Source organism: Lagenorhynchus albirostris, chromosome 21 (genome assembly GCF_949774975.1).
Source record: "Lagenorhynchus albirostris chromosome 21, mLagAlb1.1, whole genome shotgun sequence".
In the NCBI taxonomy this organism is placed as follows: Eukaryota; Metazoa; Chordata; class Mammalia; order Artiodactyla; family Delphinidae; genus Lagenorhynchus; species Lagenorhynchus albirostris.
Genome location: NC_083115.1, coordinates 29,448,139 through 29,570,034, shown reverse-complemented (window position 1 = coordinate 29,570,034; position 121,896 = coordinate 29,448,139). Strand labels below are relative to the sequence as shown.

The following is a 121,896-nucleotide window of genomic DNA, read 5'->3' as shown; positions in this document are numbered from 1 at the left end:
ATACCAGTGAGTACCATCCATCTGGAGGGGATTCCTCCTCTTTGGGTTAGTCACACGGAGCTTTCTCAGGTAATTCCTTTGCCCCATGAAAAGAACTAGAGGGAGAACTTGAGGTCTCTTTTCAAATATCACCTCAATATGGACATAGTCTAAGTAGAAGGACGTGGCTCAGTAGGAGGCCGGAGTGAACTTTCTGTCTGATTCCAGAATCAGGGAGACCTCCCCCACCTCCCCCATGGGCAGAAGCAGGCGGGGGCAGGTTACGTCCATAACAGCACAGATGTCCCTGGTTGAGCAGAGCACAGTAGGTGCTCACCCTCTGCATCCCCCCAACTCCAGCGTGGAAGAGAGGTGTGGTGTTGAGAAATCAAAACCGAGGCCACAGTTTGAAAATGCCCCGAGACCAGGTACGCTTAGCCACTTAACTAAAACTTGAACTCTCCAGACTTGCCCAAATGCTGATGCTGACCTGAAATAAACTTTAAGCTTGCTCCCTGTCGGTGTGACCTTCCAGCTTCCTAGCTAGTTGGCTACCTGTGAGTGAGCTTATACAATGAGAAGGAGTGTACGTTTCCAGTAACCAATCACAATAGAAAAGAGTGCACCGTCGCCCCTTAGTATCTGTGGCGGATCTGGTTCCAGTCCCCCTGGAATGCCTGAGGATGCCAAAATCCCGGGTTGCTCAAGTTCCTTATAAAAAATGGCGTGGTACCTGCTTATAACCTATGGACACCCTACTGTATACTTTAACTCATCTCTAGATCACTTATAATTCCTACCACCATGTAAATGCTATGTGAACAGGTGCTGGGAGGAGGTAAATTCAAGTTTTGCCTTTTGGAACTTTCTGGAATGATTTTTTCTAATATTTTCTATCTGAGATAGGTTAGATCCACAGATGTGGAACCCACGGGGCCAGAGGGCTGAAGGTCCTCACACGTTTACACTTTATAAACTGCGCTGTAATTGCCGAAAGCCAGCTTCTAGGCACTTTCTGTGGGAAGTCTCCCTGTCTGACATTGGCTTCTCAATCAACAAAATACTCATCTCAAGTAAAGCTCTTCTGAATTTTCTCATGTTGACATAGGTCAACAACAGTTACTGACTGCAAGGGCTGTTTGGCTTGCGCAAAAGTTGGCTGGGTCTTAGAGGATGACTGTGGATTAGTGAACTTGTTCAGGAGGTAACTTCAGTTATAGCTGCTTTTCCATTTGAGGTATTGTAACTGAAAGCGGGGTCCGGCTGCTCGCCGCTCCAAAGCCAGTGAAGACGCCAGGCTGGTGGAAAGTTTGCTTTATTTTGGGTGCCGGTAACCAAGGCGGGGAGGGGAGGGCGGACTCGTGTCCAAAGGCCAGCTCCCCCCAGTGGCAACCAGTGGGCAAGTGCTTTTATGGGCAGAGAGAGGGGGCTGCCTGCAGAAAGAGCACAGGCAGCTCTGACGGTCATCTTGAAATTGGTCATCTTGATTGTTTTAAGTACAGTTAATCTTCGGTTCCAGCGTTGGTTTGTTTCCATTTCTTGAGGCCAGTTCTCGGAATGCGGCAGCTTATGTCATGGCTACAGCCTGGTCACCGCGTAGTTAACTTCCCCACCTGGTGTGGGTTTCGGTATCTGTAAGACAGCTCACAGGGCACGGCTCAGAATATGATCTATAGCCCTTGAGAAGGAACTAAAGGTCCTTCATTATGCTTAATGACTAAACTAGTATTATTTGGTCTCCTTTGCCATTGTTTCTGCATTTTCTCACTTCTCTGATTAAACTTATTCTTTGGCTATAGTTTTTCCACAGACAAAGGGCAGGCGGAGGAGCTGGGGGACAAGGACCATAGGGTGCTGCTGTGTTGCAGTATCTTTACTGGAATAAATCGGCACAACCCCTAGCAGCTGTTATGCTGCTACTGATCTGCAAAGTGTTTTTTCTCCTCTCTAACAGCCTGCAAGAACCACAGAAAGCCGCCTGCTTTTTTTGAGCAGGACAATAGTGCACGTTCATCCTCCTGCCGCAGGTCACATCAATTTTCTGGCTCTCTGCCACGAGATCAGCAGAGGTTTTTGAGTGTCGTATCATCCCACAGAATACCCGGCTGGTCCACTCTATTCGTGATACCGTGGATCCAGTGAACGGGAGTAGCAGGTTCTTTAGCTGCCCTGGTAACATGTAGATGAGCTACTCCGAGTATGAAGCAATGTATGATTCAGCAGGAAAACAGAGTAACTCCACGAATTCAACAAGAATTTAAGATAAGGAAACGGTCAAACGGAACAAAAATGAGACCATCAAACGAACAGAGATAGACCCCTAGGGCTGGAGAGCAAAGGCAAGGAACAGGGGTTCTGAGAGTCTAGAACTTGAAGGGAAAGCCCTACAGACCTTTGCAGGGGCAGCGTATACAGCAGATGCTGATGCTTAAGGGGCTTAGAGGAGCTGTCCTAGAGTAAAACCTGGGGCTTGGAGTTCTGAGCGCTTCTCAGTGGTCGCTGAAACCTCTGAGGGAGTACGATGAAACCTGCTCCGGGAATGGAAAACAAAAAACAAAAAGCAAAAAAACAAAACAAACAAAAAACCCAACCTGGACGGTGGCACCAACTGCCCCTGCGCGCCGGAGCCTTGTTGCCATGGCAACCTTCATCCAAACAGCCCTTCTCCTTTCCTCTGGTCTCCTGGTTCCTCTCTAGTGCCTCCTAGTGGCAGGATTTAATACAACTCAGCAAAGCAGAAACTACAGGGCCGAGTTCCAGCTCCATGGGGCAGAACCTAGAAGGGTGTATTTGAAACAGAGACCTATTTGCTTCACAATTGGCACATTTGCTACAGGAAAAAATTCTAACTCCTCAGCAAGACTGTTCTCAGTCAAGCCCCAATCTATAGCCTTAACTTACCTCTCTAGCCATCATCACCGAAATCTTAGGGTAGCCCCACATGCCAAAGCCTAAACACTTTCTCTGACCTTAATGGGTTATTTGTTATTCCTTAAAACTCATAAAAAACTATCATATCATAGATCATGTCTGCTTCTGCTCACGCTAGTAACTCTGTGTGGAAGTGTCCCCTCCCCTCTTCATTCCACAGATTTCCATGATCGTCTTAGAAATATCATTTAAACTTACTGAGCCCTATGTGTGTACACTGTTCCAGGCTCTTCACTCATTTAACTTAATTTAATCCTTCAACACAACCCTGTGAGGTATATCCTATTTATTTCCATCTTTTACAAATAAATGTGGTTAAATAACTTGCCCAAAGTCACATAACTAATAAAAAATAGACCTGCTGCTCCAAAGCCTCTGCCTTAACCAGTTCAAAATACCGCCTTATAAGATTCACATCAAAGGTCACCTCCTCTGAGAGGACTCCTACACTCCCTCAGGCCAAATTATTTGCTTCCTCCCTGATACTAATATATTTTTACCATGGCAAAGCTTTTCAGGGTGCGTGATCTTTTTTCAGGTATTTATATCTCTGTACCTTCTATAAATAATCTAGTGCACAGTTGCCCAATAGATCTTCCTGCAGTGATACTGTGGTATCTGTGTTGTACAGTGTGGTGGCCACAAGCCCCATGTGGCTACTGAGCAGTTGAAATGTACACAGTGTTACTCACTTTATTTTATTGAAATTTATTTAAAATTCAATTGGAACAGCCACGTGGGGCTAGTGGCTACCATATTGAATAGTGAAGACCTAGTGCCTAGCAAAGCACCAAATAATAATTCCTCAAAAAAAAAGGTCACCAAGTGAATGAATCATCCGTGAAAGACACATTGGGCAAAGTAAAAACACTTGTAGAGCTCCGGTTTTGTATTTCTTTTTCACCACATACAGACTCACATTGGTTTACTTGATTAATAAACATGTCTATGAATACACATTCAACAAAATATTATATAGCTCCACTCTCAAGACCTATCCCATATTTTATCTTGCACAATAATATGTATTACGAACATTTTTTTTTTTACTGTAAGACTTTTTAAAGGATGTTAACAACTCTGCTGTGTAAATATTTAATTTACAATTGTCCCTGCTCTGCAATCCTTTTTTTCCCCCTCTGTACTGTTCACTGATAAATCCCAAGTGACTAGCTCAGGGTCTAGTAGGGACTCAATAAATATTTTTCGAATGAATGAATGAATCATGCCTACTGGGGCATCTTTGTGAAGTGTGAAAATCGAATTTACAAATCGCTTTCGAATATGTAATTTTTATGAACACAGCGTAATAATTAAGGAAATAGGTACGTTAAATTTTGTAGCCATTAAGCATCTATTCATTTTAATTTTGAAGATTTTTTTCATTGGCATTTTGGAACAAAACCCTATCGTTTCCAATTTCCAAACAAAAACTGTCTTTGTCCTCTGAAAGGTCCTCACAACCTCCTCCAAATGCTTGACTGAAACTAGGCCTTCGACGGGGCACAAACCACGATATTCAAAATGTCCATTACTAAGGGAGGGCTCTAAATCGGTTATTCTTCACGCCAATTAAAACGGAGATTGAAAGCTCCGCCCAAGGCTTAAGCTCCCGGAACCGAGTCTTCAGTGAGGCCAGGGAAGCGCGTCCGCCAACCCGGAGCCACAGGACCCCACACTGGAGGACCCGTGAGGCCCAGGGCGCCCGCGCCGAAGCCCCAGCCTCACCGAAGCCCCGCCCCGCCGAGGCCCCGCCCCCGGTGCTGCCATAGAAACCCAGAAAGCGCCATGGCTGCCGCCGGTCTCGGAGGAGAGCTTTTGACACTGCCGACGGTACCCAAGTCACCGTCACTTGCGCCACGTCCAGCCGCTCCCATGCGAGGGAGGCCTAAGAAGTGTCTGGTCTATCCGCATCCCCCGAAGAGGTCCCGCGTGTCTCCGTCGGTTCTGCGCTGGCTCCAGGGCCTGGATCTCAGCTTCTTCCCCAGAAACATCAACAGGTGCTGGAGCAGGGCCGGCCCCCGCCGCGTGGCGGGAGCCTCGGTCGGAGCAGAGCAGCCCCGGGGTCCGCGCAGGGGCTTTCTCCTGGGATTGCCCCCGCCCACTCACCACACACACACACACACACACACACACACACACACACACACACACACACACACACACACACACACACACACACACACACACACCTTGCTTTCTTAGGGAGCTGACCTAAAAAAAATAGGATGGAGCATTTCACTCAATCGGTCAATCAGTCAATCAATCATTACATAGACTTGAGCTAATACAGACTGCTTTGGTGACTACAAAAAAAGTAAAAGAGTCCAGGCTCTTTCTTCAGAGACACTGGACATTAATACTAGTGGCAGTTAATATTTGCTCTGGGCGTGCAAACTAAATTCCATAAAAATAATGACTTCGTTGCAGGCAAGGACTCTGGTTTACTAATTTCGGTATTCCTCAAGAAAGACACGCCTGAAAATTTCAGTGTACCTAGGTATCACATGGGCATCTTGTTAAAATGCAGGTTTGATACAAATGAATAGTTTGGGGTTCATAAAAAGAACACCATGGCCTTTGGTGTGTGTCATCTTACCCAAAGGTTATTCCATAGCAGGTCCTCCTTGGAGCAATGGTACAACAACATTCTGTAAGTTGCTGCCAGTATAGTATATTAAATTGGTGTTAATGAACCATAATCACAAACTGTGTAAGTAACTGCATTTTATTTCCTTATTTTTATGGATCAGGGATTTTTCAAATGGCTTCCTGATAGCAGAAATATTCACTGTACACTACCCCTGGGACCTTAAATTGTCATCCTTTAAAAACGGAACGTCTTTAAAAGTCAAGTTGGATAACTGGGCGCAGTTGGAAAAGGTAAATTAGCAACCAATGACACTTTTAACTGTTGAAAAGTTTATGTTTGAAGAGGTGTATTCTTGAGGTCGTGGATTTCTCTGTATATGCGTGTGTGGCCGTGTTTTAGGAAGCAATGCAGCTGGGTAGGCAGCTTGTTTCCTTGTATTGAAAAGAAGGTTATTAAAGTTTATGTCATGAGTCACCTGTGAAACTGAGCATACTCATTTCAAATTGGAGCGGGATATAATGGTTGATTCTCTTGCTGAGTAATAATAACTTAATTAACATGTTAAACCTCAAAATATTAGTTGAGGATTAAAGGGGGATTAAAGTGAATTCACAGTAATTGGAGATTTTTATAGAACTTCTTATGGTGAAAGTATTCTCTTTCTACTATTACAGTTCCTGGCAAGAAAAAAACTTAGATTACCTAAAGAACTAATCCACGGAACAATTCATTGTAAAGCCGGAGTACCTGAAATACTGATACAGGAGGTGTACACCTTGTTAACACATCGAGAGTGAGTATTTGGAATTTTCTAGTAATGTGAAACTTTTGATAATATAAATCTTATTACTAAAATGGGGCTTGTCAACAATATTTATTTTTTTATTTCCAGAATTAAAAGTATCCAGGATGACCTTGTGAATTTCACAGACTACAGTTACCAGATGCAGTTGCCCCTGGTCTCCAGATCGACAGCTTCAAAGTCTATTAAAGATAACATTAGGTTATCAGAATTAATAGGCAATCCGAACAAGCTCAATAATGAACGTAAAGTAGAGTTCCTCCTCCTTTTACAAATGTTGCAAAGAAAATTGAGCAGAAAACTGAATCCAAGTAAGTTTTCTTGGAAATAGTCAACTGGGTTCTTCCAAGCTTAAAAGGCTCTTCTTGAGCACAGATGAAAGAAAAGCCTGCCACTGTGCCCTGATTCGTAGACTTGTTGTAATTTCATCTACTGTGACTTTTATTGTTATTAATTCAGTCATACTTATTACCATATATGTATTCATATCTATCATATTATTTTGTGCTTTTAATTTGTTCTCTGTTTCTTGTTTTTGTCTTACCTATTTTTCTTCTTCTTTTGGACTGAACTTTTATCCAAAGACGTTTTTCCTCCCTACTAATTTGGAAAATTATAAATTTCTATTCTCTTTAGTGCTACGCTAGAAACTTTAACATGCCTATTTATCTTAGTCTAAGAGTAATATCTTTATTCTCTTCCTCAAACTGTAAGGACCTTACAACACTAGGACACTGACCAATCCCTACCAGCCCCCTCCCCACTTCAGTTCTTTTGTTCAGCATTTTCGTTTTGTCAAGTTATTTTTTTAACACTGCAAAATCAGGTATCATTATTTTTTATACCGAATACTTGTTTACATTTAATCTGTCTCACTATTACTTCCACTCACTGGGTCTTGTCGGAATTCCTGGATCGAAACACAACCATTCCATTTAGTCATCAGTTTAAATGTCCATCTTAGTGCAGAGCTAACCTCTCTCTCTGCTGTCTTCTTTGGAACACATGTTCTCTTTAGCCACGGACATACCTCAACACTTTCAATTCTTGAACAGAATTCTGTTATCACCGGTGTTGATTTTTGAGAATGCTGATTTCAAGCTGGCAAATAATTAATTGTGATAATCACAGTTCTGGGAATGACCAGGGTGGTGTTTAAGCATAAACAGGGCATGGCTGATGAGCAGAAATGACCTTAGACACGTCTTCCAGCCTCGGTGGGGGTGAGCTGCTGAGGAGTAGGTGATCTTTAGAAGCACAGTGAAGCTGATGCCCAAGTGCTGCAGTTGACAGAATTAGTTAATAAGACATACGGGAAACATGGAAAATAATTTTGTCACTATTTCTACAGTATAAAAATGTTTGCAAAATGAAATAGATACTGTATGGTTTTACTTATATGAAATATACAAACATGTAAAGCTAACCTATGATGATAGAAGTCAAGACAGAGTTTTAGTTTTAGGGTACTGTATGGGAGAGACAGGAAGCGATTTTGGGGTGCTAGCACTATACTATTTCTGGATCTGGGTGATGGCATCCCAGGTATGTATTCACTCCAAAAATTCATCTGTAAACATAAACAAAATTCAACTGTAAACATACGATTTGTTCATTTTTCTGTACATATATTACTACTGAATGAAAGCTTATTGGGACTTCCAGTGGTTAAGACTCCGTGCTTCCAATGCAGGGGCGTGGGTTCAATCCCTGGTGAGGGAAATAAGATCCCACATGCTGTGTGGCCAAAATATTTTTTAAAAATAAAATTAAAAATAAATTGGCTGAATTAAAAAAAAAAGCTTAACAAAAGACTAATAGGAACATAGGGATACTGTCTTTAAAGTAACTTTTTTTTTTTCTTTTTTTTGCGGTACGCGGGCCTCTCACTGTTGTGGCCTCTCCCGTTGCGGAGCACAGGCTCCGGACGTGCAGGCTCAGCGGCCATGGCTCACGGGCCCAGCCATTCTGCGGCATGTGGGATCTTCCCAGACCGGGGCACGAACCCGTGTACCCTGCATCGGCAGGCGGACTCTCAACCACTGCGCCACCAGGGAAGCCCTAAAGTAACTTTTTTAAAGCAACTATTTTGTGCATCAGAGATGTGAACCATGGTGGAGAGGGTTATTAACCTACATATCCACACTGCTCTCAGGAATATGATACAACAGATGTCTAAATAATTTGCTTAATTTCAAATTGTGGTGTCGTACTTTGACCATGGCCATAGTGAATTTTTAAGAAAGAATTTTTGTTTACATTTTATAGAATGGTTTGAGGTCAAACCAACACTGGGAGAATCGACTTTCAGTCATGGTCCTGCCCAAGCCTGTGGGTGCAAATGTAATTCAGTCGTTTCGAAGGAAAGAGTTGCTCCTGTGTGTAAGTTTTTTAAAAGTTTTTCCACTTGTTAAAAATGATGTTTTGGGGTTTTATTGTTTGTTTAAAATTTCAAAATAGTTAAAATGTTGGTCTAGGCATTCAGTCTAGGACGGTGCGGTAGGTTGGTGTGTGTGCTTTTGGATAGGTGGCGGGAGCATGCTGTCCGCTAAGAACCAGTCACAACAGGGGAAAATCCCAGGCCAGCGCTGCCCCGCCTGCTACTATAGGAGCCATTTCAATTCCGATTTCAGCTTAAAAAAGTGCGCCTGAAACAGGGGAAGCTCGTTGGCAGAGCTCAAAACTCAATCCTGTAGCAGCTGGATGATGAATCAGTCCTAAGGCAGATACAGACAACCTGCACACCTAGACGTCCCCATCACTTGTTTTACAAGAAGCCACGAGTTTAAATCCTGTTAATTCAGAAAGCACTTAACACCAAAGCAAACTGTAGCCAAACGAGGGCCGAAGTCAGCCTCTGCCTGACTTTTTGGTACAGCCTGCAAGTTAAGAATGGTTCTTACATGTTTAAATGGTTGACAACATACACCAAAATTGCACATAATGGTACTGAAATCACAGCCTGTTCATCTGAGAAGCTTCTAATTATCAAATAGAGTGGGAACAATTAATTGTAAGAAAGGTTACCTTTTTTTTTTAACACTTAAGTTCCTCTCTTTGTTTACCTAAATCTAGCATCTAGCAAAATAGTGCACCAAGGGAATGTGGATTTCTTAGTTGCCACTGGCCCCTCATGTTAGAACTGAGTCACCTCAAGAGTCTGAGTGGCCGGCTTGGATGCCTCAGTGCAGAATTCTAGAAACCAAATTCTGAATTCTGCATAGTTGCCAAATCTAAGCACTATTAAAACCGCGGCACTGTTGCCTCACCTGCTTTCTGAAGCAACATCTAAAAATAGTTGAGTCATATTCAGGATCAGATGCACCAAAATAAGCCCTGGGTATTTTTAGGCTCCACCGATGACTTTTGGAGATGGTGGCATTCAGGTTTTGTATTTCCGACTACTGTCATGCATGCTTTAAATATTCTGTTTACCAGGCATTTAGACTAACCTGTGCTCAGCCTGTTGCCAATCGTTCTGCATATGTCTGGTATGTTAGAAACACAGATGGTCGGATACAATATTTAGTAACCACAAATGGATTTTAATGTTGTTTATTTAAATATTACACCAAATACAGGTAATGGTGGCAATCCACTTAAAGAAATTCACATGAAGCGAGCTGGAAAACGTTCTTGTGACTCTGTGAAACCTATCAGATCAGAAGCATGCAAAGGGGACCCAGAAGAGCACCTGTCTGATGGGCTTTGAAGAAGCGATGCCACCACCTCTTGCCACTCTAAAGGGATACCGTCACCTAGTCTTGGATATATGGCAATAATAAGTAAATTAAAGGGGTGTCTTATCTATAGTTGGGCTGAAGAATGTATTTTTTAATTCAATTCAACAACCATTTATTCAACACCTGCACCTAGTAGTGTTGAAAATACAAAATCAGTTTAATTAGTATAGAATGAACAAAAATAATTTTAAAGGTACAGTTAAACATAATTCACCAAGACGGGTGAGAATTCTTTCTCATAAATTTTGTAGGAATGGCGAATCTACTTTGTAATATGTTTTCCTCACTAGAAAGAGAAGAGTCATGCTACAAATATGCCTGATAGTATTTATTTACACGTCATGTTCATCAACAAAATTTATTCTGAATGATTATTACTGTTATACATAGGCCCATAGAAAATCTTGCCCACTTCCATAAATAACTTTACTTAAGCCATCAAAAAAAAAAATAGTCATCTTTCCTGTTGGTACTGAGTTGTGGGGAAGGAAAATCATGGTTTACTTGGTGTTTAGCAAACACTTCAGTTTGATTTTAAAAAATGCCTCCTGCTTGCTGCCATGCCCCATATTTTTACTGAAGGGAGACAGAAGCAGTGATATACTGACAGACTGATGATCGTTCATATATTCTCGGTAATTTAAAATTCATATTTGGAAAATTTCCTTCAAGTGGAATTATTCACGTTTTTATGCTATCTCATTAATAGTGTCATTTGACTTCCAAGATGAGTATTACTAATGCTGAATCCCATGATATGCTTGTCAATTTCCAACAAAACTCTATTCGTCTTTCTGCATTTTTGAAGCCTTAGAGAGTTTAATTCGATTTCTACCTCCAGAGACTTCCTTGTTTAATCTTACCCTTCTGGATAGGTAACATTTAGTAAAAGAAATTAACAAGAGCCCTGATGAAATCGATGGCTTCTTGGGAAAGGTTTAGAAAATTATGAGAATAATTTTTAAACCATAAAATATAGTTCCTTAGGAAAGGATTTTAGAAACAAGTCTTCTGAAGCTCAGCTAGAGAAACGTCCAGAGAAAAGGATTAGATTTGGATAAACAGTCAAATAATAGGTTTCTTTATTCTCTTGACTCTGTTCAATCTCCTGAAAAAGCTACTCACTCATGGCCTGACCCTGGTTAAGTTCCCAAGACCCCTGTGGGACCTACGGAGAGTTTCGAAAATACAGGAGAGTCTGGAAGCTTCATATCATAGTGACTAAGGACATGAAGGAAGTGGGGATATGGTGAAAGTAGGTAACGTCAAGAGCTTCTTAAGATGAGTTGTGTCAACAGAAGCCAACACTTCAGGCAAATCTAAGGAAGGTCATTTTCTTCACAAAGATCTTTGACAGAAGGAAGCAGTGAACTATAGGAACAGCCCCTATAGGAACAGAACCTTTCAATCGATTGGCAGAATGCTTATCATGGGAATGGAAGCTTCTGTGATATGCTGTTTCTATTAATTAGTAAGCCTCTTTTTTCTCTCTTTTATACTAATTCTCTCTTCTATACTAATTCTCTCTTGTATACTAAACACTGTAGTCAGTGTTTCTTACAAGTGGAGAATCACCCTCCTGAACAGCCCAATCACATGATTTTTCTAGGTTTCTAAGCAGGGTCATAACCCAGATGGACAGCACAGCCCTTCATACCTCTGACGACTTTAACCCAGAATTTAGCGAGAGATGGTGTTCTCTCACTGGTGGTTCTAGGGACAAGACTGATGTTCATCTTAGCAGTTAACTGTGTCATATCTGGCTTTAACTGCGGTATTTATTAAAATCATTGTCTAATGAGACTTCTTTCATAAAAGCATACTTAAACTTGCAAAATAATTTGTCCACATTATCAGTAATGTCCACATTATCAGACACCTTCAAATAAAAACAAGTTCATGTTCTTTGTTTGGGTTTTCACGCATACTAAATATAACAATGAAATTTAACTTTATAAATTTGTAAAACTTCTGTTTTTCACATTAAGACACATACAGATCAACATAGTCAATGACATTTTATGAAGAATTAATAGTCATAATATTAAGGTATAGAACATTGCTGAAGTCAAGGAATAATAGAATTGCATTTGAATCAATCAAATTTAGGCTTTAGACAAATACTGGGTTATACCTCAATGGTCTTCATGTGCTAAAGAGTTGTAAGATCTTTTTCATACTTTACACATTAAAATATTATTTCTTGCATTCATTAAAAATACAGAAGAATGTAACAATTGTTTATATATGTATAACTTAATACCTTTGAAGTATTTAAAGCACAGATTAGGGTTTTTAATCTATTTTAAAACAAAACAGAGAATGATAGCAGGATTTAGACTGCCACTTTTTAAGTGAGGAGATTTCAGTGCATATATGCCAATTAATAATACCTCTCACCTAAAAAAAAAAAAGAAATCTGAATTACACGTATCACTAAGGGTTAAAAAGTACTTCTCAGATACGATTTACATTACCCATTGCATCTCTGAGTTGTATACATTCTCTCCTATAATATTAACTATTTTCTTTATAAAATGGAATTTAAGGCTAAAATGCTTTTTTTGTGGAGTTAGAAGTAGGTCAGTGTGATAGACAGGTACATAATATATATTGTTTTCTGTTTTAAGAAGCTTAAGAAAAATTTTAAAGTATTTTAAATGCAACAAGTTTAAAGATAATAAAAACCACCATTATTCTAGTTATATGAGCTCACTCCCTAATTAGACAAAACACCTGTATTATAAATCTTGTAAAACAGCTTGAGTGTCAAAGTACTATTCCTCCTAGTGTGGATTCATTTCGTAAATTTTGAAGTCAGAATTCTAGTACAATTGAAATACTTGTCGTCACGCCTCAGGCTTTTTAAAAATATCGACAGATGCACTATTTTAATAAATATTTTTAAAACTTGAATTTACATAATATATCCCAAATTTCAACTAATATCCTATTTACTTACAGAAATTTATTTGAAACTAATTTTCATCAAATAAATTGTTTATTATAACTATATTATAATGTAACTTGATTAGCGATTATGTGGATATTAAATACATTAATCAAAATTAATATTCATAAATACCAAATATCTTTTTAAATAGTGAATTATCATCAAATGCAAATTTTCACATAGATTTCACTGCATTTTGTGTTTTTCGCCTCCAATGTTTTTCATGCTTATATAGCCTATTCCTTTATAATTAGACATTTGAGTTTCAGCTGCAGAACTTGGGAATGTTTTCTCTTTAAAAAAATAAGACTCAAAAGTACTTTGCATACCCATTTATTGATATATATTAAACTTATAACTGAAAACTTCGATTAAATATGAGCTAAAGCTAGTGGTTTACTATACATTTTATAGAGGACAATACCAGTGTTTGTTAACTTGAAGATCAGTTGTACACACCTTACATTTCGACACTTCAAGATATTCAGTCACCCAAACACTCTAAGCGCCTACTGCACGTCAAGCACGATTCTAGGTGTTGCACTATTTTATAAGTTTCAGTGTTTCAACAACAGAATATTTGGTACCTTTCGTGCTTTGTGAAAAGTTGATATGCTCTTTTAGATTTGTCAGTCCTTCATAATTTAAATATTACCTTCCTCCCAAATAAGGAGACACCTATTTTTCCTTGAAATTATATAAATATTTTATTTGTTGAAGTTAACGAATAAAATCAACTGTGAGTCCCCACTTCCCACCTCCTCCTCCAGACCTTTGGCTCTTGGACAACAAAGGTTAAAGGTAATACTAACCGGAAAAAGGTCTTTAAAAAAACAATTAAGTGTGAGAAAAACCTTCTGTCAAAATGGGTTGAGTCGTATTCCAGTCCCCAAAGGTGAGAATGGGTTCACCTTTGCCCACATCAGAGCGTCATTCAAGGAGATGGTGGATTTCCCATCTTCAAGGAAAAATACAGGGCCCTGCACAGTGACAGTTAAGGGAAGAGAAGATGAGATTATGAATTTGCAATATGTTTTTAAACTTCCAGAAACAGACTCACGCGAATAAAAAACCACTGGTGATATTTAAGCAACACTGATAGGAAATTTATAAATAAGAGAAAAATTAGATTCTTTGAATTGCCACCAAATAGAGAAACATTTTAAAATATTTTAACATTATGCCCTGATGTCTTTCAAAATAGAATTTAGTTTTATAATTTGAATTCGTTAATTACAATGGCGCTGTCAGTGGCAATAGGTATTGCTAACCTATTAATTACTACAAAGTTAACATTTATAAAGGCATATATGCCTAATAATAGATTTTAATATACTTCACTCTTTTAATCATACAGCCTACATCAATACAACTGGGAAAATTATTTAAGCCAGAAATTCAACCTGCTCTCCAGAAGATGAAAAATACACTGCTATATATGTGTATATATAATTCAAAGTCCTGTCAACCCTGTGATATACTAGCATATCTATAATTTAGTTATATCAGCTATTTTGTATGTCGAGGGTAGTTCTGAAGAACTAAATCCAAAAAAAACTTTCAATGTGTATCCCCCAGCTCTTAGAAGGAAAAGCATGATTTTACAAACACAGAATGCAATAAAAACTTACTTTCTTCATTACTTTCTAAAGTTATCAGGTTTTTTATCATGATTTCAAATGATAACAGCTTGTTGTTAGTAAATTATTTCTAGATATTAGGAAATCCATTATATGAAGTAGGCAGCTTCCTATGCACAGGGACTTGAAATTTTAGTTTTAAGCAGAACACATTGATTTTCTGCAGGAACAGAAATATCCTAGGAGGGTAGCCCCCCTCCCGCACCTCTGAGTCAGTCATTTGCGCCCTAGTGTATGTAAGATAATGAGTAGATCCTTTCCTAATGTGTGTGTAAGTGCAGAGAGGTTAGCCTGTGGAGTAGGTCATCTGTCTGTCTCAGATGGAGAAAAAGTCCTGAAGAGGAGAAAGAAACAGGAAAGTGTCCACTAGAAGTACATGCAGGGCGGTGAGTGGCACTGAAAATGTATTCTGAAAACTGCATAATGGTTTTTGCTCTTAATCATAAGTTCTTGAATTTACTGCTTTGGTTCTTTATCTCTGAACATAAGTGGATAAGCACGTATACAACTAAGTGTTCTGTCTGTGGTTTGGAATATATTGCTGTGTCTGAAGACTTAGTTTGTTTCTGGTGTCAAGTCAAGCTATAGATAGAGTTTACATGAGCAGCAAGATATTTAATTGGAGTGATTATCCCCCCACGTACCTTTCTCCATTGACCTGGCATGTCAGTGTTAGAAATGTAATTAGCTACGTTACATTAGAAATACAAGAGTCCACTTAGTAAAATGTGAATGTGCCCAAGAGGTGGCGTTCTTTTAGTCCCACCTGGTCTCCATTAGCATTTCATGGGGATTCAGCTTGGTTTACTTCTTGGGGACACCTACAACCGGTCCTGGCTCTGGGATGATGAAGGCTCCTCTATTTTCTGGAGATAATGGCACCCCTGGGTCACACTGGGAGGCTCTGGCATCGTTCACCATCATTACTTTGATTGGGCATGAGGGACCGACCATTCCTTGGGAATTAGCCATCCCTCATGATCGATCCCCATGATTTTTAACGCTGAAAAGTTCCGTAAGTCAATGTAAGAATATGCATAATATATCAATGATATATTATACATCTAACAGTTGTTAATTGCTTTCTTTGTGTTTATAAAATACAAATGGAGACTATAAAGTTAAATTTAATCTACTGAGATATAATAATTTGTAACTGTGTTGCTTGTTGCTTTGTCTTTCTTATTTAACTTCCCTAAGGATATGATCTATATGTATTTTAAAACATTTGTTACTAAGTATATCTATTATATGAATTGCTTTTAGGATAACAGTACCATGACTATGTCTCTGAATTTATTTCAAGGAGAGAGAAAACATTTATACCAAATATGGAAGCATTGAGGGCAATACTTTCTCACTGGGCCTCAGGTCTCTTTATAGGTACCTACTTTTATTCAGGTTGTGCTTATTTTAAGATCACATTTCAAAAAATAATGAAACCAATAAAAATGATGACCATGCACAATTTATGCCTGACATCATGCTGTACCTGGATTTTTAATCCTGTAAAACAAGAGATGTGAATATCAGAATGACTCGGTAGGTTTGACCCGGTCACATAATCTGGTCCAATAATTCCTCTGAGTGGTTCTTCTTTTAGTCTCTTCAGTAAAGTTGCATAAACCATTCTTTGTGAATCAGAAGGGGGTGTATGTGGAGCTTCTTCTGATGATCTATATTTTCAACAGATATTCCATTTTTAGTTTTGCAGAATCACAGGGTTGTTAAGGTTTAGATTAGAAAACAGTCCCTGATGACTATTTAGTTCTCCTTTATGAAACATGGCAAATCAACTTTAGACTCAATGTATAGTAAAATGAAGGACTTAAAAAAGGCAGCAAAGAGCGTTGTAAATTATTACTGAATATAGGCTCAACGACACAAGATTCATTATCCTGCCAAGATAAATAATGAGACAACCAAATTGTCAATAAGTCTGTCTGTAATATTAAGTGATACCTTCTGTATCCCAATTTTTATATCAGATTCACTCACCGGTTGATGGATCGTGTGCAAGCTCTCCACGCATCCAATTCCTCAGAAAGATGTTCGATTTTTATAGGCACTGACACCTTCCGACGTTTCAATAGCTGACTGAAACATGTGAAAAAGACATTAACATCTACCATCCAAGACAAAGACAGCAAAAGAGCAAATGAACTTTAAATAACTGCAATTTCAGATTTAACAACTGTTGTTCACAAATCTATGTGTATATGTAAATATATACATGTAGGGGTGTGTGTGTGCGTGCAAGTCCCTGGCAGGTCAAAGATATCCAATAAATATTGGTTGGATGACAGGCCGGGTATTGCTGAGTAACAGCCACGGCCAGCTACGGTGTGGTCCAGTGTGTCTCCGTATTAAAAATGACTCTTAGAAAGCAAGTGGAACCGTAAGAAAAGAATGTCAATTAGCGGAAAGCAATGGAAATGCTGATTTCAATTCTTTAAAGACAAGGATGTGTGAAAAAAAGCAGTGAGACGGTGACAGCAGTGATCCATCACATCTGTGTATAGAAAACTGGAAAACAGATACAATGTTGTTAATTATGAGGCTGTAGGTAAGGAATTACTAGTCCTAGTTTCCATAAGTTACAAACTCAGTATGTTTTTCAAGGAACTAGTTGGTTGAAATTTAAAAGTAAAAGCTGTTTAGGAGATAAAAAGAAAAAGAACATAAGACCTTACAGGTGATATAAGACTAAAAGTAAGCATTTCTATAATTTATATCTTGTGGTTAACTCTTGCTGGTTTGTCATCATTCTGCTGGGACATGATCAGAATTGGTGAGAAAAAATATATAAATACCCTCCCCCCACACACATACCCCTAACATTTCAGTAATATTATCTCAAATCAGTTGGTAGCTTGTTTTTTTTTTCAACCTCAAATTATTGACTTAAAAATTTTTTATTGATAATGTAGCTTGGCTCCAAAACAAATTCTTTAAATCCTATGGTTTCCCTGTCTACAGTTCTGCACTTGGTAGTACTTTGTCTGCCCAGTAGGTTTTGATGATCTACTGTAGATAGAGCACTGTTAAAGAGTGAGGAGAAAAACCCAGGTAACTAGGTGGACAGAGCACTGTGAAAATACCAGAGAAAAGCTTACATGTGTACACGGGGAATCACAAGGGTTTCACTTTGGCTGGAGCAGAGAACACGTAGAAGGACACAGTGGGTGATAAGGATGGAATGTGACTTCTGTGGAATTTCAAAGTAAGACTAAGGATCTAAAATGTTATCTGTTCACTAGTGGGGAGTCTCACCGTCAGGGTGGCTAATGCAACTGTTGTAGGGGTGACAGGAGGAGCGGGGGTAGGGTGACTAGAGGAAGGGCTACCACAGGGGACAGTTAGTGAAGACGGTAAGTGTGGGTCCCAGAGAATGAGAAACGTGCGGGTGTGGGAACTTACTGCATAATTGGATGTTGACAGCGAGGAAGAACACCTAACCCTGAACCTGAGCATTTAATTCTGGACGACAGAAGTATAATGACATCATCAGAAGAAAGAGCGAACCCAGGAGGAATAGATGTGAGAAGGAAGATGGCTTTAATTCTGAGCGCACTGAGGTTAGTGAGCTGCGGGGCGTCCAGCCAGGCGCTGTACCTGCCTACAGAAGGGTGAGTCGTCCGCACAGAGGTGAGAGGGTGGGTTCTGAGGGACAGAGTACAGGCAGGTCCCGGAGCTCGCGTTCCTCTCTCTGGGATGACACGTTTCTAACCCAGCCACACTGTCGCAAGTCTCTCCTGCCTTAGGAATAAAATGCCTTCCTTGCATTGGTGATATGTTTTCAAGGGACCATTTTCTCTTTTTCATTACCAAAGTCATACAGAGCTGAACATAGCTCATTAAATAATATTAATTCCATGTGATACATCCTAGTGTTCTTACAATATATTTTCTAAATGTTGTTAAAAGTTACTTTCGAATTGTGGTCATGCTGCCTGTGTAGATCTCTCCTTGAGCGCCCTGACAGCAGGAATGTCTGCTGCCCCCTGGTCAGGCCCAGAGCTACACCAGACCTCCCCCCAGGGGCACTGGATTTTATTTTTGAGTACGACAAGCTTTAAGCACAATGGCCGATGGTCAGCAAGCTGTGAGAAAACACAGGAGTTTGGCAGGTAGGTTATACCTGAATACAATATGCTTCGCACTTTTGTACTGTAGAGATGGGAAAGCTAAAATACACAGTTTTTCATCTTCTTTTGAAAGTAGGGTTACACAGTCCTGGCCAGTGGGTTGTAAATGCACAGCCCTAAGGAAGACTTTCCTTCCTGAATCAAAGGGTCCTGCCCTCTGTGGTCTCCATCCTTTCATCCTTACCACTCCTTCTGCTTCGAATGTAGACCTAATACCCAGAGGGCTGGGAACTACCTGGTAACCTTGGGTCACTCAGGCAAGAGGAAGGAAGCCAAGAATGTCAGAGTTGAAAGAAGTGAAGAATCCACATCCTTGATGGAACCTGCCCGAGAATGCCTACCTCTAGTGTCTTGACATAAGACCAGGAACCCTTAGTGTTTAAGCTAGAATTAGGATTTCTATTATTTACACCCCAGTTCACTGCTAATTCATATCGTTTACTGCTGCTTTATTATGAAGCACATGCTTAGTAAATACATGGATGAGTGCAAAATGTATTTGTTGCTTCTATGATGCACTTAGACACTAACCATCTCAGTGAAAGGTACTTCTCTAATTTCGCAGTAGAAGAGAACCTGCTCTTACCTCGTGTACTCATAAAGTGCCGGGACGATGCTTTGGTACTGTCTTCTGATAGCCAGCAAAGCACCAACGTACCCACATAGTATCAGCAGTTCATTTCGAGCTCTAAAAGAGAATATATTTATTTTGAAAGATTCCGTAACTTGAGGTAAGAACATTGCTCTTATATACAGTTATTCTACTTGTGGCTCTATATTTGGATGGGTGACATTTATAGCAAAATATGCTTAGAAAATTTTCTAAACTTGAAGCTGTTTTATTCATCAGTTAACTCCTATTCAGACATGTACACAATAACATAAATTGTCTTTTGAAATAAAAGTCTTTAAGTAATATTTAACTCTGCCTTCTTGTTTTTCTCTCTTCCTTGTCTGTTCCTTCATGTAATTTCTCCCCGAGTGGTGCACTGGGTCGGACTGACGGATTCCTGGCATACTGTACAGACTGCAGGGGACGGCAGAGAACACCTCCTGCACACCCAGCTGGGGAAGCTTGCCAAAGTTTCACAGGCTCTGCACCATCTTTTCCACACGGCATTGCAACAAAAATAGCCGAAAGCCTCTAGTATAAATATATGTGGTCTCGGGATTTTAGTTACATGGATAACAATGTCCTTAAATGATACTTGAATTCAAGGATAGTGTCTATTTTTTAATTTCTAGCACTTTCACTTCTTTCCCCAACCTAGTATGCTTTGCACACACGGAGATTTAAGAGATATGACCACTAGACAGACCACCGAGGGCATGAGGTCCAGAACCATCCCAAAGCTCCGAATTGGCCCTATTTGAACCAGGTGTGTATGTGTGTGTCTGTGTGTACATACACATAACACACTAGGTATTAGGAAATGGGACCACTAAGATTTACTATTTGTTTCAAACTGACCTCTGTATTTTTACTTAAGGATAACACAAATTAAAATGTAATTTTTCTACACATGCACCTATCTGTCCAAGAGGATCTTATTTCCTGATCTGAACACCAAAAACAATACAGCCGGGACCTTCCCTGGTGGCACAGTGGTTAGGAATTCACCTGCCAATGCAGGGGACATGGGTTCGATCCCTGGTCCAGGAAGATCTCACGTGCCGCGGAGGAACTAAGCCTGTGTGCCACAACTGCTGAACCCGCGTGCCACAACTACTGAAGCCCCTGCACCTACAGCTCGTGCTCCGCTACAAGAGAAGCCACTGCAATGAGAAGCCCACGCACCGCAACGAAGAGTAGCCTGCGCTCGCCGCCAACTAGAGAAAGCCCGCGCGCAGCAAGAAAGACCCAACGCAGCCAAAAATAAATTAATTAAAAAAAAACAAAAAAACAATACAGCCATTCCGAAACATTACGTAAGCTCAGTTACGCATTTTGGAGAAAAAGTACTCACTCAGTACATGTATGCAGGAGTAATTTTTCAGTACGAACATAACTCAGTAGGTCAAGAACGGGGTAAATGGTATCCAAAGTCCAATTGGAACTACTGATGGATCCTGGCAAAATAAAACCAAATAAAAGATTCTCTAAATAATAGGATTAAAACTTGTTCGTCCAATTTTTAACTTATGTAATTGATTCTTTTCTGGTCAACGCTGTCTACTTGTTTATTTTCTAGATCACAATCAGGTCCCGATACCAAACACGCAGCAATCTCTTTCCTCTTTAAATTCAGGACAGCTAGTGCTTGGTTTTAAGCCTTTTTATCAATATGAATGAAAATACCAAATAAAAGAGTAGATTTTAAACTATACTACCAACTGAACACGTACCTTTGATGAAGTCAATACCAATAGGAAGGGCCTTCTCAGGTTCTTGACTTAACAAGTAATACTTTATAGTTTCAAATATATTGCCATCGGCATGGGCTGTCTCAGCTAATTGCATACATTCTTCTACTGTGGGTAGCTTGCACTAGAAAATAATTGGTTTGATGACACTGTTACTAAGATTTATAGGGATAAAAGCAATAGTATTAAGTGCTAAATGTTTCCAATATGCCTCCTTATTAAAGCTGCTGAGAACAGATGTAAATGAAATAATTTGTACTAAAAGCATACACTTATGGGAATATCTTTAAGATCTAATAACAATAAATAGGGTATTACCTAATGAGTCAGTAGTTTTAATCACACAAATACCTAATAAAAGAGGTGAAAGTAGGGCTTCCCTGGTGGCGCAGTGGTTGAGAGTCCGCCTGCCGATGCAGGGGACATGGGTTCGTGCCCCGGTCCGGGAAGATCCCACATGCCGCGGAACGGCTGGGCCCGTGAGCCATGGCCGCTGAGCCTGCGCATCCGGAGCCTGTGCTCCGCAATGGGAGAGGCCACAACAGTGAGAGGCCCGAGTACCGCAAAAAAAAAAAAAAAAAAAAGCTAAAAAAACAAAAAAAAAAACAACCCCAAAGAGGTGGAAGTAAATTGTCCTGATTGTGATACTAGAATTAGTACCTGCAAATGTAATTGAGCAGGAAATGCTGAAATTAGTTACTTTAGAACAAATATACTGACCAGTCTCAAAAACTACATTAAATGTAGAAAACATAAAAGGTGCATGCTTACGTGTTCTCTACACAGTGATTTACTTTCACTTGGCCTTGAGACAAAGCAACTTTATTTTGAGTAGGACAAGCTCTCAACGTTTTTAGCTTTGACATTCCGAAATGCCACAAAGTGGAGATCTGAGTCTATGAATTCATTACTGTAAAATGAAAAGCAACACTCCCAATCTTTTCAAATAATGTTTTTTTCTGTTAAAACTGAGAGTCTACTCCACCTTCATGTAAGTTTTTCTGCTTCCATAACGTAGACAGGAATTAAGTTATAAATTAGTAACTTAATAACTCAAATCAATATTTTAACTTTAGTTATAAATTAATTTTAGATAAAATTCTGACTTGTTCATGATATGTGCAGTTTAGGTGTTAAAGTTTGTTGGTTTGTTTCTAAGCAACACAGGCATAGTTTACTGCTGTCTTACTAGTCTTTGGCAACCACTGAGACAGAGCTTCCACCGCAAAAAATATTTTGTGCTGTGACCGCAGATGATGTGGTTCATCCACAGTTAGGTCATCTGTCTCCTCTCCTTGGAGATTTGTCACTCTATTTCCTTCTCACTATTTTTTACACCCCTGTAAGTTACTAAAATGGTTTATTCAATTTGTTTATTCCACAGCTTCATATTTTCCGTTGTTTAAAATTTAAGTAAACTGAATATTTTAGATCCCTCAAACTCTCTAAAAAAAAATTACAACAAACTAAACTAAAAGAGCTCTCATGTATGTGACATTTCATATTGTTTCCCCATCTTTATTCACTGAATGCCAGTTATTTACTGAGCAACTACTATGTGCTAGGAACTGTGCCTGGTTAGAAAGAAAAAAGTTTCTTCACTTTGCTATATGCTCTGAGAGTAGAGGGAATTAGCAAATGGTTCCCACTGAAATTTCATTCTGACACATAATATGATAAGAAGAGTAGGTTGATCATTCCTGTAATTCTTATCCTATCTTAAAATTCCAAAAGCTATATAACTTAATATTTAAATATAATTTTTAGGGGAGTTCCCTGGTGGCCTAGTGGTTAGGATTCTGGGCTTTCACTACCATGGCCCGGGTTCAGTCCCTGGTTGGTGAGCTGAGATCCCGCAAGCCACGTGGCACAGCCAAAATATACTGTAATTAATACAATCTCCCTATTGTTGAACATTTTGATTGCTTTTGTATGTAATCTTGGTATATAAATTCCTGTATTCGTAATGCAGCATTTTAAAAAAGCACTTTAGAATAAGCATGCCAATTTTATTATACTTCACTGATTCTTTTAAAGATCTTAAACTGCCTATTTTTAAAGTTAGCATACATGTACCTTAAGATGCAAAGTGGAAAGGGCTTGGGATGTGAAGTTACAAACGTTGAAGTTCTCACCCCACCGTTAACTAGTTAAAAGTTCCGGGCTTCCCTGGTGGCGCAGTGGTTGAGAGTCCGCCTACCGATGCAGGGGACACAGGTTCATGCCCCGGTCCAGGAGGATCCCATATGCCGCGGAGCGGCTGGGCCCGTGAGCCATGGCCGCTGAGCCTGCGCGTCCGGAGGCTGTGCTTCGCAACGGGAGAGGCCACAACAGTGAGAGGCCCACGTACCGCAAAAAAAAAAAAAAAAGTTCCTTACCTTCTCTGAGTTCACTTTCTTTATAAATTAGGAACAGTATCCCCTGCTTTTCAGAGTTTCATGAGAATTAAGTAACAGATAGATAACAGATGTGAAAATTTAGAACAGTTCCAAACGTAGAGTAGAAACTCAATAAACGTTCTTCCTTATTGTTATAATTTTTGTTGTATTTATGAGGGGATTCTGACGGGACCGTATATTCATTTCTCTGTGTGCATCACTATTTGACCAAACCTAAAGCTAATGAAATCACAGCACTGCATTCCAAAGTAGAATACTTAATATCGTCAGCATACCTTCTCATGAAGATCATTTATCTCTTCGATACACCCCGGGTAGAAAGCACAGAGTTTTACTAACTGTAGTTCGCTGTCAGGAGTCATCAGGAGAAGATCAACGGCCAAATTCCTATTCACATAACAAAAGGGGAAACTTCCATGAGGAAGAAAAAGCCTAAAAATAACATTTTAGAACTATTTCAAAGGAAGAAGACTCATTACACCTCCCTTGCTTTTCTATTTACATAAACAGTACTAATTTCCTACTTAGTTATGAAACTCCTCTAAATGTAGATTACAGAAACCAGAGGGCGTGAAGAAAAAACGTATTATGAAATTCCTAAATACTGAGCCCTTATATATTTACAATTAATTTTGTTATTATAGAATAATTCTCTAACCAAACTAAGTAGTATGAGACGTGTTCTTTGGAGTGAATTATAAGGCAGACTCTGTGAAAGCTAATTCTCACCAACTTTTGCTACACTTGCCAACAATGGACAACTGTATTTTCCAGCGCATTAAAACTAATGGATATTTAGATATTTTAAGTTTAGATGTATGGGTATTCTGCATATTTCTTAAACTTTAGGTGGAAATCAAAGACAGAAATGCGGTTTCCCGATTTGCTTTCTAAAGATTTAATCAATGGAATAGATCATTTTGAAATCAGACATTTAAAAAATGTGTGGACTTTCACAGCTTTACATTAAAATATTTTGTATAAAATCATTTTTAAAAATCAGGAGGTGAGGAGGTTTTGGTTTCACGCCTCGTAAGAGAGAAATCACTAATTTTCAATGGCTTACGATATTATTATTCAATTTTCAAGAAAAGGATAGACATTCCGCATGACTTTAGAATAGACAGTATTCCAAATGTGAAGTTACAACGGCTGTGCTGTGGACTCTGAGTAAAGCCCCCTCCACCTTCTTTGTGCAGCCTTCAGTAAAATCTAAATTGGTCATTCAAGTGAATAAATTATTTTAGAAAATATTAGGGAGATGTTTCATCAGAATACACTGAGTAAAGAACAGGAATAGGGATAATTTGTACGTGTCAAATTCTCTATCATCATTGGGCAAGTAAATCTTTGAGTGTTCTTACAGGTTCCAAATTAGAGTAATTCATCTGTTCTTGATAAAAAGTATGACTTTATGTTTTCTGATACTAACATTTAATAGCAGTTTTTAATAATGTCCATGAGAATATAGAAATTATCATTTGCTTTTATAGTGTTTTAAAAAGCTGTGCTAAAATTCTACTTTAACTTCTATGAACTACAGACAAAAGTCTGACTTTCTTATCCTAGAATCATATCCTGACACAGAGAAATTTACAGCAATTCTAGCTAATTTTATTTACTTTTTAGGCTAGTTCACTATTTATTGAAAATTCAGTATGCCAGTAGGGGAAAATGTGTGTCTATATTTCTATATACTGATATAGACCAGCGAAATGATCCAAACTCTTAAATTTCACTATAGAACAGGCATCTTAATTTGCTTAGTTGAGTTAATTATTGTTTTATTGTAGAAAGCCACAGTTCATTTTTTACACAGGTTTAAAGTATAAAATCATGAGTGATTTTGTACCTAGGTTATAGGAACTGTTCTCATTACTTTGTAGTTAGGTTTTATATAAACTATATAAATGAACTGGCATTCTGCAAAGCAATAAACCAAAAACAGTGATCATTTCTTAGTAAAGAGTTGGTATTTTAAAACAAAATATGTGAATTTTTAATTGAAGATTTTAATAAAACTCGATAATACCTGTATCCAGTGGATGGAAAGCTAAAAAGAAAATAAATTTGAATACCATGAATAGGCAATGACAACCAAGAAAAAGCAAACTTTTACCAGTGACTGTAAAAAAAAAAGCGAAGTGTTCTCAGTTTATAAAATTACATTAGGATTAGATTTCACTCGGGAAAAAAAAGCCAGATGCATGTATTTCAGCGTTTGAACTTTATCCTGGTTTCTGGTGCACAAACGTATGGCTATATTAAGAAAGGACTCTTGGAGGGAGTTAAAAGGAAGGAGAAGTTTGTTTTATATTAAAAGCAATAAGACATAGAGTCAGGTGGAAGATTTTGAAACCTCTTTAAAATTTAATATCCATGTTTCACTACTTTTTTACCTTTACTTTTTTTTAAAAAGTAATCACATTGTATTTGAATTAGATGATGACTTTTAGCACAGCGTCAGTCAGTCACCTTTGTGGGTTAAGTAGTGTGAGTTAGACCTCGTGCTTTTGGTTGGGTCTGAGCCAACGACCATAGTTCTTGAGAGACGGAACTGGGTCCTCTCGAGGGATGGCCTGCGTTAGGTACACTTAAGTCTGAGACTGATGGTGGGGCACCACTCCATTCTGATGGGGGAGGGAGCTCTTACATCACTGTAAGATATGGGTAAAAATTAGAATAACTCTGAGATTCCCGAATCTCTCTGAAGCCCCCAGATCCAACAGGAAAGGAGTCCGGGAAGCACTGCTCTTTTTCTGACTCAGCCCTGGATGAGGGGGCGGTGCAGTGTGACAGCTGCCATAGACTGAATGTCTGTGTCCCCCAAAAGCCCTATGTTGACATCTAACCCCCAGCGGGATGGTATTAGGAGGTGGGGTCTTTGGGAGGTTATAGGGACATGAAGGAAGAGCCGCGATGAATGGGATTTAGTACCCCGATAAAAGGGGTCACAGGGAGCTCCCTCACCCCTTCCACCACGTGAGCACAGCAAAAACGCAGCCAGTTACGAAACAGGAAGCCAGCTCCCATCAGACACCGAACATGCCAGTTTATCTTGAACTTCTCACTCTCCAGAACCATGAAAAATAAATTTCTCCTGTGCATCAGTCACCAGGCTGCAGCATTTTGTTACAGCAGCCCCAGCTGACTAAGACAGTAGCTAGGAGTGCAAACACTGGAGCCGGTTTATGTAGCTTTGAGTCCTGGCACGACCAATTACTGAGACCAGAGGCAAATCGACATCTACCGCATAGTTCTGAGTGAACTGTCGCATGTTGCCCGTAAGTGCTTACGACGGTGCATGGCGCACAGTGAGCGGTAAGGAAGTGTTAGCTAGCGATGACGATGATTCTCATCTGTAGTGTTCAACAGTGGAGTCTGTATAGCTCCATCGTAAGAGTGGGGGCCTGTGTGCAGGGAGTGTAGAGTGGGGAGACGTGAAAGTCCTCATAAACAAGCTTATGTAGAAATTTCCCAAGGTTCTACGTGAGAAGACAGAGGTCTAAAATCATCTTTATTCAACAAACACGTGAGTGACAGCACCATCTCCTTCCTCCACGATGAAGGACTGTCTGCCCTGAGAAGTGAGGGAGAATTGCTGTGAGCTGGAGCTCCAGGTCCCCCAGGGACTCTCCCGGGTCTGCCTCTTACAGCACAGCCCAAGTTTGTTCCAAGTGTCCGGCTATACCGTCTTTATTATTACTCTCCATTAGAAAAGTGACTTTATTTTCTAAACCTCAAACTAAGACCCAAGATCTGACAAGATTGAGTGTAGACATGCAGAATTTAAAAAGTGGGAATGTTGGGCTTCCCTGGTGGTACAGTGGTTGAGAGTCTGCCTGCCGATGCAGGGGACGCGGGTTCGTGCCCCGGTCCGGGAAGATCCCACGTGCCGCGGAGCGGCTGGGCCCGTGAGCCATGGCCACTGAGCCTGCGCATCCAGAGCCTGTGCTCCGCAATGGGAAGTGGGAATGCGTGGTCCTGATAATCTTAAGAAGTGCACATTTACTGTCTCATGGTGCTTTATGTGTTTGAAATATTACACGTTACAACTGGGCTACTTTAGAATAAGTGATGGCAGATTTCGCTACATAGCCACGGTAGTTCTCACTCTTAATTCGTGCTCACATCTTATCTTTATCTAAAAGGGAGCTCCTATATTCTCCCAACACACATCTTATCAAGAGCAACTTACCACATTCAAAAAATGCTTCCATCACTAGGAAACTATTCTTTGACTTTAGAAATGCTCACCACATTGGAATCATCATGCACTTTCTCGCCAGCAGCTCGAGGGCATAGTGGGTTGCGGGTCCTGCCAGCTCTCCAAGCACTGTGCCCACAGAGACTGCCAACTCCAGCTCGTTTCCGCGAATCAGGTACGCCATAGCCAGCTTGCTCAATGAGAAAAGAATTCCTTCAGTTTCATAGATGCTGGGCAGCCTCATCATTCCCCTACTTCATCTCGTGAAGCAGATAAAGTTGTATTAACCTATAATCGATTATTCTTATAAAATACCGAGTGTAACATTTGTCTACAGTACTTATGTCAGGGCAACTACAGTTTTCAGATGGAAAAGCTGATAAAGGGACACAGAGCACATTTTATAAGGTCAGAATTTAAGAGTTTCGAGCCTTTGCTCACATTTTTGTAATTAATAACAGTCTCTCTGCAGTATCCTCAACATGTCCTTCAGTCCCTCTATCAGAAAAAAAAGTAAATTCGTAAAATCTTCCTCGATACTGTACAATGACTATCAATTATCCCTTAAGGCCAACATAGCTAAGGATACATGCAAAATAGAACCCACATCTTTACTTAATGGTTTCCTATTACATTAGAGGCTCAAATGAAAAATACCTCAAAAACATAACTTGCGAAGAATACACTAAAGTATTTATAAAAATAACTGCTTTCAAAAGTCAGGTATTCTGAGTCCAAGTCCAGTGACTCTTCCCTTTACCACACTCCTGCTTCTCATATATGACGAAATACTTAAAGTAAGGTTTTGACAAATACGTCTCTTGTAATAAAAATAAATAAATAGGTAAATAAAAAGATCTCATAGTCTGTACAGTTTATCTGTGTTTATTGGGCATGTCATCGCTCAGGCTTGGAAAGCATGCAAAAACCAGATCTTACATAGAAAGTCACCATATTATTCCCCCTCAAACATCATGACGTATCTTAAGAGCTTTTCATTCACATGAGCCACTTTGAAATGTACCTCGATATTATCCACAGCGAGGTGGCAACACGCGGCTAGGACTGCCCGGCCATCCTGAAAATACCATTCCGCCAGCTCTCTGCAGGCTTCCTGCAGGAGTCTAGGAAGAAAAAGTGTACGTACTGGATATAAACACAAGGACTCCATCATAAAAGTGAACTGATGCCTTTTTATAACAAGCTGCTTAAGGGATCCAACAAGATTTAATTTTATATCCTTGGTATAGGTAGAAAGCCTGATTTGGGGGGAAAATCAGGAAAGCAGTCTTTCTTAGCAGATGAGCTGATAAGGCTACCTGCTCTCCCCTGCAATTTTTCTTCTTTTCAGAAGAAAAGCCAAATTTTCAGAATTTCCCATCCTACATCGAATAATTTATGCCGCAGCTATGGGGCAGTTAACCTTAGAAGAATTACAGGTTGAACAGAAACTTTTCAAGATTTAGGTGATGACTGGAACAGGGGTGGTGTAATGTTAGATCTTTAAAATGCCAAGTTTAGAAATGGCAGAGAATAACAGCAAAAAACCAGGAAGAAATGCGTTAGTCCCAACACATTATTTGCCTAACATTTTGTGATCATTTTTACTTGTCAAGTGTCCTAAAAGTTTAAATATCCTATTTCCTAGGGCAATGATAGGAGCTAAGAGAAGACGCAGAGGAAGGTAGATTACTAGACTTGAAAAAGGTCAAAAGGCTGGAGAATCCTAATTTCTATTTCTTTTAAAAACGTTAGTATTTGGATTTCATTTTTTTTTAATTTTTAAAAACATTTGTATTGGAGTACAGTTGGTTTACAATGTTGTGTTACTTTCTGTTGTACAGCAAAGTGAATCAATTACACATACACATATATTCACTCTTTTTTAGATTCTTTTCCCATAGAGGTTATTACAGAGTATTGAGTAGAGTTCCCTGTCCTCTACAGCAGGTCTTTATTAGTTACCTATTTTATATATAGTAGTGTGTATATGTCAAGAGACCTAGATGTTGTTCCAGATGCTAATACCAGGGTGTCATGGATTTTGAGTGATGTCAGGGAGATGTTATCCACACTGAGTCTAGGATGAAACATTAATAAACAGCACATCTTACTCTTACTGCCTCTCCTCCCCAGCAGGTTTGATCAGATTTTAAGGATTTAGGTGCTTTATATGCAATTTCTGTACTGAAATGCAGTTTGCTTTTCTGGAAGCTACATAAGACGTGTGGCGGCTGTGTCTATGTGCCTGACATTTCCCTCCTCGTCTAGGGACGGATGCTGTGACGGAACATGACTGTGGTGAGAAATGCAGTTGAGGACACGAGACAGACAAGTCCTCTGCGTGCCAAGAAGGATGAACTGCCTTAAAGGGAAACCAGCCACAAAAAAGTATTGATCCCCAACAAAGAATGAATCGCTCACTCGTTAAAGTCTTCCTTGTAGATATCATCAGAATAAGAAGATCCTTTAGGTGTTGAAACATGGAAGGTTTGCATATTTCCCTCACAAGCAGCCTGGAATTTAATGCAATCTTTAGTTAATCTGTAGCTAACTGCTGATAATGGACCGATTTCAGAATATTCTTTTGAACAAAGTATATTTAAATGATGTTTGAAATTTATACTACGATTTGGAGATAGGCTTAGAATTAAAAAAAAAACAAAAAAACCAACCCATGAACTCTGTTGTATCAACAGGAAGCTTCAAGTGAATGATTACTAGAGTTGTTCAAGTGTATGCAACGTTCAGCAGCGTAGAAAAGGCCAGAGTTCAGAGACGCCTGCATGTTTAAAGATCTAAAATAGGTTCAGTGTGGCCAGAGCAAAGAGAGGGTGACTGAAATGTCCAAGAAAGGAGGTCAGGAGGTGGGCAGAAGCCAAGCCATCTACAACTCTGTCCATCACGTGAACATGACCTTCCCCCTCCCACACGCCCCTCCCAGTGTGTCCAGCCCGTGTCGTTACGTGCTTGTACCTGTGCAACAAGCAGAGCTTCTTTAAGCTGACCTCGTGACATAAAAAAATGGACTAATTTTTTCACATCGCCAGTGGCTATGCAGTATGGAATGACATCATCCTTATCTTCCTGGATTAGCTGATCAGCTCTCCTAATAAAATAACAACAAAGCTTTTTTTTATATAACATAGTAATTTCAAGGTTCTCAGTTTGACTGAGATTCTCTGAAGTCTCTAAAATTTGCATCAGAATCCACAAAGACTTAGATTTATAATCATATCACATAAGGAGGACAAAAGTTTCCTGAAATAGTAAACACTGTTAGTACTTGTTTTCCCTTAGGAAACTACAAATTTTCATATTTTAAAGGCAATGAACATTTCAGGTCTTAAAATTAATGTAGCTTAGCTATTAAAATAAGGAATATATCTTTCTGATAAGTTGTTACCTAGATATGTGTGATGGGACATCTACTCTCAACTGGATTAATGCATATGTGGGTCTCTACTTCACTAAAGACAGAGAATTTTAAGCTTTTTAGTGAGCACAACGATTGGCGAGCCTCTAAATGCAAGTAGCCTAAGAATCATTAAAAAGGATAATTCAAGAAAAAAAAAAAGGATAATTCAAGAAAATTTTATTTCACTGTTACTTATATTTAACAGACATGAAATTTATTTGTTTTGATTTTTTTCCCTACTCACTGTCATAACTGGCTATGTTTTTGCTGTGCTCATATGCTGGAAAGGGTTAAGGAGCTTTGCCCCAGGCAAAGTAGCTTAAAGAAAAATAATGTTCCCAATATGTGAGGGGGGAGCGGGGGCCTGATCTTGAAGATTATGAAGGATATACATGTGTCTGTCTCTGTCTCTCTACATCCATCGCTGTCTGTCTGTCTGTCTCTGTTTCTCTTTTCCTGTTTTGTGTCCCCATTACTTTCTCAGTGACCAACCTCGTTAATGCCACTCTTAACGTTCAATCTCAGTTTTACTGAGAACTACTCTGGTATATTTAATTTATGCTGGCATCTGCATTAAACTCCATTTCAACTGCCAGCCTTTGGGTGGGTGCAGTAGACACACCTTTGGGTGGGTGCAGTAGACACACCTTTGGGTGGGTGCAGTAGACACACCTTTGGGTGGGTGCAGTAGACACACCTTTGGGTGGGTGCAGTAGACACACCTTTGGGTGGGTGCAGTAGACACTTTTTTATTTAATAATAAAACAACAATTTTATTATTGTTTGCCTAGATCGCTGTTAACAGTCTCCAGTTCATGGGGTCATTGGAGTCTTTCCTAACAACCAGGCTTTTACCATCTGACCCTGATTTCCCTGTTATAGCTGTTTAGAAACAAGATTCTCTTCCTGGGCATTTAGAAATAGGACTGAGAGACTGCCGATCAATCTTTCTGAATGGCTGGATGCATAAAACATGAACTTAGGAGTTGCAGGGAGATGATTTTCTGGCCACCATGTGAACTAAGGAGCAGAGAAAATCAGGTGTTGGTTTTCAAAGATAAATGAAAAAGACTGTTGTTTCTTAGGTTGAAACAAAATTGTTTTGTGAAATAAATACCCTCTGCTAACCTGGCTTTATTAAGGTTTCAGTGGGAGCAGTGACATTTACCATCGTGTAGTAATTGTACACACAACAGAAGACACATGAACTTAGAATTACTTTGGATTCTCAGAGCTTAGTCTAAGGAGCCTGCAGTCTGAGGGCTGGAGCTAGCTAATGCTTAACTTATTTGGGGAGAGTAGGTGCTGGGGAATGGTCCACTTTCCCACGGCTAATGCGTTAATCCTTCTGTATTTCATGCTTAGTCTCTGATTGATTTTATGGGTACACGTGAGTTACAGTTGAATTTTTTTCTAAACCCTGTCCCGTGAAACGAAAACCAAACTTCATTTTTAATGCCAGAAGCAAGGTAATTACTCATTAAATAGTCCTCTACGGTAACTGGTACGTAGTGAGTGCTAAGTATCTGTGGAACGAATGAATAGAACAGAACAGAGAGCAGTCTATGTTCCCCCCTCAAAAGATACGTGGTGGAAGCCCACAGTACCTGTGAGTGTGACTTCATTTGCTGATATAATTAAGTTAAGACGGGGTTGTACTGGATTAGGGTAAACTCTAAATCTGATATGACTGGTATCCTTATTAAAAAGGGGGAATTTGGACCCAGAGACGCACGGGGGATAATGCCACGTGAAGACTTAGCAGAGCCTGCAGTGCCAAGGGCTGTCGGTAACCACCAGAAGCCAGGGGGAGAGCACGGACCTGATTCCTTCTCAGAACCTCCAGCAGGAAGCAACACTGCTGACAACTTGATAGCCGGGAGAGAATACATTTCTGTTGTTCTAAGCACTCGGTTTGTGGTCCTTTCTTATGGCAGCCCTAGGAGACCAATACACCTCAGAAGAAATCTTGTTTGTTTATTACATTCTAGAACAAGGACATCCGGTTAACCTTGTTCAGTGGTAAAACCCTTCTTCATCATCAGAACTACCTTGTATACATGCAGAGGACACGGCAGGAATTAGTCTCCACAGAGAGAATTTCTGAGATTATTTATAGAATGACTATTTCACGAACTTTGCTAACCTTCAAGAAATCTTACCACTTATATTTCAATAGCAATACATTAACCAGTGAGTATGTTGACTGATCTGTCATTTCCTCCATCAACATGGGGGCATTTGCCTTCTACCACTGTTCTTATCAGATGTCAGCTCAAATATAAGAACGCCAAATGACTTATAACCGATTCATTTAATTTACCGTATCAGGAGATATAAAATTCAGTTATCATTTAAAACAACATAAAAGTAAAAAATCTCAAAGGCTACTAGCATACTTATATATTGCTTCTATTTTAACAAAATGTAAAACATCTGTTTGGACACAGACTCTCTGCCTCACCTCTGCATCAACTTCTTCCAGTACTTCACAGACACCCCTGGCGCAACTGACAAGGCTTTGTCCCACTAGAACAGGAGAAAAGAAAAGCAGAAACATACCCATTTTGATTGTACGGGCTAACTCTTAACAGACTTTAAAAAATGAACTCATATTTATAACACAAGTTTTTATTAGAGTGTTTGGATTTCCAGGCATATTTTTTGTATACTATCTCATGCATTCCCTAGGGTATAAGTATTACCATAGTTTAAAATAAAATAAGATATATAAATTCCCTGATTTAGCAGGGAAAATCCCAAGCCTACAGAGAAAGAAAGAGAGGTGGAGGGAAGGGGAGAGCAGAGAGAGAAAAAGAAAGGAGGTTGGGGGAAGGGGTAGTACATAAAGTATGTAGTTTGAAAAATATACTAACTCACCTTCCCACTCAACATCAGAGTAATCTGGTCTATGGTATTCTATGTTCTATTTTCAAAGTCATATATACACTGACATTTTTATTTCACTGTTACTTATAGTTAACAAACACGGCATTTATTTCTATTTTTATTTTTTCCCTACTCATTGTCATAAATTTTATTTATTGTCATCCCTCCCTTTATAATTGATATTCCTGTCTTCATATTTTAAAAATTAGACTACTACTAAAAGAAGCTCGCTGTTCAATTAAGGCTGATTGTGACGGTTGTTTGAAGACACAGATTTCACTGGATTCAAGTCTAGAAGGGAACTGAGGAGAAAATATTCTGAAATATCACTACAAAAATCAAAACTTCATTTTAATTAAGGCTCTCCGAGACAGGCAAGTTCTACTGCAAATAAAGCTAGAAAATTGGTAATTAGCCTGAAAATAATAGATTAGGGAATTTTTAACACTACATTATTTATAATCATGTTTTTTGGGGGAAGTTCATCTTTATTATAGGAGGGATGAATGGAAGAAAGAAATTGAAATGTAGATTAAATTAACTTTAAAATCACCAAGCTCTTTCAATAAAAACATGTGTTGCAAGTGAAAAGAATAAATGTTTTCCTAATCTCATACTATCAATTTTACAGAAATAGAAGCTATTTGTAAGGCGGTGATCATGAACAATTATAAGGACACCTATATTTCTAAAGGGTTGTAAGCACAGTTTTTTGGATCATTAAGTCCATTGATGAAACTGCACAACAACAAAATTATCAGCTCCATAAGTAAATGCCTGATTAAATTATCTTGAATTAAATTGGAATTAAATATAATTTAAAATTATATACACCCAAATATATAACTCAGAAAGATAAAGAATTACACTGTTCTACCAAATTTATTTATTCTTTTTCTCCTTCACTTTTGATATTCTTTCTAGAAGTGCCCTGTTAAAGAAGTTACTTTTAAGTCATACCTTTATTTCTTCATAAGAAAAATTTCACACTGCTCCTAAGTTAAACATTTTTTTAGTTTGCAATTCCTTTTAAATAACATTTTTAAATGGTACACTTTATTATCTTAGATCAAGGAGTAATTCATTGTTCTTCTCTAATGTATGGGGAAATACAAAGGTGAGCTAAATTTAATTTTGATACAGTTTAATGTAATGTTACTGCTTAGTTTTACTTCATATTATTTATAAGTATCCTTTTTTTTAAGTTAGTTTTTTTTAATAGATCTTTATTGGAGTATAATTGCTTCACAATACTGTATTAGTTTCTGTTGTACAACAAAGTGAATCAGCCATTTGCATACATATATCCCCATATCCTCTCCCTCTTCAGTCTCCCTCCCACCCCTCTAGGTGGTCACAAAGCACCGAGCTGATCTCCCTGTGCTCTGCGGCTGCTTCCCACTAGCTATTTTACATTTGGTAGTGTATATACGTCAATGCTACTCTCACTTCGCCCCAGCTTCCACATCCCACCCCCGTGTCCCCAAGTCCATCTTCTATGTCTTTATTCTTGCCCTGCCACTAGGTTTGTCAGTACCATTTTTCTTTTAGAGTCCTAATATCATGCTTTGTAATTATAAAATTAATTAACCAAGAGCTTTTCAGAAATTATCAACCATGGAATGAGTCCATGTCATTCTAATCTTTTATTTTTCATGGGTAGGAGAATTTCTGTTGACCTAAAAGTACACATGCCAAAAAATGAAAGGCTCAATAAATCTTCCCAAACTGAATACTAATGTAACGAGCTCCCAGATCAAGGAACAGAAGCCCCTCCTCTCTTCTGCTCTATTTTAGTCACCACCCATTTCCCAAAGGAAACCACCATCCTGAATTTTAATAGAATGGATTCATCCAAACCTTTTTGGAAAACTCTGTTTTGTTGATTCGGTGCTAAAGATCAGAATGCGCCTTCACCAGCTGACCCTCAGAGGGGGTCAGTGTGGGACTGACAAACAGTATTAGCAAGGGGAATTCACTGGGAGCAGATTAGCCAACATAGATTTTTTTAGGAATCAAAGACTAGAGTCGAGGACAGTGGTTCTCACAGGTTAGCTTGTTGGGAAGAGAAGCTGGAGGGTTTAGAAAGGCACCTGTCATTGGGCTCCATCCCCCGAGTTCCTGATTCGGTAGGTTTGGGTGGGAAATGCACGTCTAAGGAGTTCCCAGGCATGCTGATACTGCTAGCCAGGATCTCACTTGGATAGCCACTGCTCTGAGGTATACCCCGGGTATCAGATTGGCAGAGAACCAACCAGGCCTGGAAGAAGATAAGCTTGATATTTAGTATCTAACTGAGACTTGTAACACTGTGTGAGACTCCTTGGTTTTGCTTTAATAGCACATTTTACCTCTCCAAGTTCCACCATCAGCTCACAGTATCTCCGGATCTGTCCTAATCGCAAGTGTATTTCAGCAGCTTCCTTCAGTCTTTCCTCTTTAGTAGGGACACCAATACCACCACCAAATTTAGACATCTTGACTGTGGTTAGTTCTTGGGCTTCAGACTGGTTAAGAAGAAAATGAAATGATCTAAATTTTGTTATGCAACAGTTAGTGATAACAGATCATTATAAAAGCATTATACAGACACATATTTTATAAGCATATAGCACTGGAAATTAAATATTTTCTTAAATCAATGCTTTTTATCTATAAAATATAACACCTCTTTAAACACAATATTTTGGTGTGGTGAAGAGTAGGGCTCGGGTATGCCTGGTGTGGGTGGGAAGAAGCTAAATCCCATTTTCCTTAAAACTCACCAGAAGTCCAGAGGCCAAAAGGCAGTGAGTGATAAAGTGGTATATAACTGGTGAAAAAATATATAATAAATAAATAAAAATAAATAAAAACTAAAAATTATTCTAATTGGTTTCTATACTATCAATAGGTAACTGTTACAGTCATTAGGTGTTTAGTTTGTGACTTAAAAGGTACTTCTTTATGAAAATAGCTGCTTCCTATCACCATCAAATCCACATCCCTGGCATGGTTCTCTCCATGGTCTAACAATTAAATAGTCACCCATTGATACTTCATTGCAACTATAAAAGCTTTTTCTTCTTTCTGGTCTCAGGACTGGTTTACTGTTGGAACTGCATATCGCTTCATGTATAAGGTGACTAGTAGTTTTGTACTGAAATTCATTAAGGGATAAAATATGACCAGTTTTAATAAAATATATCCCAGAATACAGCCTAGTAGGACTCTGAGACAAAAATCAGAGTAGCCCATACATACAATCATCTGGTAAGAGTGTAAAGGTAAAGCATTTCAAGGGCTTTCCAGGTGACCTTTGAAGAATTTCACGAGATTCAACCTATGAAAACCATGGCTGCCTTAATCTGTTCCCCAAATAATTGATACTCTCGTGATCAGTTTTTACTGAAGGTTTATGTCCTCAGTGTTCACTTACTTCAGTCTACCAACTCTAATTATATATGCAAAAAATAATTTTCATATTTTAAGAGTGAAAAGGCAAAACAATTTTGTGTTTGAGTACATCACATCCGCATACTTTACTTACTGTTCGGAATGTAATCAGATGTTTCAAATGCATTATTCCTTTACAGTAGTTCTGAGGAAGTAAGCTATCATCTTGCCCTTTTATCACAGCAACTAAGTCCCATAAATTGTCACTGCCACCCGGAGGCTAAAAAGTTGATACAGAACATCGAAAGATAGAATAATGAATTAAAAACCCCACAGCATTTTGCACCTTTAAAAATATAATGCAGGCATATCTAACTTGAAAAATCACCAGGATAATAACTATACTCTATCTTATTTATTGTTTCTGGTTTCCATTTGCTTTTATTGTTTGTTAGGCCCTCTGAGATCCTTGTTGGATTAATGCATGCACCCAAATTGTCTATGGAGGACCAGAGGGGAAAAGCTTTGTTCGTTGCGAAAGATCCTTGAATCACCCACAGTCCCAACAAATAGCCTCTATGTATACAAATGTGCGTGTATAAGCGTGTGTGGTATAATATGAAAATTCTGGATATTTTCAAATGTATATAGTAGAAACTGTTATAATTTATAAAATAACACTAAATTTAAAATCATTTAAGGTCGGTGGCAAACTTTTTTGATTACATATTTTGTTAGCTCAGAAATAATCTCAGCTGTCTATTACCATGTGGAAGATCACGAATAGTTCTTGAGGTGAAAAGGGTCTTCAAAACAAAACACGCGGTTCTGAAGTGCAAGTAATAATTAAGAAGGAAAAGTTGATTTATTGCCAATAATAAAAGATAGTAATATCAAGGCGAGGGCCAGAATAGAAGGTAAGGAAGCATGCTGCTATAAAAGCAGACATGGAGACCACACAGCCGCAGCTGACAAGTTAGGAGGTAGATCGGTAGCTGAAGTACCCTAAAGGCTGTCAGAAATGCTACTGATTAGTCAATGATCGGTTTTATCAGTGTTAGTAGGGTGGAAACAGCAAATCGCCTTCTTCTGTCTCTTTTTTAATGTCTCATTGCCCTCACAACTTACGGACCATTTGCTTTCTTACACTGGGATGACACATGTAAATATGTGATAACTTAATGACAAAAAGTTGTCATGATTCACTTTGGCAAAGGGGAAATTTTCACATTTAATTCCTCTAATACTTACTGATAAACATTCTGAAAACCATCTTAGTTTTTTCACACGAGGGTTGCCACTTAGTTTCTCTATCTCCTGTTTGATGTCTCTTGACACTTTGCCACACAGCAGAGGGGGCATGCCTTGTTCTACAGCACAATCTGGAGAAGAGACACAACTCAGTGAGAAAACAGCGCTTATAAAATCGTATTTAGAAAGAAGATCTAATACATGCAGAGTTTCCATACCAGTGTTCCCGATAATTTCTTCCCAGGATCTATCTGCCAGAATATTTATTTGTAAAGGAGTGATTAACGGCGTTAATGACCAGAGTCTCACCGTAGAGTCCCGGGAGCACGAGGCCATAGTGAAGGGGCGACGTGGGTGGCATGTTAAACCTGATGGAAGAAATAAAGCCATTTACTAAAGGAAGCACTGAAAAATATGTTTTATTGATGTGTACCTCCTAACCCTTCCACAGAACTGAAGTTGTGGAGAAGTGTTTTAAATAACATTTCTGTCTTGCCTGAAAACAATACACAGATGTAAAAAAAGTATTTAGCATCTTCTGTAGATATGAATACAGAGTTGAATAATTATTAGAAAGCAGATGGTCCTGGATGAAAGTGTTGAAATTACATTTCAGTTGGTATGTCAGTGAGCTGACTGTCATACCCATGGAATACACAGTGATCCATGGGTGGGTGGATGTTCTCATTACACGATAAAGAAAGACTTGAGGACCTTTCATTTTAGAATGTCCAGAAATGGGATTCTCTCCCACACTCAGTCCCACACTGCAGTAACTAAAAGGCCATTGGCGTAAAGCATATGGATACAATGACTAGGTTGGGGTTAACTGCTCTCAACAATCATTTTTGCATTCTTAATTTACCTACTCAACCCCATCAAGGTTTGGGTGCTACAAACGAGGGTAAAATCATGTGCAAAAGGTAAGGAATCTGATTTTCCATTCCCAACTCATTTATAGTAAAAAACTTTGTACTATATTAAGAAACAAAACATTGCCCCAAATATCCAAAAATAGAGGTAAAGGAATGGCTAACTACGTCATACCTAAGTTATTAAGGACTTCCTGTTTTACAACTTACCTTTGTAAAACAAAGGGTGATGGTAAGGTAATGGAGAAAAATCCAAGCCATACATGAGAATATGTGCAAGGGTATATGTGTGCGTGCGTGCATGCGTGCGTGTGTGTGTGTGTGTGTGTGTGTGTGTATGTTTCTCTACAGGGATAGAGAGAAAGACACCACGGTGCTAACAAGAGTTAGTTTCTGATTATTTCTGATGACATTTTCTATTATAATCTGTGTATTCTGATATTTAAATAGTAAGCATGTATACTTTCTACTAAGATAAATGTTATTTCAAAATGAAACCCTGTAAGACTTCTTCAAAAATACTGTCTTGCTCAGAAATTATAATCATGAATATAGCAAAATTTAAAAGTACATGAAAAACACTTTACCGTATACATCTGCGCCATGATCGTACACGGTATCCAAACAAGCTCCTTCCCGAGTGTCCCACACTTTTATAGTATAGTCCCAGCTGCCAGATATTAGTAGGTATGGGATCTCAGTATTCCACATTAATCCCCGCACAGGTGCCGTGTGTCCTCTAAGAACGTTTATGCATGCATCTTTAGTATAATCCCAGATTCGAACAGAACTGAAAACACAATATTATGTATATAATACAAGTTATAATTTATCTGGAGTATCAGCATGTTCTTAATGGAACACAATGATTATTTCTCAGTATATTGAAAAAACATTTTATGTTTCAATATATGTTATGACTCTCTTCTTTTTAGCAAATAAAAATGAATTTTATTTATTTTAAAATGAATAACTAACTAGGCTAGAGCCATCCTATTCCAATATTTTTTCCTTACTTTTACTGGTCATTAACCCCTGATACTAAATATATGATTTCGCAGTTTATGTGTTTAAAAAATTGCTTTCTTAAAATAAAATATCCAGAACAGGTAAAGCCAAAGAAAAATATGACTAACAACATGTATACGATAACTTAAGAGCGCTCAAATTATTTGTGTAACTTGAAAATACAGCATGTATGGTGACAGGTATTATTTGAAAAATCAATTCGTATCTATGCTTTTATCAATACAGGAAACACTTCATGTTTTTCTCAGTTAAATAAGTTTCTTAGTCTGTGGAATCACTCTCAGATCAAGTAAAAAATTTAAATATAAATGGGTTCATAATATTACTTGAATCTACTGTGTAGAGTACAAATGTTACTGAAGGACAATTTGAACTCAAAATCAATTTAAGACCTCCAAATGCCAACTCTGCTTGGACAATTCATAATAATCTTTTAGTTAAAGATTTACATAAACCTGAAAAATATCAAAATATTAATACTCCAAAGGTTATATTACACTATTAGGAGACATACCACATATTTTATTTCTTAAGGCATATCTCTTTCTGCTATATATAAAAGACTCCTTTCTTCTTTTTCCCCTTTATACCAGGACAGGATAATGTGGTTACTATATACCACAACTTTTACTTGCACCAAGTGAGATTTTTCTTACCTAAATTTATCTCATATTCAAACAGCCCAAACTGTACCATGCAAATGTATCTTGTCTGGATATAAAATATAGACAAGATTTCAGAAACTTTCATAAACCCAGAAAAAAATGTTATGTCACTCTCATTTCTAAAATATCTTCTTTTCATGCTAACATACATAATCATCTTCTTTTATTCCATTCTTAATGAAAACAGAGTACAGCTGTTTTCCACATTAAATATGGGAACATTATTAAAAATCAACTCGTCTCTACATGTTACAAAGGTTTATTGTTTCAGACGTTTTTCCCTTTCCCAACAGATTTCTGTTAACTTTGTTCCTAATAAGAGAGAAATAAGCAGCTATTGCAAGTACAATAAATAAGGAAATAGAAATCATGAATAAGATGCTAAGTATGGAAAAATTTAATTTACTTTTAGTTGGATGCAACTAGATACTTGTTAACTGCCTACTTGTTAAGTACATGTTTAAAATAGTTCCACATACACGTTGGATCATATAAATAAGTACACTTCTAGAAAATTACAAGCTTATGAATTTTAGGACTAGAAAATTAGAATCCAAAAATACATACCCATCATCAGAGCCACTGCAAAGAACTCCCTCCCTCAGAGGAGACCACCTAACATGGAACACTTTCTCTGTGTGCCCACTAAACACTTTCAGTGGTTGATCCGAACTGGTGGCCACATAATAGACACGAACATTTTTGTCTTCACAGCCAGTGGCTATCATGTCTCTGAAATATCACCCACGGCACATAAAAAAATAAAAAGTTTGATATTATTTGTTACTGATAGCTTTTGAATGCACACAGTTCTAACTTCTAAAACGAGAATTTTTTGCTTCCTTAATGAAGTTACACTGAAAACTTACATAAGTAAAAACATCATTTACAGCAACTGCTCTAGTACAGAGTTTCTCAATGTTTCCTTTCAATCAGTTGTGTTTTTTATTTATGAGAGATAATGGCACAGTCATTTCTATACATTCTTTTTCAAGATGCCTAGATTCATAACTTTAGTATTTCTCAGACCTTTATATTTTGCAACTACTGGGTCTTAAGAAGGGTCTTGAATGGTCAGTGACTGAGATTTGCTTAATTGCTGGTAGGCACGTTATTAATTACTACATGCCCTGACCGTTGGTAAATTTTGTTGTGGTAGGGATATAAATAGCAATGCTTCCCCCAGAAGTGTGCTAGGAAAGCTCCCCGCAGAGCCAGGGTCGTCTCATCTGACAGTAAGTCACATTCCTGGTTTTCCAATTCTCTCTGGTGAGATGCTTAACTGTTTGATCCAACAGAATCCTCTGGGAATATAATACGTGGATCTGATCTTTTAACGATCTTGGCTCTATCTCTAAGAGAGTGAGATAGCTAAGCAACTATTTGTACCCTAGCCGTCATGCCTGGAATACTGTTCCCAACGGAATTCGAGTACTAGGCAGACCTGTGGCATTAGGTACCAGCCAGAACAGTCTCCCCGAGGAACATTAACAACCGTATAAACAGTCCCCAGACTTTAAAGGTAAAAAGGGGAAGTTACACGTTTTGGACCCAGCTGTTATCAAAACCTTCTCCAAACTTCAAATTGTTGATTTTTGTCGCATGGGTTGTAATACCTGTATTTATTTAACCTTACATGCATAAATACACCAGTTGGTAAACTGCATGCCAATCTATAAATGTGTCGATTACATGTGCCCAAGGCCCACTGATAAACAGCCCATTCCTCTATGTGGGAAAATATATTTTGCATAATACAAATATTTACACGTACACACGAGCATATTTCTGTATATATGTCTATGCAGATACATAAAGATAAAATCTTAGAAATGAAAAAATATTCAAAGAAGGTACATACAGATATCCAAATTATAAATTCAGAAATATCTTATGAATAAACTTTTATAAGTTCCAGGTGTTTTTCACTTATTTCCTAGGATGCTAAGTGGAATATAAGTACAGAAATTAGAACATTTAGAAAAGATTTTTAAAAATAATAGTGAAATTTTAAAATAAAAAATGAAATTTATTAGGTAGGCTTGGTAGTAAACACAATAGTTAAGTATAAAGGACTTTTTTTAAAAAAAAAAGTTTTCTTAACCAACAAGGCATACTGCATTAATTTCTAATTTTTATTCCTACCGGTAAAATTCTTATTAACCCTATAAAACAGAGAAATAAGAATGTGGAACTGTTCTGTTGATCATATGCAAGGTAATTCTACTCATTTTTATATTCAACAAATATTTATTAAACATCTGGTTTTTTCAAGGCATAGTGAGGGTCAGAAGTACAGTGTTTTGCTGATAATATACTGCTAAAAACAGATAACCACTACTGATCTCATGGAGCTTACATTCTACAGGGTGAAGCAGTCAATTCACAAATAAAACTTAATTTTATGATGTTAAGTGCACCCAAGGCTTATTATACCATAGGGGAAATTTACCTAATATGGGGGTCAGGGAAGACTTTTCTCCAAAAGTGGTTTTTTGAGCTGAGAGCTGAAGGATAGGGAGAAGTTACTTATATCCGGCCCGGGATGGGAGGAGTTGTATGCGGTGGGATGGGAAGTAGAATCCTAGATGGAAGGGGAAACAGGAGTGAAAGCCTTGGGGTGAAAATGAGCTGGCTGGTTCAAGAAATCGAAAGCCACTGTGGCTGGATATAAGGAACAAGGGAAGCAAGGCTTGTAATGTGATACTAAAGTACAAAGGAATGGGATTATACAGGGACTCCCTTGTAGGACTGGCTAAGATTCTGCACATTATCCCAAGATCAATGGGAAACTGTTGAAGGATTTAAGCAGGAGAATGCAGTGCTCACATCTGCGGTTTTAAACGCTCACTCTGACAGCAACCTAGAGAACACAGAGAGAGGAAGTGGTGACGAAAGGTGTGAATTCTGGAATTGATTTAGAAGACTTTTGCAGAAGTCCCCAAACAGACAAATGTCATTAGTTTAGTCGCTGGAGGGATGGTTGGGTAAAGAAGGATATTTAGATGGAGGATATGACAGGAATTGATGGCTGGCTGCAAGTGAAAATTGAGAGCTAATAAGGTCTAAAAGAAGAGGGCTTCCCTGGTGGCGCAGTGGTTGAGAGTCCGCCTGCTGATGCAGGGGACGTGGGTTTGTGCCCCGGTCCGGGAAGATCCCACATGCTGCGGAGCGGCTGGGCCCGTGAGCCATGGCCGCTGAGCCTGCGTGTCCGGAGCCTGTGCTCCGCAACGGGAGAGGCCGCAACAGTGAGAGGCCCGCGTACCACAAAAAAAAAAAAGAAGAGGTCAAGGATTTGGGCTTTAGCAGTTTGTTGTTTGCATTTTCAGGCCACTGAGGTGGGAAATGCTGCAGAAGAGCTGGTCACGAGCTCATTTTAGAGCCTCTAACCGGGGACCTCCCTGGCAGTCCACGGTTAAGACTTTGCCTTCCAACGCAGTGGGTATGGGTTCGATCCCCAGTCGGGGAGCTAAGATCCCACATGCCTCGGGGCCAAAAAAAACAAAACATAAAGCAGAAGCAATATTGTAATAAATTCAATAAAGATTTTTAAAATGGTCCACATAAAAAAATTTTTTTTTAAAGTACCTGTAACTGTGTAATAAATGCTTCTGTATTTACTGGAAGAAACTCATAGATCCATCATTTTGTATAATATGTGATTTGACTCAGAACACAGTGTAATAAGGGTTTAATATTTTAGTATGTATATTTTACGACTCTAATATGGAAAAGCATAATTCACATTGTTTTCACAATATTTAAAGAAAGTTTGAATTTTTAAAGATAATTTATATCCCATCAAAGAGAGGTTTGAAACACAAGATTCTTGGAAGTGCAGTGGCTTAAAGGATCAATTTTAGTGGAGGTTTGACTTGGATTAATTTTTAAATCTAAGCTGATCTTTAATGCCAGGCTCTTAAGCAAGGTTGACCTTTCAAAACCATTCTAAGTTCTGTGTCATGGGAAATCACCCAAGGCCGTGGCATTTGCATTAGGTGGAGGCAATGGAAAGTCACGGGGAACAAAATACCATTGCACAGATTCCTAAAAAGGGTTCAGAGAAAGGGCCACGTTCCTCAGAAGACACACACAGATTGGACTGATTTCCATGTTTCATTAGTTAGTCATATGCTTTTCCTTAAAGCAGCAGGAAATAGCTTGAAAGTAGGAAATCAGTATTTCTAAATCATATAAAAACCTCACGGAATAAAAACAGACGGTTACACATGCAATTACAAGGCTAGGCAAAGGGAATATCACCTAAAAAGAGTCATGAATATTACCCATGGAAATAACCTTAAACTTTATGGCTATTCAAAATCTCTGAAATGTAATTATTACTTATTTCCGGAAAAAATACTTACCTGTTGTTTTGGCTCCAATCACAACCAAACACTGCAGCTGGATGTTTGTATTTGTGTAGTACTTTACCATCAACTGTTCGAATAATACTGAAATTAAGTATAATATATTAATAGAAAATTACAACAGTCTAAATACATCATTCAAGGGAAGAAAGCCAGAACTGTAAAATTTGAACATAAGTGTTTTGGGAAAGAGACCTTGTCTGCAAAGCACAAGGAACATTTAAAAGTACTGTGTAAATATTACCAATTATGAGTACGGATATTTATATCACATAGTATTAATTATGGTAACCCACTGAAACCAATTTAAAGGAGATACATTTTTATTTAGAAACTATTTCTTATATTTTTAATTAGGGAAATACATAGTTTAATACATATATTTTAAAATATATGCATTAGATTTCAGCTTCAAAATTTAACAGTTCAAAATGTATGTTTAAAACAACTCATTTATAGTGTTGGGTGCATGAACTATTACACCAACTGCAAGACATATAATATTTTCATGGCATATTTTAAGTGATACAACTAGAACTTCAGAGGACCCCTTCTCCCAAAACAGATCCTATATACTTTCACTGCAAAAACAAAAGCAGCTCTAATACCCTTCTATTATATTGCCATAGTGCAAGGGCTACTGATTCCATAGGGACACAAAGCTGTGTATAAATTAATGTATTGCATTACATTACATTAAAAGGGTCTTTGGAAAAGACCCTTTTAAAACATCACTAGGCCCACCAAAACTTTGAGGTTAGTGGAGAGTGGTGGTGATCTACGCTTCCAAATATTTAGTCATTGACTGTGGTATTTATCAAATAAGTAATGCCCTGAGAATATATGGTAAAGCTAATCATGTATCACCTAGTCAAAAAACTCTTACGTACATCTTTCGTATTTTGGTATGTATCAATGAGCAAACAGTCATTTTCAAGGGAAAAAAATCACTAACTGTCGTTTCTGAAAATTTTAACTTCTTGGTAAAGATCTTTGGTTTCCATAACTACTGTATTTTCCACTGAAATTAAAAAGTGAGGATGAGAAGATTTTGGGCTGGGTATAGCAAAACCTAAGAGGAGATAAACTTTACTACTTCTCAACAACCATAAGTGCTTATACTACCCGTCAAAGATGACAATACCTATAGCTATAGGGTAGCACCATTGGATTAAAAACATTTTTTTTAACTCAAAGGCAATTCTTCCCTTACATATATTTCTTGGAAGCCTCCTTTTTCCTGGGACTCAGAATTAAGAAAGCACATATTTCTGAGAAGTTAGTCACTTTCTAAAAATAGGCATTTCCCACAGGCATGGTCTTATTGCTCCTTACAAAGCCTTTTTTATCCTTTTAAAAATAATAACACCTACTGTGAACAAGTTTCTAGAGCACTTGATACCTCTTCAACCACTTGCGAAACTGAAATACCACTCCCTCAAAATGTGATGAAAATTAGACTCTGTGAAAGTCCTTTAAGTTTCTTTGAGGTAAGTCACGGTATTCTAGTTAAAATTTGAGTAGCATTTTCATTTAGAAAGAATTAGTGGTTTGTTTATTTTTAAACATCATTGCATTGTTATTTATTACTGATATATCATAGCAATGTAGCATGTGCCTATGCGGGCTTATAAATAATATTTATGATAGTAGGTAGAGCTGTACGAATGGAATCTCATCGAACATTTTAATGTATGTGCTAACATGATACAATTGATATTATCAAATGTATCTTTTATAAACAGTGTAATTTCATACATAGTACTTACCAGTAACCATCACCACTGCAGGTTGCTATTCTTTTGGAATCTTTATGACTCCAGGCAATGCAGAATATTCCATTTTTTCCATGCTTCAAAAAATGTAAAATACCTATCAATAAGAAATAATTCACCCCTTTTTCCTCTTATTTATTTCTTCTAATATTACTTTGCTATTAGGAACTTGCTCTAGATGATGCTACAGAGACACTACTGTCAACAGCAGAAGGCTGAATACATACTTTAAAGAATGTGTAACGCTGTCAATACTTAAGAAACAAAACCATTGTTTTAAGACATAAATGGGTGGCTCTATTTCCTTTTTGTGGACACTGGTAAACACCCAGAATCTGCTTCCTCAGCCATCTGTAGAATTAAGCTCTGCTTAATACCTTTTTCTGTAAAAGCCCTTCTGGAGATGAAGATATTTATCTACTGCTTTCTAACCCAGTTAGGCTCCTAAAACTACAGTATAAGAGATGCTGCAAGCAGCTGTTATTATTGATTGTTCGTCTAAATTTCAAAATTTTATTTTTATGAAACAAAGAAGGTTTAAGGTTATTATTATAACAAATCACTCTGTATTTACCTGTACTCTATGTTTGTCTGTATTCTTGGACTGGGAAAGGGTAACGGAATACAGTCACAGCTGGTATGATGAGAATTTTTAAAAACACAAAGAATATATTTTATACATAGGAATGTCATTCATCAACTAGGTAATGGGTGAATAAAGGTTGCAACCAATCCATTTCCGAATTTTGTTTAAAACATTTCCATTTTATATAGCACTTAAATCGTGGCTGCTCTTAAGGGAAGACTAAAGTGACTTTTTATCTGGAGCTTTAAGGCTGTTTTACTAAGGTGGTCTCCAGTTTGCTCTTTTTACCTTTCTTGGGGGATCAAGGTGGGTAGCTTTATAAAGATGAACGCAAGAATGGAGGTAGTCTCTATACTCACTCAGTTAAGGAGGGGAGGTCCTCCATCAGCTGTGCTCGTCCCCGTGAACGGGGCACTCATGGCCCCCTCACGCCCTGCATTTGGTTTGGTGAGGCGTGTGTAACTTAGTTAACTGAAGCTGGCACTGTTCATTTTCCCCACATTTATTATCCTAGATGTAAGCGGTTTCGATATTGGTCTTAACTATGCTATTGGAGCGGGGAAAGACATAAATGGACGTAAGAGACGTCCCTGATGCTCAGGGCTGGGCTGCTGGAATCAGGCTGCACCTGCCGAGTGCTAATAGGAAGATACTTAGTTGACAGGACGCCAAGATGCTAGAAGAAGAAATCGACAGATCTGACATCCAAGGATAAGATTCTTGAATTAGGTCAAAAGTTGCTTTTCCAGGTTCATCTTTTCTTCTTATATCCTTACTTATTATGGGATACGCATCGTTCTGGTGATGGGGAGGGCAGAAGGCGGGCTGGGGGAGTGCTGAACTGAGAACATTGTTGTTAAGTAGAGAAAGGGAAGGATGACCTGTAGTCCTTTGCCAAAGTTTCCTCTTTTGAGGACAGAATTGCACACTGGTGGTTGTTGAAGTTTCCCTACGGCTCTGCATTTGTCACATAACTTCCGTAACCCCTGGAAGATCAACGCTACTTGATTTTTCAGAGAGAGAACAGTCTTTTGTATAAATGGTTTTAAAGCCTCGATATATAAATAATTATCAAGTAAGTTATATGTTTGATAAACTTCAACAGTAATCATTTGAAATGAATGAAATTTCAAGAAAGTGACAGACAATCCTAGATGCTGTTCACATTTCCCTCCATTCACAACTAACATACTGTAACGAGAGCATACATATTTACAAAATATTAACAGAACTCAGGGAAATATGAGATGACAATTTAACTCCAAGCAGAAGGGAAAGTACAATCTGTGACACTACAAATAGGAAGAGAGGAGCTTTTGGAACTTGTCATGGAAAAATGGAATTTGAGACTTGGAAGGAAACCTAAGAAATTATATAATCCAACTTCACCATCTTATAAAATGAACAATCAGAAGAGATATGGGAACATATGTACATGTATAACTGATTCACTTTGTTATAAAGCAGAAACTAACACACCATTGTAAAGCAATTATACTCCAATAAAGATGTTAAAAGATAAATAAATAAATGAACAATCAGCTTCAAGGCAATAAAATTATCCTCTCTACGTCAAGAGCTAATCAGTGACAAAATTGGGACTATAATTTGGGTCTTGTCCTGAGTTTAGTCTTTTTCCAGCTTTTGAATATTTGCCTAGACAATTCTGTGGAAGGCGACCCAAAATTCCTTTGAACCTCTCATGCAACTTTAGGTGAATTTTTGTATCTTAGGCTCAGCTACATTTTTCAGAATTCATTTTAGCACGTGCATGTCCTCTTGGATTTTCTTCTAATTAAAAGACTACAATGCCACCTGGTGACTCACTAATAAATTGAGAGGAAAGCATTTAAAAAACGTGAAGCCATATAAGGCATTATATTATTCGACTAGCAATAAATACATCTTACCTCATTAAATCGTTGTACAATTTTGCCCTTTTTAATATCCCAAATAAAAGCACCATTTCGAGAAGTTGCTCCAGCAATACAATTTAAATCACCTTAGGAAACAATTTGTTAGACATTATATGAAATGTTTGCCACAAATGTTAATTCTTTTCAAAAATGTAATTTTTGGGGCTTCCCTGGTGGCGCAGTGGTTGGGGGTCCGCCTGCAGATGCAGGGGACGCGGGTTCGTGCCCCGGTCCGGGGAGATCCCACATGCCGCGGAGTGGCTGGGCCCGTGAGCCATGGCCTCTGGGCCTGCGCGTCCGGAGCCTGTGCTCCACAACGGGAGAGGCCACAGCGGTGAAAGGCCCGTGTACCGCAAAAAAAAAAAAAAAATGTAATTTTTGAAAAAGTAAGACTTGAGTTTGCAAAGTGGCTCTTTTTTTTAAATAATGAAAATTATCAAATGTATGCAAATATAGAAAGAACAGTATAATGCATGAATCCATCATACAATTTCAACAATTATCAAAATATGGTCAATCTTATTTTGTCTATAGCCCCCTACTGGATTTCTTTGGAGCAAATCTCTAACATTGTATCCTTTCATCAATAAATACTTGAGGATGGATGTCTAAAACACAGGAACTCTTTTATTAATATGACCAAACTACTACAATCACAAATAGAAAAATTATCAAAAATTCCTCAATATTATTACATATCCATTCGGTATTTACATTTTTCTGACCATCTAGTAATTTTTTAATGGTTAGGAAAGTATTTCTCTAAGCAGGACACATGAAAAAATTCATTTTCTCCATCAAAGACATAAACAATGCTCTTTGTTTTTAAGAAGTTAAAAAAATCTGTTAAAATTGAACTGCAGCTAAGTTAGTAGCTGGTCTTGAATTTTTTGCAAGGCAGTCAAAGAAGAGGTTTGCTCCATTAGAAGAAAGAAATATCTGTTATCCGTCTCCTAGGAGTAAAAATATGGAGGAACTATTTTGTGATAAATGACTATAAACACTAAAAGAAAAGCCCTCACCATTTTTTTCTAGGGTTTTCATTCTGCTACCCTTTTAGTGCTCTAAAATTATTGGGGGTAAGTTTCCATATTTATATGCACTTCTAAAAATTTCCCAGTGATATCTACTCTAAAAATAAAGGAAATTCTGCAATCATCTATAACCTACTCTACTTCCATCCAGTGTCAACCTTTGCTAATCTTTTAAGTTTCATCCATATTTACCTAACAATAGTGATTCATCAGTAATCACTTTGCAAAAAGTGGCAGAATTTCCATTTTACAACATTTTTATTTTCTTAAGGCAAATTCTCAATGTAGAGAGTGAAATAAGCTTGAAGTAAGATTGGGCCTTCTGTGTTATGATTTGAAACAATGGTTTTCACAGTCACAATTTCTATTCAAGCTTTAGGTTTGAGACTTGAACACGTTTTGTAGAAGAAAGAATGATCAGCTCGTTGCTGTTACAGTGTCACCGCACAGGTGGCCCAATTCCTGTATCTCAACCCAGCAGGCCCTGCTGTGACGATGCAAACTACCATGACTAAGAGCACAGGCTTCAACATCAAATTGATGAGGGTTCAAATCTTGACTCCACCACTACTCCCTATGTATATAATCTTGGGTAAGTTACTCAACCTCTCTGACCTCAGATCCTCTTAAATAAATGTTGGCTCTCACAATCGAAAGTAAAGTGAAGATGGAGGTAAAGAAGGGAGCAGAAAACAGTGCTAGTTCTTTTTGTTCCTTACATCTTTTTTTTTTTTTTTTTTTTTTTTTGCTGTATGCGGGCCTCTCACCGCTGCAGCCTCCCCCGTCGTGGAGCACAGGCTCCGGACGCACAGGCTCAGCGGCCATGGTTCACGGGCCCAGCCGCTCCGCGGCATGTCGGATCCTCCTGGACCGGGACACGAACCCGCGTCCCCTGCATCGGCAGGCAAACCCTCAACCACTGCACCACCAGGGAAGCCCTGTTCCTTACTTATTAATTAGTGAAGTAACATTTTTTTCCAATTAGCTTTGGATCTATAATGGCACTAAGTATTTTCTGCTTCAGAGAACAGCTGCTGTCATTAAGACTTGGAAGTAAAACCTTCTTCTAGATCTTCTCACGGTAGGAGATAAGGGATACAAAAATAGTAGTTCTTTACCTTTTTTGTGTCATGGACTTCTCTGAAAATCTGATAGCTATGATAATCTTTGACAGATATAGGAACATGCACACATATGCTAAAAATTATGCATAAAATTCCAAGAGAATCCCAAATTCTCTGAAGACATCAAAACCCTGACAGCCCATATATTCAGGGCTAAAAATCTCTGTGCACAAGGAGAAAGCTAAAAAAATAAGCTACATCTTGGTTATAAGTGGCTTTTAAATTAATATGTTAGTATTAGGACAAATAAGTAAAGCATTCTACATAGTTTATAAAGTGAAAAATTCATTTTAGGTGTGTAAAATTATTTATTACAGGAAGAAAATATTTGGGAAGAAAATGTCAGAGGTTTCATAGGACATCTCTTTTTTACGTACAGGAAGGTATAAAGGTAGCATCATTCTGAGATCAAAGAAAAGACCCTATTATAGCATAAAAGTTCTTCAATATTACAAAAGCGGAGTTTATATAGAATCACATGCTCACAATTAAACTGTGATGATATATAATCATTCATATTCACAAAACAGATGTATCAGAGAAAGACAGGTATTATAATTTTTAGAAAATACATGTTTTATTTTCATATATTTGATTCACATGAAAATTTTAAGGAACACTTCTATAATGTAAAATACACCACACCTTTATAGGCACATCTATACAAATGCAGCTAAAACTAGATGGGTCAGTATCATCCTGATTTACTGTGGCTCTTCTTTATGACTATGTCATATAGAAGGGCCGAGAAATCAACGTGCTTGGGCAAGTAGTCTACTCTACAACCCACAAAAACTGCACCAACAACTATGTTGGTACTAATCTGCCTCCACAATCATTTGGAGTAAGATGACACTGTGAGGAAGAAGATAATACAAATGAAAATAAAAGTTAGGAAAGTCGGGCTTCCCTTGTGGCGCAGTGGTTGAGAGTCCGCCTGCCGATGCAGGGGACACGGGTTCGTGCCCCGGCCCCAGAAGATCCCACATGCCGCGGAGCGGCTGGGCCCGTGAGCCACGGCCGCTGAGCCTGCGTGTCTGGAGCCTGTGCTCCGCAACGGGAGAGGCCACAACAGTGAGAGGCCCGTGTACCACAAAAAAATAAAATACTTCTTACCTGGAGCCCATGAAAGGGAATAAATAACCCCTTCATTCCCTGGGGAAGTGTACACTGCCGTCAGTGTGTTTATATCCCAGACTTTTATTGTGCCGTCAAAGGAGGCTGTTGCTAAAAGATTGGGATCATCAGGTTTGAATTTGCAGTCAAAGATAGTTTCCACATGACCCTAGGGATGCAGCATAAAAAACATAGAACAAACCCAGACAAAATGTGAGTCCTCAGCAGGGCTGTATTCTATTTTACACAGAGGCTTAAGGATCACGGGAACAGAAGTTCGTAGACTCATAGAATTATTATGACTCCATAATAGAAATAAATCTTAGAAAACACTTAATCCAAGCTTGCTCATTTCATGAATGAGAACAAGAAAGCTCAGAGTAACTGGCAGAGGTGGACTTCTCCTTCCTACTGAAAGAATATTCTATTTCTCATTTTGCTTCCAAAATATACTACAACTATGTGATTTTCCACTACACAAAGGAGTAACACAGCCCACACAATAATGGGAAACCTACCAAATGCAGAGTAATTCTGATAAGCTAAACAGACATTAATATTTAAAGAAGTTTAATGTTTATAATGTTTACAATTAAATAATTTTAATAGTTCTATACATTTTTCTAAAATGTTTCAATCAACCAAGATAAAGTCCTAATATATGATTCTCTATGAAAATAATTTTAGAATATCATCAATAATACATAAGTAAAAGTAAACATCATTTTATACACAAAATAAGTATTGTGTATAAAAGAATGACCACAGACATACCAAGTCCCTAAGAAAATCCCACTTCTTAGCTCCCATATCATAAAGTCCAACTCCACCATCCAAGAAACAGCACACTGCGTGACCAGGAGGAACAGAAAATGCTTGATTCTGTGTCAAAGTTGGGGGTGGTACTGCTTCACTCGTTGAGGATGTATAATGATTTTTGGTTGGGGACTGGATTGAAACTAGAAAAGAAAAAAATAAATAAACAAGTAAACATTTATGCCAATATCTTCCCATAGGCTGGAATGAAGCCACAGGACTTAATTTACAAAGACGCTCTTTGTTTTCTTTTATCCAGAATTTATATCAGTAAACTCTTAAGCAATGATCAGATTTTCTGCCACAGGAGTACTTTAGCAGCATTGCCCATATTTATATATTTATATATACAAAATGGGATATTATTTTGAAAAGAGGTGTATAGGAGTGCAGGTGGTGCAAAATGAATGAAAATTAGTTTCTGAGGAATCACAATATGTGGTGAATATTTGGTTTCTTATTGCCCCATAAATTAAAGCACAGCACGATTATTTCTGAATTAAAAGTTTCTTTCAAAGTGCTGATGTAATAATAGCTTACTTCTTCCTCTATACAAGCAAACACACACGCACCTGAACTTTTTTCTTTTAAAACTAATAACTCTCTTCCACTAATTTTCAATCCAATGAAAATAATTTTTTTTTTCTTTTTTTTGCGGTACGCGGGCCTCTCACTGCTGTGGCCTCTCCCGTTGCGGAGCAACAGGCTCCGGACGCGCAGGCTCAGCGGCCATGGCTCACGGGCCCAGCCGCTCCGCGGCACGTGGGATCTTCCCGGACCGGGGCACGAACCCGTGTTCCCTGCATCGGCAGGCGGACTCTCAACCACTGCGCCACCAGGGAAGCCCGAAAATAAATATTTTTGAGATTATTTATAATTCACTTTAATTTAGCACCTAAATTAAGAATTACAACTGATATACATTTGCATCTTAATTTCTCTCTTCTTCCTCAATTTTTACTGTCCATAGACTTTCAATTACATAAATGTCTCCTTGTTCAGTTATTTTCTTTGTATTCTTTATCACATATTTTGTCTTCTTTCAAAAAGCTTTTCCTTAGAACATAAATATACTCTTGTAAATGTAATTCAAAATAATGATATCACCATAAATTATCAGACCAATCTAGATTAATTACACACTGGAATATAAATATTTCCCAGTATATTGTCTTTTTTGACTCAAATATAATAAAGTCTTTCTTACTGCATTCATTAGGATAATACTCATTTCTTAGAATCGGAGAACGACAGGCAGTCCAAACTAGAATGAACCATTAATAACAAAAGAAGCATTTGGTTCAATGAAATTTTGCTGAAAGTTTGGTTAAAATTAATATAATCCATGACTGTTTTCTAATATTTAAATTTGTTGATATTATAGGTGGTTTTGATGCCCTTTATGCTCCTATCAATCCATAATTCATCTTTTTTTCAGAATTTGATGATTATGTCTACATTTAAAGTTTTTCATTTTTACATAAATTTTCTTACTCCACGCTTTCTGTTACATTAAAAAATTGGGAGAAAAAACTATCAACAACCTGAAAGGAATGACTCAAAAATGACAAGATCAGTATGTGCGTCTTTATATTTCCTGACTTTTCTCTAATGGGCCTGGACCACTTTTGCAATAAGAAAAATATAAGGAAGTAAAGAACCTATGATATTTCAGTCATCTTATGAGATGGGTGTTCACAGCAAATAAAGAAAGAAAAAAATAGTTCCAAAAAATGCAGGATACGTAAACATATGCCAGTCCCCAGCATACTATCAATACTTCTCCAGTCCTAATGCTTCTAGACCCTCCCGTTTCCAAGATTTAGAAGTATTAGGAAAAGCTTAAATTTGTGAAAAGACTGGAGGTTCAAATACAGAGATTTTCTACTACTTGCCATTGCCCACAAAATTAGATACTAAATTTGCTAACCAAAACAACATTATTTTGAACAGGCCTCACTAATTATTTAGTATATCATAGACAGCAGTGAGTAAGGAGGAATCAATAACTCTAGGTTGTTCAATCACTACTCTTTTCCCCAAGTTTTTTTATGATCCACACAGAAATAAAAGAAACACTACCAACCATGCAGAGTAACCACAGTTGACTTAAATAGGAAGTCAATTTCTTTTCCCTCATATTTAGGAAAAATTCTAATTCTAAACCTCCCCCCACCATACTCCAGATTTTTCTTTTATACCTTAAATGTATTTTATAATTTTTTCTTAATCATAGAAGTAATAACAGGTAATTAGAAAAAAACACAAAAATAAATGAAGAACATCTATAATACTAACTACTAATCCTGCAACAAACATGCAATACGTTCAAACACGGAATATATATTCTAGAGCCTACATTTCCAATGTTTAGGTTATTTTAACTTTGTTATAAACCATATAGATTGTAAAAGAGCCATGTTTAAAACAAAGTCCCCTAGTTCAGACCAATTTTATTTAATCCCATCACTCTTGATATTTTTTATTTTCACCAATATCATTGTCTCATTTTCCCCATGTAGATTTGAGATTATCTTAATATCCTCACTTAATAGCATTTTTAAATGTAACTTTGCTCTAAATATTTTCAATTTAGCAATATTAGATATTGTGTGGCTTTGATGGTACCTTTAGCACGTATATTGTCAAAGGCTATTTTTTTTAATTTGCTTTTCAGTAGCAGTATTTGATACGTTTATATCATTATATCACTCATTTTATTGGATAGCAGCAAGTACGATATTTTAAAATAGCCAATTTTGATATTTTTACTTACATTTCTTCCTTGGAGGAGAATTCAGTACATGTAAGCAGTGAAACCCTGTTTTCTTTAATTTAAAATTATCAACAGGTGTTGCTCTAGAAACATTCCAAACGCGCAAAACACCCACTTGAGAATCTAGTCAGATCAAGAAAAAAGCATTATATTAACAAATTTTATTTGAAACATAAAATGCCTAGATATAAAAGTAGTAACAAAATTTCAACTTGCCAGATTTTTAGCACCACTTACTGACATTCTTCACACAGTAATATTATATCATAATACAAAGAAAAAGCCGAAGTGATATTCATCCTTTCAATTTTTGGCACGTTTTGCCTTTTTTTTCCTGTTCCAAATCCCCTTCTTGGGGGAGAGACTGCCTGCCTTGGGAGCTTCCCCGACAAAGATCATTATGACAATGTGACCACAAAAAAAGCACCCCAGGGACACACTTGCTCTAGGAAAGCCAGCCACAGAAAACTTTCCACCTCTACCATTAAGTAACCCTTCACCTTTCGAAATGCTTGTAAACTGCTTCCTTGCTCACTTGCAGCCAAACAAGGACTGCCTGATATACCTGCAGATTAATTAGAAAGCCCCCTCCTTCGAAAAATCCTACCTTAATAAGCTACTCTGGAAAGAGTCTGGCAGTTCCTCAAATGATTAAACGCAGAGTCACCATGTGACCCAAAAATTGCACTCCTGCATATACACCCAACCGAATTACAGACATGTGTCCCCATAAAGCCTGCACACAAATGTTCCCAGCAGCATTGATAACCACACAAAACCGGCAACAAGATAATGTCTATCAGCTGATAAATGGATAAACAAAACCTGGCATATCCGTACCATGGAATATTACTCATCTATAAAAAGGAATGAAGTACTCATCCATGCTACATCACGGATGAACCTTGAAAACTCTACGTTAAGTGAAAGAAGCCAGACATAAAAGGCCACATGTTGAATGACTCTGCTTCTATGAAACGTCCGGAACAGGCAAATCCACCAAAAGAGAAAGTAGATTCGTGGTTTACGTACACACAGGAGTGACTCAGGGGTGTGGAGGGCGTAATGAAGAGTGACTTGCGGATGGGTCCAGGGCTTATTAGGGGGATGAGGAAACGCTCTGGAGTTAAATGATGCTAATGGTCGTAGAACTCTGTGAACACAGAAACCACTACACTGTACACTTTAAGTGTACACGGTGAGTTTTTATGGTATGTGAATCTCAGCTCAATAATAATGATAATAATAATAGGTATATTATTATTAATATATATCTATCATTAATTATATCCTGTGAAATTAAAGGCAATGAAGATACATCAATAAGAATAATAAGAATAAGAATCCATCTACTTCTATGTGCAGTTTAAGTGCTTAAAGAAGTAAAGACTTCTTTAAAAATGTTGAAAAGGTAAAGACTCTGTCTTTCATTTTACACGTAGCAAATATGGGAAGTATTTATACAGTAGCTGAAAGTGCTGTCTCTTCAGAGACCTCTCTCTCTCTGAAGCTAAGTAAACGGTAAGAGTCATTTAATTCCTAATTTCTATTTTAAATTCCCCACCTTCCCATCCCCCATCACTTCTTAGTTTTGCTAATTCTCTTATGATTAGGAAATCATGACTGTCAAAATCCTCAGTGAGGCTAACAGACTCCTCATCCAGACAGACTGTTTTTCTAGCCAGTATTTTTACTGTCACCCTGCCATGGCTGAAATTGAACTGCCTTTGTCTTTTGTATACACACAAACACAGACATGCACACGTGTGTACATATATAACATATTCCAATGTTACCAGAAACCTGGAAAACCGGGCCTTCCTTTCATTTTTATTTGTCATTGTATTAATGATGCACTGTATAAATAAAAGTAAACGAGCTATTTACTATAATAATAATGTTTGAGATATTAATAAGTTTTACACAAAATTAACCAATAAAAGTACAATCTCCCTGATTCAGTTAAAGAATATACACATATTTAAACCTCTGGGAGTAGGGTAAAGTTACCTCCAGTTATAAACATGCCAGGAGCACCGGGAACCCAGGCCAAGCACTGCACAGAAGCTACTGCACTAGGAAAATTAAATGTTGTTATGCAACAAAGTGATTCCGAATCTACTAGGCGAATTCCACGATGCAAATTAGCCACTAGGAGGTAATCAGTAGACAGTGGGTCCCATTCCAGGGCTGTAACGGGATCCTCTTCGTCGGTCCCTTCAAGAGATTCAGGTCTCAGAACATGTTTCTGACTTTTACTACCTATTAAAATGTAAAGAGCATGATTTTAAACAAAATTTCCAAAATAAGATTAATCATTGAGATCACATGGACTTTCTCCTTGCATACCACTGATCTCTGAGGGTCCTGGGAATACAAGTCTGGTATTTCTATGCAGAAGTCATAACTGACAAGGGAATGCAGGGGAATTAGAGTTTGCCCTAAGGATGAAAGTCGTACTGGACTGCTTTGCCTTGGCAATCCCCAGTACCCTGCATGTTTTTCTATTTGTTACTGAAAAGCTGTAAGAAAAAGACGTAGGAAAATAATATACATCATCTTGTCATCAACTACAATTTCACTGAGTTACAACAGCGTAGGGATAGGGAAGTGTTTATCAAAGGGAAGAACAACGTGTTCTGACTAAAAAGCACAGACTTTGGAGGGCTGCCTGGGTCCAGATCCTAGTCCCAAGATACTTAATCTCTGTGTGCTCAGTTTTTTATTTTACAGTGGAGAACATAACAATACCAGAGTTTGTTTGTTTGTTCAAGAGTAAACGAGTTAGTTGCTTGAAGTGCTTCAAACAGTGGGGCATACGATAAACAGCATACCAATGTTTATTGTCATCCGTCCTCATTCATCCTATCACTTGTCATATCATAATTCACTCCTGGCTACCAGAACAAAGAGGCAGCCAGAAAAACAGGGAGATGAAACAAGTGAGATTAAGTGAAGAAAAGGATCAGCAAACAATCCTCTTATTTCTTCCAAAATATATACACGCTGGCGATACGGAAAAAAAGGCCTTTGCTAACGCACCAATGGGGACTCCAATTAAACAGTTCTCTCGTTCACAAAAGAAAGGCAGTGAAACACTAAGTTTACAGATTACAACCTTAACAGAAGTACCAATTATTCCTAAGTACTGTAAACGTTGAAGAAGTGTCTATTTTAAAACTAACACTATTGAAAGATACCATAGCTCTTCCTGCAATGTCTTCGTTACATACTGTTTTTCAATGTATCAGATTATAAAAGCAGAAAAAATAGATCTCCTTGTATATATAAGATATTTGTAAAGTTAACTGAAAAATCTTATAGTTTCTGGCTTGAGGTTAATTCGTCAGAACATATTCTTTCAATATAATGGTATTCTTAGGTAGGGAGTATTTTATTTAGATATTTTGCAGATATAATCATAGAAGGTGCATGTGAAGCTTCTCTTATTGGACTTTATCAAACTTTTGCAATAACCATCAAGAAAAGTTTGCTTGCTTCTTCTTTCCCAAAATAAGCATCTTTAAAGTTGCTATTTGATAAAATAAACAGTAATGAATATTAATATAGTTGATCATTACAAACCACAGAGAGGTAGAAAAATGATTAACCTAAGTTAATCAGCTATTTAAGTAATTATTAGGTATTTGAATGTGCCCGTTAGTATCTATGGTTATTAAAAATATTCCAGGGCTTCCCTGGTGGCGCAGTGGTTGACAGTCCGCCTGCCGATGCAGGGGACACAGGTTCGTGCCCTGGTCCGGGAAGATCCCACATGCCGCGGAGCAGCTGGGCCCGTGAGCCATGGCCGCTGAGCCTGCGAGTCCGGAGCCTGTGCTCCGCAGTGAGAGAGGCCACAGCAGTGAGAGGCCTGCATACCGCAAAAAAAAAAAAATGTATTTAAAATAAAATGAACACACCATTGTAAAGAAATTATACCCCAATAAAGATGTTAAAAATAAATAAATAAAATAAAATAAAATAAAATGGTCCGATGGATAAAGAAGATGTGGCACACATATACAATGGAATATTACTCAGCCATAAAAAGAAATGAAATTGAGTTATTTGTAGTGAGGTGGATGGACCTAGAGTCTGTCATACAGAGTGAAGTAAGTCAGAAAGAGAAAAACAAATACCGTATGTTAACACATATATATGGAATCTAAAAGAAAAAAATAACGGTCATGAAGACCCTAGGGGTAAGATGGGAATAAAGACACAGGCCTACTAGAGCATGGATTTGAGGATATGGGGAGGGGGAAGGGTAAGCTGTGACAAAGCGAGAGAGTGGCATGGACGTATATTCACTACCAAGCGTAAAATAGATAGCTAGTTCCCACTAAGCAGCCGCATAGCACAGGGAGATCAGCTCGGTGCCTTGTGACCACCTAGAGGGGTGGGACAGGGAGGGTGGGAGGGAGGGAGACGCAAGAGGGAAGAGATATGGGAACATATGTATATGTATAACTGATTCACTTTGTTATAAAGCAGAAATTAACACACCATTGTAAAGCAATTATACTCCAATAAAGATGTTAAAAAAATAAAATAAAAATAAAAAATAGTGTTAAAAAATTAAAAAATAAAATAAAATGGCCTGACTTTATCAATAATTTATATAGCTTTTTTTTTAACATTAGAAAGATCATTCCCTAAGGAAAGAAAAGATTTATTTGGATGTTCACTGTTCTGTTCAATTTCAATTTCTTCTTTCTTCTATTAATTTCAGATAAATTGAATGTAATACGCCTTGTGAAAGTAGTTATTCTAATCCTGAAGCAGCACTTTCATCCATCTACCTAGTGAACCAGGAGTCACATCCATCAACAGATACCAATGGCGAAAAGCACGTTTTTCAAATGTCAGCAGTGCTGACTTACAAGTGGAGAACTGTTCATCTAATTTTTCAATTTTTTATTATATATTTTGTTATTGTTTAAATTTTAAAAATACACATAAACTAATTTCTCAGACCTTTCCACTGAGCCATGTTAATTAACTAATAGAGCTACACGGAGTTATTGTTCCTTTTTATCCCAAGTTCAAACTCTTTGCTAAGGAGCTGTGACAACTAAATGGTATTTTACAAGCAGGTGCGAAAATATTTTTGAGTAGTATTAGTAAGTTATTATATAATCCAGCTGTAGGTCCTTTGTCATTCAGGCCATTTTCTTAGTAAATACGCAGAATGAAACAACTGACTTTAAAAAGTAAAAATGCAGGACAAATGCCTGACAGGGGTTAACTCAAAGTAAAATCCACAGAGCTGAGTTAAATGTACCACGACGCCTTACAAATAAGATTTACTTCCAATGATTATTTGGAATTGGCATAGTGCTGGATAATATTTGCAAAACTATTATTTAAAAATTAAAATACTGTTAACTTTCTATGCTGTGTAAATAAGAAATTATATATGCTGAGAAAAATAAAATTTAAGAGACCTGACTAGTAAAATTCTTACCTGGTTGAAAAATTGATAGACTTCCATCAATATGACCGAAGACAACTTTCCCCCTTTTCTGGGTATGCCATCTGAATATACAGATATCAGACAGGAAGCTATGGGCTTCTCTGTGCACAGTCACGCCACTGTCCGGTCCTGAGATGGTCCAGATGAACAGTGGGCCTCTCTGGGAAGCAAACGCCACTGCGTCATCTGCATTCCAGCACCAGCTGAGAGAGGCAGGCGTCCCTGGAATAAATTAGATACAGATACACAGTAGAGAAACATGGCATAAGATCGTACCGTTAAATGTTATTTGCATCCTACCTTTCTACAACAACTAAAATACAAGACTGTGTTCATTATTAAAAAATATTACCTTCTTACTCGGAAATTTGATTTATAAAGTAACCCTAAAGGCTGCAGGGAACATATGCAGGGTACTTCTATGATGAAAAAGTACCTAGTTTCTGGTTTGAAACTACTAATATGATCATATGCTTCACAGACTCAAAGAAATGTATAGAGTTCTTTCTTTCTTTCAGAAAACTATATATTAAAGCAATAAATTCTTACTGAGTTTTTGTGTATAAGACCTGCTTTAGGCGTTCTAGGTATACAAGTTAATATAGGAGACAATTCCTGCTTTAAAGGATCTTAAGTATAAATTGGGGAGATGATTACATTTATGAAAAGTTGCATGCTACTATAAGGTTTGTTTTTTTTTTTTTTGCGGTACGCGGGCCTCTCCCTGTTGTGGCCTCTCCAGCTGCGGAGCACAGGCTCCAGACGCGCAGGCTCAGCGGCCATGGCTCACGGGCCCAGCCGCTCCGCGGCATGTGGGATCTTCCCGGACTGGGGCACGAACCCGTGTTCCCTGCATCGGGAGGCGGACTCTCAACCACTGCGCCACCAGGGAAGCCCCTATAAGGATTTAATAACAACAAAATTAACACTACAAACTACTTCTTATCAGGAGTTGGATTTAAGTCTTGGTTTTGCCTCGGATGATCTAAACAAGCCACTTTACCTCTGTAAACCTGTTTCCTCACATAAAAGAGACATGACTAAAAAATAGCTGACCACCTGTTTCACATGAAAGTTAGGGCAAGAAAAAATAATGATGTATGCAAAAATCCTTTTTAAACTAAAAGACAAAATACGAAAGTTAACTGTTAGTCTCCTGTTATTGTGATCAAATAAATAATAGATGAAATAAATGTTATGGTAAATTTATGACTCAGGAGACAGGCTGTGAATCTCCCGACATAGAATCGGAATCATCAAACTGAATATGCATATGAGATCGTGTGGAGTTAGGGCCCAGGAATCTATTTCTAACAAGGTTCTCCAAATGATTTTTATGTGTACAAGGGTTTGTGACCGTTTGGGCTACTGCCCTGGAAAGAAACTGGATTTGAATTACACCTTGAAGGAACAGCGGAGTTTCAATACGTGGGTCAAGACGTATTTCCCGGGAAGAGGAAACGCTATGAACAAAGACACAGGGTTGAAAGTTGTTCATTGACCGTAAATTCAATTTGTGTCAGCAGCCTACAATGTGCCAAGAGGCAGAAGCTAAAGCTGATTCACTTGGTTATAAAGCAGAAACGAACACCCCACTGTAAAGCAGTTATACTCCAATAAAGATGTTTAAAAAAAAAAAGAGAGAAAAAGGAAACTGTTTCAGGGCTTGACATACAATGGGAACTCCATAAATACTCACTGAATGAATGAATGAGTACACAAATAAGGCCAATAAAAAAGCTGTTTGGTTTTTGGATACATTAACAGAAGTAGAATTTCCCCAATAAGGGATAAGACATGCTGTATGGGTCAAACCACCACAGCCCACTTGAAGGAAGCCACTGGAATGATGGCTCTCGGAATGTGTGTTTTGAGAAGCACAGCAAGGAAGAGAAAGGACCAGAAACGATGTCCTGTAGTTATAATAGAAAACACTGCTATACTGGCTTGTCACACGCAAGCACTTCTAAGAGCTCTACAAATATCCACTCATTTAATTCTCCCAACAATATTCTGAGATAGGCAGGTAGTATTATTCTCCACTGTTAACAGTTTTGTTTTGTTTTTTTCTGAAAGTGTATTATTAAGTGTGACATTTTTCAGGTTGGTGACAATTTTTTAACCTTTTACATTTAAACAAAGTAATACTCATTTTCTTTTAAGTGACTTTTTTAATATTAAGAAAAAAGAATGATGAAGTAAAAAGAATACAGAGGCATGTTCAAGTTCAACAGCCGGATGTGGAAGTTCTAATATTTATTTTTTTTTAAGTTGACAATGCAAACTTCTACTTTGTTTAAACTGGATTCTGAAAAGAAAAAAGGAGTCTAAGCCTTTTCAAAGGGGATTATTTTAAATAAAAATGACCAAAAATATTCATAATTTTTGCAAATAAAATATCAAAACTTTCAATCTTCAAATTAAGATCTTTGAAAACATAAGGAATTTACCCTAAAATTTTTCAGAAAAAATATATTAAATTGATCAAAATTGTTACCACAATTATTTAATCATTCTACACATGTTAATGAAAAAGTCTTATTTAATTGCATATTCAGTGGCAAAGGAAGCTATGGTGCACACAGTTGATGAACAAAAATCTCTTCCACAATGAATGGATGTGATGCATATGGTGTTTGATGACAAATCAGTGGACAAACTAGGTAATGATACCATAATATGCTGTCTAATCTGTCCTTACGCATAACATTTAGAAAATGTTATTATGCAGTTACAGTCTAGTATAGATTTTGTGCGACACCTTTATAAGCACAATGGCATTGCATAACATTTTTAGTTTATGGCGCATAAAATATGGAAAGAATTTTAAGGAGTATTTATTGTGTTATTTAAAATTAATCTCACACAAAGCTGTATTTAAAGTAGTGGGAAAGTGCACTGTTGATCAATATAAACAATACTGGTAAAACCGTAGGATCTGTGATTGGTGGAGAAAGGGCTATGACCAGAAAAGCTTGAAATCTTGATTGAGGCTATTAATCACTGTTTATACACCACAAAGCTTTGTACCAAACCTAATTTGGCTTTTTCTCATTGGAGTAGTGAAAACCTTAAGGAAAACCGTTACTTACATTAATGGAAGCTCACTGAATAGATGACTTTTAAAAAGATTTTGCTCGGACATTGAAGCAAACTACTCACTGTCTAATACTGAAATTCATTGGTCGCTGCAAGTGAAGATAATAAGCAGCGTATATGAACTTGGGAAGGAGATGCTCATTTTCCTAGCTGAAAATATTTGGTAAATATTTTTTAGGACAAAAGTTACATAACAAAATTGGTGTGTTTTTCGGGTGTTTTCAGCATTCCTAACGACCTAACTTTGAAAAGACAAGGGAAAAGCCATACTCAATCTATGTCGAACATATCCAAAGGTTCCAAAAGGCATCATTACTGTTATATTGGAAGCAAGATTTAAATACAATTGCCTATGACTTCTCAATATTGTTGTTACACACTGAAAAGAATATTATAAAGAAACTCTGTGAAAAGTAAAGTTTGTGACACTGTCACATCTCAGTTTACTATCTCAAAGTTACAACCAGTATTTTTTAGAGAAAAGGCTGAATATGGAAAATATATCCAGCAGTAGCTTTCAAAAACATAATCGGTAATTGAGCTACACTCAGCACTCAAAAAGAGAACTGAATTATTATGACATTTAACACAGAAAAATGATTATTTAACTTCATCATCATTATGGGGTAAGATGCTAGGTAGAAAGAAAGTAATGATATTATGCCATTCACAAAGATCTATCTGCATAAACTAGAACTTTCTACTTTGACCTAAAAATATAGGAAAAAGTCAACTCAGCAGAGCAGTGACTACATGCGTCATACTGTCTTTGTATGTTTCAAGCAAGGCCAATTGTCTCATTGAGAAAATAGTATCTAATTATTATTTTTATGTTTATTTTGGAATTTTTAATATTATATTTAAATATTAATAAAGTTATTTGGTGTTGACTATGTTTTTTAATTGATCAGTGTACTAAGTCTGATAATTTCATGAAATTTTGTTTCAGTTTTGTACACATGCACATACACAATAATGAGTCATGATGTGAAATGTGTTTCTTATATAGATTACCATTAGAAAGCTTGAAAAACACTACTTTAAAACTTGAGCTAATTGAAATAAAATATTTTGCTTATTGAAATAATAGAAAAAAAACTGAGGTATAATTCACATGTAACATTCTATTTATTTTCATTCAATAAAATAAATCCCAGTTATAGGTATACCTTTCGTATTGTCGAGTTTAGCAATGACTTTTTGTTCTGCAACATTCCAAATGATCACTAAATTATCGGTACTGCCACTTGCAAACAGATCAGGGTTATGTGGACACCAAGAGATAGCTGTGATTGTTTTTTTATGTTCAGACATAATTGCGTGAAGTTTGAATTCATTATAACGGTGATCCAACTAAAAAATATATAAATAAAACATGTCAGTGCTTCTTTCTTTGTAATACACTTTCCATTAATAATCACATTATTTTTTAAAAGCTACATACATGAAAATTAGTACACCCAATAACAAGATATGAACATAATTCAAGCCTTGGTCTACTTTCAAGTGAATTCAAATGTATTCAATGTGAAAGAAATCATTTTTCAAAAAAATAAAAGAGAATTGAAATTAAACATACCAATTTTAAAAAGAAGTAACAATAAATGTACATTTAAATATGCATAATAATTCAGAGACTTATTTTCCATAGCTCTATTTATGAGGGAAAAACACCTTGTTCTTAAAATATTTTTTCTGCAAATTTTTAACTTATATTTGAGTCAAAAAAATGTAGGTTAAATAAGCCAGCTGCTCATTACTACATTATTAAGATGTCCAAAGTTTGCAGAGCAATGGTATCATTTGGACCTGTTTTATGTTATTGCTTTTTGGAAGGGGCATTATGTTGTGTTTTTATACGTAAGTGGACAAAAGGAATAGCCTAGTTTTCCTATTTTCTTTGTAAATGTGCCATTAATTAGTGGATCAATTCATCTTTCTATCAGTTTTACCATGTTTGAGATGTATATATTGTATACGTCATTTTGTTGAACCTGGTTTTTCCCTTTAACACATAACAAACCTTTCACAGTGTTACATAAGAGTTACTCAAATCATTATCATATTAACTATTAACTACACCAACCTTTCTTTAACCGTATACTTGCAGTAAAATCCTAACTGCTAACTGTCACCCAAGTTTATTTGTATTAACTTCTAAATCAGGGTAATTTTTAGTTTGTTTTAGTCTTTAATAACACGCAAACTTTCTTCATAGGTTTTTTAGATTAATACTTTTAGCTTAATCTTCCTAAGTATTCAAGTCATAAAATGTCATCATTAAACAAGATATATGCAAACATTAAAAAAATTCAGTTTCGCCTTCATCCACTTTCTTACCTTCCTGACTCCTCAGAGGAATAGTTTTCCCTGCCTGATAAATTCTTCTTCTTTAGGAGGAAGTAAAAGACAAGACAATAGGGACCAAAGATTAAGGGAGAAATTTCTTAAGAGGAAGCTTAGCAACACACACAGGGTGGTAAAGAGGTAGATGGCAAAAAAAAAAAAAAGAGGTAGATGGCAGAACAAAAGGGGCATTTAGAAGGCTTGCTCCTGTCTTCTGGGGAACGGGAAGTGAAAAAAAGATGTGAGTTACATTGAAATTGCATTTTGATTGCTAGATATTTCCTCAATCTTGAGAAATGGACTACATAAAATCTTAGCATTGTGGAAACTTAATTGGTTTATAGATGAATGCTATTATTTCTTAAATTTTCAATAAACTACAATACTATTAGCAATTTAAAGGAATTTTTACTCCAGGATAAAGCAATAATTTTTTTTTCGCTCTTAACTGAAATGAGTTGGTATTTCAAGATAAAAAAAAATTCAAGAAACATTTACTAAGTGGTTACTAAGTGCCAGAGAGTGTGCAGTAACTTGAGAATTCAAAGATGAGAAAGACCCATTCTGGTCAATGGAAGCATGTAGAGACGCCATCCATTCCATAAGGTCCTTCACTAAGAACGAGGAAAAAGCAGAATGTAGAAAAGAGCTTATACATTTGAGCTGACATTTGAAAGATGAGAAAATGTCTCTGGACAGGCAATGTGGGCAAACTGAAAAATTAGTGCAAGCACAGGCAAGATACAGAAGAGTCTGAGTAGTTTTGGAAAAGGCAATGATCTTAGGGTCTGGAGCACAAGGTGACAGGGAGACGGAGACAGGAAGATCATGAAAGGATGTCATACCATGAGGTTGGATGTTAATATTAAGGAATGAGGAGCGACTGAAAAGTTTAGATTTGCATTATAGATGACTGATTACACTGAAGGATAAATTAGAGGGAGTCAAGATAGAGGCAAAGAGAATATTAAGAAACTGTTATAGTAGTTTAGGTGAGAAGGATATGAGGAAGGGAGTAAAAGGTAGAAAGTACCAGAACCAGTCCTGGTTACCTAGGGTGCAGGACGTGAGTAGAAGAGGGAGTCGGTGATAACTCTCACATCTGTGGTTTAGACTAATGGTTAGTGGGTGACACTGAAATACTGGCTCCAGGTTTAAGAAGAAAAACTGGACTTGGATTTATGATGCTCATGTCACCTCTATATGAAAAAATTCAGAAGGCCGTTGGCTGTGTAGATTGGGAACTGATAAGAGATGTCTGCACGGAGCCAGCACATGAAAAAAGGTAGTGATAAAGGTGTTTATCCCAAGACTATCTCAAAATATGTTACAACTGCACTATTTTTAATAGAAGGCTCTCTAAAGTACTCACTTCTTCAACTGATAAGACTATTTTCTCGGATCACATGTTACTGAGCAAGGTTTGAAATAAATGGACATATGAATTCCATTTAATTATATGGGAATATAGTTTAAAAGAATTAAGAACTACTTGTTCACGGTTCATAAAACAGGATCTTTAATTCTTGAAGAAATTCTTTTCGATGAATAGCACCAAAATAGGATTACTAAATCAATTAAGAATTTGCTAATAATTTAATATTATGATACGAGCATTTTCTAAAAGCTTGACTTGGAAAACTAACAGTATAAATAGTAACAAAATATACAATAAAATACCAATATCAATAAAGTTACAGCATTAAGCTTTTCAAGTATTAATTAAATAGTAATTTTACCTGATAAAAGGAAAACTTGGAAAGAATCAGCATTCTTTTACCTGATAAACATAGATGGCCAGGGTAGCACAGTACGCAAACCTGTCTCCATTGGCAACGCACACATCTTTGTTCCATGGCTGACATCCAGCAGCCAGCAGTCCCACTTGTCTTACCTGGGACATGTTTGCCTTGAGAAACAAATTCAGAGGCATATCAGTCAATTCCATTATTCAATAAACTTCCTCTTCTTTGTTTTACATCTGTTTTCTTCAATCCTTATCTTTACGCCCTGAAAACATTTTCTACTAGCGCTATCAATCTCAGCGTCTACTTTCAAAGAACAGGAGTTGAAATCTCCAAATGTCAACAAACATCAAGGCAGGTCATTTCAGTTAAGGAAGCGAGAGATTATAAAATAAATGACGGCTGACATTTGACCAAGGGTTGGTAATCCTACCAGGAGTGACAAGGACCAGAGTGAAACAGAAAGTGTATATCCTATCTAAAGGGTCTAGTACCACTGGAGAAGGTTACTCCATGTTGCCAGATTTCTGGAACTTCCCAAAGAAATGGAAATATCCAGATGTTTATGTAAACGTACCAATTTTAAACACTGGCAATTCCTTCAAGGCAGCAAATTCAGATGTTAAACACTGTGAGCCAATACAATATTGGGAGGATTGTGACCTCTGTCTCAGAACTTCAGTCTTCACATTGACGCTACGTCCTCACAGAAACTATTCGAGGTACAGAAGGCAGGAATACAAACTGGCTTAACAGTGGTGTTCATTGTGAAGAGAGGACAGAGGAAGCTGGAAATTACAGAATATAAATCGTTTATGTGGCAGGGCAGAGGATTTTAGAGTAAAAGAGCCCAGAGTCAGTTACGTTATATCTCATTTATTTATAAAGCTACTTTCCTCTTTATATCTTTTCTAGTTCATATTTCCACTTCCTGAAAAGATCTCTTCTTTTTTCCTCTTCTCTTTCTTCTCCAATTTCTATCTTCATCCCATTAAATTCCTTTATCTGGGTGGAACTAGTGATATATTTCCCCAAAAAAGTAAATAATTTGCAGTGAAAACTGGCAGGATAAAAAAGCGGTGCTACCAACCTTTCGGTGCTTACAAGTATAAGAAACTGCTACAAATACCTGCTTTCTTCCTCCTCTAATGACACCTAGCATTCTGGATAAATTTTAAAAATACACTTTTTTTCAATTAGTAATGTTATGACAATATTACTTTTCATTGAAAATATACATTATCTCAACCACATGTGAATTAAATAGGCTGTTATAGTTTATCCTTGGTATGTATGACTACTATTAATGTTCGTGTGTAAACAAATTTTGAGTTTATATTTGGAAAAGAAACATAAGGGAAAGATATTTAAATATACAGGCAAAATGGAGTCATTTAATTTTCACTTTCTTCTAACTCTGTTTTACTTTTTAAAAAATTAATAAACTTTATTTTTAGAGCAGTTTGAGGTTTACAGCAAAACTGAGTAGAAATTACAGAGATTTTCATTCGCCCCCCGGTTCCCCAACACGCACAAGCTCCGCCACTATCAACATCCCTACCAGATGGTACATTTGTTATAACGATGAACCTACCCTGACACATCATTACCATCCAAAGTCCAGAGTTTACATTAGGGTCCACTCTTGGAGTTGTAGATTCTAAGAGTTTTGACAAATGCATAACGACATGCATCACCATTGTAGCATCATACAAAGTAGTTTCACGTAACCATTGATCTTTTTACTGTCTCCATAGCTTTGCCTTTTCCAGAATATAGCTGGAAATCATACAGCATGGTGTTTTTTCCAGATCGGTTTCTTACACTTAGTAATATGTATTCAATGTCTTTTCATGGCTTGATAGCTCATTTCTTCTTAGCACTGAATAACAGTCCATTGTTTTGATGTACCGTGGTTTGTTGACCCATTCACCTATTGAAGGACATGTGGTTGTTTGCAAGTTTGGGCAATTATGAATAAAGCCACTATAAACATCTGTATGCAGGTTTTTGTCTGGACGTAACTTTTCAATTCATTTAGGTAAATAAGAAGGAGTGGAAAAGGAAGCGATTGCTGGATCCTGGTAAGGGTACGTTTATTTTGTAACAAACTATCGAACTGTCTTCCCAAGTGTCTGCCCCATTTTGCATTCCCACCAGCAATGAATGAGTTCCTGCTGCTGTACATCCTCACCATCCTTCGGTGTTGTCAGTGTTTTAGATGGGCCATTCGAATAGGCACGTAGTAGTATCTCCCTGTCGTTTTAATTTGCAATTCCCTAATAACTTACGATGCTGGACATCTTTCCATAGCTTACATGTCATCTTCTTCAGTGATGTGTCTTTTCAAGTCTTTTTCCCTTTTATTTTTATTGAAGTATAGTTGATTTACAATGTTGTGTTAGCTTCAGACGTACGGAAAAGTGGTTCATATATATATACATATATGTGTGTATATATATATATATATGTATTACTTTTCAGATTCTTTTCCATTTTAGGCTATTACAGGATATTGACTATAGTTCCCTGTGCTATACAGTAGGTCCTTGGTTTTTTTTAATTGGGGTGTTTGTCTTTTCTTGTTGAATTTTAAGAGTTCTCCACATATTCTGGGTAACAGTTATTAGATGGTCTTTGGCAAATATTTTCTCCAAGTCTGTGGCTTGTCTTCTTTTTCTCTTGACACTGTCTTTCACAGAGGAGAATATTTTAATTTAATAAAGTTTAGCATTCAATTATTTATTTCATGCATCATGCCTTTGGTGTTGAATCTAAAAATTCATGGCCATACCCAAGGTCATGTAGGTTTCTCTTATGTTATCTTCTAGGAGTTTAATAGTTTTGTGTTTTACCTTTAGGGTCTAAAATCCATTTATGAAAGACGTAAGGTCTAGTCTAGATTAATTTTTTTGCATGTGGATGTCCAGTTCTAGTACCATTTGTTGAAAAGACTACCTTTTCTCCATTGTATTGCCTTTGATCCTTTGTTGAAGATCAGTTGATTATATTTATGTGGGTGTATTTACGGGCTCTCTATTCTGTTACACAGATCTATTTGTCTATTCTTTTATCAATACTACACTGTCTTATTCCTGTAGCTTTACAGTAAGCCTTGAAGTTGGGTAGTGTCAGGCCACTGACTGTTGCTCTTGTTCAACACTGTGTTAGCTGTTTTGGGTCTTTTGCCTTTGCATATAAACTTCAGAATCAGTTTGTCAATATCCAAAAAAATAACTTCCTGAGATTCTGGTTGGGATTTTATCACATCTATAGATCAAGTTTTAGCAATAAGTGACATCTTGACACTATTGATTCTTTCTATCCCTGAACATGGAATATCTCTCCATTTATTTAGTTCTTTGATATCTGTTGTCTGAGTTTCATTGTTTTTCTCATATTGATCTTGTACATATTTTGTTAGATTTAAACCTCAGTATTTCATTTTTGGGGTACTATTGTAAATGGTAATGTGTTTTAAATTTCAAATTACACTTGTTCATTGCTGGTACACAGGAAAGTGATTGACTTTTGTATATTAATCTTGTATTCTAAAATCTTGCTAAAATCACTATATTGGTACCAGGAGGTTTTTTTCTACACAGACACTAAAGTCATCTGTGAACAAAGACAGTTTGATTTCTTCCATGCCAATCTGTATACCTTTTATTTCCTTTTCTTGTCCAGTTACATTACTTAGGACTTCAGTACAGTGTTGAAAAGCAGTGGTGAGAGCAGACATCCCTGCCTTGTTCCTGATCATAGCAGGAGAACTTCAAGTTTCTCACCATTAAGTATGATGTTAGTTACAGGGTTTTTGTTCTTTATCAAGATGAGGAATAAATATGTTCTTTGTCAAGTTGAGGAAGTTACCCTCTATTCCTAGGTTGCTGAGAGTTTTCATCATGAAGAAGTATTGGATTTTGTCAAATGATTTTCAGCATCTGTTGATACATAGGTCTATTCAGGTCTAGATACACGTCTACACAGATTGTCTATTTATACTTGTGTGAGTTTTGGCAAACTGTGTCTTCAAAAAATAGGTCCATTTCATCTAGGTTATCAAATTTGTGGGCATAGAATTATTGATAGTACTCCTTTATTAACCTTTTAATGTCCATAGGATCTGTAGTGATACCTCTTCTTTCACTACTAATATTAGTAATATATTTCTTCTCTTTTTACTTCTTAAGTAGCCTGGCTAAAGGCTTATAAACTTTATTGATCTTTTCAAAGAAGCAGCTTTTAGTTTTGTTTTCTCTATTGATTTTCTATTTTCAATTTCATTAATTTCTGCTCTAATTTTTATTATTTCTTTTATTCTGCTTACTTTGAATTCCATTTGCTCTTCTTTTTCTAGTGTCCTAAGGCAGAAGCTTAGATGACTGATTTTAGATCTTCCTTTTTTTCTAAGAAATGCACTAAATGCTATAAATTTCCCTCCAAGCCCTGCTTTTGTGGGCTTTTACTTCATTAAGTTGTATTTTCAATTTCATTTAGTTCAAAATAATTTTTAATTTCTCTTGAGAGTTCTTCTTTGATCCATGTGTTGTTTAGAAAAGTGTTGTTTAATCTCTAAGTATTTGGGGGTTTTCCAGCTATGTTTCTGCTACTGATATCTAGTTTAGTTCCATTGTCTCAGAGCAGACCTGTATTATTTCTATACTTTTAAGATTTGTTAAGGTGTGTTTTTTGGTCCAGAATATGGTCTAGTCTGTGAATGTTCCTTGTGAGCTTGAGAAGAATGTGTAATCTGCTGTTGTTGGATGAAGTAGCCTATAGATGTCAATTATATCCAGTTGATTGAAGATGCTCTTGAGTTCAGCTATGTCCCTACTAACTTTCTGTCTGCTAGATCTGTTAAATTCTTATAAAGGGATATTAAAGTCCCCAACTATAATAGTGGGTTCATCTATTTCTCCTTGCACTTCTATCAGCTTTGCCTCATGCATTATGATACTCTGTTATTAGGCGAATACACATTACGGATTGTTATATCTTCTTGGAATACGGACCCCTTGATTATTATGTAATGTACCTCTTTATCCCTGATATCTTTCCTTGCTCTGAAGTCTGCTCCATCTGAAATTAAGACAGACATGCCTACTTCTTTTGATTAGGGTTAGCATGGTATATTTTCTCCATCCCTTTACTTTTAATCTATATGTGCCTTTATATTTAATGTGAATTTCTTGCAGAAAACGTATAGTTGGGCCTTGTTTTTTGATCCACTTTGACAAACTCTGTCTTTTAATTGGTGCATGTAGATCATCAACATTCAAGGTGATTATTGATATAGTTGGATTAATATCTACTATATATTTACTGTTTCATTTTGTTGCCCTTGATCTTTGGTCCTGTTTTTGTCTCCCACACTTTCTCTTTCTTTTGTGGTTTCAACTGAGTACTTTGTACGACTCAATTTTTTCTCCTTTCTTAGCATATCAATTATACCTCATTTAAAAACATTTTAGGGCTTCCCTGGTGGCGCAGTGGTTGAGAGTCCGCCTGCCGATGCAGGGGACACGGGTTCGTGCCCTGGTCCGGGAAGATCCCACTTGCCACGGAGCGGCTGGGCCTGTGAGCCATGGCCGCTGAGCCTGCGCGTCCGGAGCCTGTGCTCTGCAACGGGAGAGGCCACAACAGTGAGAGGCCCGCGTACCGCAAAAAAAAAAAAAAAAACATTTTAAGTTCTTGTCCTAGATTTTGCAATATACATTGACAACTAATCCAAGTCTACTTTCAATAATACTATTCCACTTCTCAGTACCTTATAAAAACAAAATAATCCTAATTCCTCTTTCTCATCTCTTGTATCATTGATGTCATTCATTTCACTCACACATAAGCATACCTGACACATATATATGTATGTATGTGTATGTGTGTGTGTGTACACACATAAGCTTACATAATTAAAGACATTGTCACTAATTTCATTTTGAACAAACTGTTATTTGTTAGGTCAATTAAGAATAAGAAAATGAAAGTTTTTATTTTACCATCACTTAGTCATTCTCCACTGTTCTTCCTTTGTTTATGTAGATCTGAATTTCTACCTATTTAATTTTCCTTCTCTCTGAAGAACTTTTTTTTTTTTTTAACATTTCTTGCAAGGCAGGTCTACTGGCAACAAATGCCCCAGTTTTTGTTTGTCTAAGAAAGTCTTTATTTCTCTTTCACTTTTGAAGGATAGTTTCACAAGGTACAGAATTCTAGGTTGGTGTTTTAGTTCTCCCAACACTTTAAACGTTTCATTCCACTCTCTTCTTGATTGCATGGTTTCTGAGAAGTGGATATAATTCTGACCCTTGCTCTGGCTTCTTTTAAGATTTCTCTTTGTCTTTGATTTTCTGAAGTTTGGATATGATTTTCCTAGGCGTATTTTTTTTTTGGCATTTATCCTGCTTAGTGTTCTCCAAACTTCGTGGATCTGTGGTTTGGTGTCTGATGTTAATTTTAGGAAATTCTAAGTCATTATTGTTTCAATTATTGCTTCTGTCCCTGTCTTTCTTCTTCTGGTATTTCCATTATGTGTATGGAAATGTAGTTGTACATTTGTAGTTGTCCCACAGTTCTTGGACATTCTGTTCTGTTATTTTTTTCTCTTTTCTTTTTAGTTTTGGAAGTTTCTATTGCCATATTCTCAAGCTCAGAGATTCTTTTCTCAGTCATGTCCAGTCTACTAATGAATCTATTAAAGGTATTCTTCATTTCTGTTACAGTATTTCTGATCTCTTGTATTTCTTGTTGATTCTTTCTTAGAATTTCCATCTCTCTGTTTAAATTATCCATCTGTTCTTCCATGTTGTCTACTTTTTTCATTAAAGCCCTTAGCATACTAATCATACTTTAAAAAAAATTATTGGTCGGATAAATTCCAACATCCCTGCCGTATCTGACTTTGGAGCTGATGCTTGTTTAATCTCTTTAAACAGTGTTTTTTGCTTTTTAGTGTGCCTTGTGATTTTTTGTTGAAAGGAGTACATGATGTTACTGGCTAAAAGGAACTGGTAAGCAGACCTTTAGTAATGTAATGTTAAGCTGTGGGAGAAGAGAAAGCATTCTGCGGTCCTATGATTAAGTCTCTGTCTTCTGAGGAGTCTGTGGCTGTGGAATGGGAATTTCACCAGTTTTCTCAGGGATCTTTCTCCCCTAGGTGGGACAGGATAGCTAGTGAGCAGGGACTGGGTATTTCCCTTCCCCCAGCTAGGTTAGGTGCTGATATAATCTCTGCAGATCAGGCTCTCCTCACGGGCAGCCTTGTTAAGAAGAAGAGTGCTCTGACATATTTCTAAACAATCCCTTTTCCTCTCCCTTTGCCAGAAGCAGGGAGGGATCTTTCTCTGATATTTACTGTGAAAACTTGGTAAAGGTCCTGGACGTAAAACTCAGAAAAGCCTGGAGGCCTCCTTATTACTCCCCCCGCCGTCCAGAGTTTTTAACTCTCGGACTTGATATATGGGCCTCCAGCAATTCATCAATTACAGTTCAGGTTTTCCACTGTGGCTCTGGTTCCCACAGAGGTTTCTGCTGGTGGGTTTCTGCTCTGGTGCATTGTGATTCTCTGTATCTGCCTGTCTGTCTCTCCAATCTGGGGCAGCGGTTTGCCTTGTGACCTCACTTCTCTTATGAATCTAAGAAAAGTTGTTGATTTGTCTTAGGCCAGAGTAAAGACTTCTGAGCTCCTACATGACAAACTGGAAACTAAAAGTCCCTCTGCTAACTCTTTATTTATTGAAAACAAATAAATTACTTCTAAATCCATGCCAATACTTTTTATTTTATCAGTTTATCCTGATTTACTTCTTTTTAGTTTCTAACTTCAGATAATATAAACATTTCAATATTGTCATACAATTTGGTATGCCTTCGTACGCTCCTAAGCAGCTTTTATAAGTCTTATAGTCCAACAACTTAAATCCTTCATAATTCAGAGTTGAATAACTTGTCTAAACCAGCCATTAAAATAATAAACAGGAGGGCTTCTCTGGTGGCGCAGTGGTTAAGAGTCCGCCTGCCGATGCAGGGGACATGGGTCCGTGCCCCGGGCCGGGAAGATCCCACATGCTGTGGGGCGTCTGGGCCCGTGAGCCATGGCCACTGAGCCTGCGCGTCCGGAGCCTGTGCTCCGCAGCGGGAGAGGCCACAACAGTGAGAGGCCCGTGTACCACACACACACAAAAAAATAATAATAATAATAATGAACAGGAAAAAACAAAATGGCAGCTTCTTAAAAAAATTAGGATTTTGAATGAGGTATTAAAAAATCATGCATCATTAAACATATGAATACTATTGCATCTATAATTCTGAATTATGTATTTAAACTGCTAGAATTTGAAACTTCTATATTATTTTTCTCAAAAGTATCATAAAATATATATATATAAAATATTATGTAGCCTTTATTAAGCAATATCTACAGTTACCGAGGAGATAAAAAGAAATGTCCAGAAGCTTTTGATATCATTGTGGTCAGCACGAATGTTTACACAATTAGTGATTCTGCATTACTAAAAATAGAAAATGTTCAACCGAAGGTCCATTTCAAAATACATGTTTATATTTTAAATATAAATCCTACAAATATGTCACATATATAGGAAATCAAATATGTTTTAACTGTGACAGGTAGTTTTATATTTCAGGTAAATATTACGTACCCTTTTATCTTTAGTTAAGAATACGTTTCCTTCTTATGTGAACCACCTAAGAATTTCCATGTCCATTCTAAAGATTTGCTATTTCAGAAAACATCATCTTTCTGGCCCAGAAACAATATACACACTTTAAAGATAAAGTACTAAACCTTGCAGTTCACTGAATAATGCAGATTTACAAAGGATTCAGGAAGAAAGTCTGAGCATTGTGTCACCTCACATGCAACTGACAGTGTCAGTAGCCTGGCAACTACAGCCCTACAGAGATATTATTTTCATTTTTTTAACCTAAATTCTACTCTTGGTTTCAATCTTATATTATATGAAATACACAATGCATACATTATAATTACACTGAAGTGTAAGTGTATGAAATGTAAGAAAGCAAGTTATAAGAGTATATTTGCATTAGATTTGTATAACAATAAAGCTCACCTCTGAATATGCAAGATTATATGACATAAGCATGAAATTTAAATATAGCTAGAGTTACAATACTGCCAAAAATAAAATTATAAAACTAAGTTAAAATCAAGTTCATAAAAGAAAAAAAAAAAAAAACCAAGTTCATATACATGTGCTGTGTGTGTAGAAATATATACATATGCCATAAATATTAATTAAAGTATAAAGGCCACTTCAGTGATCTAAAGATAAAACTCATACTTGTATGTGACTTTTTTCAAACACTACATTTCTCAATTCTAATTTTTAGCTCAAAAACCAACTTATCTTTTCTAGTAAGCATTAAAAATATAACAATGGAAAAATCTGGTGTTCTGAATGCTGACTATATAGGGTATATGTGCACATATATATCATCTGAAAAATGTTAAGCTGGAATTTTAGAAGAAATTAAATAATCATGTTTCAATTTTCATTATTTAGAATAAGCTGTTTCATTGTCATCTAAGTCTATATAAGAACTGATCAAAACTTGAGCCAAGAAAAGCTTAAACTCATGAAGAGGATATGGTAATTTTAGGGTTGGACTATATCTATATATGAGAATAGTTATTCTTTTAATATGTCTCAGAACAAGGAATTCACTTATAAAGGCCATAGCTTATTAAAGGGCAGATTGGGCTTATGGTGGAGGGAAGGATTTTGAATCCTCAAAATCTCCATGAGCTGCCTCAAAATCACTAAAAAGAGACACACAATTTTAGCAAAACGCATTTTCTTAAAATCAGTCACCCCCTCCCTCCAAATTAGATTGTCATCCCTTTCCTTTCCCGTAGAGGAATATATGCACTACACATGAAAACAAAAAGCCTTCTGTCTGAACATCAGAAATGCACTATTACATTTTAAATGCACTCACACAATATAAAAAAGGATGCTGGCATTACAGTGAGTGCACGCGTGTCTCTGTGTGTGTGTGTGTGTCCAGCGCAACTTCAAATACTGCTATTAAACTCATAAGCTGAAACATTTCTATCATTATGGTTAAGGCTGGAATTCGGGACGGTGAGCTACCCAGTAATTCTCAACCTCCCTTCTGAAGAACGCTTTAGGATCCATACCATGAGGGTTATTCTCCAGAGTTAGATATTTACTGGCTCCTGAGATGTTTACCAGCCTGTTTCACAGCTGAAAAAAAAAAAAAAAATCTGAAGAAGAAAACCCAAGAGGCTTAAACTGCTGAGGATTGACAACTAAAAAGATAATCTAAACGAAGTAAAGTGCTGAGAAAATATCTTTGATTGATGTGATTAGAACAGTACCCTGAAGAAGTAAGGAGGAAGGAAGAAGAATTCAGCGCTGCATGTCTTTAGTAGTACACGCCCTCAAACAACAATGGGGATAAAGCTGGTAAAACTCCATCAAGATATTCTGGCTCTTTTGGTCCACTCATTAATGAAAAGAAAAGTCCACACATCTCCTTCATTTAGGTAATTAAGAAATTCTTCATTGAAAAGGTGACCATAATCAAAGAGAAATCTTATGTTATTCTAAACTAAATCCATTTTGATAAGGTGCATTTAAAGATGGCAGTTTTCTGCTGTTGCAGTAGAAATAGATCAGAATAGCTGTGCTGCGCAACAGTTGCCATAGTAACAATGCAAATCCCTTTGAAGCATAATTAATTGCCTAAAAATTTACCAAATGGAACATGGCACTCTTCTTCAGAACGTTTTTTTCATTTTCTTTTACAATATTATTATAATACGTGGTATTATCATACATATTTCTATCATAAAATTATGTAAAATTACTTTCTTGAAATTATTGCTATTTTCATACATTAATCACATTAGAAAGAATCCTATTTTATCTTTAAAGCCTAAAGACAATCTGAACACGTTAAGAATTCATCTGAAATCAGGATAGAAAAAAAAAACACCTTTTCTTCAATAAATGACTCTCCTTATATATTTTCTTACCTCTGCTTTTAAGTCTATCAGATAAGTATCCTATTTACCCTCAGAATCCTGCAATGCAAAAATGTCCGCAATATAAATGACACAGAAATACAGCTGCATGAGAAATAAAGCAGGAAAAAATCACAGAAAATTAGAATTACAACGTAAATATATCTTACTCTTTGTAGTCCTTCATAGCAATCATCTTGCTCAAACCAATGTGAAATGTAAGTCATCCAAGCCATAGAATGTTCCTACTTTAATCAAGGCAATTGGAAACCGGCTTCAGAACAGTCAGCACCTAAAGTAATAACAATGTGTTTCAACCAAAGGGGTTTACCAAACTCTGCCTTATGAAATGTTGTTCAGTACAAGAAACTAGAAGTACATACACATTTCAGCTGAAACAGTTTTAATAATTTATAAATAACAGTGTCTGTAAAAATAATGCTAAAGCAGAAAGGTAAGCCTATAGTCAAATAAGAAATAAATCAAATGATAATTATGTTGTTGTACTAGACAATGCTATGTCAAATACTTCATTAGCCCTTCACTTTTCATTGTTCTGGCATAGAAACACATGTATGACACATACACATCACTGCAGCTAGTTGAGAACATCTTTATCTCACTCTAAAAATATACCAAATGGGACATGGCACCCTTCAGAATTCCTCTTCTTCCTATTCCCTAGAAATATTTTCAATAATATCTCCTTGGTCAAAGCCCCAGGTCAAAATAGTTGGGAATAGGCTTCCACAGGAAGCTCCAGGACTCGTACACTCTGGTGCTCAATTTGTTTCCATCTTGCTGACTTCCCCGAATCTGGACCATGCTTTCTATCCTGCCCTTGGGTTCCCACAGAGCCCCTGGTTCCTGGCTAACTGCTCAGAATTTGCATCTCCTGCAGGGTCCCACCCTCTGGACTGGTGGTCCTTCCTTGCTGTCTCTCTTGTCATTGCCTATCCTATTCTGAGTTAGAGATCTGTGTCTGTGTCCTGCCTTACGCTTTTTTACCCCGCCCTGGATCTATATCTAGCGCCTACCCAGGGTATATCTAACTATCTTGCCACCATTTCAGTGGTTGCAGTCTCTCATGCCAAGCCCTTAAACTCCATTTTAAAGTACCTACTGTACCTAGATCCCGCAGCCTTGTATCTGGTAATCTCAATATGAACGTCGGTAAAGCCAAGCTTATCCCTTTCGAGTGATAAGAATCCCTTTCTACTGCCCCCCCAATAGTCTTTCATTTGCCCTGCATTCCCTGTTCCAGTGACCAAAACGATACTCGATGGTAACCCGAAATAAGAACAGGGAGCCATCTTTGATTCTTTCACCACCTTCCCCTCCACCTCCCGCTACATTTGATCACCAAGTCTTAACTACCTTTAACATGTCTCTTCAAAAGCCCCTTCCCTCCATCCCTAACGCCACTGTCTTGTACAAACTAATGAAATACTTTACTTACTAACCTCCCTGCTTTCACTGCAATTCCTAAACATGTTTTATACCAGCATGGCTTTATGCCTTTAAGTTGTGAAATGCTTGCCTGAGCTGTCTTACCTCTTCCCCATTTTTTGTGACTAATGAGCTGTATCATATTTATCAAGACCCAACTTAATGTCCCTCTTCTTTGAAGCCTTTCACAATTGCACCAAATCCCTCATCTGTATGCCTCTAAGTCTATATTTGTGTGCACTGGATAGTGATTATTTGCAGAGACAAAAATTGTGAGTTGCCCAAGACAAAGGAACATGTTTTATTCATATTCGCATAGAAGGTACAAAATGTTTGTTGCGTGAATTGACACATGCTAGAAGAGTTTGTCAACCAGTGGTAGTTCACATGAACCAAAGGGGTGTGTGTGTGTGTGTGTGTGTGTGTGTGTGTGTGTGTATATACACACATAACTGCAACTTGGAAAGGGGCTAAAGAAATGTATCCAAATTACAGGTAATATACTCATCAACAAGGGAAATGGGATTACCATTCAATTCCTTGCAGAGAAATGGCTAATCAAATTATTTCAGAAATTAATTTTTAAAGGGAAAATAAAATGCAAACTTGAATTGGTAAAATTAGTTTATAATCATATAAGGTACCAAGTATTTACTATGTCACTATAAATACAATATAGTTAAAAGGAATACCTTGTTTGTAGGGCACATAACAGTTCTCATGTCATACTTCCTGACCTTTTTCCATGAGCACTATTTACCATATTTGCAAGAACTAAGAAAAGTAAAATATTTCACATCATGGAATCGCAGATGAATATTATCTTGCATAAAAATACATATTTTTGATTGTATTTCAGGTATTTTGATTATCTGAGAGTGTATAGAATCTGGTTCATTTAGTATAAGAATGGCCAATAGTGTTCAACTCTCACAACTCCTTGATGGTCTGGAGCGCAGGGTTGAAACCATTAGCTGATCTCAGAGCGGAAGCATGTCACGATCATTTAGCAGTAACTGAAACAGGAAGGAGAAAGTCATGGTGACATCTACTCCACATCTTTACATCTGTGTATCCCTCCACGGGTCTAACTGACTAATTTATTGTTAAAATCACAAATTTAACTTAATTCGTAGTCAGAAAATTTTTCCTGCCTTTTAAGATTAGTGATGGAAGGAAATGAAAAGAATCAAAGGCTAGATGTCATTGTGTTAAAGAAAATAAATAAATAAAGTAAAATGGCTTGCAATGTCAGAAAACTTACTGCAGGGATTCATACAACACACAAGTAACCTGTGGTCTGATTGCAGGTCGTGACCTTTTTATATCCCTCTCTGCACCTATACCTTTTTATGAGTTCATCACGGGCCGACTATATATCCTGGCCTGTTGCCTTTGGACTTGCCGTATGACTTGCTTTCCCCAGAGATATGTGGGCAGAAGTCAGAATGGTCCAGCTCCAAGCTCTGGCTGTAAGGCTTGCTTCCTTTCACACCCATCAGCATGAGGAGGACATTCCACAGCTACCCTCCTGTAGGGAACAGGGTGGGGCTGGGGAGGGGGGAATGCTACTTCCCCCCAACAGGATCTGACTATCTAAAAGTAGTGGCTGAAATACTAAGACGCTATGGAGAGCTTTTCATAATCTCATGGGACTGGAGGGAAAAAAACTGGCGTCCATATGCTGCCAAGGAAGAAAACGGCCTAATAATGGTGCCCTTTCAGTGAGAACCACGTGGGTCCACACCTTAACACTAGCGTGAAATAGACTCTCCTTTACAAAGACTGAAGTTCAGCTTCAAATAGATTCATTCAATGATTGCATTGAGGGGGTCTTCCCTACCCTCATACTTTCCAAAAGCAAAAGCATGTTCTCTCTGGAGAAAGAGAATATTAAATCGTCAGGCTGCAAAGCAATCAAAGGAATTCCAAAGAGTGAGGAGACCAGTCAGGGGGAGACAAACAGACTAACGGCTTCGCCTTTGACAGGGAGTGGGAGAAAGAGGTGACTGCCATCAAAGCGGGGAGGAGAAAGTCAGATAAAATCTGCGAAAGTCCTAAAGGCCGGTATGAGCTAGAGCATCAGTTCAGAATAACTGGAGGTCCCCGGTGCAAGCTGAGTTGCACTCACCTGTCAGATCTTCTCCTCAGGCCTCAGTCGGGGGCTTAGGAGAAAGAGGGGAGCAAATCAGACATAGTCCCCCTTAGTGGCTCAGGCACATAGGAGGCACTTGGCTACTGAGAGCTGACAGGCATGCAACTCTGTATAGATCCCTGAATCCTTCTCCCAAATGGAGCACAAGCCTTCGGCTCCTCGGAGAGAGGAAATACATACCCTCACTCCCAGGGACAATGGGAAGGGAGTAAAAGCAAAGCCCATCTGCTTCTAGGGAGGGACAGACAACCCTCCTTCCTGCCCACAGAACTGGGAGAAGGGAAGAAGCAGAAGCTACCAGCCCCTGGGGGTGGGCAGGAAGACATCTTGGGCTCCCATCCTGAACCAGAACGAAGCCCAGATCTGCCACTGAAGAGGTGCTTTCTCTCTTACTCAGCACCCACCCCGGATATAAAGTGGAGTTTGGCTGCCTCAGAGCGGGGTTGAGGAGAGGGAGACACACAAGTCTCCCCTAAAAACCAGATTCCCCCAATCTGGGAGATCAGATGACAGGACAGTCGTACACTGGGGTACTGTACAATAATTCAAATGAACCATACACAGCGAAGTGGATGAACCATACAATGTAATGATGACTGAAAGTCACACATGAATATCATAGGATTCTAATATTTATAAAAGTTTAAAGACCAGCAAAGTTAATCTATGCTACTAGAAGTTATGAGAGAGTTTTCTTCAGGGAAAAGGAAGTAGTGACAGACAGGAGCCATGAGGGAGATTTCTAGGAAGCTCACAATGTTTCTTTTATGCTAATTATGCTGATGTGCAAATTTGCTGGTACAAAACAGTAAATTGCACATTTCTGCTGTCAGGTATATAATCTAAATAAAAATAAATTATACACTAAGAATCCACAGCAGTGCTTTCTAATACTAACAAAATTAAGAGGGGAAAATAAACTGAAATGACTTGTCCACATATAAGTAGGTGTTGTATAATTGGATTATATTTTCTAACTTCACTTGGACACTTTCATTTACCTTTTTATTTTGCCCCTAGAGTTTCCTGCCCCATTTACCACCCCCAGCCATCATATTTTGCAACATGTTAAGTCTTTCTCTGAGATATGCACTAATGCTGCTTTAACCCACAAGTATTTTTAGAAGCAACGTCAGGGACAAGCGGATGAGGAAGGTGGACACAAGGAATAAATAATCTCACAACAGGAAATGGGTAAAAACCAAAGTCTGCAAAGCAAGCAGCAGGGGACTGAGATGGGCTAGATTAAGGATATGCATTTGGGGGTCCACAGAAACACCCACAGAGTCTGATGACTCAGCGTGATGGTTCACAGTGGATGCCTGCTAATGCCACACCCATAGCAGATCCTCGGACTCCTCAGTCGGTACTATTCCACAGGGGTGTGCCCCAGAGCAATCTCCACCAGCACGTGCCTAAACGCTGGCAGCCATCTGTAGCGACACACAGCTCCCATCCCAGCATTTCATGCCTTGACAAGACCTTCCAAAAATATTAAACAGCTACATCCTAAGAACAATTTGAAAGCTCACCCTTGGAAAACAACAAATCAATATAGCTGACAACACCCTCCAGTTACTGGTGATTCTAACCACTGGTAACAAAGTGACAATCGATACAGTATACTTCTCTTTAGCTTAGGTCACATGATATTTTTAATATGTAAGAACAAAAATAGTTGAAAATGAAGTATTTTTACCAGAAAATCTGACTATATGAAAAGTAAAAATAGGGCTTCCCTGGTGGTGCAGTGGTTGAGAATCTGCCTGCCAGTGCAGGGTAGATGGGTTCAAGCCCTGGTCTGGGAAGATCCCACATGCACCGCGATGAAGACAGTGGCTCCCGCTCACCACAACTAGAGAAAGCCCTCGCACAGAAACGAAGACCCAACACAGCCAAAAATAAATAAACAATAAAATTTTAAAAGGTACTATAGTCGTGTCATAGGTACTACGTGAAAGCGCACTAAACAGAGGGAGCAGCAAAAGCAGAGACTCTGACCAGGAAGCACTCTGGGGAGGCTTGAGAAAGAGAAAAATCGATCAAAGTATATAAAGATGTGTATTCAAAGGTCAGGGTCACAAACATATCACCATACAGAGAGTCAGGGTAGTTTTCTTGAACTCCTCTTTGTCCTATTCAGAAGTTTGTTAATTTTCTTAATAGAAATCTATTGCCTACAGTAATTTTTTTAAAAACCTAAAAATATCATGTTGAAAATCAGTGTTTAAAATTTGAATACACTATATGCTCAGAGTGATGCAAAAAATTCTAGTGAGCACATATAGTTAATATGTTAGTATTTACTATACGTGCTCATTAGAAAGCATTTGGAAATTGCCAAAAAAAAAAAAAAGTGGAAGGTTTTTTTTTTAAGCAGCCACTAGCCCACTGACTTGAGATCTTCTTCCTCTGTCTAGTGTCCATAATTCTAAATGACCACTATTTTCACTGATATGTACAGCCATAGGTTATCAAGGATAAATATAATTTAAAAAAATCTCTAAATCGGTGCATCTCAAAGTGTGGTTCTCGGGTCTCTTGCATCAGAATTAACTGAGAAACCTGCTAAAAATGAAGATTCCTGGATCACAATCTAGGGCCAGTGGATCTTGGGGTGGAGTCTGGAAACCTGCTTTTTAACATCATTTCCAGATGATTTATATAGCAGAGTAAAGCTTGAGAACTACTTACTCAGTTCAACAATAGCAAAGATGTTTATCAGATAAACTGCCTCTGGTAACTTCTACTGACCAGATTAATCTCTTAAATTTCAATCATTCCTAAATTTACCTTTCATGTGCTTGGCAGGACATTATATCTCAGCATCCCCAACATATGTCAAATCCTAATGTTCTTAAAAGCTTAGATGATAAAATAGGTCACAAAGTACAGTATTAACCTATGTTAAAATCCTGGATTAGATAGCAAATAGAAAAGAATAAGGTCATTATGGTTGTTCTAGTTTGGACTCACAGAATGACCACTTATACCAGTATGAATTCCAATTTGATCAGCAAAACAAAAGATTATAGGTAAGACGGAGAAGACCAGAACACTAATTCAAAGATGTGGCAAAGTGAATGTAGTTATTTCATCATCCATCTATATACTTAATCTATCATTCATCTAGATATTTATTTTTATACTTCCTACATTTTAACCACCAAAGTGAAAATTATATGGATTTGAATTACGAAATTAGATTTTCAAGGCGCTTGAAGGATTACAGAATCTCTTGACCTGCAATGTGGAAAAGATTTTTAATTTGATCAAAGATGTAATACACTTTTCTTGAACAATAGGGTCATTCATATACCTTCAATTAACCATTCTGAGAGACTCAGCCAAAGAGAAATAGAAGAGTGAGATCACGTATTTTTCACCCATAAACTAAGAAGAGGTAAATATTCCACTGAAAGAGACATTATGAAAGTAAACACGTAAACATTGTCATAATAAAGATGTAGGATTAAAGCAAAAATAAGTAGCTTTATTTTTATAAATAGGATCATTCCTCATGAAGGAGGACTTGAGAAGCTATGGCATGAATTGTTCTGTAAACCTGAGGATGCCTGTCGCCCTTCGAATTCATCTGTTCTGTAAGTTGGACTTTGTATATGAGTTTTTAAAGTAGGGTGGGTCTTTATGTTATCTGTGTCTGAAAATCAGGATTCTCATTTGGCAGAAACAGTCAGTTAGACTGGCATTTTCATGTTCTGGGCCAAGGGTGTTAAAATTTATTTTTGTCAAGGGCTGCCCTGGTGGCGCAGTGGTTGAGAGTCCTCCTGCCGATGCAGGGGACACGGGTTCGTGCCCCGGTCCGGAAAGATCCCACATGCCATGGAGCGGCTGGGCCCGTGAGCCATGGCCGCTGAGCCTGCGCGTCCAGAGCCTGTGCTCTGCAATGGGAGAGGCCACAACAGTGAGAGGCCCACGTACCAAAAAAAAAAAAAAAAAATTTATTTTTGTCAAATGCTGAGAAAAACCAGCAAAGGAAATCAAATGGATTTAAAGCTTGAAAGCTTTAAGAAACAGCTCACACCAAGTCACTACATCCAAAATTTCTTTTATATATGCATCCATACATTGATAGGAGGCCGGAAATAAATCCTAAAGTTTGATAAGTGAAGAGTTGTATCAGCTAAGGCAGGACCAGTGCATATATGAGACAGGTTACTAATCTAGTCAACGGGCCACCTGTCAAAAATTATTCCCTTAGCCACCATAAAATTCCCACAAAGATGAACTAATGTAATTAATAATGCAAGTGAGATATTGTGTCCAAAAAGCTACTATTGAAATTTAAATGTATCCACAATTGTATTCAATATTTTCAGGAATGAGTTCATTTATTTAGTAGTTTAAGTAAAGTTTCAAAGGTGGAGTTGTATACGAACACTACCAGTTCAAGAGAGGACTAGGTCCAGTGGCACAATGTACCTTCTATCAGTACCTCTAAAGCGTGACCTTGCGTTAGAATCACTCGAGCCTCCTGAAAACACTGATTCCAGGTGCTCCCTCAGATATTCTGATTTGGCAGGGCTGTGGCCTGGAAGTGTGCACTTCTGACATGCTCCCAGGGGATGCTGGTCTAAGATACATGTCGAATAACACCATTCTAGATGGCGTCTAGTACCAAAGGGTCAGAAAGTCTAGAAAATAAATGCGTCCAACTTCAAAATTTTACCCAATGGTAACCATAATCCAGGCTTCAGATGTAACTTCCAAAAGCTTCTTATTTCTAACATTCAATTGTAGATGTGATGGCTATGAACATACACTTAAGTACCATTGAGGTGCATTAGGATAAAGAATTTATAAGATAACTGGATCCCCCCCAAATCACAGAAGACTTTGCAGAAAAACTTAAATCATATTAATGAGCGAATCAAAAAATTTTACAAATTGTGGGAAAACACTTTTTAATTAATATTTTAAGCAAACTTTCTATATGATGAGACCAAACACATGCAATTTGTTCATTATGTACAATAGTCACTTAAAAAATATAAAAGTGATCTAAATCTTAACTACTCAAACTTTTGAATTAGTCACTTGAAGAAATATAATAAAAGAGAAAGGTGATATATTTTTACACCTCTTTAGGGAGCAGCACAATGCTGAGTGTTAGAGCCTGAGGTTCCAGACCAGCTTTCCCATTGAAATTTTCCCAATTTTGAGCAACTTAATTTTTGTTTGTTTAGTGTTAATGGTGTTAGATTGACTGGTCTCTAAGAATCCTTCTAGCTTAAATTCTGAAATGACTCCTTCAAACCTGCTACCAAGTTTATCTTAAAAATAAAATTTGCATAACTCTTTTCATTAAGACTCATTCAAAAAGTCTTATCTTAATGGGCCAAAATTAAGTATTACCTACTTCTTATTAACCAACTATTCAATTTTCAGGGCTCCATGTGGCGCTGTATTGTATTGAAAAATGAAGTTTTTCCAACAGCACATCATACACGACTGCTCTGTGTAGTGAGAACTATTTTCTGCTTTCCAATTGGAAAGTTTTTTTGTGTATGAGATATGAAATTGAGCTTACTATACATAATTGCAAATGAGCCCACCTGAGATACTGGTACATGCTCATAACTTAAAGTGTCAACAACTGGAAGAGAACAACAAATGTGAACGTAAGGTAAATTACTTAACAACCTCCACTATGAGTTCTCCACATCTGAGCATTCAAATTTATAAACCAAATTTTAAATGGTGTAACATCCTCACCGAAGCATGGAAAATTATTTCTTGCATCTTTTGATAAGAGCTTTCCTGAACATGACAGTTATCAATTATCCCTTTAATAGCAAATAACATTGCTGAATTATCTCCTATGATCTTACTGTACAAGATTTGCCTGTTTCTGTGACACATATATTTCCTAAACTAGAATACAGACTTCCAGAATTTTAGGAGATAATTAGGCTACTAAATCAATGTTGTAAGTACCTGTAAAGTAATAAAAAAGTAAGCCTTTATCATTATTAAAAAAAATTATCTCACTCAAGTAGCTGATAATGTGATATCTAGATGCACGTGCCACCTGTGGCTCCAATTCCAGGTTGCTTTTTTTCTTTTTTTTTAACAAAGTCTAGCCTATTTCAAGTTATATTTGTCTGGTCATTGAGATCAAGTAAAAACAACCTGAAACTTGTCTCCTCATGTGACAGCCCATGTTTTACCATGAGAAGTTTTGAAATTCTTCTAGTCAGTCATGATGGGATTTTTTCCCTTTCAATACACAAAGGCAAAGGTCAAAGTTGATCATTTTAGTGTATTTCTCTACCAATTTTTATAACCGAAGTTACAAGTCCTTCTTGAACAGTAACAGTAACCTCAAGCAAGAGAAAGCTTTTCCTTTAGGATCTGTTTCTCTACAGAGTAAATTCTTTGGGGAATTTCTAAGATTCTCTCCAGGTATCCATATCTAATTTCTTGCTCATCAATCTCCAAGGAACAGTCTCATCAACAGTGAGAGAATCATCTCCACGCGATTATCATAGAACACAGCATGGTCTTGGATGTTGAAAAATGCCAGCCACTCTTGGTCTAATATATGTTTCTCACATGAAAGGAAAGGAGGTGTCAGTTAGTAAGAAATCCCTCCCAATCTCCTAATATGATTTCTATGGATTATAATATTCTCAGTAAGATCTCTGTTCCTGAAGACACACTGGAAGCTACATACATAATTTCACTTTAATATTTCAATCTGCTACATGGAATAGATACAAAATACAAGATGAGATAATTCAGCAATTGCAGAAAGTAGTAGTAATGTTTGTATACTCATCATTACCATGAATGGCTGGGTAAACACATTATTCAGTAATCTGGTAAACCATTACCTTTCTTGCATATTAGATCTGATTTTGAATAAATTCTGGAATACAGGAAGGACATGTGAATCCTTCCAAATTGTTTGAATTTCATTTTAGTCTTCATTACAGAGTTTAGGCAAGTAAAATTAGGTAGTATGGAGAATTTGCACGTATTTTATTGACAGGGACATCTAATCAGTCATGTTGGACTTCCAGTATCTACTGGGGCAAAAGAAACAAACAAACAAACATACTCTTACTCTTCTCTGAGCAATATAAAAGCTGCTGCAGCTCACCCATGCTCAGGCTAAGGGCTGCAAGGTAGAGTCCACAGAACACAACAAAAAACACTCTAGCCCTAGAAGTCCGTCTACTGGGAGCAGAGGAATTTAAAAACATTATTTTCTAAGCTAAATTGATTTGCAGCTTTCAAATATATAGGATTATTGTGTGAGTAGTAACAAAAGTTTTTAGTACAGCAATATTTAATCATTAAAGATAAAAAGAATGAAGAATTTCAAACTTTTAAGTAAATATATCTATTTTTTTTCAGAGATACCCACAGTTCTTTAAGTATTCCTATTACTATAAACACAGGGAAAATCAGCTCAATATAAGTAGTAAAATTCAACTAGCCATTTTAATATAGAGTAAGTTTGTGGAGCTCACTTAAGAAGTATATGAGTTTTCTTTCCATTGGGCCCTTTCAAACAAGCCTTGGTTTATTCCAGTTGAGCAAACTTCCCAGGAACTCTCAATGCAATGACCTAAACCTAGCATTTGTAACATTAATCTCTAAACTATCACCTAAAGCACGGTTCCCCAAACTCTGGTGAATTAACTGACAACTTTTCAAAGGCATTTAATTACTGTATTTAATTTTAGATCACAGAACAGGAAAGACTGTCAGACTGATTTCTCAGATCTCTGCCTTCACACAGGTAAGATGTGACCACGCTCACTTTCTTGCACACTTAGGCCAGTGAGGCAGAATCTCAACAGGATGTAAGAGAGTGCTTTTCTGCAGGGGCTGTCCACACCACAAGCCCAGAATCAGCTCCACTAATGCCAATAAGAGGGAGACAACACAACACCCAAGACCATGCTGTGTTCTATGATAATCACACCAAGACTATCCTCTCACTGTTGATGAGCCCAGGAGATTTGTGAGCAAGAAATTAGATATGAAAACCTAGAGAGAATCTTTGAAATTCCCCAAAGAATTCACTGTTAGAGAAACAAACCCTAAAGGGAAAGCTTCTTCTCACTTGAGGTGACTTAAAATGTTCAAGGAGGACTCGTAATTTCGGTTATAAAAATTGGTAGGGAAATGAGTTTCTCCGAAGGGTATCTATTTCTGAAATACTCAGACAATGAAAGAAATGTAATCTCTCTCTTCAAACCATTGTTGGAGACTTTTAAATAAAAAAAGTCAACAAATACATATACAAATGGACATGGAAGTTACAAAACAAGTGTGCTTTACTTCTGATACATGATCCAAGGCATCGCTAAACTTCATTCAAATCAACTGCTTTTACTTAATATAGTAAAAAAAAAAAAAAAAGTCAGCTCCAATGCTTGCTCCTTTTAATATCTGCATGCAAAAAAGTAAGTCTGGGTTTGTTAGCTTCTGAAAAATAGGAAAGATTATATTTTTAAGATTCGCTTAGCACACAGTGCGCCTCTGAGATTCAATACTGTCTTTTTTCTGGGACGCGCTTCCCTTTGACCCCAGGGTTTCTTGCCGCAGCCTGAGTACGAAGGCCACCTTCAGGGGGGCGGGGGTCCTTACAGAAGCGCCCGTGGGCACAGTAACGAGAGCGACAATCTAGACTCTATACGCACTGAGGCTGAATAAGCTTAAAACATAAGGCAGTGTCCCCGATCAGGGTCGCAGGTGACACTCCAGGGGCAGTTCAGAGGCGCAAGGGCTGCTGCTGCTTCTGCTGCGTCCCGTCCTCGGCCGGTGAGCGGCGCGGGCGCTCGGGGCCTCATCGCCTGCCAAGCCCCACAGGACGCGCGCACGCGGGTCCGCCACCGTCGCGGGGGCGGGCGGACCCCCACCAGCCCCGCGACGCCCCATCGCTCGAAGATCGCCCTCCTCCAGCCCGCGTCCGCCTGCGTCCCTCGCCCTGCGGCCCGCCGGCCCCTACCTGCAGGACGAGGCGACCGCAGCGGCGGACAGCGGAAGGTGCTGAAGCGGGCGCGGCGGCCGGACCCGACCCGCACCGCCCTCTCCTCCTGCGCCGCGGGCTCCGAGGCTGCGCGGCCGGGCCGCGAGGTCTGAAGGGCGCGGAAGCGGGCTCCGCAAGCCTGGCAGCGCGCGCGGCACTCCGGGTCCCGCTCCGAGCCCCACGTGACAGCCACACTGGCCGCTGATTGGAGCGCCTGGGGAGAGGCGGGGGCGGCCCCTGACCCCCGGAGACTGTGCGCGCCCAGGTGGTTACCTGGCAACCGGGAGTCGGCTCTGAAGTTGTGGTTCCCAGGCCCTGGGTTAGGCTTCAGCAGAGTTTACAGGGAGGCTGAAAGTGGAGGAAAGAACAGTGAACCGCCAGCGTTCTCACCACCTAACAGATTCCGCCTACCGGGTTTGCACTTTCTAGGAAAATGAGTCAAGTATACAATAAATAAATCACCCCATCTTCTTGAGGAGCCTGAGGGAGGGAGTTGAGCCTTCTTCAGAGTCTAGGCTACACTGGCCTTGATGCTCACCTGGAAGGTGAGTACAGAATGCGGTCTCTTCTGCACTTCGTTATAGTCTGATTGGGCTCAAGAAGCTCTGTGCAAAACTCCTATGAATGCGATTTGTCTCTATTGGTGGATTTTATGTAGTTAATACACCTGCCCTCAAAGTGTGCAAACTGACATTTTCCTTGTGGAATCTGGTTGAATGGAAATGGCACTGTCATTCATATTTCCTTCTTTGTATCTCTGAAATATCTTCACTACCAATGACCTTTATCAAACACCCAGGAGAAAATAAACCTTCATATACTCGGAATATGTGTTTAATAACATTTACTGAGCTTTAATTATATGTCAGACTCTGAATAGTTAATAATTTTTTTGTTTTTTTAATAGCATTTTTCAGATCTTTTAAAAAATTAATTAATTTATTTATTTCTTCATTTTTGGCTGCCTTGGGTCTTCGTTGCTGCGCGCGGGCTTTCTTTAGTTGCGGTGAGCAGGCGCTACTCTTCGTTGCGGTGCGCGGGTTTCTCATTGTGGTGGCTTCTCTTGTTGCGGAGCACGGGCTCTAGGCACGCTGGGCTTCAGTAGTTGTGGCTCTTGGGCTCTAGAGCACAGGCTCCGTAGTTGTGGCACACAGGCTTAGTTGTTTGGCGGCATATGGGATCTTCCCGGACCAGGGCTCGAACCCATGTCCCCTGCATCGGCAGGAGGATTCTTAACCACTTTGCCACCAGGGAAGCCCCTGAATAGTTAGTAAATTATGTTTTGCCCCAACCGGCCAACCAGGGAAACTCCCTGGACGTAATTCTGACCCTCCTATGCCATACACTTTTTTTTTTTCATACACTTTTTTCTTACAAAGTATTCTGTGCAGACTGTTCCCTATCATGGCACTTAGCATTCTGTTTTGCAAATTGAAATTGACTTAAAAGTTACCTCTCCACATAGACAAACTTGTCAAAAGCTAAAATCAGTTCTTACAGGTCTGTTCTCTGCATTCTAATGAAGTGCCTGATGAATAGCAGATCTTCAATAAATGTTGGATGAATGGATGGATAAATAAAAAATTAAGCACATAATCTACCAGAGAAAGTATAGAGGACAACACCTAAATATATGTGGTGTGTTAAGTCCTAAAGTAGGGTTATATAAAAGTTCTGTGAGATAATTTCAGATGAGGGAAGGAGAAAATTTTCTTTGTTTTCAGAGAAACTCTCAAGAAGGGTGATATTTGGACAGGAACTTAAGAAACAAATAGATTTCACCTGTTGGAAAAAAGGACTGGACATACTATGCATCAGGAACAGCATGGCCAAAAGCACAAAATGGGGAAAATGCATGATTGATTTAACTAATTTTGACTTGTTTGCATTCTCTGGAGGAGGTGAAGGTGAGTATCTAAAGAGAAGAGGAGGGAAAGAAATTGGCAAAGGATTAAACTGAAAAAATAATAAAACCAGATTTAAGAAGACATTGGACTCCCTGATTAGGTTAGACCTGAGACCTTAACCTCTAAAACCAGAGCTTTTTCTTGAGAAAAGATACCTTACAAATGTTGGGGGTACATAAGGGTGCAGAGAAATGAAAAGCATGATGGAGTAGGGAAAAGATGCTGATGGCCTGAATTAAGATGATGAAAATAAGAATGATGGAGGGGAGATGGAAAGAAACATTTCTGGGAAAATAGACTGTCATTTTCATTTATGATCAGATATTTGTTCGGTACAGTGTCAACAATAAACATGAAGAGAAAAGGTTGTCAAAGACCCAATGTCTAGCTTGTTCCATCAAAGTCTTTTACAACTAATTGGTTCATAATTGTTTCAACTGTCCAGTTAAGAATCAGAAAACCAAATGACACATTAGAAAATACCTGGTTATGCATTCACAATTGAAAGATGAAGGTCTTGAGGCCTGGAAAGTTCTAGAATTTGTCAAGATCCTACAGCTATATTAGCAGCAGGATTGATATCATGATCCCAGACTCCCAATTCAGTACCCTCCTCCCTTTACCATGATTTGGTTCACAAGTTTTGAAAGGGAGGTTTAAACAATCACAGATATAGTTAGATCCAGAACCCAAAGAAATAGGATGACCTAATTTCTAAGGAAAACATCTTTTTACTGAGATTTTCATTCTTTTATTCAACAAATATTTAATGTGATGCTCTCATCTCACAACCAAAAAAGTCAGACACTCAGGCTGACAGTTTCAGGGCAGTCATTAGTTCTTAGCTAGAAGAGGGATTAGGGGAATCAATTGATTCTAGTCAATCAGTCTTCAAGGGTAGACATGTTCTGTGAGAGCAGTGGCTTTGAAAAGGTGTTCCAGGCCATTTAATGTGACAGGTGCATTTTTTGTGGATATTCTAAAAAAAAAAAAAAAAAAGCAACCAGGTAGAAATTCTTGAACTTAAATTTTAGGAAAATTTAGCTAAAAGGGCTTTACATTCACCTAAGTGAAAAGCTTTCTCACACTATTTTTAATGTAAAAATGGTAAGAGAACAGAAATAAGCATGACAAAAAAAGCGATCAAACTGATATGCAGTAAACCGTAGAGAGCTAAATACTTAGAGACTTACTGTGTATAAAAACACTGGCTGAAACCAGATTGCACTGGCTTGAGAGAGACAGCTGTCATAGTTTTCAGGGTTTTAGCAACCCATTGCTGTACAGAGCTCTTATTAAAATTAAGTGATATAAACTTATAATTTTAAAATGTTTTAAAAACAAATACTCAAAGCTCATCACTTTCTAATTATTTTTAGTATTTTATCTGTATCTATGTTATTGATGTTATTTATGTCTATTTATGTCTAAGTCTGCATGGTGGAAATACTATATAATATTGTATGTTTCTTCCCAACTCATCACTCCATGATGTGATATTTGATGCTTGAAACTAGCCAAAATCAGTGTATTTACAATCCCCAAATCAGCAAATGCTGCAAATCAGGCCGTGATTCATGGTTTTGTTGACTGTCTAGACCTACACTGTCTAATAAAGTAGCTACTAGCAGCATGTGGGTTTTTTTAATTAATTAAAATTAAAAAGAATGAAAAGTTTAGCTCCTCAGTTGCAGTAGACACATTTCAAGTGCTCAACAGTGAGTGTGGTTAAGTGGCTTCTGTATTAAACAGCACGGGTAAAGAACATTTTCATTATCACAGAAAGTTCTGTTGGTAAGTGCTGGTTTATTTCCAGAGTCAGAAAACTGTTCCTGGAAAGAGCCAGAGAGTAAACATCAATATTTTAGGCTTTGCAAACCATACAGCCTCCATCTCAACTCCTCAGTTCTGCTGTTGTAGCTTGAAAGCAGACAGACAAGACATAAATAAATAGGTGTGCTGTGTCCCCCAAAAACTTATTTACGAAAACAAGCTGTATTTGACCAAACAAGTTATTTGCCAATCCCTGGTATAAACTTAAGGAAATGATGGAGAAAATATTAATAATGCAATTCAACTGTAAAGTGTGATATGCCTATAGTTATTACAATATAAATAGCAAAAACATTTGAGGGACACTGCTTCTAATATTCAAAACCTATTATGCAAAGACGCTGGTAAGGTCAACAACTAAATAAAAAGCCTTCATTGTTGCCCTGTTGACTCATTAACATAAACAAAAATATCGATCAGCATCAAAGCACTATGTTCATTTGTCTATTGCAACTGTCATTCAGCTACAAATAGAAGAGTTTGGCAAAAATTCAGAAAGAATTCTGTGCAAATCAATTAGCTATATGGAATATAAAATATTGCATTATTATATGTAAACATGCAACACAACCTTTATCTCAGCAAAATCTGTAATAAACTTGTGTACATATATGTACACATTGTTTTATTCAGAGCACTGGTTGTTAAACATTCATTAGCACACCACTAAGAAGTCCTTAAATGTGTCTAAAAATGTGACACAGGGTGCATTATGATTCTTGGTGTTTCTAAAGCCATCAATCTATCTATCCATTGATTTGTCTTTATTTCTGTTTACCTATCATAACCTTGAAAATGTGCCACTCATCTCCAGCTGTAGGAAACATCAAAGATAGATGACCTCAGGTGTTGTGCTCTGAATCCACCACCACTGTGTCTGGCCAAAGCTGCACTTTACCATATGTACATTGTCCCTCAATAATTACTGTTTCATCTTGGCAAATGACTGCCTCCAGTTAACATTAAAATATCCCAATAGTGTACAATTGGCCCATCAGACTGAAAGAAAATTAGGTGAATACATTTTTTCTTTTTTTTTTTTGGCGGTACTTGGACCTCTCAATGTTGTGGCCTCTGCCGTTGCGGAGCACAGGCTCCAGACGTGCAGGCTCCGGACGCGCAGGCTCAGCGGTCATGGCTCCTGACGCGCAGGTTCAGCGGCCATGGCTCCTGACGCGCAGGCTTAGCGGCCATGGCTCACGGGCCCAGCCGCTCCGCGGCATGTGGGATCCTCCCGGACCGCGGCACGAACCCGTGTCCCCTGCATGGGCAGGCGGACTCTCAACCACTGCGCCACCAGGGAAGCCCAGGTGAATACATTTTTTATTTTAAATGGAAATGCTTTTTGAACATATATTTGCAGTGAGTATTGGGAGTTAATAGAAACTAGGCAAAATAATTCTTGTTTGCTTGGACAGCTTAGCTTATATCCTTAATGTTGCCATGAGCTTATACCCTTAATTTTACCATGATCCTCTTAAATAATATGTTTTTGGCTTATTGTATCCCAAATGGAAATCTTTTTTGGTATAAGATACAGGCAAATGTTATCTGAGATATTATAACTCTCTAAATCTAAAATTTCCTTAATATGGGCATTCCATTCCTGTGTGTGCGTTGCATATACATAACTATGTATCTAAATAAAATGTAGCAAAGCTTTATAAAGAGCACAGAAGAAGTGTACATATGAGACTGACACAGTGCAACAGACAAAGCTGAGACAAAATAAAGCAAGGTTGAGACTTCTGGTTATGGAAAATATGCCTTAGATCATCTTGCTGTGAAAACAAGACAAGATGTTGTTGCTATGAGTGGGAGTCCCACATGATGCAATTTGCCAAAAATATCTCAGAAGACTTTGGGCCCCTAAAACAAAGCTTTTTGTTCTGGGGATGACTGCCAAAAACTTATCTTTAATCCACAATTTTAATCTTTTAGTGACACCAGGATGAAGAGCACGTAATCATTTTTCACATGTTTTTAAAATTCTTAAGATCATCTACAATAATACGTGAAAATCTAGCATTTATAAAATCTTGTTCAGTGCGTGGCCAAATTTCCTTTGGCTATGCTTTTTGAGAGCAGTCGTAAAATTAAACCTTAGAGGATTTCTTCTGTGTTACTGTATTTTTAATCCTAGCCATCTTGCCAAAAGGAAAAAGAAAAAAGAGAAAAGAAAAATCTCTGAATATATATTTTATGAAATATGAAAATAATATGTTACATTGTGATTTTCCAGAGGGAAAACTTATAAACTGGTTGATTTTATGGCCTAAAAAAATTTTTCTAAGGAGCACAACAGTTTAATAAAGAGTATGTCCTATTTTTTTTTTTTTTTTGCATGTTGTTTTTCCACACTCCCTTGTCCCTATGCCACTCTGATTCCACAACTACATTATAGTTTTAGGTTTTTTAGAGATGAAAGAGGAATAAGAAAGCAATGGATCCAAATTCTCTTCCGGAGATGTTAATATTGAGAAACTTTTTTCTCAGAAGGAGAGTGTGGACAAAGTAATTAAGTAAATAAGCAAGTCGATCTTGAATGTCTATTAAGCAGGTCAGTGAACATCTAATACTTACCACTTACATAAATTGTTCCGTTAAATGAATGTTAAAAATTTTTAATTTATGGTTGATAAATTAATATTTTTGAAGACGGTTATATTTAGCTTTTCAAACCTTTGCATTGCATAATGCTTTATTTTTATGTTGAAACTTTGAGGCAAGATCCTTAGGGATTAATTTGTAGGTATTCTCGAACTCTCTAATTGCCAGAGTATTTTAGTATCATTGCTTTTGGTGTACAAATGGATTTCCCCCTCTAGTTCATGAAAACACAATTAAATTTTGAGAAGTGTGTTGTTCAATCATATGCCGTTTCCCCAGTTACAAGCATTTTACTAGTATAGAAGGGAACCAGGCAGATGTTATAACCAGTTCAAAAAAAATTCAGAATTAATGTATATGGTGAGTAAAGGAATATTGAAATGACTTTCAAATGGAAGCAGAAATTGTGTTTCTGGGAAAGAGGAAGAAGTCAGCTGAATCTTTGCCAGATAGGACAGAATTTACATATCTATCAGTTACTTACAATTTAAAAGAGAAGTGCAAAACAGCGCACAGACCATGAATAGGGTTGGAATTGGGCAGCCAGAAGGAGGGGCGATAGTCAACGCATGAATTTCCACTGGCTTTTCAACAGTTGTGCTGGTGATATTTAGGGACCTAGCTTTGTGTACATAATACACTCATTGAGATGACAGATATGTAGACTTTAAACTTAATCAACGTGATTGATTCCTAACATCACATGTAGGTTCACTGGGGGAAAAAAAGATAATCTCTGGTTATAAGAGAACTGAAATAGTGCTTAGCTTAAAATAGCATATGCATTGGCATGATTATAAACTAGAATTATCTGATAGATATCATTAAAAGAGGTTTTTAGTCTATCAATACACCACCGCTTTTCCCAAATCTTTATTGTCAAATTTACAGTGGTTCATAGCTGAGATTTTTTTGGTGATGGGAATAGATGGAGTGTATTATGATTATATATAATGGGAAAAGTATTAATCTCTGAATACTGAAACATCTTGGTGATTTTTTGCTTGGTTAAGGTATGGAGTTTAAAAATAAAGCTTCTGACATTATCTGAAAGAGTATACGTATTGTCTTAACAGGACAATCCTAATTTTTCTGATGATTTTTGTGACAATTTTGAGTTGCCACTAGGTGGCACTGCTGCATCCTTAGTCAATGTCGCGGTTGATTCCTCTTCCACCCCGAAGGCCGTGCAAGTTCTGTGAGGCCAGGCTCGACTTCTAGTCCCTTCTCTCGCTTCTGTTTGCTTGCTCGTTAAGTTCCACTCAAAGCAACAATCAGATACAACTTGTTGCTTGTTCAGCCCTGAGATGATATATTGATTCTGATAACTGTGATCCTACTTAGTTACTTGAGGACAAAGCAATGTAAGCTAAGCATTCGTCTTCCTCTCTCCCAGGGGCCAGCTGGCTCGGCGTTGTGTGTATCTGTAAAGCAGTGGGTCATACCTACGTCCCTGCTAAGTCGCCCACCTGGCAGCTCTCCTCCCACCGCCTGCCGCTGCACCGTGGTCACTGAGATGCACAGGCATGGTTCCCTGACGGGATGCCCTCCTCCTCTGAACGCAGCAGCAGGAGGGCGAATACTCAGCACCCTCAGTTCCTCTGATCTTTCTATCCCTTCACACTCCCCATCAGCAGCGCCCAATGCTGAAAGGTAGAGCAGACTTTCTGAAGGGCTGGGGTAACTAACACAGGAGCTGTCATGCAGGAGGAGAGCAACTTCAGACAACACGCTAAAGGTGCCTTTTCTCACCACCCAGAGGAAAATTGCCCAAGATCTTAAGTTACAACTTTTGCAGGGTTAGGGTTTTGAGTGATGGGCACACTGAAGTTCCTAACCTTGACGCTCCTTCCTCAGTACTGACTACTTCCTAAAACCCGCAGGAAAATTGAAAAAAAATGATTTCCTTGCAAGTCTGTGTGTATGTGTGTGAGAGTGGCACAGCTCTAATGCAGCCATTTTTTAATGGTGTCCAAGTGGTTTACAATAGCTAAGCATCTTTGAAACCAAGTATCAGTTAGATCCGTGCTTTTCAAGATTTTCACCTAAGAAAAAAAAAGGCGCATGAACCAGAGGGTTCTGTGACTATCACATTTTTTGGAAGTTTCAAAGTATATTAGAAATTAATGAGAATTTCACGTTCTATGCCATAAAAATGTCTCCATATTTTTAATTTACAAATATTTTTAATTTATGAAATACGTTTTTAATAAAAATTTACTATTCACTAAAACTGAGGTTTCAGGAAGACGATTCTCCCTTTTTTCTGGGACCTTGAATGTACCCCTAAGGTGAAAAACCAGCCATCCTGGTTTGCCTGGAACTACAGTGTTTCCTGCAACACAAAACTTTCAGGGCTAAAACCAGAGCAGTCTGGGCAAACGGGGATGGTTGCTTACCTTATATGTGACTTTGAGAAGCACAGATAGGACAGGGGTTAATATCGTTTAGGAAGAGGGATCCTAAAAATTCTGCCTAGCATCGCTTCCCTATTACGATAGCAATTACATTCTGCTTTTTTGGTATGTGATCTCCGCCCTCTCCCCTGCCTCAGCGTGGGCACATGAGTTCAGCTGTCCACCTAGAGTACCCTGACCTCTCCCCACCATGCTTGGACCCAGTCCTTGTTAATAAGAGCACTTCGCTTCCTGCCCACAGCGATTGGTGCAAGCAGGGTCAGGGGACCCAAACAAGACTTGAGATGGGTACTTGGAGGCGGTGAGAGAAAGGCTTTCTTCTGATAGGGTTGCTAAATCAGGAGGATAGAGAAGGAGCTATCTTGACTCACATGAAAAGAAAAAAAAAAATCATTGCATGAAGAATGGAGGCAAGAGGGTTTACCCAGAGCCAAGAAACCCAAGACTTGATTTATTTATTTGAGCTCCTGCCTCAAGTCATGCCTAAAGCTGGACCCATTTCTAGGCTTTAAACCCTACAAGCCAATACATTACTTTTTAGCTTCAGCTAGTATAATTGGATGTATATAATTAGCAATGGAAGGAATCCTAAGATACATGCTGAATTTATTTTCCCTCAGTTTACAGAAGCAAAATTAAATATAGCCTCTTGAAGATTCAGGCTTCATAGCACGTGATTCCCCTGTGCCTTGAGGCCGTATTCCTCCAAGGAGACGGTGAAGGGTAGGTGGGGCGGAGTGAGGGGGATGGGAAAGCTAACCGTCAGCTGAGACTCCAGGGGGCAAGCCGTGTGCAATGTACATCAATGAGGGCTTGGAAGTCTCCAGGTCTGCTTCAGCAGGGGGTGGCGCCAGGTGTGCCAAAGGTGGGTGCAAAATGGTTCCAAGGAAAAGCAATATGGGAGATTTGCTACACGGAGCAGGGCCCTAACTGATTGAGTACGGTGCTGTCTAAGTCCTCAGGGGAGAGTGAGAGGTAGACCAAGATAGGAATCAGTCCTACAGCCTAGGACCCACATCATGAGGAACCAGGCTCAGAGACTCTGGATAAGCCCGAAGATCAGAAGAGATTGGCCTGAGGAAGGGAAGGTAGGACCGTGAGAGCCTCTTTTCTTGAGGGAGGATTGGTTTGGCATTTGAATGGGGAAAAAGCCCAAGGAGGGGACCAGCAGCTGCAACCCTAAGACGCTGGAGAAGGCAAAGACCTAGAAGTGCAAAACATGGCAAAGAGGGCGGTTTTAATGATAGCTTCCTAAACTGTAATTCCCAGAAAAATGTTATCTTTACAACTGAATTCGAATTCTAGTGATTTTTCGTAAAAATAACTTTTTATCTATATGCTCATTCCCCATGTTGAAACTCCACTCTCCGTTTGGACATGTATGTTTACTGGAAATTTACAATTCCACCTGTGAATGCATTTCTATAAGCCTTGAAGCCACAACTGAAGAGCTGCCTCTCTATCCCTCTTCTCCTGTGCTTTCCTTAACTTAAAAAGAAAAAAGCTCAGTTCACAGAGCCATGAAACATGAAAAGAAACAAGCTCGATTACTGTTGTGAACAAGCAGGCATAGCAGCATAAACAAGCTATTCCAAACGTTTTCACTGCCTGAGATTTAAACGCCGCTCCTTTGAGGTTGGGTTTCCACGTATGTGCTGGGACTGTCAAGTCAAAAATTTTATCGTTTCACAGATGTTTTAATGAAATAAAAGGGCATCTAAGAATAACCTGAAGCATTAAATGCTTTCATTCTATCTCCCTGGTTTTTAACAAAACAAAAATTCAGGTCTAATTTATTTCAGATCATTAAAAGGATTAAAAGTTCTCCACTGACCCTCTGCTCCCAGGTATATCAGCACAACCCACTTAGCATCCTTGCTGTCTTCACCTCAGGGTGTCCTCCTTTTCCCTTTTCTTTCCCTCTCCCCACCCCTATCCTGAGAATCTTAGTGTTGTAGAAGGAAAAATGAATATATTGGTGTCCCTGACTTTCTGGAGTTCTTTTTCACTCAGAGGAGGCGGTGACATGCATAAAAATGCCAGCATTTTTTGAAGCCTTTGCTCTCTATTTGTATGACTGTCTGGGTTTTATATGTCAGTCTTCCTTTCCGTTCGCTGATGTGTTGAATACTTTAGCTCCCAGCACAAGGTCTTCCCCTCTAGTCCTTCTTCTAAAATCAGGGAGCTCAACATCCTTTCGGGTGGCCTGTGCAGCAGTCAGCCCGTCACATTCACCCCCGACCTTTTGCTCTAGTGCCCTCAGCTCTGCACTCAATGCATCTTTGGGTCATCAGCGTTAAGACTGGAACTCTGCAGGGTCTAAGCTAACCAGCTGGCCCACCAGTCTTATGTCCGTACATGTGATGTTTCATTGCCTGTGTTAACTTGGCTGGGCAAGGGTGTGACTGGAGAGCTGGTGAAACATCATTTCTGAGTGTGTCTGTGGTGGGGCTCCTGGAAGAAATTAGCATTTGATTCAGTAAACTGAATAAAGAAGATCCTCCCTCCCCAATATGGGTGGACATCATCCAGTCCGTGAGGCACCTAATACAACAAAAAGACAGAGGAGGGGCGAGTTCTATCTCTCTGATCGAGCTGGGAAGCCTGTCTTCTCCTGCCCTCGTACATTAGTGCAGGTTCTCAGGCCTGTGGGCTCTGGGATGGGCTCTGTTGGTTCCTCTGATTGTCAGGGCCTCAGGCTTGGACTGAAACGCACTACCAGCTTTCCTAGGCCCCCAGCTTGCAGACAGCAGATTGTGGGCCGTTCAGCTCCTGCATCATGTGAGCCAACCCCTCAAAGCAAATCTTTTTCTACATATGTATCTATATATATCCCATTAGTCCTGTTTCTCTGGAGACTCCTAATCCATCCAATGTGTGTGTGTGCGTGTGTGTGTGTGTGTGTGTGTGTGTGTGTGTGTGTATACAGAAACATGAAACTCTGGATCAGGGAACAGAACTTTCATGTACTCACAGAACGTCTGTCCCCCACACCCCAATTCCCCGTGGCGAGACAAGGCAAGAGGCAGACTTATCTGTGTCTGCAGGGGTTTGTATCACAGCAGAGAAACTGAAATCATGAAACCCAGAGTTTACATTGGAACTGCTGGCATATCTTCCCAACCTCCCCTCTGGAGAGAGAGAGAGAGAAAGACACTTTGTTTTTCACTCTGGAATATAAACAGATCCTCTCTTGGGGGAGGATGGGAAGGTCTTTACTGGAATGTAGGAAATTGACTCTGGGGGAAGCAAGAAAGCTGTCTTTAAATTTTATTATTCATAAAATGTGAACGGTTGTCTCTGGGGAAGAGGAGACATTCTGTATCTTTATAGTATGTCAACTTGCATTGTTCAGAAAATCCTGGCCATGTAGGAACATGTAGAAATTCAGGAAGGATTGTCTTCTTGCAATCTATACCTACACGACCTCTAAAATCTCCACACCGAACATCTCAGTTTCTGACTACCTGCTCCTGTTTTTCTAGCTCACTTATTCCAGTACCCAGACTCTAACAGACTCTAATTCTTGCCTTCTTTAAGATATCTAATTCACTTTTTGATTTGTTTGTTTATTTATTTTTCAGTTATCCAACCCACCATCTGCTACTTTCACTTCCCTTTTAACTCAGCCTAAATTTCATGTCCCATTGGTATCGTTAGTATCAGTGTCCTGAGAATTCCCTTAGTCCCAGGCAAACCAAGATGGTTAGTGGAATTTATCACCAAGAACTAGCTACGATAACAAAAACAGCACAATGGTTGCAAAGCCTCAGCATTTCAATTAAGCTTTTGGAAAACGAGAAGGAAAGGAGAGATTTGAGTCATAATTTCACTAAAATGCTTTTTTTGTGAAGTATCAAGGCCGGTTCCGTTTGAAGATCCGCAATCCATCCATGTGGTTAGGCTGACCCCTGTTGGGGATGGGCTCTCAACCACAGTCACTTGAGAGGTGATCAGCGAGCTGTATTTTTCTTTTAAAGTTTTTTATTTCCTTTTCTATTCAGAATGAAATACGCCTCCCATAAAGTTTCTCCTCTGACGTTAAACACACGGCGGAAGCTCTCTGCAGTCGTGATGCTGACGTGTTTTATGGGCCTGCCGTGGAACCGCAGAGTGGCGAAGATCAGGCCTTCGGTCCCCATGTTATTGTTAGTTATTAGCAGGGAGAACCCAACAAGATAGTTAATTTGAAATTGGATCTCTAAGTGCTCGTCTTTGCATCTGGTGTGTCCTCGGCCTTGACATACTGTTATCCCAGATTTCTATGTGTGTTTCTCCTTTGCTTCCTTCAGATCTCTGATTAAATGTTGCCTTAGTAGACAGCCCTTCTTGACTACATTGTATAAATGGCATCTCTTTCCCTGATACTTTCTATTATCCTTCGCCTACTTTAGTCCTCTTTCGACCAGTCAACCACACCTGAAATCTGCTCGTCTCTCTCTCTCTACCTATCTATCTATCTATTCATCCATCACTATTCCCACTAGAAAAAGGCAGGGGCTTTTCCTATATTGGTTATTGCTGTATCTATAGCATCTCAGACAGGACGCCTGAGGGTACCAGTAGATGCACAATATATATTTCTTGAATGAATGAGTGAACGAATGGTCAGTGTTTCATTAACATAAAGCCAATCATCTGAAAGACATTGAGCGGCCAAAAACAATGCCTAAGTCCTTGCAAAGGAAAGTGGTCATTAAAAGAATCACACTGCAGAGTGTCTTTCCACAAGTTAATGGCCTAGTTACCTAATTTCACAAAGTGGAAACAGAGTGGTAGTGGCAGCATGTGTCACTCACAGGTCTCTGAATGCAACTTTGTTCATAAACAGACTTTGCTCTTGTTCTTGTTCTTGCTATTTTTCCTTTATCAAACTGAACTGTAAATTCAGGGCAGTGATTCTTCTCTCATTTATCTATTGACGTTAAATCAATATTAAGACTTTTTAATAGCCTAAAATATTATTAGGCATATATATTATGCCTTTCAAAATATGTTTACTGCATATAGATTACTCATGTTGTCCTTACTATATTCTAGCTAAGTTGCCACTAGGCATATTAAAAAACTATCTAGTGCTTATACCTGAGGCCATACAGACAGAGTAAACCATGCTACACATTTTCAACACTGGACAGAGAATAAAAACTATTTTTCTTGTTAATATTCTTTGATTAAATAGGACTTAGATAAACATTTTTGGACTTTTAACTGAAAATACATCTAAGAAGATCGTAACAGCTGACAGTGCTTGAGAAAAGTGGTAAAAAGCAGTGCTTTAAACTTCTATTCAACTTCTTATTCTGACATAATTTCAGACTTGTAGGAAAGTTGCAAGAATATTGAAAAGAATTTCTCTAAGCCTTTTTGTTTCTTATAAATTTATTTATTTTATTTATTTATTTTTGGCTGTGTTGGGTCTTCGTTGCTGTGCGCGGACTTTAGTTGTGGCGAGCGGGGGCTACTGCACTTCGTTGCAGTGCACGGGTTTCTCATTGCGGTGGCTTCTCTTGTTGCGGAGCACGGGCTCTAGGCACGTGGGCTTCAATAGTTACAGCACATGGGCTCAGTAGTTGTGGCTCGCGGGCTCTAGAGCTCAGGCTCAGTAGTTGTGGCGCAGGGACTTAGTTGCTTCGTGGCATGTGGGATCTTCCTGGACCAGGGCTCGAACCTGTGTCCCCTGCATTGGCAGGCGGATTCTTAACCACTGGGCCACCAGGGAAGCCCCTCTCTAAGCCTTTTATCCAGGTTCCCATGTTAACATTTGCTACCTTTGTTTTGCTCTATTGCTCTTTTCTTCTCAAATATGTTACACACGCACACCCCCGGAGTTTAATCTTCTCTCTTTGTATATGTGTTTTTCTTCATTTTTTTGAAAGTAAGCATCAGACATGATGCCCCTTTACTCTTAAATACTTCAGTAAATATTTCATAAAAGCAAAGATATTCTCTTTCTAATCAAAGTACAACTGCCAAATAAAAAATTAATATTGATATTATGATCTAAACTACAGACATTATTCACATGTTGCCAGTTGTTCCAATAATATCCTTTATAGCAGAAGAAAATCCTGGTTCACACTTTGCCCCCTGCTGTTCTGTCTTCTTGGTCTGCTTTAGTCTGAACACTCCTCAGTGTGTCTTTGTTTTCATAACCTTGATAAATTTGGAGAATATAGGCCAGTCATTTTGTAGACTGTCCTTACACTTGCTTTTATGGGACACAGCCGTGTGATTGGGTTCAGTGTCTGCATTTTTGGCAGGAATATTGCAGAAGCACAAGATGGCATGTGTCCTATTGCTAGTGATATTGACTTTGATCATTTCATTACAGTGGTGTCTGCCCGTTTTCCCCATGGAAAGTTATATTTTTTCATTGTAATAAATAAGCATATTATGGGAAATAATTTGTCAGTAAAGAATATAAAATTCCTGTGACTCATCAAACTTACTTTTTATCCACTAGTTTTAGCATCTGTTAATGATTCTTTTGAAATCAATTATTACTATGATGGTTACCAAACGGTGGTTATCTAATTCCATAACAGTGCTGCTTTAATCAGAAATAAGTTATTATAGAATAGTTTTTTATCTTTTCATAGTTTAATTATTTTCTTAATGGATTTGTATGCTCTCATTTTTTCCCCACTGCTAGTTTCCCCACTGCTATCTAAGGGATCCGTAAAAATTGCCTAGGTCATTTGGTAAAAAGCTACTGATTTTATAGATCATTTCCTTCTTATAATAAGTAATTGTTTGCATTAGCCATATTATTTTAATATTTTAAAAAGTATAGATGCTGTCTGTTTTAAGAGAGCAACTTTTTTATATGTAAAGGGATATCTTAGCCCTACTCACTATCTTGGGGTTAGGTTCCTTCACTAAAGCTTAAATTTACCGGGCATGGGTTGATTTTTTTTGCCAAGACTCTGATATTAGCAGCAGGGCGCACGAGCTGTCGATAGAATTTTTTTTTTTCGTCACAAGTGGCATTCATCTTAATTTCTTTCTTTTTCTTAACTATATGACACCGTGTGGTAAATATTACATGATATAGCAAAGAGTTTCCTATAACTTTTATATTATGACTCAGTTAAGGACACTTTAAAACCAACACTACTGGGCAAAGAAGTTTTTAAAATTATATATCATTGGGTAGTCTTTGCAATGGCATTTAAAAAATTTACTAACCTGACTAGCTAAATAAACTAGACTCTGCTCCTATACTAGAAATTTTTCTCTCTATATATGTATTTCTATGTATACATATAGTATGAGGATATGAAGGGTGAACATAATATTTACCAATCTACAAACACTACCTCTAAGTTTATACACACTTTATCTCTGGATATTAAAATGTCATAATTGCTAAAGTTTAATGACCCTGTAAAGAGGAATGGAGTAGGTCTTCATCTTTTAAAAATATATATAAAGTAGTGATAGTACCAAGAAAATTTGAAAATTATTTTGTGATAAAATGGGAAAATTTCTAGCATGGAACTCTAGATGCTGCCAAAAGAGCATTTATTGGTGGTTTGCAGATAATCATGTATAACTTCCACTCTATTATCAACACCATCATCAAATCATGCCTGTAGGAAGGCTCAATGAATACTTTTGGATGTATAACTTGTTGTTACCATTAGATGTGTCCTTCATATTTGTTCATTGGGTAAATTGTTTAAATTAATAGCACCTTAATATATTCAGTCCATGATTCTTGAAAATTCAAATTTAACTTACTTATTTTTGTTGTTGTTTCTTTTACTTTGGGTTGGCAAAAGTTGAGGAAATAAGTTGATTGAAAGGATGTTAGGACTCACTTGTATCCAAGATGAGCCTTGTTGGTGACACTGCAGTGAAGTAATACAATTTGTATCGATAGCAAGGGAGACAAAGGTATCATAATTTTGTGAGGCTAGAGACCACGTACACCTTTTCTCTCTCTTCCTTTATAGCTTTATAATAACTTTATAATTTTCTCCGCCCAATCCCACCTCACCTCCTCATCCCCTCCATTCCCATCCCTTTTCTCATCCCCTAACCCTTCTTGACCTACTTCTCTTATAGCTTAACTTGAACTAGTTTTTATGTTCAGAGATGGGTGTTTATAATACATAGTCTTCACAGATTAAGTATATTTATGAAGCTGAAGTGGAAGCTTTATTCTAACCATCAAGAACTTTTCGAACTGAACAAAAAACTCTCAAATTTATGGGAATACAAGGATTCAAAATATTCTATTTTTAAAATTATATTTTAGAAATTTAAAACACTCTTAGTCTTAAAGTATACTGTTGGCAGTGAAATAAACATATATATATATAAATTAATTAATTAACTGTTATTCTTCAGCCAATGCAATTTTTAACAAGACTGCAGCCGACAGATTAATAAGACGTCTCTAATTCTGATGAAATGATTCGTTATACAGCTTGTCTCTATTTTCATATAATTTAAAGATCAATGAAGCAACAGAAAAATAATGATGACGAGAGAGCTCTGTAGCCTCACGACTGTGTTCTGATCCTATTTTTTGCTGTAAGACTAACTAGCTTATGATTGTTGCAGTTTGCTGCCGTCAGTACAAACAATCAAATCATTTTTACAGTGTTTCTTACACTAGAGTCAATTTTTTTTTCCTGGAGTGATTTCTTTTTCCTGCTAGCTCTCCAATCTATTCTCTCGCCAGACTCTACATTGCTCAGGCACCTTTTTGTCCAAACGGATCCACACTCAGCAACAGTAGATGCCTGTCTGAATAGCAGGGAACACTCCTAAGGGTGGAAGTGAATCCCAATGAGAAGAACAGTGAATTCAGAGCCAGAGGCCAGAGTGCTTCCGAGTACGGTAGGCTGATAAATGACAAAGTCCTTTCCAGTCTCTCCTTACCCTTCACGCAGGTGACAACTTAGTGCTTCCTTGTCTCGGTGGAATTTTCCTGTAGCGGGTAAAGGAGATGTATGGGTACATCTGTTCCCTTTTGATGTGTAACCAACCAATCACCCCAAAATGCAGTAGCTTGAAACAACCATGATTGACAATTTCTCATGACTGATTGTGTCGTTGGTTCTTCTCTCCACAAGGGGTTGGCTGGACTCACTAGTATAACTGTGTTGAGTTGCGTTTGTCCAAGAAGGTCTCTCTCAAGTGTCTGGGGCTTCGGTGCCAGCCATCGGCGGAGGCATCTCATTCTCTCCCCACTTGCTGCCCAATTCCACGCCGTCCCTCTTTCTATCAGGACGTCCTGGACTTTTTACCCAGAAGCTCAAGGATCTAAGAGAGCAAACGTCAAAGCTTCCGGGCCTATTAAGGGCTAGTCCCCAAACCAGCAGAGTGGCTACTTCTGCTGAATTTACTGGGCAGGTCAAATTCTACTGGACAAGGCCAGCCTGCTTCAAGGGGAGGGGAAATTCCACCTCTTGATAGAATTAGAGTCATGCGCACACAGGGAGGGGAGGAATTGTTGGCAGCTCATTTTTGAGACTATCTATAAGAAAGGTACGTTATTTTTTAATGCTGCCCAGATTAATTTCTCCCATTTTTTTCAGTAGTCATATCCATTTTCCCTCAGGAAATTATTCTTCCTCCTCTCAATCCACGTGCTTTGGGTGAAGTCCCATCCCCAGCTCAAGTATAACGTATGGGACTTGGGTTTAGGTCATTCAGTGCATCGTATTACATTAACCACCGAGGTCAGGAGTGAAATGTGATCTCATCAAAGTCAAGTGAGTGCAATAAAGTTTGTTTCCCTGGTCATTGTGGGATAGAGAGCCTCATTCTCATCCCTAGTGGTCTTGAAGCTAAAATGGTGATGGTAACAAGAGATAATAGAAAAATCATCAGAGAACAGATACAAGCAAGAAGTAGAGCCCTAAGCTGGAGAGAGGAAAAACAGACCCTGATGACATAATTGAGTCCTGGATCTAGCTTGCTGAGGCCAGAACCCCACCTTGGTTTTCTCAGTGTTGTAATGCAATACATTTCTCTCTGTGTATAACGCCTGTGAGTTCACTGGATGGGAAGAGTTCCAACTCATAAAAGTAGAAAGTTAAAATTGTCTGCAATTCCGTTCCCTTCTTGGCCTCTGTAGCCCAAAGTTTAAACGCCTTGAAGAGAAGGGAGTGAGGAGAAAGAATTCCTCTGTTAGAAATATGAAGAAAGAAGGAAGGGTTTTTCCAATATTGAAAAAGAGGTTTTGTCAACTTGAGCTTGGGAGTGGGTGGAGGAGACATCAGTTGGGATCTGACATTGCCATGTGCCCTCAGGGGGTGGCCAGGCCTCAGAAGGGTTGACAGGGTAGTGCACATTGTGAGGCAGGACCCTAGGCTCCAGTGCACTCACTTTTCCAGAGAAACCCCAGCGAAGCGTGGCACGGATGCTGCAGAGCTGGCTGGCTTGAAGGACTCACGGAGAATGGGACCGTGACAGCTTGAGAGCAGGCTCTGAAAATAGCACACTGAGCCCCAGGGGTTCTGCAATATCCTCGCGAGGAGAGACCTTGGGACCCTCAAGGTCGAGTGGCCTGCCGTCCTGAGGGAGCTCAGCTTCAAGTTGATGTCAAAATCACTTTTAGAACATAAAACAATGACTTTGTGTACATTGGAATTTGTAGACTGAGATTTATGCTTATTAAGCACTAATAAAATACATGAATTAAAGCAAATCGTTTAACATTTCTGGGCAGGAGTGTTCTCCCATACACAAGCTGGAAGATGAGGGATCATGAAATCAAAATATCTTGTACGCCTATGATAACCGGAGATTATGTGTGTGGAAAATTTCAGTGAAAATATTGAGCACCTACTGTGTGTCAAGCACTATGCCGGATGCTGGGGACACAGTGCTGAGAAGAATAAGCCTGGTTCCTGCCCTCCCAGGGCCTGTAGTTTGATAGAGACGCAGACAATTAGAGATGGAACCACAGTGCAGTCGCTATGATGGGAGGACGGGCTATGTTTGGGGCATTTAGACGGTGGTTGTGCCCGTCCAAGTCTGCAGGTCATGGGGAGCCACTGAATCCAAGTTGGAAAATAAAGACAGCAGGTCTTTACAGAGCAAAGTGGGAAAGGAGGTTTGCTGGGGGCAAGAGTTGTTTTAAGCCGAAGGAACAACATGTTCAAAGGTCAGAGTGGAGAGAAAGCCTGGCAAATTACAGGATCCTGAACGGTGATGCACAGGTTGAACATAAAGATTGATGTGGTCAATGACAGCCATGAGAGGTAAGGCTGGAGGGCTGAGCGGACGGCAGCCATGGCACCAAGTCCCTTCTATGCTGCTTAAAATGTTTGTCTTGGGCTTCCCTGGTGGCGCAGTGGTTGAGAGTCCGCCTGCCGATGCGGGGGACACGGGTTCGTGCCCCGGTCCGGGAAGATCCCACATGCCGCAGAGAGGCTGGGCCCGTGAGCCATGGCCGCTCAGCCTGCGCGTCCGGAGCCTGTGCTCCGCAGCGGGAGAGGCCACAAGAGTGAGAGGCCCGCGTACCGCAAAAAAAGAAAAAAAACAATGTCTTAATTTACCAATTTATCCCTACCCTCACCTGCCGTTTCCCCCCTGGTAACCATAAGTTTGTTTTCTACATCTGTGACTCTATTTCTGTTTTGTAAATTGCTTCATTGGGATTGACATATACACACTACTATGCATAAACTCGATAATAAGAGCTACAGTATAGCACAGGGAACTCTGCTCAATACTCTGCAATGAGCTATATGGGAACAGAATCTAAAAAAGAGGGCATATATGTATATGTATAACTGACTCACTTTGCTGTACAGCAGAAACAAACACAACATTGTAAATCAACTCTACTCCAATAAAAATTAACTACAAAATGTTTGTCTTGGGGCTTCCCTGGTGGTGCAGAAGTTAAGAATCTGCCTGCCAATGCAGGGGACACGGGTTCGAGCCCTGGTCTGGGAAGATCCCACATGCTGTGGAGCAACTAAGCCCGTGTGCCACAACTACTGAGCCAGCAAGCCACAACTACTGAGCCCGCACGCCTAGAACCCGTGCTCCGCAACAAGAGAAGCCACCGCTCACTGCAACTAGAGGAAGCCCACGTGCAGCAACGAGGACCCAATGCAGCCAAAAATAAATAAATAAAATAAATAAATTTATTTTAAAAAAATGTTTGTCTTATTTTGATGTTTAGGTGAAGAATTTTAAACCAGGAAATTACACAACCAGATTCACATTCTTAGGATGATCAATTGGGCTGCTGAAGAGAGGATAAAATGGTGGGGGGAATTGTATGCTGTAAATCGAATGGTTTCTGGCAGGCCACTCCTGCTCTGAAATGCTGTTGTCACTTCCAGGCTGTCATTTCCGACTCTGGCCCAGATGTTCCCCGTCCAATTTACAGAATCAAAATCTACTAGCACTCTTTGGCGGTCTCAGGACAGCTCATTTCTTTCCCTATTCAGCTTTGCCCATCGTATTTGGCTCTTGTCCTCGGAGCTCTGCTAAGAATGCCACTGACTAGTCTCACACAGACGTGTAAGTCACTGCAGGATCTGAGCCTCACTCTGCTGTTGGAGAACTCCTCTGACTCTGCCCCAATATATAGCAGCATCATTATAAATTAATAGTAATAATCCACTGAATTCAGAGTTGTTGGAAGAACTGCATATGTGATGTTTATGCAAAGGACCTAGCACATAGTAGGCACTACAATACATGACTATTATTTATAGTTGATCTGTTCTTTCGAGCAATTCCATCCTCCTTGCCCTGATTACCTAGAGTAAATATATGAAAGGAATCAGGATAAATTTATACCATATTTAGGTCTATCAGCACAAGAGATAGTATCATACCTCAAATGTTGCAGTAAAAACATAATACCTGGCATCTCCAAAGACGCAAAGGAATAAAGAAACTTGAAAGTGATTATCTTCATTAAAGAAATATATGAGGTGTGAGCGAAGTGATGTGGCTTAAATGGGGCTGTGAAGGCTATATAGCTCCACAGCCACACAAACAATGAACCTCCTTATTTTACAGTTGACAGCAGGAGTACTAGATAGATAAGGGATGTCTGGTACTTCTACATTAAGTGTAGATCTCATCTGAATTGCATTTTCACTGTTGTGTTTCTGATGTCCTGAAATAATTTATTATGCTACAAATATGCTCATTTTTTTATCTGGGAATTCTGGAAAATTTTTGTATTTATGAAACAAGTAGAGAAGTAGAGTCATGGATGTAGAAAACAAACTTAAGGTTACCAGGGGATGGGGGGGAGAGATAAACTGGGAGATTGGAATTGACGTATACACCCTACTATGTATAAAATAGATAACTAATAACCTGTCATAGAGCACAGAGAGCTGTACTCAATCCTCCATAATGACCTCTATGGGGAAAGAATCTAAAAGCTACAACAACTACGACACAGTACTATGAGTTTGGAAGAGAAATATAGATTGGTTCATACTGGAAAAGAACTATCAAATCATTTTTATCCTTACTATATCTAAAGTAAATTGAACAACATTTAAAACTGCTTTAGTGGTGGAAAAAAATGATGTCTCATTTGCTTCTGGTAGTTGGACCACATTTCACAATAGACTGAAGGTGAAGTTTCTTAACTTTCCCCCCATCCTTTGGGGCATGTAGAATGGCATATCCTTCAATGAGCTTATTTTACATGCAGAATCTACATTTCTTCTTATATAAATTATTCTAACTTCTGCCTGTCACACTTTACTTTTACTATCTAAAGGGCATCTGCGATCTCTTAAACATTTTTATGTGACTTTGAAAAATGGTGTTGGTTGTGCTTATTTACATAATATAGCACATGTGATAATTTACAGTGTACTACATCACCTAACACTTTTGGATAAAATTACAGATCATGGTCATACTTCCTGATTTTTCATTTAGATCAATGTCAAACACTCTTAAAATACTTAAAAAAATTTTTTTTCTGCAAGTCTGGGAAGAAAGACACTAAATTTGAAAAGTTTTTTTTTTTAATTTTGAGGACAATCAAAATATACTAATGTTATCCATAAATATTTATTGTTCTTTGGCAACATTTTTTCTAAATTATTATCAATGAGCCATAGTGTACATCTTCCCAACATGGCTAGTTTTAAAGAGGAACTGTCTCTTATTCCATTTTGTCCTGATGGAGCTATCAAACCCAAAATTTTATGTTCAGCGTTCCCTCTGTCTCTCAAGTGGTAGCTCAGGGCTGGTACATGAGCCGTGCAGACTGATGGTAGTGTGTCAACCACTTGACAAAAGCGAGCAGCCCACAGGTGGTCACAAGACCTCCAGCAGAGCCAATCAGACTCCTCCATAGACTGTGGTACAGTGTCCAGAGTGAGAAAGGTCCTTTGCTGTAGGGCTTCTATGCTGGGAAAAGGTAATCACAGAAGATTAGTGCCATCTTCCATGTCACATGTAGAAAACAGAGACACCTTCTGAGGGATTTTACATCTGAGAGGCACAAAGTGCCTACCCAGGGAGGAGGAGAAGTGTAATTGGTATTGAAATGTGTTAAGACAACGTTACAAGAACGAATTGTTCTGTAGAGAGAAAGGAAAGGGTGGAGATATTCCCGAAGCAACATCCACGTGAAGTTCTAAGCTCATAGGCACCCATCACAAAAGATGTCCCTTATTTGTGATCTGTAGAGGAAGGGCCTCCGACGACAGTGAAAGGCAAGCCCAGGGACAGTCAGCTGTGAGTGTTGAGTAGGGTCACTGGCCAGAGCCACCAGACGTCAGGGCGTCACTCGGTTCAGTCTTCTGACCTATGACCCCTTTCAAGGTGTGGTGGAGTTGGGCCCCCCTGGTTTGAGAATAGAGAGCTGTTGATAGGAGTACACTGTGGGCAGCCTGGAGTGTCTGGAGGACGCTGTGGAGACTTCATAGAACCTGCTAGGGAGGTGTGTTCACAGCCTGCAGGTCTGCCTGGAGGAGACGCGCTGATCAGAGCCATCGCACCTCTCGTAGGTGTTATTTAGTTCTGCTTGTCCGCAGGCTAAGCATGGATAGCTTCTTCCCTGGCTGTGCCCCTGAGCTCCTGCACTGGTTAGGCAGTAGCTGGGAGGAGGGTAAGGTAACTGAAGATTTAACACGAGAGTGACCATCGCCCAATGTCTTCAAGACAGTGAGCTAAGCCTGGCATCTCCCAATAGATGGAGGGGGGTGGGGAGATAAAGACATCTATAATGAAGCATAAAGTGTTTTCCCTGATCCACTGAAATGTGAGGTGAGAGAAAAGAGCATTGGATGGAATTAGGAGACTCCTAACCGCTTCTCTGTCAACGATCGATGCTTTGAAGGACACATTAAAATTAATAATAATCATTCGAGTCTTAGGGTCTTGATACATCACATTCTAATTTCCCTGTAATGATTAACTTCAATTGAGTAAACTCAAATGACCACTCAACACTCAGAGGTTTGCTGTTATCACTCTCTTAGGTGACGTCTCATACTCGTCTCCTTTCTTCATGCCTTACACAACCCTTCCTTTTATTATTCGTAAAAGAGGAACTCATTTAATACTTAGCTGAAAAACAACAACCAAATGGAACAAAAATTGCTACGAGGGGCTTCCCTGGTGGCGCAGTGGTTGAGAGTCCGCCTGCCGATGCAGGGGACACGGGTTCGTGCCCCGGTCCGGGAAGATCCCACATGCCGTGGAGCGGCTGGGCCCGTGAGCCATGGCCGCTGAGCCTGCGTGTCCGGAGCCTGTGCTCCGCAACGGGAGAGGCCACAACAGTGAGACGCCCGCGTACTGCAAAAAAAAAAAAAAAAAAAAAAAAAAAAAAAAAAATGCTACGAGGGGGAAACTGTTCCTCTGACAAAGCCCACTGCAACATCCTTGTCTGTAGCTGTCCGCCCCCTCCTCCCCTCTATGGACGGGCATCCTGCCCCTGTTTACCTTCCCTCTCGCAGCTGCGATTTCTCCTGCCCCCCTGATTTAGTCACATAAGCATATAAGCATGCTCTGGAATCCACCTTCCTCTCATCATGCCTTTCTATTCCCAACATCCTTGCCCTGTTTCTCTTCTTCCTCTCAGAGCAAATTTTGTAACAAGATGCAACGTTTTCACTTTCCCTTTTCTTTCACTCTTCAGCTCAATCTGTTTGCTTCCATTCCCACCACTCTTCAGATATTACCCTTATCAAGGTCACTAGGAATCTTCAATTTGCCAGATTTAAAGAGTACTTCTTCAAGCCTTCCCTGACTTGTCCCTGTATCACCCCTTCTTTGGAACAATCTCTTCCCGCCCCTTCTCTCACTGTTTCCAATCACATCAGCCACTTCTCTACTTCACTGATTCCTACTCTTCTGCAGTACATCCAAGGATAATCCTCATATTCCTTCCTGGAATCTCTCTTTTACCCTCCCCGCTAAGTACGTCCTTCTATTTCTGTGGCTTTTAATAACATCTCTGTGCTGTGAAGACATACAAGTGCATCTGCAGCTCAGTTCAGTCCTCAGTTGTCCAACTGGCAACTTGACATTTCTGCTGGGATGCTTCACAGGCGTCTCAACACTTAACATGTACAAATGAGGTCTGTCCAGGACCTCTATTTCCTCCCTACAACTCCTTCATTTTAATAAATGGAGCCTGAACGGGAAACCCAGGAGGCATTCTTGACCCCTTTCCCTTCTTCAACTCACATCAATCAAACATCCCATTGTGTCAGTTTTATGTCCAAATTGTCTGTCCAGTTTTCTCCGTCTCTCCCATTGCTTCAATTCCAATCAACATCATCTCTCAACTGGCCTGGTTTTTCTTTTCCTTTCTCTTCCATTCCCCTTTTCACAATGCAAACAAAATAATCCTTTAAAAGTAGGAATCAGCTCAAGTCACTCTACTACTTAATACACATTAACATTTTCCCATTGTAATGAACCTGATTTGCAGACTCTCTACAATGGTTTATAATGTCTAATGTGGTAGGACTCCTTGCTGTCTCTCTAAACCTACATCCCCTCTCCATCACTCCTCACCAGCCATACTGGCCCACGTCAGCTTCTGGAACAAGGTAAACTCTTTTCCTCATAAAGTAAATCTGAAGTGGGACCTGAAATCTACATTTCTAACAAACTACCAGGTGATATGAATGCTACTCTTTCAGTTGCAAGGGCCTAGATTGACAACCAAAGCTTCAATTCACTTTTCTATTTATCCTATAGATGATATCTATTGGCCATCCACTTAGTGTGAAAACTACAGGGAGGAACGTAGGTAATGAAAAGAGAATAAGGCACTCTACCCAGAGAGGAGTGATGCTCTGATTGAAGGATAAGGTAAGTAAGCTAGTCACTCCAGGGAAAACGGGATCCATTTAAAAGGATGTGGAAGAACAATTGATTTGGAGATGGTGGATTATAAGAGGGCAAAAGACGCGAAAGTTCTGTCTCAAAAAATAGGTACTTCCACAGGTGAAGGAGAAGTAAATGACAAAGAGAAGTAAAGATACTTCGGACATAAATTATGGAAGATGCTAATTATAATAATAGGGTTAATAAAACTAATAGTAGGGGCTTCCCTGGTGGCACAGTGGTTAAGAATCTGCCTGCCAATGCAGGGGACATGGGTTTGAGCCCTGGTCTGGGAAGATCTCACATGTCTCGGAGCAACTAAGCCTGTGCACCACAACTACTGAGACTGCGCTCTAGAGTCTGCACTCTAGAGCCCACGAGCCACAACTACTGAGCCCGCGTGCCACAACTACTGAAGGCCATGTGCCCAGAGCCTATGCTCCACAGCAAGAGAAGCCACTGCAATGAGAAGCCCGTGCACAGCAATGAAGTGTAACCCTCGCTCGCTGCAACTAGAGAGAGCCCGCCCACAGCAGTGAAGACACAACACAGCCAAAAATAAAAATAAATAAATTAAATAAATTAAAACAAAACAAAAAACTAATAGTAGCAATAAAACTAAAATTCATTGAGCCTTTACAATATGCCAGGTGATTTCAAAACATGTATCTATTTATTATTTATGTACATAATGTATTTAAATATAGGTTTATGTATTATATATTTATACTTCAAGCCATATATTAATTATATATAGTATAATAAATATATATTAAAATTATAAGTGTATTATTTATTATATATAATATAAATTATTTATTATATAAGTTCATTTAATCTTCAAAATAACCTAGAAGTTGGTGCTATAACTATGCTGTTTTCCGGGGGCAGAAGTAGAGGAGAGAAGTTAAGCCACTTGCCCACGTTTACCTGTTTAGTCAGTGGCAGAGACAGGATATGAACGCAGGTGGTTTGTAGCAGTTGGTGATTACAAAACTCAGACTCTAGACTCCAAACCATGGCATCAGATTCCTTCTAACATCCTAAGCCTACCCAACTAGAATATATACTTCAAGTCGACCCAATGTTATTTATGCATGTGATGGTTTTAGAAGCTCTGCTCCAAACTAAGTGACTTCTGAGAGCTCTTGTAATTCTGAGGTTTTATTATAAAGCTTCTGAGGAGCATTTAGTGGCAGCAGTGGGTGCTTGCTCAAACTATAAGCATTTAATGGTGAGAGGATATTAACTAGAAAACTCCCTTTTTCCCCTAAAAATAGGGTGGTGATGGGGCAAGTGCAGTTAGAAAATATCTCTTGTGGGTTAAACATGTGAACAATACATGAAATAAAATAAGGACTAAAATGTATACTGAAGGGTCACCTAGCATAGTTTTTTTTTTTTTCACATATCTGAAGTGTTTGTCTTTAATTCCATATAAATTTCTTACAGATTATACCATCAGTTAGCTGAAGTGAAAAAGCAAAAGGAAGAGAAAGCAAAGCAAGATGCAGATGCCCAAAACAGAGCAAGGGCGAAAGAATTTCGTAAGGTGAACAGCGAGCCTCACAATTTTTCATGTCTAAGGCACATCAGAACTATAACTGATAAATGGAGGGAACTCCACAGAAAACACTAGAGAAACTTCGAGCCAAAAATATATGCTGACTTTCCACACAAAGTGTAAAGGTTTTTTTTTTAAATTATGTGTAACATAGACAAAATTATTTAAGTCAATTTTTAAGGAATTTCATGTTCTGATTCTTTCCAAGGCCAATCACCTTAGTTCCTCCAAACTCATAATCTTCAAGATAAAATAGCGCTCTCAGAAAGAACTTGTCATGTGAATCAACCCACAATTCTTTTAGTTGGGCTTCTTCGATCTCCAGTGGAATATGGACACACTTCAGAATGCCCCACCTGGAATCTTTGGGATCCAATTTCCTCAAGTGATTTACTTTAGGACCATATTTAGGGTCAGGGGATGGATCTGCCTGGTTCTGAATTTGACAGCTCTAAAAATGTATTAGGTTCAAATCATATTCACTCCTAAGCCATCACACCCTAGAACAGTACAGATGATTGGGATATGCCAATACCTAAGATAAAAGAAGTTTGACTGTTAGGTTTTTCATAGTTTACTTCGCCGCTCTGTCTTGTAGCTCTTTCCCACAGATCTAACAGGTAATTCTATGAGTAAAGGAAACCACGCAGTTACTCTATGAGGCGTTTCCAACGAAGGTTTTTTAAAAGATACACCAATGAGCCTAACTCAAGAGAGATGCTAACGTGATTATAAACGTCAGTTGCATAGAGGACAGTGCAAGAAACATGCCACATTCTTTAAAAGTGTGTGAATACAAACCAAGGCCATAGAATATAAAGGGCGCTGAGGCCTGATACTTTCCACACCCTTAAGTCTATGGGCTCTAAATACAAATCTGGTGTGTTTACAAAATAAGTATGGATACAGACCAAACATTAAAAAGCTGAGAACGGAAGTAATAATGAGAACAAACAGAAGAGAGGAATCACGTCACCATCTGGGGTTTCTGGTGACCTGGGGGATCTGACCAAAGTTAGCTATTTTGCTCTTTGACTTCCTCGTCTATTTTGCTTGTTATCCCCTCACCCCGTTTTTTTCTTCTTTTTTTTTTTTGCGGTACGCAGGCCTCTCACTGCCGCGGCCCCTCCCGTTGCGGAGCACAGGCCATGGCCCACGGACCTAGCCGCTTGGTG

The 121,896-nt window shown here is 38.4% G+C and overlaps 2 protein-coding genes and 1 pseudogene across 2 annotated transcripts; 1 reads left to right on the top strand and 2 right to left on the bottom strand.

Moving 5' to 3' along the window:
• Positions 1–4,580: 4,580 nt before the first annotated feature.
• SPATA4 (spermatogenesis associated 4) lies at positions 4,581–10,117 on the top strand. The gene is made up of 6 exons (XM_060136626.1): positions 4,581–4,910; positions 5,664–5,793; positions 6,178–6,296; positions 6,396–6,616; positions 8,574–8,687; positions 9,887–10,117. Exons 1-6 carry the CDS (start codon positions 4,699–4,701, stop codon positions 10,015–10,017), a joined length of 927 nt encoding a protein of 308 aa, XP_059992609.1. The 5' UTR covers positions 4,581–4,698; the 3' UTR covers positions 10,018–10,117.
• Positions 6,426–93,183, bottom strand: WDR17 (WD repeat domain 17). Its single transcript, XM_060136619.1, has 33 exons — positions 93,066–93,183; positions 82,859–82,940; positions 80,646–80,767; positions 69,473–69,601; positions 66,516–66,699; positions 62,239–62,469; positions 58,782–59,033; positions 56,772–56,894; positions 53,954–54,138; positions 53,180–53,348; positions 49,900–49,991; positions 47,398–47,480; positions 45,626–45,712; positions 41,826–41,990; positions 40,152–40,354; positions 38,911–39,060; positions 38,693–38,823; positions 37,596–37,721; positions 36,418–36,573; positions 33,642–33,706; positions 30,736–30,868; positions 30,184–30,275; positions 28,784–28,883; positions 27,810–27,949; positions 25,585–25,605; positions 23,828–23,939; positions 21,136–21,277; positions 20,757–20,859; positions 19,376–19,477; positions 16,640–16,738; positions 16,134–16,317; positions 13,814–13,981; positions 6,426–7,875 (listed from the first exon to the last, which is right to left on the bottom strand). The coding sequence occupies exons 3-32, from the start codon at positions 80,709–80,711 to the stop codon at positions 13,862–13,864; spliced, it is 3,945 nt and encodes a 1,314-aa protein (XP_059992602.1). The 5' UTR covers positions 80,712–80,767; positions 82,859–82,940; positions 93,066–93,183; the 3' UTR covers positions 6,426–7,875; positions 13,814–13,861.
• A 28,123-nt stretch (positions 93,184–121,306) lies between these two features.
• Positions 121,307–121,430, bottom strand: LOC132512835 (small nucleolar RNA SNORA18; annotated as a pseudogene).
• Between the last annotated feature and the right edge of the window lie 466 nt (positions 121,431–121,896).

Excerpts from the sequence above, each read along its gene's own strand:
- WDR17 (XM_060136619.1), bottom strand. The coding sequence starts at position 80,711 with ATGGCTTGGATGACTTACATTTCACATTGGTTTGAGCAAGATGATTGC. Across the intron at positions 45,713-47,397 it reads TGCAGTGGTGATGGTTACTG|TATTATTCGAACAGTTGATG; the intron begins GTAAGTACTATG and ends ACTTAATTTCAG. Across the intron at positions 30,869-33,641 it reads TGGAAGAAGTTGATGCAGAG|GAGAGCTGATCAGCTAATCC; the intron begins GTGAGGCAGAGA and ends TTATTTTATTAG.
- SPATA4 (XM_060136626.1), top strand. The coding sequence starts at position 4,699 with ATGGCTGCCGCCGGTCTCGGAGGAGAGCTTTTGACACTGCCGACGGTA. Across the intron at positions 4,911-5,663 it reads TTCCCCAGAAACATCAACAG|GGATTTTTCAAATGGCTTCC; the intron begins GTGCTGGAGCAG and ends TTTATGGATCAG. Across the intron at positions 5,794-6,177 it reads ACTGGGCGCAGTTGGAAAAG|TTCCTGGCAAGAAAAAAACT; the intron begins GTAAATTAGCAA and ends CTACTATTACAG.